General features: G+C 39.0%; 2 protein-coding genes and 3 non-coding genes across 6 annotated transcripts; 4 read left to right on the top strand and 1 right to left on the bottom strand.

Annotated features, from left to right (window-relative positions):
- Positions 1-1549: 1549 nt before the first annotated feature.
- DHX40 (DEAH-box helicase 40) lies at positions 1550-54317 on the top strand. Its single transcript, XM_075561508.1, has 18 exons — positions 1550-1737; positions 2575-2742; positions 4631-4776; positions 5357-5476; positions 5658-5885; positions 6262-6328; positions 7298-7429; positions 14958-15057; positions 16981-17067; positions 17207-17389; positions 21473-21553; positions 22208-22365; positions 42179-42293; positions 42920-43028; positions 47326-47420; positions 51271-51340; positions 51595-51823; positions 53053-54317. Exons 1-18 carry the CDS (start codon positions 1626-1628, stop codon positions 53190-53192), a joined length of 2340 nt encoding a protein of 779 aa, XP_075417623.1. The 5' UTR covers positions 1550-1625; the 3' UTR covers positions 53193-54317.
- On the top strand, positions 2886-3018 carry LOC142460484 (small nucleolar RNA SNORA63). The gene has a single exon (XR_012786679.1). It is a non-coding gene; the product is annotated as a small nucleolar RNA SNORA63 (small nucleolar RNA).
- On the bottom strand, positions 20229-20363 carry LOC142460565 (small nucleolar RNA SNORA9). The gene has a single exon (XR_012786745.1). It is a non-coding gene; the product is annotated as a small nucleolar RNA SNORA9 (small nucleolar RNA).
- On the top strand, positions 26633-26796 carry LOC142460411 (U1 spliceosomal RNA). Its single transcript, XR_012786622.1, has one exon. It is a non-coding gene; the product is annotated as a U1 spliceosomal RNA (small nuclear RNA).
- Positions 54318-77935: 23618 nt separating the features above from the next.
- On the top strand, positions 77936-142067 carry CLTC (clathrin heavy chain). 2 transcript variants are annotated; one of them, XM_075561506.1, is made up of 32 exons: positions 77937-78236; positions 103824-104031; positions 106507-106775; positions 107351-107512; positions 110131-110244; positions 111003-111176; positions 112935-113132; positions 113876-114076; positions 117450-117602; positions 118036-118158; positions 118407-118544; positions 118758-118922; positions 119057-119237; positions 121878-122041; positions 123285-123410; positions 124774-124916; positions 126653-126887; positions 127701-127823; positions 128874-129019; positions 129428-129611; positions 129775-129967; positions 130651-130808; positions 130994-131158; positions 131279-131386; positions 131467-131634; positions 131772-131921; positions 132010-132141; positions 132278-132388; positions 133256-133426; positions 133689-133910; positions 139297-139372; positions 141012-142067. In XM_075561506.1, exons 1-32 carry the CDS (start codon positions 78195-78197, stop codon positions 141134-141136), a joined length of 5028 nt encoding a protein of 1675 aa, XP_075417621.1. In that variant the 5' UTR covers positions 77937-78194; the 3' UTR covers positions 141137-142067. The 2 variants fall into 2 exon arrangements, with proteins under 2 accessions (XP_075417622.1, XP_075417621.1); XM_075561507.1 differs by lacking the exons at positions 139297-139372; positions 141012-142067 and adding an exon at positions 135150-135227 and having other exon boundaries at positions 77936-78236.
- Positions 142068-144179: the final 2112 nt, after the last annotated feature.

The raw sequence follows: 144179 nt of genomic DNA, 5'->3' as shown, positions 1-144179 counted from the left end.
GCTTGAGGCAGGTGCACCTTAGTCCTCGGAGTGGAATCTTTGCTTTGTAATACTTTAAAGAAGTCTCTTGAGGGGGCAGCTCTTCTCTAGTAGTATTTTGAGTACCTTCTAAATAACTCATCTTCCAGCATGATCTCAGATAATAGTCTGCTGCTATTCATGAAGTTTCCTTTGCCTTTTTTTTTTTTTTTTTTTTGAGAATAGTGAGATCCTTCTTACTGGTCTTGGTTTGAAAGTTTTTCTGAAATCTGTCCACCTCATGTGATCCTGCTGGAATTTTAAATATGAGTAGATAGCTTCTAGCATCACAGCAACATGCAAGGTACCATAGCATGACAAACTTACCAAGTGAATGATGGTGTTATGCTTTAAATGTTGACATGTTTTTAATGTTTTTGGTTTTAAAATGAACAATGTCAAACAACATTTTAATTTTTCAATTTTAATTTTCTTCATTTTAGACTTTCAAATTGTATTATTGGATACTCTTACGGTATTTGGTGGTTCCCATGCAAGAAGGGAGTCAGACCTATAGTAGTTAATATACAAACATCGGAAGAAAATACCGTATTTACACACAAAGATATAGGTAATCCTATTTCCCATTACAGTGTACCGGTTATGGGTGTGGCTTTGAATCCTGCCAGTCAACTTCTTTTTTGTCACCTGCGACAAATTTCTAAGCCTTGATTCTCATATGTGAAATTCAAGGTAATATCATACCTTTCAAGGGAAAATGTTTTGTGAAAATATTTATATTAAGCACTTGTCTACTAATTGCGCAATAAATGACAACTATTATTAGGTTTCACAATTGTTTTCTTAGTAAATGACAGTGTCACTGATACAGCAGCTTAATACTGAAATCCTTACCAAAGTACCAGTATCGTACTTTTAATATGTATTTTTTCTATTCTCTATTAACTTTTGTTCCCCCACCGCCAGCCCTGCTCTTACTGTACAATGGTTTCACTCTTCAGCTATTTGGATTGACTAGTGCGCTTTCATTCACTCATCCAAATTTGGTGAAAACTGGGGGCTCTGCCTGGATTACAAAATCGACGGCATGGCATTAAGTTTGTTTTTTTGCGGGAGGGGTTCGAATCCCAGAGCTGGGCACTGGGGGTGTACAGCGGTTTTCCAAAGTTCCTGCCCAATGGGGCGTTTACTGTTTAGGGTGCGAAATAAAAGGGCAGGGTCCCAAGAAGAAAATGACCAACAGCCTGGGGCCACCTACAGCGTGGACGCTACACCGCTAGCCGGGCAGCTTCGCAGCGGCGAGGTAGGAGGATGGGCTGCGACGACGTCCGTGGCCGAGACTACGAGTGTGGCTACGCGTCCTACGCACACGAGCTGGGACGGAAGGAGGCCCCCTGCATCCCGAGCAGGGCTCCGCGGTCCCGCGTGGGAAGCGCTCGCGCGTGGAGCGGCCGGGCCTCCGGGGAGCGCGGGAGCCGACCACGTTTCCGGCCGCGCGTCCCCTGACGGAGAGCTCCGCCCCCTCCTCTCGCCGCGCGTCGCACACGCGGAAGTAAACACCCTACGTCATCAGAGAGCGTCTCCGCCTTCCCCCGCCCATCTCCCCGGCCCGCTGGACGTGCTCGCCTCTGCTCCGGACCAGGTCTATGTCCCGGTTTCCCGCCGTCGCGGGCAGGGCGCCAAGGCGGCAGGAGGAGGGTGAACAGTCCGGCGGCCCCCAGGAAGAGCGCGCCTCAGCTACATCCATCGCTGACAGAGGTGCGGTCCGCGGGACCCCACGGGGGCCAGTGGGAGTTACGGCGTGAGGGGCAGAGGGGCTGGGGGGCCTGAAAGTCCGCCTTTGCGTGGCCCTGGAGAGCAGGTAGAAGGATGTCGCACCCTCCTTGTCTTCCTCGTCCTGGGCGAACTTTGCGGCCAACGAGCACGTTGGCTTCGTGGGGCCACGGTCCCAGACCCAAGTTGAATGAAAACACTGCTGGGGGGTAAAAGAGTGAAACCCACGCCTGGAAACGTTGTGTTCTTAAAGAGGCTCATAAAGCCTTTGTTCTCTACCCACTCACCGCCCCCCCCTCGTCGGGCCGCCAGCCTGCCTTTGGGTACTGTATGAAGGGAGCCAGTTTCCAGGAGCCAGTTTCCATGGTTACCTACCACTTGGCCTTCTGGGATATCAGTCACTCTGAACAGGGACCTAACTTGAACCATGAATCAGAAGCAAACACAGGTGTCTTCTTATTCAGCGGAGAGTTTTGTGCTGGTGTTGTTTCACATTTTGGTCCATTTCTGTGTGGAAAATTGTGTGGGTATTGTGCTTTATATGAATACGGATGTATATTGCATGGTACAAGACCTTCCTTGTAAGTTAAGTTGTCCAAGTCATGCATTAACAATTCAAGTTGTTAGATATCATTTGAAAGTTGTTCTAGGCTTATAAAGTTCACTTAGGATTTGGACATTCATGATTTTAAAGAGAATTCAGGGATTGACACTTTGCAGACTTCAAATTATGTTGTGTTTTGTTTTCAGTTTGTGGAAACTTAAGTCAAAGATATCTTTACAGTCCTTTTAATTGGTATGATTGTTTTTCTGTTATCACAGAAGAAAAAGGATGCACATCACAGGAAGGAGGAACTACTCCAACTTTTCCTATTCAGAAACAAAGAAAAAAGCTTATTCAGGCTGTGAGAGACAATTCATTCCTTATTGTTACTGGAAATACAGGAAGTGGTAAAACAACTCAACTCCCAAAATACCTATATGAAGCAGGTAATTTTACTCTGGAATGATGCTGGTAGTAGTTTCCGCATTTATTTATCAATCTTTTTAAAGATGGGTAAAACTTCTGTACTGTGCAAGCACCCACAGAAACATCTTTACTTAGTAGTATGTGAGAAATAAGAAATAGGGGACAGCAGAATTTAGACTACAATATAGCTGTTTAGTGCTATTTTGACGTTCCCCCTGCTCAAAGTAAAGCTGTTTCTTATCTGTCCCTGTCTGCTAGTCTCTTGTAGCAGCCCAGCGATGCTTGGTCTCATACATATTAGAGAAAAAGAAATAGGGGAGGGGGGGAAATGAGCTGATACCAAGGGCTCAAGTAAAAAGAAAATGTTTTGAGAGTGGTGATGGCAACAGATGTACAAATGTGCTTGACACAATGGGTGGAAGGATGGATTGTGATGATTTGTGTAAGCCCCCAATAAAATGATTTGAAAAAATAAATAAGAATTAGTGCAACTTAAAAAAAATTAGCTTAGCAGTCAGTGCTATCACTTCCTATTGCTTCCTGCCCAATTATTAAGGACACCCTTACTTTGTCTACCTTGGTTCTATGGTCTTATTTCAGATTTAAGTATTTCAGATTTAAGCCATAAAGACTTAAAATGGCAGATTTTTAACTCCCTAATAATCCCAAACGGAGAATTACAGGTAGATATTATCTGTGTAGTAGACTATGAACCATTGAGTGTTGCAGTGATGCTGAAGAGAAGAATTCATTGATGTCTGTCTGTTGCTAGCTTTAGTAATTTAGGTCTCTTCTCCAGAGCATCACCAGGTAAATATTGTTCCTTGGCTCTGTTAGCACCAAGCCTTTAGGCTGCCCTTCCCTTCAGTGTGGCAAACATCGCTATCATAAGACAAAATGATATTGTATTTGACTCATGTTAAACTAAACGTATTTTTTAATTTATGTTAGCTTGTTCAAATGCATCACCTCTGAATGCAGTGCTGGTTTATAAGCCAAGGGAAAAATGCCGTGAATTCTAAGTTGAACCCTGTGGTTTTAACAAGTAAAGGCTTGATGAAAGATGGTATTTTTAAAATCCTGCATTACTTCAGTAACAAAGGTATATTTATTTTAGGAAATGTATGGCATTGTATGGATTCCTAGGGAATATAAACCTATTAGAAGGATGGCGAAGCGTAGTCTCATGTGCTTTAGGACATGTAATCAAGAGAGACCAGTCCCTGGAAAAGGACCTCATGCTGGGTAAAGTGGAGAGTGTGAAAAAGAGGAAGATGAACAAGGAGATGGGTTGACACAATGACTCCAACAGTGGGCTCAAACCTAGTAGTGATGGTGAAGGTGGCACAGAACCGGTCAGTGTTTCTGTTGTGCACACAGTCGCTAGAAGTAGGAATCAACTTAGTGGCACCTAACAACAGTGATAGCAAACACCACCACCACCACCACCACCTATAAATCCTTGATCTACTCTTTACACTGGGCTTGCAAACAAATAAACCAGAAACCCAAACTTTATTAAAATAATACATTTTGGATGGTTTTATTTGTTATATACAATACATATATTTTGGGATGTAAATATGTTTATTTGCAGGATTTTCTTTTGATTTGACCACAAGATTTTGCTCTTAAACAAAACAAGCCAAAAAAAAACAAGAAATAAAACTAAACCAATTGCTATCAAATTGATCCCAATTTATATAGGACAGAGTAGAACTCCCCATAAAGTTTCCAAGGGAATAATCTCCTTTAGAGAAGCAGACTGCCACAGCTTCCTCTTGAGTGGTAGCTAGTGGCTTTGAACCACCAACCTTTGTGTAACAGTAGAACCACAGTAGCTCCTCTGGCTTTAGTAGAAAGAAGCAATTGTTGGCATCATTACGTTTTTCTATTTGGTTTTGATAGGGTTTTCACAACATGGTATGATTGGTGTGACTCAGCCACGAAAAGTGGCTGCCATATCTGTTGCTCAGAGAGTTGCGGAAGAAATGAAGTGCACTTTGGGATCCAGAGTAGGATACCAAGTTCGTTTTGATGATTGCAGCTCTAAGGTACTCAAAATATTTTTTGGTATTCTTTCAAATACTAAAAGCTTACTGAATGGAGTAGATAAAGTTAAGGAAGATTTTAATTTTAAAGTCTCATATTTTAAAGAAAGAAAGCCTCAGAATAGACTTAGCGTTTGTTGCTCATTGTTAATGGTTTAGTTGACATGCTGTGTATATTTTTCTTAGGATTCTCTTGTTTTATATTTTTCAGGATTTGAGCATGTAGATTAAATTTGGCATGCAGTTTAATTTGTATTCTTGAAGTTAGTGGAAATCTGACAACTATTTAAAAAAGCAAATATTTATTAAACATCCACAACTGTATTGCACTGAGTTTTAAATTGTCTTCTTTTTAGTAGTTATAATTTGTATATCAGGATTAAGAAATACTCCTCTTTGTTCCTCATTTCTGTCTACCAGTTACATTTCTCATTTGCCGTCCTCAGGAAGTACATAATGTTCTCTTTTCTTTAGTCATATTAGTGTGATAACTTAATGTCTAAATTTGGAGAAAAATTTGATTGGGAGAAGTAATGAAATTTGGCGGTACAATAACTTGTAGTGTCTTCTGTTTGTTCGTCAGGAAACAGCAATTAAATACATGACTGATGGATGTTTACTGAAACACATTCTGGGAGATCCAAATCTTACTAAATTCAGTGTTATTATTTTAGATGAAGCTCATGAGAGAACTCTAACGACAGTGAGTATTTTAATATATTGAGTTTCTATTATCAAGTAGATAGTTTACTTCTTTGGGACAGTTTTTTTATTGTATACAAAATTGCCTTTTCTTATATTTTAATCTGGTGAAATAAGAATTACCTTGTTAGAATACCGATATGTTTTAAATAACCTGACAGTTACATTTGTTTTTCTTTCAGGACATTTTATTTGGGTTGCTGAAGAAGCTATTTCAGGAGAAATCTCCTAATAGGAAGGGGCACTTGAAGGTGGTGGTGATGTCAGCCACTATGGAACTAGCCCAACTCTCTGCCTTCTTTGGGAATTGCCCAATATTTGACATACCTGGGAGACTGTATCCTGTCAGAGAGAAATTCTGCAATTTGATCGGTCCCCGAGACAGGGAAAATACAGCATATATCCAAGCGGTATTTCTTGGCATCCTTTTTTCTTTTTTTTATAATCATTTTGTTCGGGAGCTCTTACAAATCGTCTGACAATCCATCATTCAGTAATATTAAGCACACGTGTACATATGTTTCCAAACATATGTACAACATTTCCAAAACAATTTCTTTCTACTTGAACCTTTGGTGTGAGCTCCTCTACTTTTTTATGTCTCTTTTGAATCTCTGATTTAAGTTATATAGTTTGATGATTCATTTGTTTCCTTTACTATTTTAATGACAGTCTTGTTACGTCCTGGGACTTTGAGAACTTGATTTTTCTATAAAGCAAGGGAAGATAGTGATGAGGAGGAACTATATTTCCACTAGCATATTATACATGTATTTCTTATTTTAGATTGTGAAAGTGACCATGGACATCCATTTGAATGAAATGGCTGGAGACATCTTGGTTTTCTTGACTGGTGAGCATTCAGTGTCAGGTTGACAAATGGGTATGCTTTTTGAGAGCAGTATGTGGCAAGATGATAGAGTGCTGCTTCATGTTGGAAATCTAAACTCTTCTCAACTGTTGTCCTGGCTGCTTATTTTTATCTGAGTAGTTTTAGATATAAGATATATAAGGTCATGCTACACTACTATGAGAAATAGTCAGGCTTTATGTAGTGAGTATGTCTGAAACACATTGATCTTTTAGTAAAAAGATGTTAAGTAGTGAAGTATTGTCATTTTTATGGGACTGTGTTACATAGAGCTGTTGCCAGACGAAATAGTCCTGAGTGAGCGATTAATGCCGTATTTCAGCAGACATCCCACCAGCTCCTTTTCTGAGTGGTGGTGGGTGGTGCTGTGTTACAGCAGTACATAAAGTGTGGAATCCAGGTCTTTGGCAGTTTTTTGGAGGCCAAAAATAGAACAGTTAAATCTCAGACGTACGTGATTCTTCTTCAAGTGACAGCATCTTGTAACAGGAATGAATCACTTCATTGCTCGTCTTCTCTCTCCTACACTGTCAGAAGTGAAACCTAACAATCTTTGTCTTTTTCAGTGTGCATAAGTGTTTTGATTCACATCTAAAGGCAGTATTTCCACTTAACATTCCGTATGTTAACAATGAACTTTACTGAGTCTTTCTTAAAACTGTATTAACAAGATCAAAGGGTTAAAAATTATAAACATTTTCATTGCTTCGGATATTTAAATTTCATGAGAGCTTGTTATTATTATTTTGTTGTGATCACGTGTGTAGTAAAACCATGTTTAAAACTATTTTAAAAACTATTTTGTGTTCATATCATTTGGGTCAAATGAAAGATTTACAATAACTATTATGCAGATTTAATTGCTCTCCAGTTTCTTGGATTTTATTTTTGTTTTAGTTTTAAATTGATTGTGCTGTTCAATTCCTGGAGTTACTTTTCTCTCCATTTCAGGCCAGTTTGAAATCGAGAAAAGTTGTGAGCTGCTTTTTCAGATGGCAGAGTCTGTTGATTATGATTATGATGTTCAGGATACCACTCTGGATGGCTTGCTGATACTGCCGTGTTACGGGTCTATGACAACAGGTAATTCCACAGCAGAAGAGAAAATTGACTGATTTTCTAAGTATATTTTTACTTTATAGTTACAGTATTCAAAATAAAACAAACTCACTGCCATCAAGCCAATTTCAACTCACAGTGACCCTATACAAATTGAACTCTTTTTTTTATAACTAGCACCCAGACTGTGAAATCAAAACATTAACTGAATCAGCATTTCATAACAGAAGAGAATTCTATATGTGAAATCTTCACATTGCTTCACTTTTTCAAGTGCCTTGGACATCCCTGTTGTATTGTTAGGAGTGGGCTTTGTTCTCCCAGCTAAACAGAAATATCAATGGTAAATGCTCTGAAATGAAGAGTATCATTTCCTGATGTCTGTACCATAAGTCAAGCCTAATTTGCCACGCTACAAACTATAAAATTCATATCTATCCAGATATGTCTAAGGCTAAGTAAGCACAGTGGATAATTTTTCTTCTAAGGAATCTTGCATTACATAGTATGTTTTTCAGAAAGGATACTATTTTGTGATTTGAAAGAACAGGTGTAAATTCTTATTGTTAAGAAATGTGATAACATGTGGAAAAAAAAAAAAAAGAAATGTGATAAACCCCACAGGGCCAACAATGAGAGTAGAGATACTAGTAGGATTAGGGGAGGGTGGGAGGAGAAAGGGGGAATCGATCACAAGGATCAATCTAGAACTCCCTCCCAGGGGGACGAATAATGAAGAAGTGGGTGGGGGTGACGAAGGACGATGTAAGATAGGGAAATAAAAATCTATAACTTATCAAGGGTTCGTGAAGGAGGGTGGGCAGGGGAGGGAGGGGAAAGAAATGGGGAGCTGATATCAGGGGCTCAAGTGGGAAGAGAATGCTTTGAAAATGATGATGGTGGCATATGTGCAAATGTGCTTACACTGGATGAATGTACGAATTGTGATGAGAGATGTAAGAGCTCCCAATAAAAGTATTTTAAAAAAGAAAGCAATTTGAATATAATAACTATTGTTGAATGAGGTATACAATTTATATGTGAAATTATTTTATTACTGAATGTGACTCTTAAAATGAAGGGAAGCTGACCTCAACCTATTTATTTGGAGTTTGATTAGGATTAGTGGTTAAATGTTTCTCAATTTTATGTGTATTTTGGTCTAGTTGATTACCACAAAAAGTTTGAGAATCTTAATACTGACAGTAGCTATAGACCCATGTGCTATTTTTTGAAATACCTATTGTGACATTAGGCATTTACTGTAAGTATTGTAAGTACAGGTCTTTATTTTTGTATCTTCAAATGAATTCTTAGGGTTATTTAATATTTTAGGAATTCCATTGTTTATTTGCTTCACTGACTCATAGAATTTTCCAACTGATAAGATAATTCAGAATCCATTGTGGTGGCGTTATTGTTAATCCCAGTTTATTTTCTTCTACATAAATAAATAAATAATTTCATTTAGTACCAACACATTGAAAACAATGTATTTGCTAATGCCCCATTCAACATCCTGAAATCTGATATTTATACTATTAATGGTTACCTTAAATCTCATCCTCTCATCCTCCCCCCCCCACCCAGTTGTTTATATTTTGAGTTTGTGGTACCAATGATGGTCTCCTTGAAATACTGTGCTCTGGGATAAAATTTAGTTACCCAGTTCTTCCAGTTCTCTTGACCATTCTTTCTCTGAGGCTGCTTTTGTCCCTTTGCTCCCGCCAAATGTGGCTTCTGGCAAATCTGGTTTTCGTAGTACTCTTTGGGAGAGATTGGCTCGTTAGAGCCACGCTAGCTTCTCTATGGAGATTCTTGGGAATGGGCTCTCATTCAGGTCTCACTCCTGCTCTCAGAGTTCCTGGGCCTCCTCACTAGACTTTCTAGTCTGGACCTTCCATTCAAGCAAGTGGCAGCTCCTATAGGTCTCCTTTTACTTTGTCTCATCCAGATCTGTATTTTCACTGTCTGCTATAGTTGGGGCAATCGGGTAAAGTGTATGAGTGGACGGTAAAAATGTGAAGTAAGTGTGAGTCTTGTCAAAATAGTAGTGGTAGACCTTTTTTTTTTAGTTGATATGGTCAACAGATACTCAATTTAACATTTTGTTTGAATCAACGACTAATACAGATGAGGGCCTTTTAGCAATAACTCACTCACTGTCACGGAGTCCATTGCAATTTATAGGACCCCTGTAGGACAGGGTACAGCTGCCACTGAGTTTCCTGAGAGGAGAAAAGCCAAGACTTTTCTCCTGCCGAGCAGCTGCTGGTTGCAAACTGTTGACCTTGTGGTTAGTGGCCTAACACGCAGGAATAGACTTTTTATGGATAAATATGTTCAGAGAGGGCATTTCTAGTTTATGTGAAATTCTAGGATAATATACAACTTTAAAGATGAAAATTTCGTAATTTATTATTTATATGATGCAGTTTTTGTTTATCCATTCCTTCAGCAATTATTCATTGGATACTTATTAAGGATCAGACATTGTTATAGATAGTGGGGATATAGCTTTAATGAAAGAAAGTCCTTGTCCTCATGGAATTAACCAAAAACCAAACTCACTGCCATTGAGTTGATTCCAACACAAAGTGACCCTATAGGACAGGGGAGAACTGCCCCTGTGAGTTTCCCAGACTAACTCTTTCTGGGAGTAGAAAGTCTTGTCTTTCTCCTATGGAGTGGCTGGTGGTTTTGAACTACTGACCTTGTGGTTAGCTGCTCAATGAATAACCACTGAGTCATCAGGGCCCTTGAAGGTACAGTCTTAAAGTTTAAACATATAACCTGCCTTGTACAGTAGTATGCAGTCATCCCATGGCATCTGAGAGAGATTAGTCCCAGGATCCCCACAGATACCAAAATCCACTAATGCTCACATCCTTTGTATAAGATAGCATAGCATAGATACACTTTGCTTAACATCCATAATACATCTGTGAACTAAGATGTTTAATGATATTAAAATCTTTAGAGAGACCGTGTCTGGTCATTCTTACTGGTGCTGATGCCTCTGCTGGCAGAGACCAGAAGAACTGGTGGGTGGCATGCAGTTGGAGGCGATCGAGAAGTGAGGGGATGGGATGGAGTACAGCCGCTCTGCATATTGTTCTCCCCACCTGAGCAACAGGAGCAGCCCCTGGCCATGCCCACTACCTGCCACCAGACAAACCTAGAGAGGCTGCACTCAGAGCCAAGCCCTCTGCTTAACTTCTGTAACCCACCCATGATCCAGTGGTGCAAGAATATGGCTTGAGGTTTTAAAAACCATTAGGGGAAGAAAACAAAGGGAATACTGCTTTCCCTTTTAAAAGAAACCTGATTGAGTTATATGCTAAGAGGCACATAGTTATATTTGCTTATAACCGACAAGTCTTCTTGACCTGTATACTGTAAATCTCCAGATTACTTATAATACTTGCTGTTGTCAGGTGTCATTGAATTGGTTCCATCTCATAGTGACCCTATTAATAACAGAACAAACTTAAGAATTATTCTTAAGTTTGAGCCCATTGTTGCAGCCACTGTGTCGATCCTTCTTGTTCAGGTTTGCCTTTTTCACTGCCCTTCCACTGTACCACTCATGATGTCCTTTTCCAGGGCCTGAGCTCTCCTGAGAGCATGCTCCAAGTAGTATATTAGAAAGTCTCACCATCCTTGTTTCTAAAGGGCCTCTTGGCTGTGCTTTTTCCAAGACAGATTTCTTTGTTCTATTGGTAGTTTATGGCCCTTTCAATATTCTTCAACACCATGGTCTTCCTTATTCATTGTCCAACTTTCCTGTGCATATAAGGCAGTGGAAAAGACTATGGTTTAGGTCCATTGCCCCTCAAAGTAACTCTTTTGCTTCTTAACACTTTAAAGATGTCTTGTGCGGCAGATTTTCCCAATGAAGTCTGTTATTTGATATCTTGACTGCTGCTTCCATGAGTATTAAATGTGGATCTAAGCAAGATAAAATCATAGACAACTTTAATCTTTTCTCTTTATCTTGATGTCACTTACTGGTCCAGTTGTGAGGATTTTGCTATTATTAACATTGAGCTGTGATCCACACTGAAGGCTGCAGTCCTTGATCTCCATCAGTAAGTGCCTCAGTCCTCCTCATGTTCAGCAAGCAAGGTTCCGCCATCTGCATATTGCAGAGTGTTAAGAAGCCTTCCTTTAATCCTGATGTCATGTTCTTCATACAATCGAGTTTCTCGGATTATTTACTCAGCAAACAGATTGAATAAGTCTTATGAGAGACTACAACCCTGGCAGATACCTTTCTTGATTTTCAACTATGCGGTAATCCCTTGTTCTGTTTGTTCAGCTGCCTCTTGATTCATGTACAAGTTCTGCATGAGCACTGAAGTGCTCTGGGATTCCTGTTCTTTCAAGGCTAGCCATAGTTGGTTATGATCCACACAGTTGAATGCTTTTGCATGGTCTATAAAACACAAGTAAACATTTTTCTGGTATTCTCTACTTTCAGCCAAGATCCACCCGGCATCAGCAGTGATATCCCTTGTTCTACATCCTCTTCTGAAACTGGCCTGAACATCTGGCAGCTTCCTGTCAATGTATTGCTGCAACCATTGGTGGATGATCTTCAACAAAATTTTACTTGCATGTGATGTTAATGATGATATTCTATAGAACCATATGAACATTGAGCTTTCTGATAGGTTTTGAGCTATTGCTTTGACCACTTAATTGCTTTTTCTTTTTTCTTCTAATATTCTTAATGAGTGATTCGTTGAATTCCTAGATGGGGAATCCATGAATAAGGACATTTATGAAGGACCGGTTGTGCTCATTTTATTCCTTTGAACACCTGAAAGAAATGAGCTCATTCTAAGATATACTTAAAAACCACATTCTTCAACTCTGAAAGAAAGAAATGGGTCTACATAAAATTCTTCTTTGTATTTATATTAGAATGCGTGGATAGGTTTCCAAAAGTTGCCTTTATAGCACTTTGTTTCTTCTACTTGTGAAATTAATTTAGAAGTGATGTTCTGTAGTTGAAACATTATTGAATTTGTTTTAAAATATGCCCATCTGTCTCTAAATCTCAGACAAGACACTTTTCCCCTCTGAGTTAGTGCCATGATTTTGAAGCTGGGCTCATCCGCCATATTCCCTTTCTTCTTTACCTGTGCTCTTCTTTCGGTCATGACAGTTCATCTTTGGTCTGTTTCCATATATTGGGAATATAAAGATCTTTATAACATTTCACATAAAAGTAGATTTCTACTTCTTTTTTTGTTGAATTTTCTTGGTTATAAGAAAGCAATTTGAGGTTGCTGACATTGAAAAGGTGATTTTTCTACCTATCGGAATTCAAACAATAGCCAAGCATTTACAAAATACATATATAAAAAACCAGACTCGCTACCATTGAGTTGGTTCCAACTCATAGTGACCCCATAGGACAGAGTAGCTCTGTCCCTGCGGGCTTTTGGAACTAACTCTTTACAGGAGTAGAAAGCCTTTCTCCCAATGGAGCCACTGGTGGTTTCGACCTGCTGAGGTTAGCAACCCAACTCTCAACCTACTGTACTACCAGGACTCCACTGTACTAAATACGTACCATAACACAGACATAAATGTTTAAAGGCATGTTAGGAAAAATAGAAATGCCAATAATTTCATTCCCCACTCCAGTGGATTGCTGGTATACTCCCTGAAAGGATCATTCCAGGCTATGGAGAGCACTGACATTGGTGAGCCACCGTGCTCCCTTGCTTTGCAATTCCTTGACATCTTAGGCTCATGTGACCCTTGCCTTCAGCCTACCTTAACCATGTATTCAAATACTTACGTCCTAGACAATTCCTACCCCATGTTATCTGACGCCTCAATTTTAAACATCAATTTTCTGTTTTTCCCAATCCCATTACTGTTCCTAGTACAGCAGTTTCCAGAATACCTTGAGATCTGTCCTTAACCAGCCTTCACTTAGCTCATTTTCTGGTCAGGGAGTCAGTCATTTCATTGTAAACATTTATACCTTATTTGCCCTGTTCTCTCGACTTGAGGAAGTTTGTCTAAGCCTGTCTTTCTACTGTTGCAGAAGGAGCCATGGTTGCATAATGGGTTACATGCTGGGCTGCTCCCCACAAGGTCAGCAGTCCAAAACCCACTGGCCCATCTGTAGAAATTTGAGACTTTCTGGTCCCATAAAGATTTACAGCCTTGGGACCCTGAAGGGGTAGTTCTTAGTCGTGTAGGGTCGCTGTGAATTAGAATGGACTCCCTGGCAGTGAGTTGGGTGTGGAGGGTAGGAATCTAGAAAGGTTCCTGGGAGATGGAGGGGTTAAGTGTGTGGCAGCTAACTGAATGGTCAGCTGTTCCTCAGGAGGAAGATGAGGCAGACTGCTTCTATGAAGAGTTAGATCTTTGGAAATCTCCTACAAGGTCACTTGGTAGAATGGACTCAATGGCAGTGGTTTGAAAATCTAGAAATACTCATTCCAATCCTCATCCTGATTTCATTATTTCCTCTCTTTGGACTAATTTTCTCTTCTTTATGTACATTAGTCACTTCCCTAGGTGGTTCCCAGGTTTATTTTTCCTCTTTGCAAGAAGCCAGCCTACTCAAATTGACAATCTTTTGAACCCTATCCTAAATTCACAGGAGAATCTGATTGACCAGCTTGGGGGAGATGTGCATCCCTTGTGCTGTAAACGATGGCCAGATAAGCAAGGTACATACTGTAAGCATTGCTGGTGAGGCCCAACCCTCAGAATGTGTGGATATTGGAAAAGTGGAGGAGCTCTTCTTTAGAGAGTCATGAGTTAGGCACTCCCACCAACTCCCAAAATAAAAACTTGACTAAGTTTTAAGGCAGATAAAATGCCTTAATCTAGTGAACAGATAAGCTTCAGTGTTTCCAGAAGCTCTAAAATTGTTTGAAAACAATTTTCTGCTTTTCACTAGAGAGGAGCTTCGAGGTTCCTCAAAGTTATCTATCTGCTAGATGAAGGACCCACTGTAGGATTTCTTTCAGCATCAGGAATCCAAAGCTCCATGGATCTAGAAATCTTAATAGTGAGCATTTGCTATTATACTTTGAAATAAACGTCATTAAAACCAAAACCAAACTCACTGCCATCAAGTCGATGTTGACTCATAGTGACCTTATTTAAAGACGACAAAAACTCGCTGCCCTAGAATCAGTGCTGAGTCATAGTGGCTCCCTTAGGGTTTCTGAGACTGTAAATATTTACGGGAGGAGAAGGCTCCTTCTGAGCTGCTGGTGATGTGGATTGCCAATTATGCGGATCACAGCCCAACCATTAACCACTGCAATACCAGCGACCCTATAGGATAGGGTAAAACTGTTTCCGAGACTGTAATTCTTTATGGGAGGAGAAGGTTGTGGTTTTGAACTACACACCTTGCAGTTAGCAACCCAGTGCATAACTACTACACCACTGGGGTTCTTTGAAGGTAATTAGAGAGGTGAAAACAAAACTTCATGAAAAAGGAGTTCTTGAAACCCGATTTGGCAGCTGCATCTTGTAAACTAGTATGCTTTCTTTACATCTATTTTAGATCAGCAGAGGAGAATATTTTTGCCACCTCCACCTGGTATTAGAAAATGTGTCATATCCACCAATATCGCTGCAACATCTCTGACAATAGATGGAATCAGGTACAGCTGTGGATATTCTTCTTAAGGCCAAGGAAGCTACTTAGTTAATTATAAGATAATTATAAGTTAATTGTTGCTTGTTTCTCTGCTCTCTACTAATTTCTCGCGTTTATTTTTTAAGTTTCTTAACTTATAATCACCTGCCTTTCTTGTGATTATTTGATTGCTGTGAACAGGAAATGTAGGTCAGAAGTGCAAATTGTATTTCTGTTAACATTTCTTAAACTACTTGGTAACTTGAAACTTTCTCTTCCCAAATTTGAGATTATGGGTTTCACTAGTTAGGAGGTTAGACCCGTTTTCCCACATCTTTATTGCCTCAGTACCAGAACATGCATTCCCTGCCTACCTTGCAGTCCCACTTGGTTGCTAGCGTGAGCATTGCTCATCTAGAGAGTGTTTATCTGGAGGTGTTGTGTCTGTCTTTCGTTGTCTCCCCCGCCCCATTTTTGTGAGAGTGAACTGTCATGCAGAACTCATATCTTTTTTGGATAATATAAATGATGCCATTAAACTTTAGAGTTAATTCCAGAGAAACATACGGAAATTTTTTATCTGGGGTGACAGCTCATGTAAAGTTCATTTAGATGATGAACCACATCCCTTTTGGATATTTATCTTTTACCCAATATAGTTTATGTCCTAAATCTGTCTCTCATTGGAAGGCTGGACCTGAGTCTTCAAGATCCTGTATATTTCCTAAGGGTATAAAGACCACCCAGGCCTGAGAGGAAGCTTAGTTTCTTCTGCTTTTTTCTCTATTTTTAAAACAGTAGCTTTGCTGAATAAATTGACCTGTAATTTTCTGTTTCTAACAAAGGCAAGGTCATTAAATAGGGTGTTTACAAATGTTTATTTTTCGAATGATAGACTACCTGCTATTTTTAACTTAGTTTTCTTCTTCACTTACTTTCTATTTAATTGTCTTAAAATAGTAATGTTGAAGATAAGTTAAAGTTAGATTATTACAAGTTGTTTGGGGTTTTTTTAGGTGAACATCACATAAAATAAAATGAACTATTTTAAAGCAAGCGGTGTGTTGGCATTATGTTTGTTTACAGTTTTGTGCACCCGTCACTTCTATCTCGTTCCAGGGCATTTTCAGCAGCCCCAAATAGCCCCATTCTCATTCATCTCATTGACTGCTGACCTGGCGATCTGCTCAGGTTACAGCCTGAGGAACCCTGCGGGGCTGCTCTCCTGGGTGGAAAACTCCCAGTGTAGCACCCCACAGCACTCCAGGAGTGCTGCTCCCCATCTCCGTTTCCCCCCAGCGGCTAGCAGTTGACTCTCTCGTACTCTGGGTTTATTTGGTCTGAGTATTTCATATAAGTGACATCACTTGTGACCTCTTCTGTCTAGTTTCTTTCACTTTGCTTCATGTCTTAGAATTTCATTCATGTAGCAGTACTCCATCCCTGTTTGTGGCTGAATATTAGTCCATTGTACATATATACCATCCTTAGTTTATCTATTTAGGTTGTTTGTGCCTTTTGACTACTTTAAATAGTACTGATTGTTGTGACTGTGTATGTACAAGTGTTGGTCCACATGTGTGTTCTCAATTCTTTGGCTGCACTTGGTAGGTCACGTGGCAATGCTGTTTTGAACTATTTGAGGAGCTGCCCTCTTCAATTCACACCAGCACTGTTATGGAGGGTCCAGTTACTTAACTCTCACATCTGTTCCCCACACCCCCAAAAAACAAAACTGCCCCCTGTGGCTTCAGTCCCAAGTCTGGCGGCTGCGGCACAGAGCAGAACTGCTCCTTTGGGTTGGAACAGTCCGCCGCTCCTGTCTCCTCTTGTACTTCACAGAGAAGGCTTCCTGTAGCTGGGACTTGAGTAGAAAAGAAGGCCCAGAGGGCTTGAAAATGAAGTCTCCTTATTTTCTAGAAACTTACTTTGTTTTCACTCTCCTTAGATACGTGGTAGATGGTGGCTTTGTAAAACAGTTAAATCACAACCCCAGGTTAGGATTGGACATCCTGGAAGTGGTTCCAATTTCAAAGTAAGTCTCCTTGTTAAATCTTCTGCTCAGCTAACAGTTGACTAGATGTCTTCTAGCTGGTTTGCGGATAAGAAGTAAATTATTCGAGAAACCCACAGAACATTTTGAGGACTTTGTTTTACCTTTCTTTCCTCTGAAGGAGTGAGGCATTACAGCGAAGTGGCCGAGCTGGTAGAACTTCCTCAGGAAAATGCTATCGGATCTATAGTAAAGATTTTTGGACTCAGTGTATGCCTGATCATGTGATCCCTGAGATTAAGAGAACTAGCCTGACATCTGTGGTCCTGACTTTAAAGTGCCTTGCCATACACGATGTTATAAGGTACGTAGACACCTCTTTACAACAGGAAATGCTCTCTGCAGTGGGGCCAGGGTGTTCCGCAACATTCTCTTGAAACAATTTGACTTATACCTTCCTGTAGAGTTGAGGCTAAGCTAACTTTTCTAGGAGCAAATAAACCAAAATCAAGGGTTGAGATTTGTCCCTTACTGCTGTTTTAACCTTGCCTTAATGGGCTACCATGTGCTGATAGTTATTTAGACCCGCTGTTTGCATGATGAGAATATATAAGTGACCCTAATTCCAGTTTTCAATTGTTTTTTTTTTGTGTTTATTTTTGGTTGCATTTTTATGGCCAGTATTGTAAAATGTCCTATCAAAGACAGAATCATAATACTGTAGTCTTTTTTTGCATTCACTAGCTTAAGTTAGGTATATTGTGAAGACTAAAACGTGTTAAATTAGTCCAATTTGAACTATGTCAGTTGTTATTCAGGGTAGAGTATTTGTATAGGGACTTGCAATTTTAATTTGGCTAGGAATGTGAGGGAACCTTGAGGGAAAGTGACTGTGCATTCTTGGCTAAGTAAACTCAAAGCTCACTGCCATCGAGTCGATGTTGACTCATAGCGACCCTGTAGAACAGGGGAGGACTGCCCCTGTGAGTTTCGGAGATTGTAACTCTTTAGGGGGTAATGAGTTGTGTATATGTGTTGTTACTTTAGGAAACCCAATTTTTAAAATATTGATAATTACTGATCATAAAACTAGAAATTTTCCTAAATGAAAATGCGGATCCTAGAAAGAGTCGATTATATAATAACTTAAACTCTAACTCTAATCATAAATGCTGCCAAAGAGAAAGAAAAGAGCCCTGGAGACTCAGTGCAGGAATTGTGCCCAATCTGATCCCACCACACCGAGCTAAACACAAAGGGCGTGCAACAGAACAAACAGCAAGGGAGCAGAACCAGGAAGTCCTGAGGGAGTACCAGAAATAGACTGCAGGGCCAGGGCATGGCACCCCATCACACTTGACCAGAAAACACTCCTAAAGGTCAACAAACAGACCTTGAACTATTTACAGGCTTTTCTGCTTTTTTTTGTTTTTGTTTTCTTTTGATGCTTTACTTTGGTCTGTCTTGTTTTGGGGCATCTTATTATCTCTGTAGATCTATTTAGATAAGAGAGGCGAGATAAACAATCCAGAGGAGAAAACAATGGGACTGATGGTTCCTGGGGGACATGGGAGAGGGAAAGGTGGGGGAAAAGAAGTGGGTGTTAACAAACCCAGGGACAAGGGAACAACAAGTAATCTAAAATCAATGGCAAAGAGGGTGTAAGAGACCTGGTAGAGCTTGATCAAGGACAATGTAACTGAGAGGAATTACTGAAACCCTCATGAACTTGATAGTGGCTCAAGAAGAAAGTACAAGGAAAGAACTAGGAGGCAACAGGCATTTACAGAGGTCTAAATATAGACATGTACATATGTAAATATATATATGACAATGGGGAAATAAATCTATGTACATATATTTATAGGTTTAGTATTAAGGTAGCAGATGATCATTGGGCCTCTACTCAAGAACACTTTGTTATATTAACCTGGCGTTCATGATACTCACCTTCCCAACACAATCACTGAAGAGGCTGAAGACTGATGCATATGTGAAGAAAGGTGATGGTGCCCTTAAAGGCTTGAAGATAAACAAGTGACCATCTAGCTGAGAAGCAATAAAGCCCACATGGAAGAAGCACACCTGCTTGTGTGATCATGAGGTGTCAAAGGGATCAGCTATCAGGCATCTAAGACCCAAAACAAAAAAATCATATCATTGTGAATGAGGGAGAGTGCTGGATTGTTTATCTCACCTCTCTTATCTAAATAGATTTACAGAGATAATAAGATGCCCCAAAACAAGACAGACCAAAACAAAGCCCATCTGTAGGCCATTGGACATCCCCTTACAGAACGGTTGCAGGGAGGAGACGAGCCAGTCAGGATGCAGTGCAGCATTGATGAAACATACACCTTTCCTCTAGCTCCTTAATGTTCACCACCACTACCACTATCATGACCCTAATTCTACCTTACAAATCCGGGTAGACCAGAAGATGTACATTGATACAGATAAGAGCTGGAAACACAGGGAATCCAGGACAGATACACCCCTCAGAACTAATATTGAGAGGAGCCATACCAGGAGGGGAGAGGGAAGGTGAGGGGAGGCAGGGAGAACCGAGCACAAGGATCTACATTTAACCCCCTCCCAGGCGGATGAACAATAGAAAAGTGGATGAAGGGAGACATCGGTTATTGTAAGACATGAAAAAATAATAACTTACAAATTTTCAAGGGTTCATGAGGTGGGAGGGGAAAAATGAGAAGCTGATACCAAGGGCTCAAGTAGAAAGATAATATTTTGAAAATGATGGCAACAAATATACAGATGTGCTTGACACGATGGATGGATGGATTGTGATGAGTTGTACGAGCCCCCAATAAAATGATTTTCAAAAAAAGAAAAGAGCCACTAGAAGAAACCTAAATTGCCAAACAGAAAGCTTTCAGATGAACTTAAATTTAAAATTAATATTCTGAAAGATTAACAGCAGCCTCTAATGAATGTGAGTACATATTAGAAAAATAGAAACAAGAATTACTTAGTTTTATTTACATTTGGTTATTTTTCCATCCTAAGACCTGCCAGGTACTACAAGTTCCCAGAACGCCTGAGAGAATAGGGGCTTTCATTCTTCCTCAGTTACGTGTAGAATAAGCAGAGATAGGCACAGTATATTGGGAAGATAGTGTTCACAAGTGTCAGAAAGGAAATAGTCTCAATTATTATTATTATTATTCCCCTGCCCTTTTCCTGAATGTCTGAAATTTCTATAACCTCGCTCTGTAGATATTGTACAGCAAGGCCTCAAACCACTTCAAAGCTGCTCTTGCAAGCACTGAAGGAATGCACAGGGTTACTCCAAACCCAGGCACGCTGGAGGCTTGCAATCAATTATTATTTTTTTAATAATATATATATTTTTAAACCAACTACAATAAAAATAATATTTTCCTTTCCCTTTCCCATTTAACTACCAAAGCAAGAACAAGTATAGCTAAGAAGGACATGATGAACAAGGCAGACTTGGAAATAATGAGAGAAAACCTAACTACCATGAATTAATTTGTCTTGAGGTTTTAGGCATTATTTCCTTGGTACTAAAAAAAGTTGTAGTGTTAATGTAAAAGCCATTATGGTTTATTTATGAGAAATTGTGCCTGTAATTTAACATTTAAGGTAGATCAAATAACCCTTTGTAGGTGATAATAATTGTTGCTCCAGATTTTACAAATGTATATTCGTGCTTTGTATTATTTATAATTATGTTTATGGGTGGTATTATGGTTATGTAAGCGAATGGCCTTATTTTTAGAAGCTACTTGATTAAACATTTTTGGTTTGAAGTGGCATTATATTTGTAATTTGCTTTCAGATATTTTAGAAGAAAATACATACACAGGCATGCACACATAAAGCAAATATGGCAGGATTAATATTTTGCCTTTTATATAAAAACATTTTGTGGTTCTCTTCAAAGTAGTGTTTTGTTTTGTTTTGTTGTTTTTGTTGGAACTGTAGGGGAGGGTAGGAGCCCTAGTGTCGTAATGGATATGCCTTGGGGGCTGCAGTTTGCAAGGCCAGCAGTTTGAAACCAACAGCCACTACGTGGGAGAAAGACGGGGCTTTCTACTCCCTTAAAGACAGTCCTGGAAAAACACAGGAGCAGTTCTACCCTGCCTGTGGGTCACTAGGAGTCGACATCAACTTGATGGCAGGCAGAGTAGATGACACTGGCTGTGAAGACTGAGGTAGAGTTAACAAAAAGGAAGGATGCGTGTGTCCCAGTTAAGAGGGATCCAAGAGAGAGGCTTCAGAAAGAAGCATTTCCTCCTTTGTTGAATGCTGACCACAATCTTGGATTGTTTTGTTTTTTAAAAAGGGGAACTTGAAAAATAGGAGAAGTAAAACATTTTAAAGAAAATTTCATCAAGTCTGCATAAAATCCTACACTGTTCATAAAATGGATATCCTCATTCCATGTCATTTAAACACACAGATTCCCCTACTTGGATCCACCTAATGAGAGACTCATTTTGGAAGCTCTTAAACAACTTTACCAGTGTGATGCTATTGACAGGTAAAAACAACCACCAGAAAAAATCTGCTTTTGAGTAGACTTTTTCGTACCTTTCTTTAGTGGTAGAAAGTTATTTATTTGAATTTAACTCTTTAACCTGGAATTAGAATTTTTCAGTCTTTATTATAATTCTGAATTTAAAAACTGTTCCACAAGACCATACAAACCTTTTGGTTTAATATTGGTATGATGTAGTAATATGGGAGTACTGTATCAGTGCCCGAATAATATACGGAGTACCTAAGGGTAATAAGGAAGCCCACATTCTTTTTTCTCATAATGGTGTGATGCTAGGTGATAGGATATTTCTTCATCGTCCCTGTTTTCAGTGACTTCCTCTGTGCTACAGTGCTTATGTGGGGGTTTCAAAAAGTGTGGGGGGAAATTCCATGCTTTTAATGACCTTTTCCATGAAAGTTTTAAAAGCCCTTTAATATTTTAATCTTTTTAAAAAATCTTTTATCTTGGTTCTGCTTCACGCGGTGGCCTATTGGATACACAGTAAGGCTCTTCACCAGAAGGGCATCATTACCGCCTTGGTGTTCCTTTTTCACCGTTTGTATGGAATTGAGTTTCTGGAAAAGGTTTTAAAAGACCTGAGTTACATAACACTTCCAAAGTAGGAAGACTTACAGACTTTTTCTTTATGTTAAGGAGTGGTCATGTGACCAGGTTGGGCTTATCTATGGTGGAATTTCCTCTCCCTCCGCATCTGACATGTGCAGTAATAAAGGCTGCTTCTCTGGATTGTGAAGATCTACTACTTCCAATAGCAGCCATGTTATCCGTGGAAAATGTCTTCATTAGACCTGGTAAGAAGCTGGTTGAGCTTGTTTTACCTTTAGAGAGGAATAAGACTTGATTTCTTATCTAGTAAAGTGAAGAAATACACTTGGCAGAATCTTTTATTTTTCCCATTAGTTTTCTTAATTGTTAAGATTTTATATTCTCATTATAGAAAATTTGGAATTTACTGAAACACATTAACATAGGAGAAAAAAGATCTGTAAGCCAGTCACAAAACAGGCACTTTTGTTTCTATTTTGGGAGATAGTAAATATTTTAATTTGTGTCTAGGTATTTAGATGTATTACATTTCATCTAATACATCATTTAGAAAAGCAGTTTCAGAAGATGTGATGAAACTTCAGTTTGTTGGTTGATATGGGTGAAGGTTGGTAATCTAATCTAAGGCTAAAGTTCTTGAAAATCTGTTTATTGGAAATTGCTGGGGACCCAGATTTAAGTTAGAAGTAGCCGATGTCATGTTGATACTTAAAGCATCTGCTGATGTGTTGCACCTGTAAACCTGCTGTGTAATTATTTGGAACCCTTCTCTACCTCAGAGATTCTAGGTGTGCTCTCTGGCTGAGCATGTTCTCTTCTACAACCAACCAAGTCTGACCTTAGCATACCAGATGCCTTCTTCCCAGACGAACCAGTCTGGGGCAGTGTGGCACTGATGAAACACACAACTTTCCTCTAGTTCCTAATTGCTCCTTCCCCCCAACTATCATGATCCCAATTCTACCTTACAAATCCAACTGGACCAGAGGATGTACATTGGTACAGATAGGAACTGAAAGCACAGGGAATCCAGAACAGATGAACCCTTCAGGTCCAGTGGTGAGGGGTGATACCAGGAGGGTGGAGTGAAGGTGGGGTAGAAATGGGGAACCAATTACAAGGATCTACATATAACCTCCTCTCTAGGGGTCAGTCAGCAGAAAAATGGGTGAAGGGAGACGTTGGACAGTTTAAGATAAGACAAAATAATAATGACTTGTAAATTATCCAGGGTTCATGGGGGTGGGGGGATGAGGAGCTGATGCCAGGGGCTCAACTGGAAAGCAGATGTTTGAGAATGATGATGGCAACAAATGTGCAAATGTGCTTGACACAATGGGTGTACTTATGGATTGTGATAAGCGTTGTGTGAGCCCCCAATAAAATGACTTAAAAAATCAGTGTACAGTCAGCATGGTTGCTTGGACCTTCGAGCAATCCACATGCGTGGAGGTATAATTGGTTAGACTGTTATTAGCAGGCGAGACCAATTCGAACCATACACTAAGAGATAATCTCTGGCACAGTTGCTATTGGTACCTAATGACTTGTGATTTTAGGAAACTGACAATAGTTTGGATAATGATACAATGCCTTAAAAGCAATTTATAGTTAATAAGATTTAGAATGCCAGAGTGGGTGTTTACTGGTTTCTTATCCTTCTAAAAGACATATACATGAAGGTGAATAAGAGCCTTAAAGCATACTTGGAATATCCTATTATGTGACTGAAAATTGACTTTAATAAGACATCTTTAATTAAAAGTGGCTGATGATGAAACTCAATTCAAAGTCGTGCTAGGCAAGGCTTCCCTTTTACTTGAAGCTTTGTTCTTTAGACGACTAGAATGCAGGTTCTCCTATAATCAGTCACGGTATCCTCTTTCCATTTTTACATTTTATGTTATTCTAAATAGAATTGGGCCAGAAATGAGCATTTCTAAATATTTCGCACAAAAAATTCTAGAGATGTTTAAGGGTTTCCTTTCTTTTTAAACAGTTTTATTGGCACTTCATCCACATATACAATCCAGCCGTTCTTTCAAGATGAGTTGTACACCCTTTACAGCTATTGTAGAACATTGTCTTCTTCCTTGTACTCATTGGTATTCATGTAATTTTTTTCAATTTTGGCAAAAATAGACAGAACAAAACTTTTCTCCAATTCAACAACTTCTACATGTATAATTCAGTGCCATTGTTGTACAATTATTATTGATATCCTTTTCCAATTCTACCACCATTAACATACACTCAATGCCCCCTAAGCAAAAACTCTTCCACCTTCACCCATGGTAACCATTGGTCAAGTTTGGTTTCTTTCTTTCTTTTTTTTTAAGTCGTTTTGTTGTTACAACATGCACATATCATGCACGCCCATTTTTAAAGAGTTGTATGTACATTATCAGAATCGATTGTAATGTTCCCTCCTGCATTTATTGTTTGCTCCCCAAGTCCCTGATAAACCATTGTATCAATTATTGGCTCCATGCATTCAATCCTTTTGTGAGAAGCCTATTCTAAATTCTTCAGGTCAGTTTGTAAGATTTTTAAGCCTTTAAGTTTAGAATCCTGATAAGTAATGAATTTGTGTATCTTTGAGGACTGATCCTGAGACACTGATTCTGTTCGCTTACACTCACTGGGATTTTTGTTTTAGAAAAAAGTTCTGTGTTGCTTGCCTTTTCTATTTATTATGACACTTTTATGGATCTGGCAGCTTTTATTTTATAATGCAAACATACAAAAGGGCTTCAATAGTTCATAGAAAAATGTAATTGAAAAATAATATAATTTGTAGGGGGGCCCTAGGTACAGTGTACTTTATTGAAGGTACATGACAAGATTGGGCTCTCTGAGCCCCTCCTCTTCCTCGGGTGATCTGAATGGAAACTCGAGGTAGTGGGATATTCTGTGTGTTAGGGGATCGAGTTGGGACAAAGACTGCCCAGCAACTGAGGGCCTCTCTCTTCCTCTAGTGCTGTTGCTGGGGCGGTGGTCCAGGGCAACTCTTACTCCTTGGAGGCCATGTGGACCATAAGGTCTACCACTCTGTTGATGTAGCCAAATTGATTATCATACAAAATGAGCTTGACAAAGTGGTCGTTGAAGGCAATGCCAGCCCCAGCATCAAAGGTGGAAGAGTAGGTGTCACTGTTGAAGTCACAGAAGACAACCTGGTCCTCATTGTATCCCAGGATGCCCTTTAGGGGACCATCTAACGCCTGCTTCATCACCTTCTTTATGTCATCCTACTAGTCAGCTTTCTCCAGGTGGCAGGTGAGATTCATGACCGACGTATTGGGATTGGAGACACGAAAGGCCATGCCAGTGAGTTTCCCATTCAGCTCCAGGATAACCTTGCTTACATCCTTGGCAGCCCTAGTAGATGGGGGGATGATGTTCTGGACACCATTGCGCCAGGGTTTTGGACCATCAGAGTTCTGGACACCAATGGCCTTTGTGCCAGAGTTTTGGACCATCGATAGGCTTCTGGGTGACAGTGATGGTGTGGACTGTGGTCATGAGCCCCTCCATGATGCCAGACTTTTCACAGATGACCTTGGTCAGGGGCCCAAGAAGTTGGTGGTACCTGAGGCTTTGTTGACGATCTTGAGGGAGTTTTCAAATATGAGGACATTGGCTATTGGCAGAGGGGAAAAGATTATCACCCTTTTGGCAACACCCTTCAAGTGGGTTCCAGCTTTCTCTCTGGTTGTGAAGATACCAGTGGACTCTACAATATACAGTACTTGGCATCAACTTCACCCCACTGGTTGTTGGGATCTCGCTCCTGGAAGATGGAGATGGGCTTCCCATTGATGATAAGCTTCCTTGGTGCCATTGGTTGAATCATGCTGGACCCCACGCCACAAGCCAGCCTCCTGCCCAACAGCCCTCACTCAGCCTTACTTCCTCTGCAGGCGAGGGAATCCACAGCTCTGTCTCAAGCTCTGGCCCCTCGTTGCGTGCTGCTGCTGCACTGCTGCTGTGCTCTGGTGTCCGAGCTGCCTCCTGGATCAAGGAGCGTCCATAGGACTCATTCCACTGCTGCTCTTTTCTCTTGCCTGTAGTAAGATTCCCCCCTACTACTTACTAGCAGGTTGGCAATCAAAACGAACCCTGTTAACAATCACTCATTGCTGATCACTTCCAGTCTCTCCCCTCACCTTACCTAGACCCATGTGGAAAATGAAGTAGCAAAAGCTATGGCTAGAAGAACCACTGTACATCATTCCCTGTATTGCACTAACCTAGTTTGCCCTTATTCTAATAGTTAGGTTTTCTTCTTCCTGGATTCCCCCAGCCAAAGCCTTTTGCCTTGTTTTAGGTCTAGTGTACTTTAGGCATGTCACTGTTATTTTTTCACAATCCTCCTTAAAAGCAGCACATCTGGATTGTGATAAGAGCTATCTGAGCCCCTAATAAAATGATTTTTAAAAATATTTTTTTAAAAGCACAGCATTAAATTTCTGTTAGAATAAGATATGTCAATAAAAAATTTTTAAGGATATACTTACCTGGCAGGGGAGATACCATGATCACGAAGGTGGTTTTCCCAGGGCGAGGCTTATCCATTGCACTCCGGATGTGCTGACCCCTGCGATTTCCCCAAATGTGGGAAACTCGACTGCATAATTTGTGGTAGTGGGGGACTGCGTTCGCGCTCTCCCCAATAAAAAAAAAATTTTAAGGACTTAAAAATTGATATATAATTCTTTAATTCTTAAGGTTATGAGCCTTGGGATTTTTAAAACTTTTAGTTTATATATCTGTTCATTTACATTTTTTGATTATGTATTTAAAGCTTCCCAAAGCCTTTTCTCATTTGTATCCACTGTATGTTAAGTGCATATATTTTTTCTGCTTTGGCTTTTCTTTCTGAACTAATAGATTTCTTTGGAGTTATTTGTTTTATCTTTTTCTAGTTTTAAGTAGACATATACATCCTTGGTTGTTCATTTTTTCCTCCAATTTTTTCCCTCTGTGTGTGTATATGTGTGTTTCATAAATATTTTCTTGAAATCTCTTTGTGGCGATGTGTTCAGTTAGGGTGAGTTTTCTTAAAATTTGAAAAGCTAAAATAGTAGAGACAAAGAAAAGACCTCACTGTTAATGAATATGTTCTTCACAGCCTAGCTCTAATTAATCATCACTCTAGTAATTCACTGAGTGCTTGTTAAAAGTTTACCACTTACCTAGTCCTCTGGGGCGTGAAACGGAAGATAAACATTTTTTACATTTAGTTATCCTTTAACTTAGTTAACAGAGGGGATATATACTGCTTTCGGCTAACAGTTCATTTCTTTCTTCTGGTAAAGGAAAATAATAGGATGAACCTTTGCCCCGCTGTAGTACACTGGTAATATATTAAGCTTTTCTTTTTTAAAGAATCAAAAGAAAAGGTTGTTTAGCCCTTGTACCCTTAGAGATTTGTTTGAAGTTTCCATGTCTTTTCCTGTCTTTCTTGGTGTATCAGTGGGGGACAAAACTTAGCACGGCGTATGTCAGCTTTGCTTTCATCTAGTGGAAACACAGCTTTTTTCTGAGTTTCTGAGTAGACAGACAGCATTTCTTGCCAATAGGCAAAACTAACAATAGAGTATGGTATCTCATTGGCTTTATCCCTTTGTAGGCTCTGAGTGTTGGATCCAGATTGATCTGTTAGTGCAATAATTATAATGTAGTATATAGTTGTTTTGGGTTGTTTTTTTGGTTTGTTTTTTTTTTTGTAAAACATACCCAGTTTGATTAGTGATGCCTTCCCCAAGCAGATTGCAATTTTAAGTTTCAGAATTTTAATTCTAGTAATCAAAGCTGCTATACACCCACTTCTCACTTACTGACACGATTAGGTTCTAAAGAACAGGTCCTTGTGTAAAAATTAGCATTATACAAAGGATGACTACATCATTATATAACTGCCAAATTACATACATCATTACATAACTGCCAAACCACCAAGAATCATGGCCCAGCCCAAGATGACACATATTAACCATTACAAGCAGCACATCACTCTCTCTTCATGCCTCAGTATTTGTTACTGCCAAATAGACATCGCTAATGTGGAAAATGGTCCGTCACTTTTTTACCATTGCCGTAAATGCCAATGTCAGATAATGAGATAGTTGATAACTGAAGAGTAGGTGTAGTATTTTTGTATTTACATACCAAAACCCAACTCACTGCTTTAGTCAGTTCTGACTTATAGCAGCCCTATAGGGCAAAGTAGAACTGCCCCTGCAGAGTTCTGAGACTTCACTTCCTATTGGAGTAGAAAGCCTTTTGAAAGTACCATGGACTGTCTTTTGGACAAACAAATCTATCTTGGAAGAATTATGGCCAGAGTATTCCTTAGTGGCAAGGATGGCAAGACTTCACCTTACATACTTTGGACATGTTGTCACCAGGGACCAATCCTGGGGAAGGACATCAGACTTGGTAAGGCAGTGAAAAAGCAGAAGGCCCTGAACAAGCTGGATTAACTCCATGGCTGCAGCAGAGGGCTCAGACACAGCAACACTTGTAAGGATGACTACCGGGCAGTATTTGCTTCTGTTGCACAGGGTCACTGTGGGTCCTAACGGATTCGATGGTACCTAACAACAGAAACACTCGTCTTTCTCTTGCGGAGCGGCTGGTGTTTTTGAATTGCTGACCTTGCTGTTAGCAGCCCAGTGCATACATAGCCCACTATGTCACCAGAGCTCCAGAACAATACTATATCCTGTAAGTAGGTTGACTGGTTGCTGTTAGTGTTAAAGCAAAAAATAAATGCCCCAAAGCTATTAAAGTGTATTGAAATAGAGTCAAGAGATATGAGTTTTAATCTGATTCTGTCACTGTCTAGTTTTCTGACCACGGGTCTTGCTTTTCTGTACTCATCTGTTCATTTGTTAAGAAACTGATATATACATATCCATATGTACACACACAGTTTTATTGGCATATCATTCTTGTACCATACAACTCTATAAATATATTAGGGTTGTCCAGTTAGCACCACAGCCGGTTCTAGAACATTTTCATCATTTTCATACCCATGATTAGCTCCCCATTTTATGGAAGTCTCCCTTGCCATAACCCTGAGGAACTATTAGTTCCTGCCGCTGTCAGTTGCTTATCCTGGATTTCATAGCAAAAAGGCATGTGTAAAATACAGCAACAACAACATGAAACAAAAACCTCAGTCCAAAAGAAAGCAGAAGATAATAGGAACTAGAAAATAATAAAAATGGGTAAAAAGGGGAAACAAATGGTGATGTGTTCAGTTTTAACCTAATGTGTCTTCAGTGCTTTCTCTCTAAGGGGAGGCTGTTCGCATCACTAGTCCGTGGCCCCTGGGGAGGCCCTGGAGGCTCTATCTGCAAGGGACTCTGCACATAGATTTGCACTTTCAGTGTCTTTTTGTTTCTTTGTTTCCCCAGCGCTCATATTCTTGAAAGGTGGTAGAAAAATTGTTTTTCTTTGTTAGAATAATTAAATGGGAATAATCTGCTGTTAGGTGTTGGGTGTTTCCTTTTTTTGTAGCATTCTAGTTTCAAACTAGTGGAAATATCCAAGGATAGTAAAAGGACTCCTCTTACCTAGCTTTACCAATTTTTAACATTGACTCCAATTTTCTTTATTATTCTCTTTCCATAGACTCATGTTTATAAATATATTTAATTTTCTGGATGAATCATTGAGTAGTTTGGAAACTCTGCTCTTTACCACAAAGTAGTGCAATGTGTATTTACCACAATAGTGATTTTACTTTATCAAAATTAGTGATTTAACTATCAAAATTGGAAATTTTACTTTTTAAAAATTATTAGCTAATCCATGGTCTGTATTCAGATTCTCAGTATTCCCATTAATGTCCTTTATCTCTATTTAATTCGACTGTAAAGACGTTTTGCTGTCTGAAATAATTTATTTGTTTATATCATCATGGGTTCATGGATTCAGTTATGTTCTAACACTAGCTGTTTTATTTCGGTGCTCAAATTGCCCATGTTGGCCTCAAGGAGAGGCCTTCAAATTGGCTATGTCCTTTTGACATGTTCACATAATTCTTTCAACATCTTCCTACTTCGTGGTACAGGAAGCTGTTCTAGCTTTATTTTGTATTTTTTCTGGTTCTAGTCCTGGAGTCACACAGATGGAAGGAACCCTGATTCTTTCTAGTAGGGAATTGTATGTGGAAAGCAGCTCTTTACTTTAAAGTCTGTGCTCAGCTTTCCTGATACACTATAGCTTCTGTGTTCTTTCAGTTGTCCGATCTAGAAGATAAACATATTTGTATTACAGCAACAATAACTACTGCCGTCAAGTCCTTTGCAACTCACAGTGACCCTATTTAAAAGAGGAGGATTGCCCTGGGGGTTTCTGACGCTGTAAGTCTCTATGGGAGTAGAAAGCCTCATCTTTTTCCCTTGGCACGGCTAGTGGTTTGAACTGCCAAACTTGTGGTAAGAGGGCTGATTTATAATCCACTACGCCACCAGGTCTTACACATTTCTATGAGTACTGGGGATTTCATATCCATAGTTCTAGCTGAAACCACAGGACCGATCTGTTCTTCCTTTACAATATTTATAGCTCCTTATTCCATCAGTAAGAATTCTGCCTTTTATTCTTAGTATATTTACTTTTTAGCATTAAAATTTGTGAAGCTATGCCAATAAGTTTTTAAGAAATACATGCAACCATAGAATCCACAGCCCTGTAAAGATACAAAACAATTTTTTTAATCCATAATATTCCATCAGTGCCCCATCCCATCCCAATCAGAAGCCGCTCCCCTATGTCCAATCAGTCACTTTTCTGACTTATTTAAGTCAGCTGCCTGCTTTGAGACTTCATATATATAGAATTATGCAGTATATGCTTTTCTGATTTTGGCTTGTTTGGTCTACATGATATGTATGAGATCCATCCATATTTTTGTGGGTACCAGTCATTCATTTAACTGTGGAGTTTCTTTTTAATCATTTTATTGGGGACTCGTACAGCGCTTACCACAATCCACACATCCATCCATCGTGCCAAGCACATTTGTACATTTGTTGCCATCATCATTCTCAAAACTTCTGCTTTCTGCTTGAGCCCCTGGTGTCAGCTCCTATCGTTGAGTATTCTTTTATGCAATATTCCACACTTGGTCTATCTGTTCGCCTCTAGATGGATGTTGTAATAGTTTTTTAATGAGTGTAGTTTATGAGTAAAACTATTTTGTACATTTCTATGCACATCATGTTGTACATTTTTTTCCAGTAGAGATACCTAGGAAGGGAATTGCTGGGTTACTTGAACAGGTGCATGTTTTAAAAAACTTTTAAAAAGTTTTTTCTAAAATGGTTTACCATTTTAAAATGTCACCAGTGGTATTTGAGAGTTCAGCTTATACTTTGTGTCATCCCTTACATTTGATGTTGCCAGTGCTATTTAAAAAAATAATTTTATTAGGAGCTTATACAACTCTTATCACAATCCATACATACATCAATTGTATAAAGCATATTTGTATATTCATTGCCCTCATCATTCTCAAAACATTTGCTCTCCACTTAAGCCCCTGGCATCATCTCCTCATTCCCCCCCTCCTCCCTCCTTCATGCCCCCTTGATATTTTATAAATTATTATTTTGTCCTATCTTACACTGTCCAATGTCTTCCCTTACCCACTTTTCTGTAGTCCGTCCCCCAGGGAGGAGGTTATATGTAGATCCTTTAAGGGGTTCTCCTTTTCCACCCCACCCTCCCTCCACCCTCCTAGTATGGCCACTCTCACCACTGGTCCTGAAGGGGTCATCTGCCCTGGATTCCCTGTATTTCCAATTCCTATCTGTACCAGTGTACATCCTCTGGTCTAGCCAGATTTGTAAGGTAGAATTGGTATCATGATAGTGGAGGGCAGGAAGCATTTAGGAACTAGAGGAAAGTTGTATGTTTCATCATTGCTATACTGCACCTTGACGGTTCATCTCTTCCCCGCTACCCTTCTGTAAGGGGATGTCCAATTGCCTACAGATGGGCTTTGGGTCTCCACTCCGCACTCTCCCTCATTCACAACGATAAGATTTTTTGTTCTGGTGATTGATGTCTGATACCTGATCCCTTTGACACCTCATGATCACACAAGCTGGTGTGCTTCTTCCATGTGGGTTTCGTTGTGTCTGAGCTAGATGACCGCTTATTTACCTCAGGCCTTTAAGGCTGCAGACACTATATCTTTTGATAGCCAGGCACCATCAGCTTTCTTCACCACATTTGTTTAAGTACCCGCTTTGTCTTCAGTGATTGTGTTGGGAAGGTGAACATCATGGGATGTTTAATAAAACAAAATATTCTTGCATTGAGGGAGTACTTGAGTGGAGGTCCAATATGCCATCTGCTACCTTAATACTAAACCTATAAATATAGATCTCACATCATCAGATATAAATATATTTACATATGCACATGCCTGTATTTAGACCTCGAGAAATGATTTGCCTCCTAGCTCTTTCCTCTATTTCCTTTGACTTTCCTCTTGTCCCACTGTCATGCTCAGCCTTCATTTGGGCTTTTCAGTAATTCCTCTTGGTTACATTACCCTTGGTCATGCCCTACCAGGCCTCCTACACCCTCCTCACCACCGGTTTGGATCACTTGTTGTTCCCTTGTCCCTGGGTTTGTTAACACCACTTCCTTTCCCTCCTCCTCCCCCCTCTGCTTATCCCCCCCCAAACTATCGGTCCCATTGTTTTCTCCTCCAGATGATTCATCTAGCCTATCTTATTTAGACCTGCGGAGATAATAACATGCACAAAAACAAGACAGAGCAAAAGAAAACAAAACAACAACAGCACCAACAAGCCAATGACAACAAACAAAACACAAGAAAAAGAAAGAAAAAGCTTGTAATTATTTAAAGGACTGTTGTTAGCCTTAGAAGTGTTTTCTGGTCGATTCTGATGGGGTGCCAAGCCCTGGCCCCAAAGTCTATTTTTGGTGTTACCTGGGTACTTCATTGCTCTGTTCCCCTTGCTGTTCTGTTCCACGCCCTTAGTGTTCTGCCCTCGGTGTGCTGGGATCAGATCGGGTGGAATTCCCACACTGTGTCTCCAATGTTGTCCCCTGTAAGGCTATGGGTCAGTGAGGAATGTCGTGTCTCATAGTGGGGCCAGTTGCCAGTCTTTTTATTTATTTTAAAATCATTTTATTGGGACTCTTACAGCTCTTATAACAATCCATACATCAATTATATCAAGCATATTTGTAGATATGTTGCCCTCATCATATCCAAAACATTTTCTTTATACTTGAGCCCATGATATCAATTCCTCTTTTTTCCCCTCCTTCCCCTACCCTCATGAACCCTTGATAATTTATAAATTATTTTTGTTTTCATGTCTAACACCGACTGATGTCTCCTTTCACTCATGTTTCTGTTGTTCATTCCCCCAGGGGGATGGTTGGTATATGCCAATATTGTGATCGATTCCCCCTTCCTCCCTCCCCTTCCCCTTCCCCTTCTGGTATCACTACTCTCATTATTGGTCCTGAGAGGTTTATCTGTTCTGGATTCTGTGTGTCAAGAACTGTTGTTCATGTTCTGGTCTATCCAGATTTGTAACTGGGGTCCTAATAATGGTTGGGAAGAAGCATTAAAGGGTGAGAGGAATGTTGTGTGTATTGTTGCTGCTGTACTGTATCCTGGCTGACTCATCCCTTCCTAGTGACCTTCTGTGAGGGGTTGTCAGTTGTCTACATATGGGCTTTGTGTCTCCATTCCGACCCCTCATGTTCACATGGAGATGTTTGTTTTAGATCTTCTGATACCTGATCCTGTCAACATCTTGTGATCACACAAGTTGGTGTGCTTCTTCCATGTGGGCTTTTTTGCTTCCCTGCTAGAAGGCCGCTTGTTTAACTACAAGCCTTTAAGACCCCAGATGCTATATCTTGTAATAGCCGGCCACCATCAGCTTTCTTCACATTAGCTTATGCACCCATTTTGTCTTCAGTAATCATGTCGGGAAGGTGAGCATCACAGGATGCCAAGTATTAGAACCAGTGTTCTTGTGTTGCGAGAGGACTTGAGTAGAGGCCCAATGTCTGTCTGCTATCTTAATACTTAACTGATAACTATATGTATATAGATTTATATCCCGACTGTTATATATTAAGATATTTACTTGTGTGCATTCCTATGTTTATACCTTTTTAAATGTCTTGCCTAGTTCTTTCCTCTATTTCCTTTAACTTTTCCTCCTCTCCCACCATCATGTTCAGACTTCACTCAGCTCTCTGTGCTTCCTCTTGGCTACGTTGCATTTGATTTAACCCCATCAGACATTCTTCTTTTTTTTAAATTAAATCATTTTATTGGGGGCTCATACAACTTTTATCACAATCCATACATACATCCATTGTGTCAAGCACATTTGTATATTTCTTGCCCTCATCATTTTCAAAACATTTTCTTTCTACTTGAGCCCTTGGTATCAGCCTCTCATTTTTCCCTCCCTACCCCACCCTCTCTCGTGAACCCTTGACAATTTATAAATCAATATTATTTTTTCATGTCTTACAATAACCAATGTCTCCCTTCAGCCACTTTTCTGTTGTCCATCCCCCTGGTAGGGGCTTATAGGTATAGCTCATTGTGATCGGTTTCCCCTTTCTGCCCCCACCTTCCCCTTCCCCTCCTGGTATTGCTACTCTCAATATTGGTCCTGAGGGGTTTATCTGTCCTGGATTCCCTGTGTTTCCAGTTCTTATGTGTACCGCGTACATGCTCTGCTCTAGCCAGATTTGTAAGGTAGAATTGAGGTCATGATAGTGGCTGGGTAGGGAGCGGGGAGGAAGCATTAAAGAACTAGAGGAAAGTTGTATGTTTAATCAGTGCTTTGGCCCTTCTTTCAGGGGTGTCCAATTGTCTACAGATGGCTTTTGGGTCTCCATGCCACACTTCCTCTCATTCACAATGATGTGATTTTTTTGTTCTGGGTCTTTGAAACCTGATCCCTTCAAGACCTCATGGTCACACAGGCTGGTGTGCTTCTTCCATGTGGGCTTTGTGGCTTCTCAGCTAGATGGCTGCTTGTTTACCTTGAAGACTTTTAAGACCCCAGACGTTGTATCTTTTGAAAGCCGGGCACCATTAACTTTCTTCACCACATTTGCTTATGCACCTACTTTGTCTTCAGTGATTGTGATGGGAAGGTGAACATCATGGAATGCTAGGTTAATAGAGCAAAGTGTTCTTGTGTTAAGGGAGTCATTGAGTAGAGGCTCAATGTCCATCTGCTACCTTAATACTAAACCTATAAGTATATGCACATGGATCTATTTCCCCATCATCCTATATAAGTATATTTACATATGTCTATGTCTGTATTTAGACCTCTATATATGCCCTTTGCCTCCTAGCTCTTTCCTCTATTTCCTTTGACTTTCCTCTTGTCCAACTATCATGCTCAGCCTTCATTTGGGTTCAGTAATTCCTCTCAGTTACATTGTCCTTGACCAAACCCTACCAGGCCTCCTACACCCTCCTTGCAATCAATTTTGGATCATTTGTTATTCCCTTATCCCTGGGTTTGTTAACACCCACTTCCTTTCCCCTGCCTCCCCCTCTCTCATGTCCCCTTGAACTGTCAGGCCCATTGTTTTCTCCTCCGGATTGTTTATCCCGTCTATCTGATCTCGATAGGCCTGTAGAGACAATGATATGCACAAAACAAGACAGAGTCAAACAAAGCAACACAAGAAAACTACAACAACCCCAAAAAAAGAATGACCAAAAAAAGAAAAGCTTATAAATAGTTCAAGTCTGTTTGTTGACCTTTCCGAGTGTTTTCTGGTCGAGTCTGATGGGGTGCCATGTCCTGGTCCACAGTCAATTTTTGGTATTCCTTGAGGACTTCATTGCTCTGCTCCCCTTGCTGTTCTGTTGCACACCCTTAGTGTTTCTCCTCATTGTGGTGGGGTCTGATTGGGTACACTTCCTGGACTGTGTCTCTAGAGTTGTCCCCCATAGCTCTATGGGTCAGTGAGGAATGTCATGTCTTATGGTGGGACCTTCCCTATGGTCCTCTCTGTGCTTTGACTGCTCTGAGCAGGAATATCATCCTCGGGGCTTGCCCCACCAGACATTCTATGCCTTCCTCACCATCGATTTTAGAGCACTTGCTGTTCCCTTCTCCCTGGATTTGTTGGCTGCCCCTTCTCTTTCCCACACCTCCTCTTCTTCTCTGTCCCCCAGAACTTTTGGTCCCATTGTTTTCTCCTCGGGATTTTATATCTTATATAGATAGACATGAAAAAAAAGAACAAAAAATAACCTATGAATAGTTCCAAGTCTGTCAGTTTTCTCTTATAAATGTTTCCCAATCCAATCTGATGCAGTGCCAAGCCCTGCCCTCCGAGTCTGAAATCTATTTTAAGAATTCCTCGTGGACTTTGTTTCTTTGCTCCCTTGCTGCTCTCTTGCACTTCCTTCGTGTTATGCCGTGGTGTGGGGGCTCAGACCAGGCACAGTTTTCATACTGTTGTCTCCAGTGCTGCCCCACATAACGCTTTGGGTTAGTAAGGGGATGTCATGTCTCCTGGTGAGGCTGGTCCTCTCTGTGCATTGTCTGCTCCAAGTGGGAGTGTCCTTGAAGCTTGGTGGACTAGGATGCTGTCCATTTTCTCTCTCTCTCTCTCTTGTATCTTTGGTGTAATTTACATTTTTTAATGGTTAATAATGTTGAATATTTTTGCTTTTGGCCCTTCAGGCGTCTTCCTTTGTGAAGTAGCTGTTCAAGTTTGTGTTCATTAAAATAAATATTTTAAAATATATTGAGTTATGGGAAATATTTATTTTCTGTGTAAATTTTTTATTAAGCATAAGTTGCATATATTTTCTCCCAGTCTGTGCTTTGTTTGTTTATCCTTTTAAGAATGTATTTGATAAGAGAAGTTTTGAATGTTTATTATGCCTAATGAAGTCGTTACTTACTGCTTTCTGTATCCTAACAGATCTCTTCCTATTCCAACGTTATAGAGAGACTCTCTCTCGTAAATCAAAATATTTTCTCCTAGGAGCTTTATCTTCCTACCTTTTCTGAATCAATATTTCCAAATGGTGTGACGTAGAGGAGATCTTGATTGCCTTTTTTCCTATGTGAATCTCCACTTGTCCTATACCTTTTTTGTAAAGATTTACTTTTTTCTGTTGAATTGCTCTTCCACCTCTGTTGAAAACCAGTGCTCTGTATATTGACTCTATCTCTAGCTGTTCCTCTATTGATTGATTCATGTATCCTTATGCCAACTCCACTCTGTCTCTGCTACAGTGGTTTATGATAAATTGTGAAATCAGATCCTGAGTCTTTAAACTTTGTATTTCTTTATCAAAATTGTTTTAGTTATTCTAGATACCTGCATTTTCATTAAAATTGTGGCAGTTAGCACTCACTTCAAAATTTATATCAGCATATCTGTTTGTTTTGTTATTCAAAATAGTCTGTTGAAATTTTATAAGGGTGTACTGGCTTTCTGCTATTATCTCTTAATATATTTTTTATATAGAAACTGTTATATATCTTTAATCACATTTTACTAAAACAAATATTTCACATAAAATAAAACAAATTCTGGACAAAATAATAATAATTTATGAAGTATGAAGGGTTCATGAGGTAGGGGGCACTGGGGAGGGAGGCGGAAAATGAGCAGCAGATATTAAGCGCTCAAGTAGAAGGCAAATGTTTTGAGAATGATGATGGCAACAAATGTACATATGTGCTTGACACAATGGATGTATGTATGGATTGTGATAAGAATTGTACGAAACCCCAATAAAATGATTTTAAAAAACCAGTTCTGCAAAAATTTAGTTCCCTTTATCTCCCATCATTTGTGCTATTGCTAACATATATATTACATTTATATATGTTACAAATTCAACAATACAATATTAGAAATTTTCCTTTAAACCATCATGTATGTCTTTGAAAAAATTTAAGAAAAGAAAATAATAATAATCTGTACCATAGCTGAAAATAAAAGTCCAGGTACTAGTTTTTCATTTTTTTAGAGCACTCTGTGGAATGTTTACACAGTCTTTTAACTTTTGAATTCAGGGTAAAGGTTTTAGTCCTTAGGTTGAACTGTGTTTTTTGTCTTTTATCAGTGCTTTGAGGTGCTTTTATTTATTTTAGCAAAACATTCTTTGAAAATAAACCACATTGGTTTGCACTTGAAGAAAATAAAGGCTTCCTCTTTCTAGCCTAATATTTGGCTTTAGATGTATATGGACATATCTATGTCTAATTCTTTTGAATATCGATAATAAAAACCAATTGGACTAAAGCAGTGGTTTTCAACCCTCCTAATGCCATGATCCTTTAATACAGTTCCTTGTGTTGTGGTGACCCCCCCAACCATAAAATTTTTGTTGCTACTTCGTAACTTGTCACTTTGCTACTGTTATAAATCAGGCGACCCCTGTGAAAAGGTCGCTCAACCTCCAAAGGGGTGGCGACCCACAGGTTCAGAACCACTGGACTAAGATAGCTACTGTGCTTTGATTGTAGAATTTTTAAAAAATCATTTTATTGGGGCTCGTACAACTCTTAAATCCATACATCCATCCAGTGTGTCGAGCACGGTTGTACATTTGTTGCCATCATCATTCTCAAAACATTTGCTTTCTACTTGAGCCCTTGGTATCAGCTCCTCATTTTCCCCCTCCCTTCCCCACCCTCCCTTCCTCATGAACCCTTGATAATTTACAAATTATTTTTTCATGTCTTACACTGGCCGTTTTCTCCCTTCACCCACTTTTCTGTTGTTCATCCCTCAGGGATGGGTGTTTATGTAGATCATTGTGATCAGTTCCCCCATTCTACTCCCACCTTTCCCTTCCCCTCCTGGCATTGCTAGTCTCATTATTGATCCTGAGGTGCTTATCTGTCCTGGATTCCCTGTGTTTCCAGCTCTTATCTGTAGCCTTGTACATGCTCTGCTCCAACCAGATGTGTAAGGTAGCATTGGGATCATGATAGTGGTGGGGAGGAAACCCTAAAGAACTAGAGGAAAGTTGTGTGTTTCACCGGTGCTCTACTACACCCTGACTGGCTCATCTCTTCCTTGTGACTCTTCTGTAAGGGAATGTCCAGTTGTCTACAGATGGGCTTTGGGTTTCCACTCTGCACTTTTACTCATTCACATTGATAAGATATTTTGTTCTGGGTCTTTAATGCCTGATACCTGGTCCCATTGACACCTCATGATCACACAGATTGGTATGCTTCTTCCATGTGGACTTTGTTGCTTCTCAGTTAGAATTTTAGAATTTTAAAATTAAGTCTTGTCTTTGTGAAACACTTGCTATCAGTGATATTAATAGATATGAAACATGGTAGCAAGACCTGTCAGAATTGCCCCACAGCACTAAGATAGCTAATAGATTTATTAGTACAACATTTTTATTTCTACACATTGACAATATAGCCATAAAGAAGTAACCTTTTGTTGTGCTTTGTTATACTTAGGATTGGTTTTTTTTTTCTTTAAATACTGCCTGAGGACTCTTCTCTTTTAAACCATCAAAACAATGATTTCCCCCCCCCAATATTAAACATTTTAGCAAACCACCTGCATGATGTCTTCAGAAACTAGACACAAGAGTGAGGTGTTGTTAAATTCATAGTTCTTTTTTTAGCCAGTAACTAGCATTTCCTTAAAGTAGAGCAAACTTACAATAAAAACATTTGGGTTGATTTTACAACTGACTTTAAAAGTAATTTTTTTTTAAACAAAGGTACCTTATGTATAGATAGCCTCCTGCCTCCTCCCCACCCCCAGTTCTGAGGACTATTATTAGTGAGATCCTGTCTGTAATATTTTTTCTTTAAAACTGATTACTGTGTAGAAAAATAGTGAATTCTTTTTCCAAAGGAAGTTCAGCTGATCTAGCCTGTTTTGCTGCTTCAGCTTCATATTTTAAATTTTTTGCTAAATACATCTAGCGATTAGCATAAGGCAATGCTAATCATAGATTCTCATCTGTCAAAAGACAATAAAATATAGATAATCAAACTATCATTTACTCAGAAACTTGCTAAGACCATAAGAATTGTGTAATATAGCTTTAGACTTTTATTACAACTATGAATTTACTGTGGGACTTATGTCTGTTTTCTTTTTTTTTTTTCCAAACTGTTAGATTATATCAGGACATGCAGGAATGTAGGGATTCCATTTTAATTAATTAGTTTAGTTTTGAGGGCAGCAGTAGGGAAAAGGTGTAAGCATGCTCTTCACTCTGAGGAGGAGAGGAAAGAAGGAGTAAGCAGTTTGGAAAGGAAGCAGTGTGTTCAGTAAATGTTTTTAAGCTTGAACTGGGGCCACTCCTAAAGCACAGAGATCTTCTACCATGTGAACTGTGTATAAAGTAAAATCTACTCAGATTTATTGCGAAGTCATTTCAACCTCTCACTCAGAGTAAACAGCTTGTGTATATTATGATGGTAGTATTTACAGCCAAAGTAAAGGTGTCTTGGGTCATGGGGTGCCAGGGAAGGGAAGAACTGGAAGGCTTCTTTGAGGTTGCTTAGCCTAGGCTTCCAGGAAACTGGAGCTTTATGCCCTCAGGATGTTTTCTTGAATCAGCCTAGGGAGGCCAATGAGAAGCCTCCAGGGCATAGTGGGTTACCTGTTGCTAAGCTCAGGTTCGGCCCTTTGAACTCACAGGAGAGAGATGAGATTGCCTGCTCCCATAAAGATTGGCAGCCTTGGAAATCCTAGGGAACAGCTCTGCTCTGAGTTAGAATTGATTCGATGGCAGTGAGTAGTGAGGTTGAGGGGATTGATTAAGCAGTTATTAGATGGAGGGCCTAAAGAGGGTTTCTGGAATGCTGGTAATCTGTTTTTTGATCTATATATTAGGCACATTTATGTATTATATTTGTAAATGTTCACTAAGCTATACATGTCATGGTTTGCACAATTTTCTGTATACATATTATATGTATATTAATATATACTTTTGAGAAAAATATATGAAAATAAAAGTATCTTTTTTGCATCCGTGGGGTTAAAGGCCTTATGAGTAGAAATTGGACAGATAGGGACTGGTTAAATTGTGTTAGGTTTCCCATGCCCTGGGCAATGCTGATTATTTTGTGTACACTGACATGGAACACCTCTTAAGTGAGTAAAGCAAGTTATAGAACACATGTCTTGTTTATGTAAAAATGAAATATTATCATACATGTACTGGTACTTAGAAAACATCTGGAAGGAAACACACTAGCTGTGGTTAGCCTTGGGGATTGGGTGACAAAGTGAGGAGCATAGAATATTGACATTATGGCTTATTGAACCATTTTAATTATTTTGTGAACATAACTTACTCTTAAAAGAAAACTAATGAAAAAATAAATCCAAATATTCAATGTAAAACTAAATGATAGAGGTTATGTCTGATAAATCTAAAGCAGGGGTCCTTAAACATGTGGCCCGCTGAGGACATTTATCTGGCCCGTTGGGTGTTTTTGCCCCCTTTTTGTTTTTTACTTCAAAATAAGATATGTGCAGTGGGCATAGAAATTTGTTCATAGTTATTTTTTAAAAAAAACACTATAGTCTGGCCCTCCAGCGGTTCTGAGGGACAGTGAACTGGCTCCCTGTTTTAAAAGTTTGAGGACCCCTGATCTAAAGTATGGTTAAAAGAAGTAAAGGAATTGGAGGGAAACTAGAGCCCTGGGAAGAAAAGGGAGCCCTAGTGGTGCGATGGTTGAGCACTCAGCTACTAAGAAAAAGGTTGGTGGTGTGAACCCTCTCAGCAGGTGTGCAGGAGAAAGACCTAGTAGTTTGCTTCTATAACGATTACAGCCAAGAAAACCATATGGGGCATCTCCACCCTGTCACCTGGGGTCACTATGGGTCGAAAATCAGCTTGAGGAACCTGAAAACCAGAGTTAATTTAGTTCCATCTTATTTTATCCTAGAGAATGAGGACTATTTTCATACACTTTAATAAACAAGCACTGAAGGTAAAGTAGAACTAAATTGTCTTTCCAATGCCCATAGTTGACCCTGAGTACCAGAAGGAAGCAGAACAGAAGCATCGAGAATTGGCAGCTAAAGCTGGAGGGTTTAATGATTTTGCAACTTTAGCTGTCATCTTTGAACAGTGCAAATCAAGGTATGTGATGTAGTCCTAGGCACTGGAAAATGTTAATGTGAAGCATAGTGCCAACATCTACTTACTGCGTGGTTTTAGACACTTCCGTGTCAGTGGGGATGATATTGAACCCAAAGCGTTTCTGTTAATATTACCTATTACCATAATTGTGTCACATGATTATCATTTGGTAGGCATGTGCTGTTCGTCGTTCGCTCCCAGGCTTTCCTGAAAATGGCTCCACAGGATTGTGTTTGCTTGAGTAGCTTACAAGAGAAAACAATCAAATATTTGTTAAAGCCTATATATAAAAATACATTCATTAGCAAATTACTTTTTAAATTCAATCATAGGCCATCTGCATTAACCTAATTGCTTTTTAAGATTCCCATAAGTGCTTTCTCAGTACTTGGAGCAGTCTTTTAAAGGAGCTGGCAGCTTGCTTATGGATTCCCAACTTTGTAATAGAAATGAGACTTCCAGACAGTTTTTCATTTATAGAAGATTTCTTTTCTCCTTTTTTCCCAAACCATTTTATTGGGAGTTAATACAGATAGCATCTCATTCCATGGTTCAATCACGTGAAGTAGTATTGCACAATTACCATGTAGGAGATTTCTTGGAGACATAGTATTTTTGTTTTGCAGTGGAGCTCCAGCCTCGTGGTGCCAAAAACACTGGATTCACTGGAGGTGCTTATTGTCTGCATTTCGTGTGGAAGCTCAGCTTCGAGAACTAATCAGGAAGCTTAAGCAGGTGATTGTTAAAATAGCTTTTTCTCTCATGAGTTGAATTTTGGCATCTGTATTTCACAATGAATTTTCATTGGTGCTTGGTTATTTCCTTATCACTCTTCCCCTTTTTCCACTTATTACTGCATTTAGCCATTTCTTCGACCCCATGAAAGATTCCTAGTGTTGATAAAGGAATGTCATCTAGAGAAATGAGGAATTTTTAGTAAAGTATAATTGAAGTCAGTATATTACATATACTTAAGGTTAAAATTTGGTAAGATTTAATAACTGTATACCCTCATGTAACTATCACCACAGTCAAAGTAATGGATTTTTCTCTCATCTCCCCAAATTTCCTCTTGCCCCTTTGTTATGCCCCCCAGTTTCCTCCTCCCCTTACCCAGGCAACCACTGATCTGTTGTTTTCTACACTGTATATTAGTTTACATATCTTAGAGGCTTCTGCCATATCAAAACCACAGTTTTGAACAGAAAAGTGGGTGAAGGGTGACAGGACAATGTAAGATATGAAAATAATAATCTATAATTTATCAAGGGTTCATGAAGGAGGAAGAGTGGGGGAAAGAGGGGGAAATCTGGTATCAAGGGCTCAAGTAGAAAGAAAATGCGTTGAAAAGGATGAGAGCAACATATGCACAAATGTGCTTGACGCAACAGGTGGATGTGTGGATTGTGATGAGCGATGTAAGGGCCCCCAATACAGGTATTTAATTTTTTTAACTTCAGTTTTGACATCTTCAGGGTACTCAAATTATGTCCCTTTGAAATATACTTTGAGTTGTGGAAACAGGAACTCTAAAGGGGCAAGCGCAGGACTATAAGCTACCCGCGGAGTAAGGTTTCCCAGTGAAATTTGTGAGCAGCAGCCCTTGCTGTAACCCTAGATTTGTAACCTCAAGGGTCACTATGAGTCAGAAGTCTGTATTTTCATTTCTCCCCTCCCGACTCTTGCGTGGTAATTGTCACACAGTTCACCATGTTTCATTTTATTGTCACTATGAGTGAGTGACCCAGTGATGCACCAGCACAAACACAGCAACAAGCTCTAGATTGCCTTGAATTTGCTTTGCGTGGACAGTTTACTATCTTACAGAGATTTAAGTAATAAGACAATAATTCTATATAGTTTCCCTTGTACTTCCCTTTTCTCTAGTGCTCTTCTTTTGTTTGTGTAGATCTACATTTCCATCTCCGATTACTTTCCTTTCATCTGAAGATCAGCCACGAAAGACTGTCTTATATTTCTTAGTAGTATGAGTGTACTAGTGATGAATTCGTTGTTTGACCTTGTTTCCAAATAGTAATATCACTGGATATAGAATTTAGGAGTTTAAATATGTCACACTACTATCATTTAGCTTCAATTCTGATTGTTAAAAAAAATCTATCATCTTTTCATTATTTCTCTGTTTTGTAATGTGGCTCCCCTACTCCTACCTCTTGTCCATTACTTTTAAAATTTTCTCATGATCACTAGTTTGAACAAATTTGATTATGCTATAGCCTGGTGTCTTTTCCTATTTGTTGATCTATGGGTTTATAGTTTTCACTAAATTTGAAAAAATTTTAGCTATTGCATATTCAAATATTTTCTGCCCTTGTTCTCTTTTAAACTCAAATTACATTAATTTAACGCTTCCTGAAGTTGTCTTTTAATTTTTAAGGCATTTTAAAATGTTCCATTTTCTCCCATTTTTATTTGAATGTTTTCTGTTACTTTGTAAGTTCACTATCTTTTCCTCTGCAATATCTAATCTGCCATTAATCTCATTGAGTATATTTTCTATCTCGAGTGTTATAGTTTTCATCTCTAGTTTTTAGTCTGAGTGTTCTATAAAAAAGTATCTCCCTGTAGCAGGTAGACATTGGGCCTCCTCGCGCGCACTCCCTCAATACAATAGCACCTTGCTCAGCTAAACGGTCATTCCATGATACCCACCTCCCGACATGATCACTGAAGACAGACGTGTGCATAAGCAAACGTGGTGAAGAAAGCTGATGGTGCCCGGCTATCAAAAGATATAGTGTCTGGGGTCTTAAAGACTTGAAGGCAAACAAGCCCACAGAGAAGAAGCACACAAGCCTGTGTGAACACGAGGTGTTGAAGGAATCAGGTAGCAGACACCAGAGGACAAAAACCATCATTGTGTGATGATCTTCCCCCACATAAACTCTGAAGACGAATGTGTGCATAAGTAAGTGTGGTGAAGAAGGCTGATGGTACCCAGCTGTCAAGAGTCTGGGGTCCTGAAAGTAAACAAGCGGCCATTTGCCCAGAAGCAACAAAACCCACCGGGAAGCAGCACACCTACATGTGTGATCATGAAGAGCCGAGGGGACCAGGTTTCAAGCACCAAAGGGGGGGAATCATATCATGAATGAGGGGAGCACGTGATGGGGACCCAATGCCCATCTGTATTCAACTGGACATCCCTTGCAGAAGGGTAGTAGGGAGGAGATGAGTCACTCAGGGTTCAGTGTAGCAATAATGAAACTCACAACCTTCCTCTAGTTATTAAACGTTTCCTCCCCCCAACTATCATGGTCCCAATTCTACCTTGCAAACCTGGTTAGACCAGAGGATGCACAGAGGTGGTACAAATGGGACCTGGAAACACAGGAGATCCAGGACAGATGAACCCTCAGGACCAGCCATCAGAGTGGTGATACCAGGAGGGAAGAGAGGTAGAAAGGGGGAACCGATCTCGGGGATCTACATATAACCTCCTCTCTGGGGGATGGGCAACAGAAAAGTAGGTGAAGGGAGATACCGGGCAGTGTAAGATAAGATAAAATAATAATGTATAAATTATTAAGAGTTCATGAGGGAGGGAGGGAGCTAGGGGGAGGGGAAAAAGGAAAATGAGCTGATTCCAGGAACCCGAGCGAAAGCGAATTTTGAGAGTGATGAGGACAACGAATGTATAAGTGTACTTTACACAATGTATGTATGTATGGATTGTGATGAGAGTTACATGAGCCCAATAAAATGATTTTTTTGAAAAACAAAGGCAGCTATATATATAATATATGCATCTATGTATATGCTTAGAGAAAGGTCTGGCAGGATACACTCCAAAGTGTTTATAGTAGTCGTTCCAGGCAGGAAGCACAAAAGGAATAAAGGGAGGGAACTCTCCTTTTTTCTTTCCTTTTCTTGATATACATCTTTAGTATTTAATTTTCATTTAACAACTATGTATTGGTTTTAAAATCTGTTTTAGATGGGGAAAAATGCGGAGCTGATGCCAGGGGCTTACATGGAGAGCAAATGTTTTGAGAATGATGAGAGTAATAAATGTACAAATGTGCTTTATACAATTGATGTATGTATGGATTGTGATAAAGTGTTGTATAAGCTCCCAATAAAATGATTTTTAAAAAAAATATATCTCCCTATCGCTTCTCGGCCTTTTGGCTAAGATCAAGTGTAAAAAGTTTCTCCCTGTTTCTACTTAACTTTTTGAATGTAAGTAATGCAGTTTAATTCACATATAATTTCAGTTATAATTTAAATATAATTAAAATATGTATCAATTTTGGGTTGGTTTTAATTCATTTGTTTATGTTATCATCTACGTGTCTTATAGTTTCTTATTGGATGTCACGTGGAGTTTTACCTTGATGGCTACTGGGTACTTTTGTATTCAGACAAATACTCTTGGGATTTGTTCTAGGATGCAGTTATTTGAAAGCTATTTGATTCTTTCCGATTTGCTTTTAAGAAATACATATTAGGTGAGTTCAGAGCAAGACCAGACTCAGTATAGAACTAGCTATTCTCCAACTCTGTGCTATGTGAATTATGAGGTGTTCTAGTCCGACTCTTAAGGACAAATCATTAATTCTAGCACTGTATGAACACTGAAAACGTATCCTTTTGGGAGTTCCCCGCAAGCCAAGGTAGCGTTGCTGAACATTTGAAGAAAAGCCCACTGCAAACACCAGCACCTTGGCCTTTCTGGATTCTCTATTTTCTTTACTCCAGAACTCCTCTGGCTTCCATTTGGGCTACATTTCCCTGTGCCTTGCCCTAAAATATCAAGGCTGTAAGCTGGAGCAGTTGTAGGACTTAATTATTTTCCATCTCTTAAGATCATTGTTGTTAGATGTATTTTGCTTTGGAAACAATTATTTAATATATATTGTCAATTTTTGGTAGTTTCAGATAGAAGAGTATATCTCTTTATTATTTAGCCAGTATCATAAGTCTTTAGGAATGTGGATTTTTTTCAAAGTAAAAGATTATTGGAAATTATTCTGTGAAATTTATTTCTGTGTTTATATTCTTTTTATAGCAAAGTGATTTCCCAAGAGAGACCTTTGAAGGCCCTAAACACGAAGTACTGCGAAGATGTCTTTGTGCTGGCTATTTCAAAAATGTAGCTCGAAGGTCAGTAATGTGAGCTGTGACTAGAGACAAGGAGATAGGGCTGTATTTGACTGCTATTTTGAACTAGTTAAAGGTTGAGGGTTTAATTCATGCTGTGTGATAATTATGACATTGATTCCTGGTGACCCTTTTCATAATTGTCACTGGGCAGCGGTTGCGAACTGCAGTGGCCTTGTTAGGGTGTTTAACTTAAGAAGCTTAGAAGGGGCATCTGTGTAGGAGGGCGGTTTAGCCTGGGGTGTCAGTACCTAAGTTGAGTAGAAAGGACTTCTTACAAAAGTGTGGTCCTGTGTGAAGTGTGGAAGCCAAACAGGTGGAGTGGGCATCTGTGGCAGCTATATTGGATGTCAGCTCGCACTTGTGTAAGGTGGAGTCCAACCTGCTGCTCAGGTCACAGCCTGATGGTGTGTCCTAACACAGTGACCTTTTTATAAGAGAGATGCTGGGGACCCCTCCCCTCCCTTCCTCATCCTCCTACTTGCTGGGACTCTGTGCCTGCCTCTAGGGGTGGCTTCTTTTGGGCTGCCCAACCCTGAGAGCTATTAGCGCCCTGCCATTTTTCCACTGAACTTAGATCAATACTACTCCACACCCACTTGCCTGTGATCTTTCTGTATCCTGCTTCACCTTTCTGCATCATCACCCTGCAGTTATATCCATTTGAAGAGGGCTCCAGCAGCATCAGAACCGTGGACTTCAATTGGACTGGGCTGGGATTCCTTCTTAATAAAAAACTACCCTTTGATACACAGTTCTTCCTTATACATGTATAAGATCACTGGTTTTGTTTTTCTAGACAACACAGCCTCCATGAGGAAAGGCAAATTGTGGCATATCAGAACTTGAGCAGGGTGGTAGGGCATTCACACTAGAGAGAGTAGTGTACAATGTCAGAGCCTGAGTATGGTGAGGGAGGTATTTTGTTAGAAGGAAGTGGTAGTGGTATTGGTGGGATATTTGTTGTATACAGAGGAAGTGATCAATATATTAAGGATAATGGTAAAGGGTATTAGGAAGGATAATGGTAAAGGATGTTTGTATAGAAGGGGGAAAACCAGAAAGAACCCTTAGAGTATTGAATTGAAATTTCAGAGTTATTATTTTCACGTTAATGATTTTCAATATAGATGGGTGAATGGGTAGATCTAGAAATGAAAATAATTATGTGTATGTATAATAACATATTTGTGTGTGTAAGGATTTATCTACACATCGACCTTCGCTCTTGATTTTAACAACCATTTGCCATCTACGTAGAATCAGGGCTTCTTGGGAAATGGAGCTGAAAAAGCATAAGACTCTGGGCAACCAAATGCTTACAGGTTAAGGGAAAGCCAGCTGGGAGAGACAGCAGATGGACTGTTTATGGAACATTCTGAGTCAAAGTAAATTAGGACGAGTGAGTTATATCTCATGGAATAAAATGTGAAATTTGTAGGCATATAATGGTATAAACTATTAAATGAATAAATTAAATGTTTAATGAGGAATGGATATATGTAATGAAGCACTTCTACAAAAATTCTTACCAACCACAAAGTGGGGAAAGTAATAGCGTGAACAACCTGTCAGATACTACCTAAATGTAGCAAGTTGAAATCAGGTACTTCCTGGTAGGATGCAGGAAGAACAACAACAGCATCACTTCTATGTTATTCCTATCAGGTATGTGTAACTTGAATCTAACCACTCTGAAACAGACACTCAAATGGAGTGATGTACTACAAAATCTTAAGAAGGATCAAGATCATGGAAGTCAAGGGAAGACAGAACTTTTTCAGACCGGAGGAAGCTAGAGAGACATTAAAAGCATAAGCTAAGCAGTGCATGACTCTGAACTACATCCCTTTGTTATAAAGGATATCACCAAAGTACATTTGGTGACACTTTAGTGGGGTCAAAGAATTGGGTGTTAATGATGTATCAGTGTTAATTTCATGGATTGGTTTGATGGGTGTATTTTGGTTAGGTAGGTGAATGTCACTGTAGGGGTGATGAGGCATCACATCAACAACTTCCAAATGGGTCAAGTAAAAGAAGCTCTCTGAACTTTACCTGTATCTTTCCTGTAAAGTTGAGATGGTTGTTTATGTTGAGCACAGCTTACAAGGACAAACGGTAAAAACTCAAATATATGACTGGTTTTCTCAGTTGATGAGAAACCTCATTCTGGATGTCTGTCAACTCGTAGTGCATTTGGAATTCATTCCATCAAGTCAGACTATTAATCAAGCTTTTGACTGAGAGGTCCTGAAAAGATAGCATAACAGGGTGCGACAAAGAAGGCCTGATTTGTGGCAGATGGAGGACTGGTTCTGCCACCCCAGCAGTGCACTTGCTCACGCAACTATCTCAGTGCATCATCTTTTGGCAAAATAACAGCATGCCTCTCTTGCCCCACACAACTTACTCACCTGACCTCGCTCCATGCGACTTCTTTTTGTTTCTGCAAATGAAGAGGGACAGGAAAGCTCAGAGATTTGAGACTTAGAAGAGGTGAAGAAAAAAACTAGGAAGGCGCCATCAGCCATGCAAACAGATATGTTTGAAAAATGTTTCCAAGAATAGAATCACAGATTTGACAAATGTATTTAGTAGAGAGTACTTTAAAGGTGATAAGTTTGTTTTGTTAAAAAAAAAAAAAACTTAACAGGGGGATAAACAACAGAAATGGGGGAGGGAGACAGCAGCCACTGTAAGATATGAAAACAATAATAATTTATCAAGGGGTTATAAGAATGGGAGGAGGGGAGAAAGAAGAGGAGCTGATGGCACGGATTCAAATAGAAAGTAAATGCTTAGAAAATGATGATGGCAACATTTACAAATATGCTTTATGCAACTGATGTATGGAATGTTATATGAGCCTCCAGTAAAATTTTTTTTAATTAAATACATAGCTTTGAAAAAATTCTGGGGTTTTTAAGTACCCCCATGTATGTGTGGGTGAATAATTATATTGCAGTCTCATCTGCACTACGAATATGTATAAAAGTAGTATAGGAAAACAGTTATGATGATAATTGAACTAGGGCTATTGTTTTAAGAGATCTGAAGTTTATGTCAGGAAGTATAGACGGTAAGAATTTTAAATTAAGGACATGAATTAGAAAAATGATAGGTGAATATTTCTTTTTTAATTATTTTATCGGGGACTCTTACAGTGCTTATCACAATGCATATGTACACCTATTGTGTCAAGCACATCTACTTCAGCCCGTGGTATCAGCTCATTTTCATTTCCCCCTACCCTCAGGAATATTTCTAATATTTAGATTTTAGAACAGTGGTTCTCAACCTCCCTGATGCCGTGACCTTTTAATACAGTTCCTCATGTTGTGGTGAACCCCCCAACCATAAAATTATTTTCATTGCTACTTCATAACTGTTATTTTGCTACTGTTAAGAATTGAGCGACACCTGTGAAAGGGTCATTTGACCCCCAAAGGGGTCACAACCCACATATTGAGAACCACTGTTTTTAGAAGGAAAAAACCACCTTTGAAAGGAGATGAAGCAAAAAAAAAAAAAGAAAGATGAAGCATAAGATAATATAAAGACAACTTTATTTAAGAATGAAGACTTATATTGGGGGCTTAGTTGCAAACACTAAAGCACAAATAAGATATTGGTATTATTTATTGATCAGAATTGATTATACTTAATTTGAGTGACTAATATATTATATTAGTTTAATATAACATATTAGTTTAAGATGAATTGATTAAGTAACAGTTAAAATAGATTAAGCCTTTCTGTTGTAGATAAAATTGCACATTGTTGGACTTAATACATTACTTATTTCATGTTTTACCATTCTGATTTTATTGTTCTTTGATGGTTCTGATAGATCTGTTGGGCGAACGTTTTGCACAATGGATGGACGTGGAAGCCCAGTTCACATTCATCCTTCCTCTGCAGTAAGTACCTTATTTTTCCAGTTGGAAGGGATTTATAAAGCTGTAGATATAAATAATATGCCGTTGTTTCTGTTTTTACTTTGAGGTTGAATTTTGGTTAATTTTATTAGACAGAGCTGTAAGTGTATTGTTGGGCTGATACCTCCTGTTTGAGTGAAGACGCTAGTAATTCATAAGATGTGGACCATTATTATGTTGTTGTTTTGAATAAGGCAAGTTTTGGAGCTATCCTTAGATGAGTGCTTTTGTTACAGCTTCACGAACAGGAAACTAAACTTGAATGGATCATTTTTCATGAAGTATTAGTTACCACCAAAGTTTATGCAAGAATTGTGTGTCCAATTCGTTATGAGTGGGTCAGAGATTTGTTACCCAAGTTACATGAATTTAATGCCCATGATCTGAGCAGTGTGGCCCGGCGTGAAGCAAGCGAGGATGCAAGAAGGAGATGGACAAATAAAGAAAACGTAAAGCAGCTAAAGGGTGAGTGAATCACTAGTTCTAGTGATAGAAGTCTAGGAAACATAAATGTCCGATTTTTCATATAATTACTGTAATAGTGTTAAATGACTTAGAAATACTGTCTCCTCAGGAAGCAAAGGCTTCTCCTACATCTCAGATTTACAATCATTTTGACTTTCCACTCTTTCCATACAATGAACCAGACTTTCCTTACCCCCTCTGTACATTGACACTGACTACGAGCTGTACCTGTTGAGCTTGTACCATGTGTTAATCACTGAACTTAGCATTTTCTCTTTTTTTAAAACTTGCATTATCTTACTGAATTTCTATAATCTTATGGGATAAGTTTATATCTCCACTTTATAGATGAACAAATAGAAACTTACCCGTGTAAACTAATTTGCTAAAATTCCATTATTAATAAATAGTGGATCTAGAATTTAAATCTAAGGAATCTGACTTAGGAGCCTGTATTCTTAACCAGTTAGTCATACTGCCTCCTAGTAGTGCTTTATTTCTGTTTTGTTTATGAAATGTTTTGAGTCACTACCTCAGAACCTCCTTTTTTCCCATCTCCATGAAATGTTAGGTCTTAAAAAAAAAAGAAAAAGAAATGTTAGGTCTTTTATTTGGAGGCATAAATATTTGTGGTGCTAAACTAGCACCAAAAACCAAACTCACTGCCATCGAGTCAGTGCCAACTCAGAGTGACCCTATCGGACAGGGTAGAACTGCCCCTGTGACGGTCCCAGACTGCCACTCTTTACCAGAGCAGAGTGGTTGGTGGATTCACACTGCTGACTTTGCAGCAGCAGCCCAGTGCATGACCATTATGCCACCAGGCATCTAACGAGGAAGGACAGAAAGCTTACTTTTCAGGTTACATGTACAAAAAGCTTTTTAGTAAAGCATTTTGAGGCTGAATAATAGAGAAGATGGTGTTATTCTATTTAACATCACAAACAAAACGTTTAAGCATTTTGCCTAAGAAAACAGACTTTTGAACTGGTGGCCAGTAGGTGTTTTATTGCACTGTACTAGGTACTTGAGTTTGGTTCCGTTTTGCTGACTATTTTGGTCTTCGTGTGCTTATTTTTTCCTAGCCATAGGCTGCATCATTTTTCTTGAAAGGGAAAATTTTTATTTTCTCTTTACTTTTTAACTTTAAAAATCAGGACAGCTCTTTCTGTTAATACTTCTAGTAATACATCGCAAAGTAAAATTTTGTTCTATTGTAATGTTTTTAGATGGACTATCAAAAGAAGTCTTGAAGAAAATGCAAAGGCGAAATGATGATAAGTCCATATCAGATGCACGTGCTCGTTTCTTGGAGAGAAAACAGCAGAGGACCCAGGACCACAGTGACGCGCTGAAGGAAACAGGCTAAGGAAGGGACCTCCAGTTCAGGAAGTAGGAGTAACTGCCAGGAAATGTGTCGGTTATTTCAGACAGAACTATCAAGAGGAAGTGGTCAGCAGCTGTTATGAGCCTATGAGCTAAAACAAATCAAAGCTCATCAGTGGAACTCTCAAAGAAAAGATTACATCACCATCAGTCATAGGCAATGTTACTGAAACCAATGAAAGACAAGACATATATTTTCCTCACTTCAATTTTGCTGGCCTTAACAGGTATTAAATACTGTCATTGAGATGTTTTCCAAGGACATTGAATTGTATTTAATCAGAGTGTATTCCATTTGCATTGAAGCATTAAAATTATTTTCCTTAAATCTCTTTAAGGCCTTCTTGTTGCTATCAAAATAGTGTTATATCAGGTACATGATCATTTCCTTTAGAAGGCTGAACATAAGAGGTTTTACTCAGTCAGCAATACTTAGATGTCTAACAGTTTAATTGCTACAGAGCTTTATAGATACTTAGAAAAAAAAACTTAATTAGTAAATAAGAAAATTGCCTATGGCAGGATTCTTTCTTGAATTAATATTAACCCTTAAGTTGATATTTCTGAGATTATACAAATTACTTTTTATATAAAAGTATATTGTTTAAACAGTAGCTATAGCCATTAACCAAAGGACAGATGATATATATATATATAAAAAAAAGTTCTTTTTTAGTTGCACCTACATACTTTGTTACCAGCATTATGTATGTAGGTGTGACCGTGCTTTCAAACAGCCCCCCCCTCCCGCCCTAACCAGACCTACACTCTTGCCTCCAATTGCTTGGAGAAGACCATTTAACTCTCAGTTATGTCCATCATGAGATGATTTCCAAAGCAGCCAATATTCCATCACCACTGTTTCAAACTGGAACCTTGATGCTAGTTTGTAGCACGCTCAGGCCACACTCAGCATTTGTCCACTCTTGTTTACTGCCTTGTATTCTAGTTACTTGTATCTTTGTCTATCCACCTACCACCACCACTAGATTATACGCTCCTTGTGGGCAGGGACTTTGTCTTCATCTTTGTATCTTTCATGGCATCTAGCATAGTGCTTTGCACATAGTAGTCAATGTTGGTTAAATAAAACTTAGTGTCACTAAAATTCAAAGGCAGTATTATGTGTGTTTTTAGATATTTCTATAAGAATTATGGATCAGCCTTTTATAAGTAACTAACCTTTCTAGTTATTTCCTTTGGATTCTAAACAGTTTTCTGTTCAGTTTTAGAAACTTGAACTGTTTATTGGAAAATCAGATGAAGACTCAAGCCCATGGGAAATAAGTGGTGATAGTTTCTCTAAACCTTTCTAGCATTGTTTATTTTATTGTTGATATTTTTTTTAATCTTTAGTGCTCTAGACACTTTCACCACATTAGTCATTTAGCCTTACCAATTTCTCGCTCATGTATATATATATGCATTAATTCATTTCCTTAGACTTTGTGGAAAGATCATGGCTTCTTGGAATGAAAGTTCTTTTAATTCTGTAAACACTTATTAAGCAAACATACTAAATCTATTTTTCATATTCAGATTTCATCAATGATCCTAATAATACCCTTTATAGCATTTATTTTACCCAGTCAGGATCCATTCAAGGATCATGTATTATCTTCAGTCTCTTAATCAGGAAAAGGTTTCAGTATTTCTTTGTCTTCTACACCATTTATATATATATTTTTTTTCCATTTATATTTTTTAATCACACAGTCCAGTTATTTTTTGGAGTGTCCTGAACTTGAGTCTTTAATGTTTTCTCATATCTATGCATTTTTTTATTAGAATACTTCAAAACTAATGTACAGTCCTTCCTAGGGTATCACATTTGGAGCTACATACTATCTATTAAGATGCTAATTTGATTACTTGGCTAAGGTTTTTTTCCTTTGTTTTTTTTCAGTTTCTCTAACCTAGTTATTGTTCTAACTATTAAGTAATTTGTGGAAGGATACTTTGAGATTAGGTGAAGTAATCTATTATAAAAGATGATCCTCTAGATTTAGCACTGATTTGATTGATAATTATTACCTGAATCAGTTTTACTCTTGGGGTTTATTCTTTGGATTCCCCCACCCCATGCTTTCTATAAAATTTGTTAGAATTATAGAGCTAGTCAGGGTGCAGTGGAGCAACGACGAAACACACAACTTTCCTTTAGTTCCTAAATGCTTCCCTCTGTGCCCCCACCATCATGATCCCAGTTCTACCTTACAAATCTGGCTAGACCAGAGGATGTACACTGGTACAGATAGGAACTGGAAACACGGAATCCAGGGCGGATGATCCCTTCAGGACCAGTGCTGAGAGTGGCGGTACAGGGAGGGTGGAGGGAGGATGAGTTGGAAAGGGGGAACCGATTACAAGGATCTACATAGAACCTTCTCCCTGGGGGATGGACAACAGAATAGTGGGTGAAGGGAGACGTCGGGCAATGTAAGATATGACAAAATAATAATAATTTCTAAATTATCAAGGGTTCATGGGGGGTGTGCGAGGAGGGAGGGGAAAAAAGCTGATACCAAGGGTTCAAGTAGAAAGCAAATGTTTTGAGAATGATGATGGCAGCAAATGTGCTTGACACGATGGATGGATGGATGGATGTCTGGATTGTGATAAGAGTTGTACGAGCCCCCAATAAAATGATTTAAAAATAAAAAGAATTTTAGGAGGATGAATCAAAAGGTATTGGGCAAAATCATAGAAACCTTTATTACACAAAAATATCCAAATGTTAAACTATCGTTTGATTCATCCTCCATGTTTCCAATTGCTCTAACCAGTCACTGAAGAACAACTCTGCCCTTAATTGATGCCACATGAAAACAGTTTTGAAATCCTCAAGGATTTGTACCTTTTTAAATACTGAGTTTGGAGAACAAAAAAAAAAACAAAACTGAAGGTGCAAGATAAAGGCTGTTGAGTGGATGGGATAAAGCTTACAAATGAAATTCTCCTAGGATGGTCCTTGCACTGAGTTACATTGTTATAGGGGGGGAGGGAAGCTCATCAGATCATCTTCCCTGGCCTTTTTCCCCCCTGTATGGTTTTCAATTTCTTTAAAACTTCTTTGTAACAAGCAGTCATAATTGTGCTTTATCCTTCAAGAAAAAAATATCAATATTTTGGAGTCCCCCCACCCCCAAAAAAAAGTTGCCATAAACTTCTCAGCTGACCTCTCTGACTTGAATTTAACAGTCCCAGCAGATCCCCTTGGAAGCCACTGTTTGATTGAACCCCCTTTAAAGGCACCCTAATGAAGCAGTATTTCTGAGAGAACTTTTCTGCAACCATTCTTGGTTCTCAGAAACATTTTTAGACATGTTTTATTTGAACTTAACCCATGTACATGAAATAGAATCCATTTTTACTTCCCCTCATAATGTAAAGAACCATTTTCCTTTAAAGGCAGGTTTCTAGTAAATGGATGTTAGGGCAAGAATCAAGACAAAAAGGGAGCACGACGGAGGGTGGCACATAGTCTGGTTTATTTGGTGCAAGGGATGTACGTGTGTCTGTGTACACGCACATATACATGAAAAGACTAAGCCAATACATCTCATGTGCAGCCACTGCCCATCTGTCAGCGGAAGCTTATGTATTGCTTTGATGCTGAAAAGGTTTCAGAAAGAAACCTGATGTCGAGGAAGGCCTAGCTATCTACAACCACAATAATCCAATTCACCACCAGTTAGGGGATGATGCAGGACCATTGAGCTTGAGAACCTAAGTTCAGGTTCCGCTCAGCAGCTAGCAACAGCATTGGGCCAGATAGGCTAACATCAGATTTTGGAAAGCTTTGAAAGCCAGATGATGGAATTTGTACTTCTTTTGTGGGATATATGGATATTTTGGAAAGGAATGACAGCTTTGAGCAAATTTGAAAATGGTGTCCATTGGAATAATTTATCTGCATTGGAGAAGGCTCGCAGTGTAGTAATATCAAGGGAATGCTGGATCTAGTTAATATAAGATGAGAATAACATTTGACTAAAGGTGATAGTTACAGAGGAATTTGTTCTTAAGTAAATAGGGATTCACTTTCAAATTACTGAACAAAAAAGAGACAAAAAGTGGGCAAAAGACATCTACATAATGTTAAACTTATAAAACAAATGTATTGTATCTAATAGTGAAAAAATTTAAAGCACATAAATAGTTATCACTAGGAAAATGATTGGATAAATTATGTTCATACAGTCATGTTCTGTAGAGAATTGAAAATTATTTTTAAAGGTCATCTGCATATTCTTAAATTGCTTTGCAGAACAAATGAGCCACTTCATATTTCTACCAGCAAAGTAGGGAAGTGTTTCTTACTGAACTTTTTTTGTTCATAATAAATACACTTCTAACTATAGGCAAAAGACTCCTCATTAAGCTGCCAATTTACATATTTTATATTTAACACCATAGATCCACAGAAAATAAAATCTGATTTGAATTTAAAAAGACCAGATAGGAAATGTTTTAGGCTTTTGGACTGCAATCTGTGTTAAAATATTTTTTAATAATACCTTTATTCAAAGAATAAAATCAATTGATGAGTTTCATATCAGGTAGACAGAATGAATTTGAACCCACTTTGTGTTCTTTTGACAGCTCAGAGAATTCTGTAAAAATCTACCTTCTTGGTTTCATCAGCTCTCCAGGATGGAATTCTATTGAAACTTGGGAACACGCAAGTCAATTCCGACTCTTTGCGGCCCTGTAGGACAGAGTAGAACCCCCATAGTTTTCCTAAGGGAACAGAAGGCCCGGTCTTTTGACTGACTTTCCACCAGGTACCTTTTGGCTAGCAGCCAAGCACTTAACCATCATGCTAACAGGCCACCTTTGTGGAAAATACTCAGCCCCAATATAATCCAGTCTTGCCTTAGATTTAACCCAGAAAATCACCTTTGGCATCACAGAATTATAAATGTTTTAGCAAAACACTCACTCAACACTGTTAATAGTCTCAATGTATTTTTATAAGGAAAATGTTTTGAATCACTACATTGCTAGAAATACTACAAATCTCTTCAGAGTAACAGAAATTTTAGGTGATTTTCAAAAGGGTTTTTTAAAATCCTCCCCCTGATTTGAGGAGAAAACATGCTGAACTTTTAGCCTGTTATATAACATCAGGTATTAATCATTTTTAAAATGTGTGAAACCCTTAAGACCCAGAGTCCTCTAGACCAGGGATCGGCAAACTGCAGTTCTTTTGGTAAGTACATGTGGCTCTGGAGTAAAATCGAAAAATATTAAAGATTGATATTTAGGTAATCGCAATTTCATTCATTTGAAAAAATATTTATGGCTCTTGAATAATTTTAAAGTGTTGTAAGGAATAGAATTGGTTCTCTGTCTCAGACGTTTGCCTACCCCTGCTCTAGACTGATACTTTTACATAGGTATACCCAAAACACCTCAGTTTGTGTGTACATTATAAAGGATGAAAACATGGGAGCCTCAAATAGGAACCACACTTAAAAGTTCTATGAGAAGTGAGGTGGTTTGTAATTATCCATAAAACTATGCACCTTTGGGTCTATCCAGGTCCAAAAGCAGACCATAATTGATAATAAAATATGCATTTTTAACCAGCAGTAAAACAAGAAAATTATACAATAAGTAAAGGTTTCAGGGTTAAGCAAGTAATTTACAGTTGTAATAGTTTTCAGGTGCTTAATCCTAATGATCCATTAATGGAGCATAACCAAATGAATAATTAAGCTATAACCACAAAATAAAGTTGTTTGAAGGAAATTAAATTAAATCTCATGTAGGAATTTTGTGAGCAACAAAACATTTTTTTAGTAAATGATGTGCTAGCACTATATTTGGGAGATTTGTATATATGACTAGTATATAAGTAAGATTTACCTGCTTCCTTAAAAATATCTTACTGAAAAAAGGGACTTTATAAAATAAAACAAAGTATTGTTTTTTGTAATTCAGACCAAATTCTATGAGAATTTAATGATGCTTTGTCATTTATCAGTTTGTCATACTGTCGTGGCTTGTGTGTTGCTCTTCTGCTGGAAGTTGTGCTACAAGTCACACATGATGATTAAGTTTGAGCAGAACTTCCCGACTAAGAGACAAGGAAGAAGGAATAAATGATCTACATCTGACAGATTCAATACCAAACCCACTGCCATCGAAATAGTTCTGATTCACAGTGACCCTATAGGACAGAATAGAAATGCCCCTGTTGGTTTTTGACACTAAATGTTTATGAGAGTAAACAGCCTCTCCTTTCTCCTGTGAAACGGCCGGTGATTTCAAATTGCTGGCCTGTGGTTAGTAGTCCAACCCATAACCCACTATGCCACCAGCATGCCCTTCAGCCAGTGAAAGCCCTGTGAGTAACAATGGAACATTGCCAGAACATAGACCCCTCAGTTTGGAAGGCACTCAAAATACCACCAAGGAAAAGCTGCCTGCTCAAAGTGAGAAATATGGAAAAAGGCTTTTAGGATCTTCATTTCCTGACAGGACGTGACTCAAAATGAGAAGAAAAAGCAAGACACCATGAATAATCATAAGGTGAAATGTATCAAGTGAATCTAGGAAAATTAGAAGTCAGAAATGAAACAATGCATAAAGATCGATATCATAGGCATTGGTGAGCTCAAATAGACTGGTATTGGCCATTTTGAATTGGATATTCATGGTTTATGATAAATTTAACTGACAATGCATTCATCATCAAAAATATTTCAAGGTTTATCTTATGCAGAATGCTGTATGTAATAGGATATCTACACCTAAAGAAAGAACAGTTAATACAGATATTCAGATTATATGCATCAACAACTAAAGCCAATAATGAAACTGAATTCTGCCAACTTCTGTCTGAAATTGACCAAACATGCAATCAAGATGAATTGATATTTACCGATGATTAGAATACAAATGTTGGAAACAAGGTGAAGGATCAGCAGGGAAATATGGCACTGGGAATAAAAACAGACAACTTTATTGCAAATACCATTGTTTTCAACAACAAATGGTAACTATGCATGTGGACCTCCCTAGGTGAAATACACAGATAACAAATTGACAACATCTGTGGGAAAAGTTGGTGGAGAAGCTCAATTTCAACCAAAGCACAGCCAGGGACAGACTGATATAGACCATCAATTGCTAATATGCAAGTTCAGGTAGAAGCTGAATAAAATTAAAACAAATTCACAAGAGCCAAAATACAACTGAGTATAGTCACCTGAACCTAAAGATCTCAGGAGCAGATTTGAGCCATTGAGCACCAATGACCAACAACTAGCGGGGTTGTAGGTTGGCATCAAGACTATCATATATTAGGGCACCTGTGCATCCAGGGTGTTCTATAGCAAGCAGGGTCAGTTTTCTATCAAAGTATGGAGACGAGAGTCAGAGTGCTTGTGCTGACGGGTGCAAGATGGCAGACGGTGTGGAACTGATCAGAAAGCGGAGAAGGTGTGGCTGTTAACTGGAGCTCTGGAGCTGGCTGGGGACCTGGAGCCGACCGGAGAGCAGAGCAGAGCCCTTGTCTTTTCTTGGCTGTGGATACCGGGCTCCAGTTCCCAAGGACAGCCTCAGGCAATGGCGGCAAGGTGATCAAATTGCCTGCCCTGGCATCCCCTTCCAACCCCAGACATCAGATTTGCAACCCTGAGGTTATGGGAAGAAGGTGGAGGTGGAGGTAGGGTGGGGTGTGTGTGTAAATAGTTGATGGCATGGATGACTGTGTAACCCCACTCAAGGGCAGTGAACAACAGAATTGTCTCTGAAAGGAGACAGTGGATGGTGTATGATATGGCAAAGATAAATACATAAGCTTCCTGGGGGGCTGGGTAGGGGACTGGAGGATAAAGGATATCAAGGAGCGAGAAGAAAATATTTTGAAACTGATTGTGTTGGCAATTGTACTGCTTGATGTGATCGAACTATGAAATGTTATGATGTCTGTAAGAGTTCCCCAATAAAATGATTTGAAAAAAATCATTAAGAAAATAAAGGGGAAAAAACAGATAATTAGAAAAAACGAAAGTGGAAGAGACTCTGGAACTTGCTCTTGAATGTAGAATAGCTAAAAGTGAGTGGAAGAAGTGGTCAAGTGTAAGGGCTAAAGAGAAAATTTTAAATGGTAGCTTTAGAAGACAAAGCAAAGCATCAGAATGAAATAGGCAAAGACAGACAGACTGGATGAACAATCTGAAAGAGGAAACAACGGACCGGCAGTTCTGGGGAGACATGGAAGAGGGGGAGGTGGGGAGAAAGGAAGTAGTGTTAACAAACCCAGGGACAAAGAAACAAGTGATCCAAATCGGTGGTGAGGAGGGTGTAGGACGCCCGGTAGGCCGTGATCAAGGGTAATGTAACCAAGAGGAATTGCTGAAACACAGGTGGGGACTGAGCATGATAATGGGACAAGAGGAAAGTCAAAGGAAATAGGAAAGAGCTTGGAGGCAAAGGGCATTTATAGTGGTCTAAATAAAGGAATATACATATGTAAATATATTTATATATGAGGGTGGGAAAATAGATCTATGTGCATATATTTATGGGTTTAGTATTAAGCTAGCAGAAGGACATTGAACCTCCACTCAAGTACTCCCTCAATGCACGAATATTTTCTTCTATTAAACTGGCATTCTGTGATGCTCACCTTCCTGACACAATTGCTGAAGACAACGCGGGTGAATAAGCAAATATGGTGAAGAAAGCTGATGGTGCTAGGCTATCAAAAGATACAGCGTCTTGGATCTTAAAGGCTTGAAGGTAAACAAGTGGCCATCTAGCTGGGAAGCAACAAAGCCCACGTGGAAGAAGCACACCAGTCTGTGATCACGAGGTGTCGAAGGGATCAGGTATCAGAACAAAAAATCATCACTGTGAATAAGGTGGGGAGTGTGGAGTGGAGACCCAAAGCCCTTTTGTAGGCCACTGGACAGACCCTTACAGAAGGGTCTTGGGGAGGAGACGAGCCAGTCAGGGTGCGATATAGCAATGATGAAACATACAACTTTCCTGTAGTTCCTAAATGCTATCTCACCACCTCCCCCTGCACTATCATGATCCCAATTCTACCTTGCAAATCTGGCTACACCATAGGATGTACACTGGTACAGTTAGGAACTGGAAACACGGAATCCAGGGCAGATGATCCCTTCAGGACAAGTGGTGTGAGTGGCAATACTTGGAGGGTGAAGGGAGGGTGGGTTGGAAAGGGAGAACTGATTACAAGGATCTACATATAACTTCCTCCCTGGGGGACTGACAACAGAAAAGTGGGTGATGGGAGATGTCAGACAGTGTAAGATATGACAAAATAATAATTTATAAATTATCAAGGGTTCATGAGGGAGGGGAGAGCAGGGAGGGAGGGGTAAAATGAGCTGATGCTAGGGTCTTAGGTGGAGAGCAAATGTATTGAGAATGATAAGGGCAAGGAATGTACAAATGTGGTTTACACCATTGATGTATGTATGGATTGTGATAGGAGTTGTATGAGCCCCTAATAAAACTACTGTATATTTAAAAAAAGAGAAAGAAATAGGCAAAGACAGAGTTCGAAAACCAAAAGAGGACACAGCATATCTCAATTTGAAAGAAAAAACTGAGCCTAGAGGTGCAATATTAAAGTATTCTATGAACAAAAATAATGAATGACTCAGGAAGGATTAAAAAAAGAAGGAATATATAGAATTACTGTACCCAAAAGAAGTGGTTCTTGTTCAGCCATTTCAAAAGGAGGCATCACATGACCAAGAACTGATGGTGTTGAAAGAAGTCCAAGCTACACTGAAGGCATTAGCAAGTGGGCATTGGCAAATACCAATTGAAATTTTTCAAAAACTGATGTTATGCTAGAAGCACTTAGTAGTCGTTGCCAAATAACTTGATAACGGCTTCCTGGCCAATGAACTGGGAGAGATTCATCTTTGTACCCATTCCAAAGAAAAGTGGCCCAAAAGAAGAGGAAAATTATCAGGCAAAACCATTAATATCACATGCAAGTAAAATGTTGCTGGAGGTAATTCAGAACTCGTTGCAACAGTATATCTATAGGCAACTGACAGATTCCGAAGAGGAAGTGCACACGGATTATCCTTGCTGACATCAGATGGATCTTGATAAAAGAGGATAGCAGAAAGCTGTTTATTTGTATTTTAATGACTGTGCAAAGGCTTCATAGTCTCCATGGATCATAACAAACAGTGGACAACATAGCAAATAATAGGAATCCAGAGCACTTATGAGGAACCTGTACATAGATCAAGTCGAGTCATGTGAACAGAACCAAAGGATACTGCATGGTTGAAATTCAGGAAAGGTGCATGTCAGGGTTTTTTCTGTACTTTCACCGTGCTTACTGAATCTGTACACTGAGCAAATAATCCAAGAAGCTGGATGTGACAGAAGCTGGTTTTGTGTCAACTTGATTGGGCCTGAATACTCAGTGGTTTGGTAGTTAAAAACCTAGTAATCCCCCCTGCTGTGACATAGCACCGTATTATCGACCCCATAATAGATCTTCTATAAGCAGCCACTCATTTGTAATAAGATTAGGTGGGTGCAGCGCCCTTACTCATGGCCTGGTCCTTGGAAGTTTGACTTGCTTGGAATATTAAGTGGACACTGCAAAAGCTTGTTTTTCTGCTGGGTCTAGACCCTTTAAGGCAGGGATGGGGAATCTTTTCTGCCAAGGGTCATTTGGATATTTATAACATTATTCAAACATTCAATGAACTCACCCTAATGGTGTGATGGCTGGCACTGCTCCTGTTTAATAAGGCATGTGATGTTAGCTGGTATTGATTTCACGGGCCTTGCAAAACCCACAGGCCAGATGTTCCCTACCCCTGTTTTAAGGGCATCTTTTGTTTTATTATTATTAATCATTGTATCGGGGGCTCATACAGCACTTATCACAGTCCATATATCCAGTGTGTCAAGCTCATTTGTACATTTGTTGCCGTCATCATTCTCAAAACATTTGCTTTCTACTTGAGCCCTTGGTATCAGCTCATTTCCCCCCTCTCCCCCCTCCCTTCTTCATGAACCCTAGATAATTTATTAATACAATTTTTTTCATGTCTTATACTGACTTCTGTTTCCCTTCACCCACTTTTCTGTTGTCCATCCCCCCGGGATGGGGTTCTATATCAATCATTGTGATCAGTTCCCTCTTTCTCCCCCACCTTCCCCTTACCCTCATGGTATGGCCACTCTCATTATTGGTCCTGAGGGGTTTATCTGTCCTGGATTTCCAGCTCTTAGCTATACCAGTGTACATGCTCTGCTCTAACCGGATTTGTAAGGTAGACTTGGGGTCATGATAGTGGAGGGGGAAGCATTAAAGAACTAGAGAAAAGTATGTTTCATCGGTGCTATACTACACCTTAACTGTCTTGTCTCCTCCTTGTGACCCTTCTGTAAGGGGATGTCCAGTTGTCTACAGATGGGCTTTGGGTTTCCACTCTGCACTCCCCCTCATTCACATTGATATGATTTTTTTGTTCTGTGTCTTTGATGCCTGATACCTGATCCCATCAACACTTCATGATCACACAGGCTGGTGTGCTTCTTCCAGGTAGACTTTGTTGCTTCTCAGCTAGATGGCTGCTTGTTTATCTTCAAGCCTTTAAGACCTCGGATGCTATATCTTTTCACAGCTGGGCACCATCAGTTTTCTTCACATTGCTTATGCACCCATTTTGTCTTCAGCAATAGTGTAGGGAAGGTGAGCATCATTGCTGAATGCCGGTTTATTAGAACAAAATATTCTTGCATTCAGGGAGTACTCAAGTAGAGGCCCAATGTCCATTTGCTACCTTAATATTTAACATATAAATATAAGTACATAGATCTATTTCCCTGTGGTTATATGCAAATATATATACATATGTACATGCCTGTATTTAGGCCTCTATTAATGTCCTTTGCCTCCTAGTTCATTCCTCTATTTCATTTTATTCTTAATGGCTCCTTAATATCCGTACCAAGAGCCCTGGTAGTCCAGTAGTTACATTTTGAGCTGCTAACCTCAGGATGGCAGTTCGAAATCAATAGTGGCTCCTCAGGAAAGACAGGGCTTTCAACTTCTCCAAAGAGCGAGTCTCAGAAACGTACAGGGGCTGGTCTACGCAGTCCTATAGGGTTGCTAGGAGCCAGCATCAAAAGTGATGCAGCGCATTGGTTTTGAATACATGAGCACATACAGTGTCAGATCTGAGATAGCAACCTCGTGAATCTTGGTATTTCTTAACCCCTTTACTGGCAGAAACAATCCATCATGTTGCATTCACTAGTACTTGCAATTTTAACTTTAAATTTCAGCTTTTACTCAACTAAATTTAACTCATACTCTTAGATGCCACCAAATCAGCTCCATCTCAGCCATCCCATGCACAACAATGAAACACGGTGCCAACCTTCTGCCACCCTCACAATTGTTCTTAAGCTTGAGTCTACTGTAATCTTACATAATAGGCACTTAAAAGAAAAATAAGAAAAAAAACCCTAAGGGCCTATTATGTATGAGTCATTCCAAGCCAAGCCCACTGCAGTTAAGTCACTTTCTACTCATAGCGGACTTATATTAGGCATACAAAATATCGCAAGGCTTTCTACAAAGTTTAAGGGCCACATGTTGAAATTTTACCACCTTTGATAGCTCAAAGCAAGTACCATTTTCATAAAGCTTTTCCTGAAGTGACCAGCTGGAAGTTTGTTGTTGTTTTACTTTTTTCTATACCATCTGTCTTAGGCGTATTTAGCGCTCTCTTTTATACTATACTTTTGTGCACATCAGTTCTGATCAAAAGGAAAGTATTTTAGGAAGCAGAAATGGCATCATTTTTGGTATCTGTGACTTCTTCCCCAGTTTATTTTGTATATCTTAATTTTATAAATGACTGTTGTGCTAACATCAGGTGATGATTCCTAACAAGGTAGCCAACATTTTGGATGGAACGGATGGTCCAGTAGGTTAATTGCTATAATAATTTGAGAAGTCCAGTATTTGGACCCTAACCTTGAGGAAGAGTAGGACTTGGACTAAAACGAAAAGGGACACAGAGAACTTGGTGGTTGGGGAGAGGAACTGAAGTTAAAAATAGAAAGATTATCAGAGTCTCGTGGAGAAGAGCATTGCACAGCAACCTAAGTAGCTTAGACTTAGTAGTGTTGGTAGTAGGGGGCACATCAGGTTTTGAAACAGGAATGCATTTAAAACTTTAACAACAGGAATGCAATTGGGAGATTATTGTACTCGTATGCGAGTAGAATGATGTGAGCATGCATTAGGGTGATGGGTATGTTCGGAAAGTAAAATAGAATTCTGAGAGATTTATTAAGTAGATTAACAAAGCAGCCCAAGCTCTGGCTTTAGTGTTCTGCTCACATATGAAAAAGGTGATTGTGGTGAGTTACTAGGAGCCCTGATGGGACTGTGGGTTAGGTATCTGCCTACTAACCACAGAGTTGGAGGGTCAAACCTCCAGCCACTCTGCAGGAAAGGCACCATCTGCTTCCATGAAAAGGCAGGCTCAGAAACCCTACATAGGGACCACTAGGAAATAGGATAAAGTTGATGGCAATGAGATTTTGAGTTTCGGTCAGTTATTTGTATTAGGATTTGAAAGGACAGAATTAATTATGCTTATGTTTTATTTTATAATATTTTTATTAGGGGCTCATACAACTCTTATCACAATCCATACATACATCAATGGTGTAAAGCACATCTGTACATTCATTGCCCTCATCATTCTCAAAACATTTGCTTTCCACCTAAGCCCCTGGCATCAGCTCCTCACTTTTCCCCTCCCTCCTCACTCTCCTCTCCCTCATGAACCTTTGATCATTTATAAATTATTTTTTGTCATATCTTGCCCTGTCCAATGTCTCCCCTCACCCACTTTTCTGTTGTCAGTCCCCCAGGAAGGAGGTCACATGTAGATCCTTGTAATCAATTCCCCCTTTCCAACCCACCCTCCCTCCACCCTCCCAGTATCACCACTCATACCACTGGTCCTAAAGGGATCATCTGCCCTGGATTCCCTGTGTTTCCAGCTCCTATCTGCACCAGTGTACATCCTCTGGTGTAGCCAGATTTGTAAGGTAGAATTGGGATCATGATAGTGGGGGAGAAGGAAGCATTTAGGAACCAGAGGAAAGTTGAATGTTCCATTATTGCTACATCGCACCCTGACTGGCTCATCTCCCCGAGACCCTTCTGTAAGGGTCTGTCCAGTGGCCTACAAATGGGCTCTGGGTCTCCATTCCACACACACACCCCTTATTCATTATGATATGATTTTTTGTTCTGATGATGCCTGATACCTGGTCCCTTCGACACCTTGTGATCACACAGGCTGCTGTGCTTCTTCCATGTGCGCTTTGTTGCTTCTGAGCTAGATGGCCGCTTGTTTACCTTCAAGCCTTTAAGACCCCAGGCACTATATCTTTTGATAGCTGAGCACATCAACTTTCTTCGCCATATTTGCTTATGCACCCATTTGTCTTCAGCGATTGTATCAGGGAGGTGAGCACACAATGATATAATGTTTTGTTCTTTGATGCCAAATAACTGATCCCTTCGGCACCTCATGATCACACAGGCTGGTGTGTTTCTTCCCTGTGGGCTTTGTTGCTTCCCAGATGGCTGCTTGTTTACATTTTAAGACTACAGATGCTTTATCTTTTGATAGCCAGGCACCATCAGCTTTCTTCACCATATTTGCTTATGCACCCGTTTTGTCTTTAGCAGTTGTGTCGGGAAGGTGAGCATCATAGGATGACAATTTAATAAAGTATTCTTGCATTGAGGGAGTACTTGAGTGGAGGCCCAATGTCCTTCTGCTAGCTTAATACTTAACCTATAAATATATGCACAAAGATCTATTTCCCCATCATATGTAAATATATTTGCATATGTACATGCATTTATTTAGACCTCTGTAAATACCCTTTGCCTCCTAGCTCTTTCCTCTATTTCCTTTTACTTTCCTCTTGTCCCACTATCATGCTCAGTCTTCATTTGGGTTTCAGTAATTTCTCTTGGTTACATTAGCCTTGATCATGCCCTACCAGGCGTCCTACACCCTCCTCACCACCGATTTGGATCACTTGTTGTTCCCTTGTCCCTGGGTTTCTAAACACCATTACCTTTCCCTCCCTCCCCCTCTCCCATGTCCCCCTGGAACTGTCGGTCCCATTGTTTTCTCTGCCACATTGTTCATCCAGCCTATCTTATTTAGACAGACCTGCAGAGATAATAACATGCACAAAAACAAGACAGAGCAAAACCAAGCAACAATATACAACAAAACAATAACAAACCTATGACAAAAAAAAACAAAACACAACAAGAAAGAAAAGCATGTAGTTAGTTCAAGGATTGTTTGTTGGCCTTTAGGAGTGTTTTCCAGTCCAGTCTGTTGGGGCACCACGCTCTGGCCCCAAAGTCCACCTTCAGCATTCCCTGGGGACCTCGCTGCTCCATTCCCTTGCTGTTTTGTTCCACCTCCTTAGTGTTTTGCATCAGTGTGGCGGGATCAGATTGGGGCAATTCCCACACTGTGTCTCTGGTGTTGTCCCCTGTAGGGCTATGGGTCATTGAGGGATGTCATGTCTCATAGTGGGGCCGGCCATGTGGTCCTCTCTATGGACTGCCTGCTCAATCGGGAACAAGGCCTTGATGGGCCAGGATGTGCTCACTCTCTCCTCCTCCCCCTTCATCTGCTCCTGTGTGCTCCAATCAGATATGTCCCTCTCCTGGAACTGCAGATTCAATGCCGTCCTTTGAAATAAATTCTTCTGGGGGGAGGGGCAGGTGTCCACTTAGTAGTTGGGATTGGGGCCGGCCCCTCTATGCTTATGTTTTAGAAGAGGTCATTTTTGTGGCTGATGTCTGTAAATGTGGTTTGGCCTTGACCTTGAGGGCTAAGAAATACTTGATAAATGTGTGCACAACTTAAAGCCGTGCTACCTTTTATTTTCAACAGAGGCTACACTAACAATGCTATAAATTTACTAATAGGAAAATAATGATCTAAATAGTAGCTCTCTGCTACTTTTTAAAAAATATTAAATACTCTATTGGGGGCTCATACGTCTCATATCAGAATCCATTGTTTGCTACTTTTTATGTTGTATTTTTCCTTATCTTTCCCCGACTCCTCCATTTAGCAATGGGTTAGATTCTCTTAATGATTCTATTTGTTTTGCTGACACTACAAAAGGGGATATCATTAACCCACACCTAATGACACAATTAAGTTAGAAAGACTGTGACTCTGCAAAAATAGGACATAGCTATGAAACTGGAGGATGTCTACATCATTATTTAACTGCCAAATTTCATCAGTCCATAACTGCCAATCCACTGAGAATTTTAGAGAACAACGTGCAGCTGTGAAATTTTGTTTCCTGCTCAGGAAAAATGCCGCAGAAACTATTGTGATGTTGAACACAGTTTACAAGGACAGAGCTATGGGAAAAACTCAAGTGCATAAGTGGTTTTCTTGTTTCAAAAAAGGTGAAATGTCCATTGATGACAAACTTCATTCTGGACGTCATTGGTCAATTTTCTGAATGGGCGAAAATATCAACAAAATGCGTGCACTTCTTTCTAATCCACCCCCCTGATAGGAATTGTTTATTTCTACACAGGAAAGGGAGAGAGGAACCAGAGCACCAAGCCTTGCATGCAGCAGCAAACTAACAGAGAGGTAACAGAGTGGACAACGGGGCCAAAAGAAAAGAATGAAATACAGAGGACAGCACTAAAGATATATCCCGGGGAGAGTGGTGCATCTGTCCAGACCACAGGGGGACAAACTAAGAGGGAAAGAGAGTGTGACCTCATTATGGCCCACCAAGCCCGAGGACGACATCCCTACTCAGAGCAGCCAGTGCAGAGAGAGGACTGTAGAGCCATTCCCACCAAGAGACACAAAGTCCCTTTACCCACCCACAATGCTATGGGGGACAGCACTGTGCTGTGTTTGCCTGGTCTGCTCCCCAACAGCAGGGCAAAACATGAAGGGAGTGCAACAGGGCAGCAAAGTTATGAAATCCCCGAGGTCTCCGGAGAATAGACTTCTAATTTGGGGGGCACAGGGCTTGGCACCCTCATCAGACCTGATTGGAAAACATTCATAAGGGTCAGCAGACAGATGTGGAACTATTTATAGGCTTTTTTGTTGGTGGTGGTATTTTGCTGCTTTTATTTTCTTTCACTGTATGTCTATCTGTATAAGATAGGCAGGACAAACAAAACAAACAATTATATTGAAGTGAACGAGAGGGTTGTAGTGGAGACCCAAAACCCATCTGTAGATAATTGGACATCCTTTCATAGAAGGGCCACAAGGAAGGGACGATTCAACAAGGGTGCAGTATAGCACCAATCGATGCTCATTTAGTTTTTTGATGTGAGGGGGGATAGTGCATTTGGAGTTTGTTCCACCAGGTCAGCCTGTTAATCAAGCTTTCTATTTAGAGGTTTTAAAAAGATTGTGTAACAGTGTGTGACAAAAAAGGCCAGATTTGTGGCAAATGGGGGACTGGTTTTGCCACCACAATAATGCACCTGCTCACACAGCCATCTGAGTGCACTAGTTTTTGGCAAAAAAAACCAACAAAACCCAGCATGTCTTTCTTGCCCCACACACCTTACTCAACTGACCTCACTCAGTGTGACTTATTTTTGTTGCTGCGAATGAAGAGGAACATGAAAGGACAGCAATTTGACAAAGTAGAAGAGGTGAAGAAAAAAATGAGGGAGGTGCTGTCTGCCATCCAAACAGATGAGTTTGAAAACTGTTTCCAATAATGGAATCACAGATTTGACAAATGTATTAAGTGTCATGGAGAGTACTTTGAAGGTGATAAGGTTGTTTTGTAAAAAAAAAAAAAATTTAAATGCATAGCTTTGAAAAAAAATCCGGTTACTTTTGAGTACCCCCTGTACAGTGTTTTCATGTTACCTTGAGACATGTATCTCAGTGCTATTTTAAACCTGGTTGTTTTAGATTTAGGTAAAGAATTTTTCTAATAACATCTTGTTGCATAACCAAGGAAATCTTTATTTTAACTTTTTACATTATAGAAGGTGCAAGAGTAGGTACTTCAGAGGCTATTTTAAAAATCTCGGTTGGTAGAGAGGCACTTATCACTGATAACTAAATATTGGAGTCATTTCTTTTCAGTCTCTGACATCACTGTATGAGAAGACCTTATAAGTTCATAGGTAAAATAAAAAAGGATGAAAAGGAATAAGCAAAATTGTATTCCCCCCACCAGTATTATAACTAGTCTAGTATGACTGCTAGATACAAAATTAATATCACAAAAATAGAATTAGGAAACATTTTAAACATATTTTCAATAGCAAAATTACATATATAACAATAAATCTAGTAAGACAAGTCAATTGGAAGAAAATTATGAAACTATTTAGTGCCCATTTGAGACTATTGAGAGTTTAGCCTGTCAATCAGGTTGCTCCTTGATGACCTCATTTGGAGGCTCTACCAAGATAAATATCTCACTGGAGGTGGGACACACACACTCTCTGATTCGTAATCCTGATGACATGACACATGGAGCTACGCTAGAACCCTGGAGCTGGAGGAGCCACGTGGAGACCCACACCAGAGCTGAGATATGTCCTCCACCACTGGATCCACAAGATTTTCCCACCCACTGGCCTGTGATCTTCCTGCATTGATCATTATTGTATGGTTGTGTGTGTCTAAAGAGGAATTTATGGACTAGTATCAGCATATGGAGTAATAACAGATTTATAGACTTGATCTAGACTGGGCTGGGCTGTTTTCTTAATATACAATTACATGAGTATCTCTGGATTTGTTTCTCAAGTCTACCCAGACTAATACAGGAACAAAAGGAAAGCAATATCTTAATGGATAGTAAGAATATTGTAGGATGTCATTTGTCTCCATATTTATTGTAAACTCATTCTAACCAAAATCTCAACAGTGGTGGAAATTGACAAGCTGATCATAAAATTCATAGGTATATGCAAAGGGGCTAAAACAATTTTTCAAGAAAAGTTGAGTACACTCAATCTAGTATCAACAATTATAAAACTCATAGTAATTAAGTGTAGAAATGGCATGTTATTTTTGTTTTGTACCTTTAAGTCACTTCTGACACACTGACCTTATTTTAGAGCAGTACTGTCTCTACAGGTTTCCTAGCCTATAATCTTTATGGGATCAGATTGCTAGTTTTCTTCTTCCTAAAAATCATCGGTAGGTCCAAACTGACAATCTTTGGATTAGCAGCTGTGTACTTAGCTAAACCATTGTGCCACCAGGACTGGCCTAGGAATATATAAACAGACCAATAGGGCGCCCAGTGAGTCCCGTGGCTCTGGTACATGACAGATGGATTATTTAACTAATTATGACCCTATGTTAGTTTGCTATGTGTTAATTTTCCCTCTGTGTGTGTTATGTGACTGCCTAGTGCTTAAAAATAGTTTTTCTTGTAGTAAATATGAAATTAAAGTCTAGGCAGATAAAGATCTAAATGTGAAACAGCAGAGCTGTAAAATGTTGTGAAGAAAATTAAAATGCTTTCATGCCTTTAAGGTAGTAAAGCTTTCTTAGTACTTTCCAAGGCAAAATCATAAAGGATTAATAAACTAGATTATCTTTAAAAACATTTGCAAAATAATTACTTCAAATGCTTAAAAAATGTAAAGAAATCCTACAATAACATCTAAAATGTAAAAAGAACTCCTATATGTTGATACAAAATACAAAACCTAAAAGTGGGCAATAAATGTGACCAGTTAACAGAATGGTTCTCAACCTTCCTCATGCCATGACCCTTTAATACAGTTCCTCATATTGTGGTGACCCCCAACCATAACATTATTTTCATTGCTACTTCGTAACTGTAATTTTGCTACCGTTATGAATCTGATATGTGGTTGGAAGGAGTGCCAGCTCCCCTCCCCACTAATCGCGGGTTCTATAGACACAATTGTATAGTTGAAATACATAAAGATTATAATAAAGTCATAGAGCGCATGAGATATAGGAGAGAGAGTCAAATAAATAAGTCAGACACATTTCACGATAGCACGCTCACCTCCTGGATGGCCATGATCTTACTGGCCAGGTCCGCGCACAGTATGGGCCGAGGAGAGAGGTGGGGCAGGGACCTGGGCAGGATGCTCGAGTACCCCTTTTATTGCTAACCAATGGTTATATCTACTTCGGGGGGCATGACTTCAGGTAACCACCCCTCACAGGAAGGGGCAGTACACTAGGCATACACATTATAGGAAGGATGTGCAATGGGCATAGGCGTAACAGGAAGGGGTGTGCACATAGGAATGGAAGAGAATAGAGGTATACATGTGACAAGATGGGTGAACCCTAGACTCATGATGGTGGCCTAACCTTGGTCACCCTTGGGTGAGCATGGGCTCTCTGGAGAGGTCTCCTACAAGGAAACAGATGACGACTATCCTTATCAGAAGGGAATGGGCCCTACTTGTGGGATAAACAGTGGTGACTGGTTGCTCTAAATGGCTGCTCTCAGGGAGAATAACCCCTGATCTACTTCTGATGACCTCCAAGTCTACAGTCATTTGCAAGCAGCTAAGTTTGGCATATATTTGGAGGTGACAACTTGGGAGAAATCCTTCTGTTTCCCACACTGATCTGCAAGCTGTATTTTCATTGTTACAAACTGAACATCAATAAAGCATTGTGATGAATCACAAAAACAATATGTAATTATATATTGTGAAATATTTATTTCTAATGACAAGTAAATGAAATTTTGTCTTGAAGCATGGTGTGGCATGGGTAACAGTCTTCACACCAGTACTCATATGTGGGCGTATCTGCATGTGGGTGGACCTGCCTGGAGACATAGAGGAGCAGTGTCTCAGTTCCCAAATCATTGGAAATGTGTTCTGATGGTCTTAGGTGACCCCTGTGAAAGGGTCGTTTGAACCCCATAGGGGTCGTGACCCACAGATTGAGAACTGCTGGGTTAACAGAAGAAATCTTGAATGGGCAATACAATCTGATAGCATTTTATATGTTATAGAATATTTTTACACAAAGATCATGTTACATGGTTTTGCAAATTATGACCCTATTTAATGTTTGTTTTCTATGTTGATGTGCCAGCCTGGTAAAGGCGTGACAATCAGTACTGGTTAGGCTGTAGAGCAGTGGATATGGAGAACCAGCTGGGCTAGTTTAACCTCTGGAGAGCAAAGTGGCTGTGTTGTCACGCTGCAGTCTCTGATTTAGCAATTCTGTATTTAGATATAGTTCAGAAATTTGTGAAAGTATGCAAAGTACACACAAGAATATTCTTTGCAACATTTATGTAATGGCAAAAAACTAAATGCTCATCTATAAGAAAATAGGTAAATTTTCACGAATACTAAACGGTTAATATTGATAAAACCAAACTAATGAGTCGATTCCAACTCATGGCAATCGTATAGGGCAGGGTAGAATTGCCCCTGTGGGTTTCCAAGACTAACTCTTTGTGGGAGTAGAAAGTCTCATCTTTCTCCTCTGAGGCGGTGGTGGTTTCCGACTGTTGAGGTTTTAGATCGTGGCCCACTTCATAACCACTATGCCTCAGGACTCCTGAAACTGATGTAATGCCACCATGGGTCAATCTCAATATGCAGATGGTCATACACAATGACACATGTAAACATACACATTTTTGAAACCTAAAAATGGTGTCATTTTATATGGGTACATTACATACACACAAAGGTGTAATACACTTAATCTCATTAGGGTACCTTGGAGGAAGTTGGGGAGGGGGTCCAATAAAACAGGAGATTCCAAGATCTGTTGAACCAGTTAAACACAAGGCATAACTTTCAGCTCAGGTTATGGTGACAGTTTTTGGTTTTCAAAAGAAATAATCCTGATAGATTTTCTCAAAGGACATCATAGGGCACAGGGACCTATTGTGAAGTTTAAAGAAAAATGAAAACCCCATTGGTGAAAAAAAAGTTCAGGGAAATTATGCCAAGTAATTTTTTTCTCATCACAACTCACCTGCTTATTATTCAAGGGTATCAAGGGCTGTCCTATGAGAATTTGGAGGGGAAATTTTAGCCCATCCACCCTACAGTGCTGATCTTGCACCTTCAGACTTCATTTTGTTCTTTAAATGCAAGATCTGTCCCCCATTGAAACATGATTGAAGTAGCTCTAGGATACAAAAGCAGCCATATTTGTCATGTGTGTCAGAACCGAGCAATAGTTGTATTAAAAGACCATGTCAGAGTGGGTGGATAGGGGGAGCTTGTGTTTTCTGGGGAGGAGAGTTTGTTTTCTGGTTTATTGTTATTCTCAGATAGTGCCTGAAAACAATACCTTCCTGGTATGAAATTGCTCAGGTAACTGTTAACAGTGCCTCTGCCTTTGGAGCTTCGAAAGTTGGAATTGCCAATCTTTTTCCTGCCTCTGTACCATTAGACAGAACAGCCTAAGAAGCATCTCTTATTACTTTATTACCCACCCTATATTTTATTGATATTTAAAAGGCATAGGTTTTGTTTTGGTCTGTTTACCATCTGTACTTATTTTACTCTTGCACAAATTTCTACTTACTCTTTTTAGTGTTCATTTTGAGTAAGAATACTGTAATCCCTTTTTTGCTTCCTCAATTACTTCTGAAAAGAATACACTCATTAGTTTCTGTAAATGATGACACAGCAGTCACTTTAACGGAGGAGCAGCACATTTGGGGTCGATATTCCAGATACCAATTATCCAAGATAAAAACAAAAGCTTTGGAGATTCTAAATCGTCTTAAAATTACAGGGTCTGCACGAAAATACAAAGCAGTCATTAACAAAGGAGACTTGGTAACCGATTCATAACACAGAGGTAGCTCTTGGATTCAAGACTCTGCAACTGAAATATAACTTCGGTTAGTGCATTTGACTGTAATAAAACAGTAAATCCCCTAGATTTCTGAGAATTTGCATTATTCGAGAAAGGGTTTTTTTAATATTAAAGTTTTATTGGCATATATTTCACATATACAATTTAATAATTCAATAATATTAGTTAAGAGCCTTTCAAAAAGGATTTGAAATAGCTATTAAGATTCCTTTTAGAAAGGCCCCTTTTAATGCTGCAGAATACATAACATCTTTAAGTATTTGGTTTAAAAAAACAAAATTTTGGCAAGCATCAATATTTCCTCTTATAACAGAGGCTAGGCTGCTGCTTTGCAGAACACTCTGATCGCCTTTATCTCGCAAAGATTCTTTCATCCTCAGTGAGACATGCTGTATGCTGGGGAAAAGCAACTCAAATGATTAAGAAAACTTTTCACACTGGGTAAAACTGCTAACAATCAACCTATTTTATAGAGTTTTATGTTTAACTTAAGAGTACTGGAAATAATTGCTGCGTACTCGAGTTTTTCCTCAGATAGTTCTGGAAAAAACCAAAATCCTCTTACTAAAATGACAAACCACAGAACTGAATCTTTAGACTTCTACTGTTTTGCTTCTATTATAGAGCACTGTTACAGCTTATATTTTAGTAATAAAGTCCAGAGGTTATCATGAACCGATAATGAATGCTGTCGATACTTTGATACTGTTGGAAGGCACGATGCTGCAGCTTTGAGGCGTTTATATTCCCCAATACTGTTAACCTGCGGACACTGAAGTGGTCCCGCTGAAATAAACATATGCCTACAATTCATCCCTTCCCTCCTTGCGGGTACCAAGGAAGACTCTTCCAAGCATCCTTCAGTGAACCATCTAAATCTGAGGCTCAGGTTATTTCTTGGCTAAAAAATTCTTGCTATAATTTTGATCCGACCTCTTGGCCCATTTGTGATGTTCACACGCTACACAAACTGATGGCTAAACTAGGCGGATAGATGTCCTCCAAAATGTCCGCAGGAACCTTAAGGAAGGCGGTCACAAGGCCAGCTGGAGGGACCTCAGAAATGGCCTTCGGTGTCCTTTGAGCCAATCATTTAAGTAACACCCGAGGAGAACGCTGGTTCTCGTCGGATTCGCGCGGCAGGTTCTCCCTTCGCCAGGAGAGCGTGTGCTAGGGCTGGGTGGATTTAAACCCCGGTCGTCGCCCCGCTCCCGGGGCGGGAAGAAACCACCCACGGCATGAAACTGGGCGGGGGAGGAGGGAGCGCGCTGCAGGGTGCAGGCAGTTTTCCTGAGTCACGGAGAGGGCGGCAGGCTGCGCCCATCCACCCACGCCTCGTCTTCCTCAGGGGCCCAGCTGCAGTTGGCCACGACCACCGGCCTCCATTCCTCAAGGCGGCCCAGCCACCACCGCATTCCCAGGGGACTCCCTCTGCATCTCCCCCAAACCCGCTCCCCATCCCGGCAGCAACCAGCCGACCCTTCCCCACCAGCATCACGTGCACCCGGAAGCACGGGGGCGGGGCTTGAGCCACCCACGGAAATTACGTAGGTCGCCCCTAGTCGCATGATGTGGCAAATTGAAAAAAAAAAAAAGAGAGGGGGTAGGGAATGGCAAGAGGCTGGATAAAGTGATGAGTCTAAAAAAGTAGTCCCTCCGGTGCTTACATTAACACCAGCGTCTCAGCAGGGATCCAGGCTCTCAGCGCATTGCGCCCCAAATTCCTGCGCCCCGCAGTCCCGCGGCCCTCGTGGAGGGGTACATAAGGCGGAGGGGGTGAGACGACCTGGGCGGAGTTCTAAGGCGCGGATCCCTCCGCAGGGCTCAGCCGTTTCCGGAGTCTGCGCTGCGCCCGGTTCCGCCATTGCGGCTCTCCCGGCCCCTGGAGCCTCCGCCCCCGGCCCGAGCTCGTTCGTCCGCCTGCCAGTGCCTGCGTCCCCGGAGAGTATCCTGCCGAGCCCAGCCTTCCCCCTCCCCCTTCTCCTCCTCTCCCTCGGAGAGCCCGGGCGGCCGCTGCCCCGCAGCCCCAGTGACAGGAGGAGACCTTACCCCCCGACAGCGCCATGGCCCAGATTCTGCCGATTCGCTTTCAGGAGCATCTCCAGGTGCGGCTGGGTTCGGGCTGGCGAGGGTGTGGACGCGGCAGTGGGAAGGAAGGACGAAGCTGGAGTGTAGGCCCGAGCAGAAGGAGCGGTGTCGCGGGGTGGGGGTGGGGGGCGGTGTCGGTGCGCGAGGTAGATGGAAGTGGGGGGGGCGCTATCTGGGAAAGCTGAACGCGGAAAAAAGAAACCTTCCGTGGGGTTTGAATGGAAAAGGACGAGTCGGAGTGCAAAGACCGGCGAGGCTAGCTAGGCCTGGTTCTCCGTGACTCTCCACCTTGCTTCCTGGATGGCTAGAACTACGCGTACTAATCACCCCCCCGCCCCGTTTTATTCACTTCATTCATTTGGGTAGCTGAGTTGGGGGAGGTTCTGTCGGTGTTTTTTGGGTTTTTTTTTTCTGGAGCAAGGATTCTCTCACCCCCTGGGCCCTTACGGGGCTGTCATCTCCTCCCTCGCCCCCTTCGTGTTTGCGCCCTGGAGTTGTGGGGCGGGTGGGTTGGGGAGGAGCAACCCTTTTCCTTCCTCCCTCTGCGGCTCTCACTGGGAAAGGCACCTTCCCCCAGGGTGGGGGGACGGCGGCGTTGTCGCTCGCCTTCCCCGAGGCTGTAGGAACGGAAGGTCACTGGAGGAGTGTGGGATGAGGGAATGTCTTTTCTCTGGGCGGTGTCAGTCTCAGGGTGCGTGGGGTCAAGGTCCCTGGGAATTCTTTCTTGATTTCGCTAGGGATGATGTGGCTCTAGGCCCTTTGGTTCTAGGAGTTGGGAAGAGGAGGTATTCAGAGGTTACGTATTTTGCAGGTCTCCTGGAGTCTAGCAAATTGTACGCTTGGTGGGAGTAACTCCTTCAGGATCGCTTGGAATTCAAAGAGAACCCTAGGGATAGGGCACACCTGCTTTGACATATCCAGGGTTATTGGCTTCCTTTTAGTAGGTTCTAGAACCCTTACCATATCTTAAATTGGAGTCAGCATACTGTTGTCTTATCTGGCAACATGCCATGGTCTGGCTAGGCAGGTGACCATTGGAGGGCTTGACTGAATTAAACCTCTCGCGCCTCTGGTTTTTCCGCTTCACCAATCTTACCTGGTTTTCACCTAGATTGAAAACATTCATTCATACTAACTTGTTTTCTATCCAAATTACCCACTTTAAAAGCTGTCTGCCTCAATTCAATCTTCTGAAGAGCTGGTTTCAGAAATAATGGAATATCCACTGGTATATACATAACACTAATTTGTACTGTATTGGATTGTTTTCGTTGTCCATATAAAGCACTGTCCCCTTAGGAAGGGTTCTTGCTCATGAAAAGATGTGATATTCAGGCTGTAACCGTTTCATATTTCATTACAGCTATTAACCAGTTTGGCTTGCACCAACAAGAAGTGCTTTTCTTTAATGCTTACTGGATCGAAAAATAAATCTTTGTAAAACTAGTTCAATAGTGTATTTCCTAAAGTCATTTGTAGTCTTATTACCCCCACAAACAAACAAACAAACAACGAAAGGACTTCACCCTGGCAATAAAACCAGTTTTTTACAAAGAATTTTAAAATGTTAAGTTACAAAATGAACATGGAGAAGTTATTTTTCACTCTTAACCCAATTGCTCTGGTCACCCCGGTTAAATCAGGTGATAAATGAATATGGAGGATTAGAATCATACAGGCTTTAGGTGTGAGGAATGAAACAGGGTTTTCTTTAAAGTGAGACCAAAATGTAATCTTGAGTAGACAAATGTATGGAAACCATTCACAAGCAGTTCCAGCTGGCTGCTTCGCTTTGGTAACTGAGGCATACCAGTTGCCAGCGAGTTGATTTTGACCTTGTGAGGAATGCATGGTCCATTAGTAACTCTTACTTGTCCGTTGGTGGTTTGAACAGTAGCTCTTTACTTTTATTAGAGAGAAGACACGAATTGTTACATGATCACATAAAATAGAATCCAGTCTTGTCACATATTAAACACATTATTAGTACAGGCTGGATTCTAAATGGTTTGAAGTTAGGTTAAGTGAAGTAATTTTTTGAAGTTTTGAATATAAGGCAGCTTTGCAAATACTCCATTTTTTGAGCGAGAAACTTAGCGTGATCCTGTGTTCCACCTGATAATGATTAATTACAGAAAGCATCAAGTCATCATCTTCTTCCGGGATAATGTGCAGGGGCTTCAAAAAAAATTGGGGAGGAGGGAACTGAATTAAAAGATCATGGAATTTTCCAAAAACTCAGTGGAACTTCTTCATGTATATCCTGATTTTTCATTTTACCCCCTTTAAAAAGCTACTATGGATTATTTTAATTGATCATTGTAGGTCTTTAACTTCTGAGCTTCTGCCAGTTTGCTTCATAGCAGAAAACTTTCTGAAATGCTTATGGGAATAAGAAATGAGGAACTTGAGTATAAAGTTTTCATTTGTTGGGACTTTAAAAGGCGGACTGTTATTTTTATAGGCTTTAACTACATTTAACTACATTGACTAACTCAAGTGTCTGTCATCAAGACTTGGAACTACATCAAGTGAATGTTAAGATTCTAAGTGATGCACTATTTTTGTTGTTGCCTTTAAGGATATTTAGGCTGAAAGGAGCCTACATTAAGTGCTTGAGTAAGGCATTTGACAGAGTGGCAGGTTCTGAAGAAATACTAGGCTATACAAACTTGGAGCGTGCATATGCTGACCACAAGGTTGGCAGTTCAAACCTCTATCTGCTTTAAGGGAGAAAGAGGAAGCTGCTACTTTGGTAAAGATTTACAGCTTCAGAAACCCTGTGGAACGGTTTATGACCCATAGCAGTGGTTCTCAACCTTCCTAATGCCTTGATTCTTTAATAAGTTCCTCATGTGGTGGTGACGATCCCCCCAACCATGAAATTATTTTCATTGCTACTTCATAACTGTAATTTTGCTACTGTTATGAATCGAGTGACCCCTGTGAAAAGGTTCAACCCCCAAAGGGGTTGCTGCCCACAGGTTGAGAACTGCTGACCTGTAGGATCATATGAGTCAGAACGACTCAATGGCAGAGGGCTAAATATATAGTAGTATATAAAATTATCAATTTTTGGCACATTATTTTTATGCCATTTGACATACTCTACTGTGTTCCTGAGTTGCAGAGGGTCTGCAAAGAAAACTGCTTTCTCTTGAGTTCATGCATGCAAGCTCTGAATGTGCTGTGAGTTGCATGGTAGAGGTTCTTGCTATGGTTTTGCTTATGTATTACGGGTGTATGCTCTGTGCTTAGCTGTACTACCTGGAAGATGCATGCCGTTTGGAAGTATACTGCCACCTACCCTGAAAATAGTGTAGAAGCTTAAGTTTTGCCATGTTTTTTCAGAATTTTCCTAATGGGTCTGTTTACTTAGTTTGAAGGGTGTGGTTAATTCTCACGATTGTGCTTTGCTGTGATTAGGAAATAATTTAAGGCATGAAACTGTATAGAATCACAGTCATTTTCATTTTAGTGTCTAGTGAAATTCGTAACTTTGATCTGTTCTCTTGATGTGACTTTGGCTCTGTGTCACTGTTCAGTAGGAGTTTCTGCAATGATAGACTTGTCAGTTGCATATGATATTGAACATGGGAAATGTGACTTGTGTGACTGAGTCTTCAGTTTTAAAAATTAAATGTAAATGCAGTATGTGGGTATCTACTAGGACATTGGACCACACAGCTGTAGACCATAGTGATGTGGTTTGTAAGATTGAAAGTTTATCTGACGACCACATTTGTACACCTAGTAATTTTGTTAGCTAAAATTAAAGCACTCATTAAAAAATTTAAGTTTAATATGCTTCTGTCAAGGAGACATGATGGTAAACAAATGGCTAGTCAGTGGAGAGAAAGGAAGGAACAGGTTTCTTCAGCTATGAATGTAGCTGGGTGCTTGCAGATCTTTACTTAATCCTCACTTTCTTAAACAATTGAAGAAATTGAGCCTCAGTAATAAGTAAGTAGTGCCCAAGGGAACAACGGGTCAGAATGGGATTTGAACCTGGATCATCTGACCCAGATATTTCAAGGAAATAGAATAGTTGACTTTAAGAGGAGTGTGCCTTTTTCTGTTGACTTTGGCCCCTTGAGTAGACTTCCCTTAACTTGTTCAAAAAGTGATGAGTGATGTGGTATAGTAGGTAGAGCAAGAATCTGGGGTTGTTTAGACCACAACTGCCCAAGAAAAATGGTATTTAATGATAAGCCATGCTAAAACTAAGTTGGTGAATCATTTTAATATACTCTAATTTCATAAACTCCCAGTATTAGCATTTCAGCATAATCGGGATGAAATTTGAGATATTTTAAAAATTATTTTATTATGGGCTCATACAACTCTTATCATAATCCATACATACATCAATTGTGTAAAGCACATTTGTACATCCATTGCCCTCATTCTCAAAACATTTGCTCTCCACTTAAGCCCCTGGCATTTTTTCTCCTTTCTCCCCGCTGCCCCATCTCTCATGAGCCCTTGATAATTTAAAATTATTATTTTGTCATATCTTGCCCTGTCTGACGTCTCCCTTCACCCACTTTTCTTTTCTCCATCCCCCAGGAAGGAGGTCACATGTAGATCCTTGTAATCGGTTTCCCCTTTCCAACCCACCCTGCTTCCACCCTCCTAGTATCACCACTCTCACCATTGGTCCTGAGGTGTTCATCTGCCCTGGTTTCCCTGTGTTTCCAGTTCCTATCTGTACCAGTATACATCCTCTGGTGTAACCAGATTTGTAAGGTAGAATTGGGATCATGCTAAGGGGGGAGGAAGCATTTAGGAACTAGAGGAAAGTTGTATGTTTCAGCGTTGTTACATCGCAACCTGACTGGCTTATCTCCTCCCCGAGACCCTTCTGTAAGGGGATATCCAGTAGCCCACAAATGGGTTTTGGGCCCCACTCCGCACTCACCGCCTCATTGACTATGGTAAGATTTTTTTTTTTTGTTCTGATGATGCCTGATACCTGATCCCTTTGACATCTCGTGATCCCACAGGCTGGTGTGCTTCTTCCATGTGGGCTTTGTTGCTTCTAAACTAGATGGCCGCTTTTTACCTTTGAAATTTGAGATATTTTATATGTTTTTCCCTCTAAAATTTCAAAATGTGCAGTGTTTATATTTCGGAGTGTATATCAAAGCACTGCTACAAAACCTTAGAAACCATTCTTAAACAAAAATACAAAAATGTGAACTGTTCACTCTTGACATGTTTCCCATCTAGGGCTATAAGCTTCTGAAGGTGGTGTTTCTGTCTCTACCCCTTCACTAGAGAATTGTGCACTCTTTGATTTACACCTTCAGAAACACATCACATTTCATTTAAATGTGAAAAGAAGTGTGAAGGGGTTAGCTCTGGCCCATAGGGTGGGTAGGGTAAAGTTCCCAAAGAGATTCTCCCAGGATAAGCCCTTGTTTCCCTAGCAGATTGAGCAGGTGACATTGTGGCTTTTTTCTCACCATTGTAGTTTTCAGTTTCCCTAAAACAGCTTTTAAATATATATATATATATATATATATATATATATATATATTAATATTTTTCAAGACAATTTAATAAGCCCCATGATTGCCCTATAACCTTTGAGAAACTCTTATCAAGATTACTCCTTTGGAGTCACAAAAAACAGTGGCCATAACTTTCTGAGCTGACCTTCCAGTTTTTTAACTGGCCCTGAAAAACAATTTTTATGGGGCCTTTTCTTTTGAAGGCAGCTTAACGAAGTGAAGACAAGTGTATGCAGCCATCTGCTGAGTGAGCAGAGACCTACTTAAATGTTTTGTCTGTGATAAACCCGTTTACTATGAACTGAGGCCCTTGTAGCATTACTTTAAAATGTGCTTAATGCAGCACATCACACATCAGATCCTATTTTCATCAGACTTACTAGGTCTGTAGTTAGGCTACTCTGTGGCCTTGGGCTGCTAATCACAAAGTCACTTCAAAACCATCGGCTACCCTACAGGGGAAAGATGAAACTGCCTGCCCCTCTACAACTTTAGTCTTGGAAATCCTATGTAGGTGGGTTTGAGTTTTGGTGTTTAGGTTTCAAAACATTTGCAGATGGAAACGCAGTTTCACATAATCCATGTTATTTTAAACATCACTTAAGTATTCCATTGTGTTATCAATTTGTAGATAAATTCCAATTCCTTTAAACTTTTAAATGCAGTACACCATTTGAAGTCACGTGGCAAATGGTCAATACCACATAGAGCTCCTTGCCACCATACTGATTAACGCAGGCTAAGGATAGTCTCTTACCTACTCTTCTGTGTAAAACAGTTTTGGTGGTAGTGTTATTTGAGACATTTCCTGCTCACTGAGACCCATGTGTGCAAAGTTGAATGGCTCCAGTGGGTTTTCAAAAACGTAATGTCTGGGCAACAAGTAGGCAAGCCTGTCTTCCAAACTCGAGGTGGGCTGGAGCTACCACCCTTTTGGCAATTAATTAGATGAGCACTTAACCCTTTCCCCCACCCAAATCTCTGAAATAGACATACGCCAGAAACCAAACCCACTACCGTGGAGTCAGTTCTGAGTCATAGTGACCTTATAGGACAGAGTAGAAATGCTTCGTAGGGTTACCAAGGCTGTAAATAGTTAGGGAAGCAGATTTTTTCATCTTTCTGAGGAGGGGCTGGTCTGTTCAAACTACCTCCTGTTTGGTTAGCAGCCCATCTTGAGTTTGAACTGGGTCCCTAGGATAGCATTGTTACTTACTGTTCTCGGTCAGATAGATGAATCGTATCTGATAGGATACCCATAGGGAGAACTGTTGTTAATCTTTTAGGTAATACTGACGACCTAAAATGTTCTTGCATAGGTAGGTAAATAAGCTCTTAGCAAGCTTCTTTTAGTCCTCTTTATGAACGAGACTATTTCTCTAGATTTGCTCACATATGAAGGATCTACCAAAAAATTTTGTGGAAAAAAATACCATCTTTTCATTCCATTTTGCTTTAAACTTTCTGAACCCCCCTGTAGATGATCAAGCTAGCTCATTAAATCAACGTGTCAGGTAAGCCAAAGCAAAGTTCAAAGCTGGAGTGGTTCTTTTCCCTTTGCCAACTGCTTTGTGGCTAATGCTCCTATTAATGTGAAGGGGTAGCTGGAAGCTCTGATATGAATGTATTAAGCAAAGCTTATCTGTCAGACTTAGATTTTGTGAGTCTCTCCCTTGTTATGAAACAAATAATTTAAGATACTTTTGTCGTGTTGTGGGGGAATAACCCGTCAAATGTTACTTGACCAGAAATCTACAAAATCAAAATAAATTGAGCTCCATAGCTATTTGAACCCCTACTATGTGCTAAGTGAAGAACTGTATTAAATAGTTCATGTGCATTATCTCATTTAATTATCAAGACAACTTTGTGAGGTAGGCAGGGTTAACCTTATAAATGGGGGACACTGAAGTGCCCAGGAGTTACTGGTAGTTTTAAATATAGTGGACAGTCAGATCTCAAATTCCTGGTCTTTCACTGGCATGTTGTCTCATTTGGTGGATGATCTGTATATTTGCATTAAAAATACCACCACAGTATGTTTTATCTGTGTTGGGGTGCTCTTTGGTATATGCCTTCAAAGTGGAGTCTTTTTTTTGAGTTGCATCTTTATTTAAAAGTCGCATCTGCCAACTTAGTGTTTTTCACCAACCTCTGAGGAGTAGAAACTTTCACCCACTTCACAATCTCCTGCCTGGGGGCTGCCTCTGTGGGAGCCTTAGTAGCAGCCATTGCTATTTTCTGAGACGCTTGCTTTGCCTGTTTTGCTTCCCTAGCAGCCCTGGTAGCCTGCTCTCCTTGGGCCTTTCTGACTCCAGATTTCTGATTCCTCTTGGACATTATATCAGCAAGAGATGCACAGTGATGGCCCTCTGGAATTTGAGGGCACACAGGTTTTCTTCTTTTGAATTTCTTCCGACTACCCCCTTTCTGTGCTTCCTTCTGTAGAGAACAGTCCAGTTTCTCTGTCGAGGGCTCCTCTTGGAAAGGAATGCTAATTCGCATTTTGCATTAAAAAATTGGAAAACCTTTTCACTGGTCCTGGTGTAGTGCCCCCCCCCCCCGCCCTCGTGTCCAGTATAAATCTTGTTCCTGCTGAATAGGCACAGCTCAACCTTCATGGTTGTAATAGCAGAGAAGCAGAGCAATGGCCAAGAGCTGGAGTCTTCTTTAGGGCAATGTTTTTATAAGAAAATGGACTAACATTTGCCTTTTCAATTGCTATTAATTTCTTTTTAAAATTTTAAAATAATTTTTATTTTTAAAGTTTATTTTTAATTGTTTTATTAGGGGCGCATACAACTCTTATCACTATCCATACATACATCAATGGTGTAAAGCACATTTGTACATTCATTGCCCCCATCATTCTGCAAACATCTGCTCTCCACCCAAGCCCCTGGCATCAGCTCCTCATTTTTTTCCCCTCCCCACTCTCCCTTCCCTCATGAACCCTTGATAATTTACAAATTATTATGTCATATCTTACACTGTCTGATGTCTCCCTTCACCCACTTTTTTGTTGTCCGTCCCCCAGTGAGAAGGTTATATGTAGATCCTTGTAATCGGTTCCCCCTTTCCAACCGGCCCTCCCTCCACCCCCTCAGGCTGTTAATTTCTCTATCCAAAGTCCCACTTTATCCAAATTTATGCCGAGTGGTTGTGGTCAAGTTAATTCATTTCTGGGATTATCTATATCTCTCAAAGGGTTGAACTCAAACTTCTGTAGACTTTGCTGATGACAAGAAAGTGAAGGTACTTGTGAACTAAGAAATTTCTATTTTATAATTTTTTTTTAATGTCAAACTTGAATAGACAAGACAGTTGTGCTCAGGAGAGGAGGGCGGGACAGGAGGGCATTCTTAGCATAGCCATAGAGTTTAAAATGGTGACAAACTAGTGTGGTGTGCTTTGGAGGCAGAACTACCAGTTAATATTAGTACTTCCTGCTCTGAATCATTAAGTAAATAAGAACTTTAAAGTTTTGGAGTAAAGCAGAATTTAAAGATTATTTCTGAAACGAAAGGAACTGGGTCCACTAAAGCCACCTGTGCTCATTTTAAGAATTTAGACTCATTAGTGTGCTGCTGTGGAAATGCTCGATGCTTAATGTGCACCTACTCTCTATTTGATCGTATCAGGCTTTTAGGTTATTTCAGCTTCCTTGTTTATAAAACATACTTTCTGGGCAGTTTTGAAGTCAGATTATGGTATGCATTTGTGTTTATAGCGGAATGATCATCATTTGATATTCCATTGAATAGATTACAACTCATTCAGTACAGTTACTCAAATAGTTCTGGGAGAAGTCTTTCTTTATTTAACCATTTGAGTTGAACGTATATGCCATGGCAAAGGAAAGAACTATTCAATACACGACTCAGTTGTTGAAGCCAGTGTTACCCCAGACTCTGCCCTCTCTCCTCATTTTCTCCATGCAGTCTATTTCTGGAGTAGACAAAGGAAGGTCCCTGTAGTGAGGGCCTTGAGGATCACAGTGTTTGATGACCTGCATCTCTTGAACCTGTAGGAGATGGACACTGAGCCGGGTGGTAGATGGAAAAAGGGAACTGGGTTGAGCGTTGCCTTTGTTTGTCTCTGATTGGCTATTCATTGGAGAAAAGAAGTTAAAAAATGGACAGAGAGAAGCTCAACTTAATTATGTACTCTCAGCAAACAGTGGACATTAGATCTCATTGTTTGAAGATCAAAATTTGGGAATAAAATACAGGGTGCTCATGATTCATTTATCAAAGTTCAACTCTTTTCCTCATTTGCCACAACATTCTGTAATGATTTTGTTCAACTAAGGGCAGAGTTTCTTTTTTAACACACAGTAACCCTCAGGAAAATGATACCAGGGCTCTTCATTGAAAATTTTCACTCAGTTTTTTTGTCATGAACTTTTGAAGCCTCTTGTGGTTAAAATAAAAGTAACATACTCTCAAACTGCTAACAGACTGAGTGGTTCCAGTGCTAAACACTGATGTAAGAAATGAATATGTATAGTTTAAATAAAATGGCTTATGAAATGTGAAGAATAGAAAAACATTACAAATTAATGATTTTATATACATATTTAACTATCTGTATAAACTAAAAAGACTTTTGGAATTATACATTAACAATATGAAATCCCTAAAAGTTCGTAGATTACAGGGACCAAAAGCTTTTTTAAGAAATAAAAGTCACATGACATAAAATTAACTATTTTGAAGTGAACAATTTACGTACCGTAGTTTCTTTCTTTCTTTTTTTAAGTAGTTTCATTTGGTACATTCACAATGCTTTACAACCATCTTCTCTGTCTAGTTCCAGAACATTTTCTTCATTCCAAAAGGAAACTCCTCCCTGGTCAACCCAGTTACTGAACTTCTGGCAAATAATAGTTTGCTTTCTGTGTATTTACCTATTCTGGATAGTACATATATGTGGAATCATGCAATATGTGATATTTTGTAGATAGCTACTTTCATTTTAGCATTCAAGATTCATCCACGTTACATCACAGCATTCCTTTATGGCTGAATATTATGTATGGATATATCACATTTTGTTCATTCATCTGTTGATGAACACTGGGTTGTTTGCTTTTTTCAGCTATTGCTATTAAGTATGTTTATGTACAAGTATTTGCATGCCTGCTTTCACTTCTTTTGGGGTTTCTACCAAGGGTTGGAATTTCTGGGTCGTATGGTAATGCTGTGTTAGCTTTTTGAGGCGTCGTGAAACAGTCGCAGAAGTTGCACTGTTCACTTTACTGAACTTGAAATTGGTGGCATTCAAGTTCACAGGAAAATATTTCCAGTGATTCTCTTGCAAAGTAAAGTGATCTGAACTGGTAACTTGTAGCATTTGGTTGGGTGATCATGTTTTTGATTGACTGATACAAATAAAAAAAGGAAGATACAATAGAGTAATGTTTAATTTCCTAACAGGTCCGTTAGACTTGGGTGAAAAATGCATACTTATGTTCAGTAATGATGGAGATGAGCTGAATGTAACACTAGACTTCCACTTTAAAATATATATATTTGGAAGTTATCATAGAATGCAGTTTCTTTAGGAACTTTGCAACTTTAATAGTAAGGAAACTGATCAGATGTTTTACTTATTTTCACTAGGAAACCCAAGTCCTTGGTGTCTCTCCAAGTGGGTTAAAATGATTTGTGGAGGGCTATCCTATAAAGTATTTATAATATAATTTAAATGATTTTATTGGCTTATAATCCACCTATCAGACCATTCAATAGTTCGGACATATCAAGAATTTATTACATTCTTGAACCCTCAAAGTAAGTTTCCTTTCTGGTTCCTTAAAAGAACACTTGGATAGTTCTTACCCCAAAACCCATGTTCAGTCATGAATTTGGTAGCGTTTGGTTTTGGCTAACTGAAATAAAGAAAGGATATCATCCTGGAGAGTAAGAACTTCCCTAGACTACCCTGCAGCTTGGTTAAAATTGATGAATATTTCCTCTAATTATTTGGTTACAAATTTTAGAGATGATTTGTAGTCAGCAGTTGCTGATAGTTTATTAAAGGTAACTTAGTTTTGACAGTCCTTGTGTCCACCTGCAGGTTCTTTTCTGATTAGATCGTTTTCAACTTAAGTGAATGTCCAAAGTTAAAAGTTAATTGGGGGACACTGTTAAAGTTCCAACTTGTCATACTCCTAAGAGACAGTGGTTGATTCTAAGGCTAACATGGAGTAGAAACAAATCTAGTTGGTTTCTTTTATCTAATCTTGTTTTTAACAAAATATTAGTAGTGATTTTTTTTTTCTTCTTTTACATTTTATTAGGGACTCCAACAACTCTTACCACAATCCATACATATACATACATCAATTGTACAAAGCACACCCATACACTCCCTGTCCCAATCACTCTCAAGGCATTTGCTCTTCACCTAAGCCCCTTGCATCAGGTCCTCCTTTTTTTCCCCCCCTCCCTCCCTTTTCCCCCCTCCCTCATATGCCCTTGGTAATTTATACCTCGTTATTTTGTCATATCTTGCCCTATTCGGGGTCTCCCTTCCCCCCTTCTCTGCTGTCCCTCTCCCAGGGAAGAGGTCACATGTGGCTCCTTGTAATCAGTTTCCCCTTTCCAACCCACTCACCCTCCACTCTCCCAGCATCGTCCCTCACTCCCTTGGTCCTGGAGGTATCATCCACCCTGGATTCCCTGTATCTCCAACCCTCCTATGTACCAGTGTACAGCCTCTGTCCTATCCAGCCCTGCAAGGTAGAATTCGGATCATGGTAGTTGGGGGGAGGAAGCATCCAGGATCTGGGGGAAAGCTGTGTTCTTCATCGATACTACCTCACACCCTAATTAACCCATCTCCTCTCCTAAGCCCCTCTATGAGGGGATCTCCATTGGCTGACACTTGGGCCTTGGGTCTCCACTCTGCACTTCCCCCTTCATTTAATATAATATATATATACACATACATATATACATATACACATAAATACACATACATACACACACTTATATCTTTTTTTTTTTTTTTTGCATGATGCCTTATATCTGGTCCCTTGGGCACCTCGTGATCGCACTGGCCGGTGTGCTTCTTCCATGTGGGCTTATTTGTTTCTGAGCGAGATGGCCGCTTGTTCACCTTCAAGCCTTTAAGACCCCAGACACTATCTCTTTTGATAGCCGGGCACCATCAGCTTTCTTCACCACATTTGCTTATGCACCCATTTGTCTTCAGCGATCCTATCATGGAGGTGTGCAGTCAATGATATGATTTTTTTGTTCTTTGATGCCTGGTAACTGATCCCTTTGGGACCACTCGATCACACAGGCTGGTGTGTTCTTCCATGTGGACTTTGTTGCTTCTGAGCTAGATGGCCGCTTGTTTATCTTCAAGCCTTTAAGACCCCAGTCACTATCTCTTTTGATAGCCGGGCACCATCAGCTTTCTTCACCACATTTACTTGTTCACCCATGTTGGCTCCAGCTGTTGTGTCGGGAGAGTGAGCATCATAGAGTTCCAATTTAATAAAAGAAGGTATTCATGCATAGAGGGAGTGTTTGAGTAGAGGCCCAAGGTCCTTTCGCCACCTTAATACTTGACCTATAAATATAGACACAAAGATCTATTTCCCCAACCTCCTATATATATTTGCATGTACATGTCTTTGTCTAGACCTCCATGAATGCCCTTTGACTCCTAGCTCTTTCCTCCATCTCCCTTGACCTTCCTCCTGCCCTACTACCATGCTTCATTGCCACCTGAGCTAGAGTATACCTCTTCTCTAAGCAACCTTACCCTTGATCATTTCCCACCAGGCCTGCCACTCCCCCTTCTCTACCCTTTGGGGTCCCATGTTTTTCCCTTGTCCCTGGGTTTGTTAACACCACTTCCTTACCCCCCCTACCCCCCACCCCAAGTCCCCCCGGAACTGTCGGTCCCGTTGTTTTTCCTCCAGATAGTTCATCCAGCCTGTCCTATTCAGACAGACCTGTGGAGTCACTAACATGCACGAAAACTAGACAGAGGAACACAAAGCAACCGGACAACAAAACAACCGGACAACAAAACAACCGGACAACAAAACAACCAAAACAAACCACTGAAAAAGAACAGAACAAAACAGTTCACAAGAGAAAAGCTTGTAGTTAGTTCAGGGATCTTTGCTGGTCCTTAGGAGCGTTTTCCAGTCCAGTCTGTTGGGGCACCACGCCCTGGCCCCAAAGTCCACTTTCAGCATTCCCTGGGGACCTTGCCACTCCATTCCCTTGCTGTTCCGCTGCACTCCCCCAATGCATTGCCTCGGTGTGGTGGGATCAGGTCAGGTGCAGTTCCCACACTGTGTCTCCGGTGCTGTCCCCTGTATCGCCCTTAGTCACTGAGGGGCATCATGTCTCATAGTAGGGCCAGCCATGTTGTTCTCTCTGTGGACTGGCTGCTCTACTCAGGAACATCATCATCACGGCCTGGTGGGCCAGGCTGTGCTCCACTCTCTCCTCCTGCCCCTTCATCTGCTCCCGTGTGCTCTGGTCAAATATGACCATCTCCCATAGCTGCAGGGTCAATGTCGTCCTTTGGAACAAGTTCTTTTCGGGGGAGGGGCAGGTAGTAGTGATTAATGTACTTACTTGGGTAATAATAGAGCAGCAACAAGGGTTAAGGGTATTTTTAATGTTTTTGAAATCTGTGGAGCTCACAGGAAACAATTACTTATATTCCTGTTTTGAATGACCTAAAGGAATGATGTATTCTCAGCATTTTCCCTCATTTTCTTTAGAAGTCAGCAACTGCAATTTTTATTTGACATTCTGCTAGCTTCCAGGAAGGGTTCAGTGAAGTGACTGCCGTAAGCATTTTTTTTAAACGTGTGATTAACTTACTGAAGGTAGAGGATATTTTAGACCTTCTTTTAAAATTTGGATTTGCGTGTTGTCCTTGCTAATCTTCTCTGGTTCAGTCCAAATTTAGTATGTGAGTTGCCAAAGGAAGAGTGGGGTTTTAGAGCTTTTGAAGGGAAATTATGCTGCATGAAGTACTTGGGATAGGAAGTTAGATTTTCAAGCACATATACCTTATAAAATATCCATATCAAGAGCTTGTTAGTACTAATAGTATAATAATGACATCCAAATATCAGCAGACCATTTACTCTGTAGTGGTATCACCAATTAAGGACACAAAATTCACTTATATACCGAAACACAGTGTCAGCAAATTGATTATAACTTAGAGTGACTCTGTGTAAGGCAGGGTAGAACTGCCCCATGTGGGTGGGTTTCTGAGATTATAACTCTATGGGAGTAGAAAGCCTCATCTGTGGATCTGCTGGTGGCTTCAAACTGCTGACCTTGCAGCTCGTGACCCAATGTGTAATAACCAGGGCTCCATCACTTAGACAAAGTAACAAACAAGACTACACAGCATTTATGAAACTGCTTAAAACTTTCTGTTCTGTTTTTTGCCCCGTGCTGGTAATTTTCATTTCCAACTAGACAATGAATCCGAATACATTTTAACAAGAAACCCAAGTGTGCATAAAGATCATTTTGTTAAAATATCTGTCTGGAGTGGAAATAAAAAATTTCAACAGCTGAACAAGCCAGAATGACCTTTTTAAAAGCCCTGTGATGGAAGTCGTAGCTTCGTGTGAAATACAGCGGTTTATACTTACTTCCCTTACAGATAAAACTGTTAACCTTTCAGATGAAACGAGGAGGAAGGATCTGGAAGCACTATTGTGAAACGGCAGTCCTTCATAATGCTTTCGTAAACACAAGCTTTACTGTATCTCCACTTCAGCTGATACAGCTGGTAAATGAGCTCCGTTCCCTGAATTTATTCCATCTGATTAGATAGAAGAACTGCTGGTTTTATTACCAGACTCCAAGCAACCCCATTTCTCTCAGAATGCTGCTGTGTTGCAGGCATAACACAATTGAAACGGTCCGCTCAGAGAAAGCCTTTGTGTTAAGGGTGAGTAGTCTTTAGCTAACCAAAGAATTGGGCGTTGGAAAATCTTTTAGTTTGGTTTTTCTGCATGCCCTATGCCAGCATTTTAGCCCTTTTTGATAAATGAATGATAGTTGCCATTGACTCAGTTCTGACTCGGCAGCCATATGCACAAGAGAAGGAAACGCTGACAGCCCAGCCAGTGCCATCCTCCCAGTTGTTCTTAAGTTTGAGCCCATTGATGCAGCCACTCTGTCGTCCCTCGTGTTGAAGGTCTTCCTCTTTTTCACTACCTCTCTACCAAGCATGATGTCCTTTTCAAGGACTGGTCTCTCCTGATAACATGTTCAAAGTATGTGAGATGAAAGCCATCCTTCCCTCTAAGGAACATTCTGACTAAACTTCGAGAGAGATTTGTTTGTTCTTACGGCCGTCCATGGTACTTTGAATATTTTTTGCCAGCACCACAATTCAAACCCATTGAGACTAATGAATGTATTGGGTTAAATATTTTTGTGGCCTTCTTAGCCCCTTCAGCACTGTCAGCATACATTCATGATTAATGGGTTCTAATGAAGTGCTGATTCACCATGCTGGATTTCCTAATTTCTTGATTTTTCAGGGTTTTCCTATTCCATCTCACGTTTTGAACAAAGTTATTGGTGCACTTAAGGTTTGTCTAAGTCCATAGTTATTGGTCTTTATGGAAGCTTTTCCCCCTCCAGAGCCACTAGTGGATTTGAACCATTGACTTTTTGGTTACCGTTTGAATGCTTAACCACCAGACCTCCCCCCTCTTAGATGCTTCATTCCCAGCTTATGATGACCTTGTAGGACGGAGTAGAACTGCCCCTTCTCCTGTGGAGTGACTGGCAGTTTCTAACTACCGACCTTGTGGTTAGCAACTCAAGTAGCCCATTACACCATGTGTTTGAATCACTCAAACCTTTCTTTCAGCATCTGGCTGTGCCTTCCTTCTCCCTAAACAAGGGTGGACACAACTTGCCTCTTCTGTTTGCCACAATACAATCTAGTCAAATAAATTTTCAAAATCAAGGCAGGAAAAACAGCATATAAAAGTCTTAGAAAGAAATGAGCATTTAATTTAGATTTTTGAATTTAAAAAGTGATGCCATATTTCATTTTCAGATGATCTTTTTTGTGTTTTCACATGTACTGTTTTTAAAATTGATAATTCACTTTACAATCATATATTCTTTTCCCTAAGAGCTTTTTAAAATTTTGATGAACACTTTGGCGGTTGAGGCCGTGGTAGCTTTCCAAGCCGGAAACAGACCTCTTTTCTTTTCTCTTGTTCTTTGCAGCAATCACTTGCACACCTGATGGAATTCTCTTTCCCATCTAGCCCTGGGGCTTAGTCATTTAAATGTTTAATGTTGTTGGGTTTATTTTAATCATTTTATCCGGAGCTCTTAACAGATATTACAACAATCCATAACTCAGTTAGATCAAGCATAGTTGTAAAATTACTGCCATCATTTTCACAACATTATATTCTGGAACTCTTTGACATCAGCTCCCCTTTATTCCTTCCCTCCCCCAACCTACCCTCCAGGAACCCTTATTATATTATAAATAGTTATTGTCATATCTTTCATATACTGTATGCATTCCCCTTCATTTCTGTTATTCGTTCCCCTCAAGTGGGATTTTGCAGTCATCTTTGCTATCCACTCCCCTTTCCCCCCTTTTCCACCCCTCCCCGTGCCCCCAGAGAATTGATGCTCCCATTACTATTTTTGACAGGTTTATTTATCTTGGAATTTATGCATTGAGCTATCTTCATTATGCAAATGAATATTCACAGGTGTAACAAGCTTAGTGAGGTAAAACTGGGACCATAATAGCAAGGGGAGGAAATATTAAAGAACTAGATGATAGTTACCTATTTTATTAGTGCTATACTGCCATTTTCTGCCCCCCCCCTTTTTTTTTTGGAAAGGGGATGATTTTTTTCAAGCTGAGGAAGTTTTCATTTGGGCTCCAGTCTGCTGGGGGGTGTGGTGTGTGTGTGTGTGTGTGTGTGTGTGTGTGTGTGTGTGTGTGTGTGTGTGTGTTTCATAAAGATATCTTTAAAGGTGCTCTGGCGATATAGTGGGTTAAGGAATTGGCTGCTAACCACAAGGTCAATAATTCAAACTGTCAAGATTCTTGGCCTACGGAACCACCCTATGAAACTGTTCTGTGTCCTCTATAGATGTTTGCTGTGCGTCAGCATCAACTCAGCAGCAGTGAGGTGGAAGATCTCTGGGTTTGGAACCCTGGAAATTCTATTCTTATTTTGGCCCTCTTATTATCCAAGTCCATGTATAAAATAGGTATGTGTCTGTACTAACTGTTCATTTGCTAGAATTTAAAGGAACAAAGAGTTTAAAGGAACCAGTTTGGAACAAAACTTACAAAAATAGTGCAGACCCACCAATAAAACCATCTACATTGATGGGAATGTTTTGTATTTTTTGTACCACCCAGTATAGTAGCCAGATTTGGCTGCTAAACACATGAAATGTGACTACTGCAAATGTGGGAACTGAATCTTAAGTTATATTTAATCTTCAAGTTCAATACCCACATGTAACAAGTATTGGACAATGCAGTGACCTCAGTTCTAATTGGACAGATAGCCAGTTTGTCGCTTATTTACTGAGCATGAAGTCTTGCGCTTTAATTATACCAGTCACCCAGTGGCTCACTACGTTTGTTTTCACCTTTACTTTTTGACATTGTAATCTTTCTTCTTGCCTTACCAGTTAATTATTTTATAAAAATTCTAATAGTTACAATTTAATTTCCAGTTCTTCAGCTCATAATAGAAGAGTGGAATCTAATTCCCTTGTAAAGACATTTTTAGAAAACAAAAAACCCTAAGTTTCATAAGATCAGAGAGAACCATATATATATGCCCACCTTCTCAATTATTAGTAATATTTTTGCTCTATCTTTTAAACATTTTACATTTAGTCTGTCACGATATTTCACTCTTTAATAGTCTTTAGAAGGTAAGGAAAATTGCTTATCACAATAGTCCCTTAACATTTAATAGTTCTTCGTTAGCTAAAAACCAACCAGGTTGATCTCAAAGTATCATTTGATTTGTATAAATCAGAAACTAAGCAGTGTCTACACATTACCCTGGGCTATGTCGCTTAACTATCTTTTAAAAATAGTTAATTTTAAAAGTAGTTTACAATTTATAAAAAAGTTAGAAGAAAGGAGCAAACAATTCCAAAAACCACCAAACCAAACTCACTGCCTTTGAGTTGATGCTGTCTTTCAGAAATCCTAAAGAAATGGGATAGAATTGCCTGTGTCAAGAGTTACAGAAGTAGAAAGCCCTGCCCCATCTTAATCCCATTGCCTCTTAGTGTGGGTGTGGGTGCGGGTACGCATGAACTAATTTCCTTTCTGAAATCTTTAAGACTAACTTGACACCTCTTCACTTCAACATACTTCAGTTAGTATTTTCTAATAATAACATGGTCATATATAAGTATATAATCTTGATAATACAATTATCAAAGTCAATAGCCCTAAAAACAGGAATTAAAATATACCAGGGTTAGAGTTACTATAAATGTATCATATAGATCTGAAGATTGTGACTTCTGCAATTTTAGTTATGCAAATTGAACTGCAGAGTTGAACTTTTTAAGTGTAGTTTCCTTTTATCCCCTCTCCCTCTCAAACTTTTCACAGCACATGAGTAAATGAAGCACCAGGAGGCCTCTAATCTGCTATCAGTAGTTAAAAGAGATTCACACCCTATGTTTCAACAACTTTTGGACAGCTGAATTAAGCAGATAATAAGATGCATTTACAAAAAAAGTTAACCTTGAATTGACCTAAAGTGCTGTTTTGGGTATATATCTATTGGGCTCTTAGTATGTGTCAGACACTGTTGTAAGTACTCATATTGAAGCCTCACAATTCCAGGGCAGGCATCATTGCCGAGCAAGATGAAGAAACAGATGTGCACTGTCAGACCGGGATTTGAACCCAGGCACAAGCAATCTATAATAGAGGCATCAACTACATCTAGGTTGTTCTCTTACTTTATAATTCAAAATAAAAGTTTTTAAAATTTATAAAGTGTTTTCTTTATATATATATAAAGTGTTTTCTTTGTCCTCTAGATTATGGAGAATCTGACATAACTACTTTCAGTACTTCTAGGCTCGAGTGAGAGAAGGGAAAGAAAACTTTTAATCAGTTGTATGTAAGTAATGAATGATTAGTTAGGCCCTATAACTCCACAGGAGAAGATGTGGCTGGCTGCTTCCGTGAAGATTTGTAGCATTTGAAATCTTACAGTGTGCTTTCACTCTATCCTGTAGGGCTCTAGGAGTTGGAATTGACTCCATTACAGTGGGTTTGGGCTCTTGAGGCTACTCTACACTTGTGAATCGTCTAACTGTACTCTTTTCTGTTAGCTTTTGGAATCTTAGAACTACACTTCTGGGATGCATCATTTAGGCACGTTTCTATTTCCTCAATGAAAATTAAACCATTTACATTACCTCCTACCATTTATTCTGACTTTTAGTCATTTCATAAGACAAATGAATATCCAAATTCATTTTCTTCTAAGCCTTTTAATCTTGAAATTCTCTGTGTGGTAAACTATAGATAAGAGTCAATTTGATGTGAACATAATTTGAGTATTAGTTCCAGGAAGTCTATGTTTCATTCATGAAAACATTACATCAGTAATATATTTGCAGTCAAAAAGTTTTTAGAAAGTAAACCTCAAATGTAAAGGCAAGTAATGCAGCAGGATTGTCATATTGACCAACCCAGGCCACCCTTATGATATGTCGAACCCAATATCTCAAAATGTTTTATAACGTTAAACATGTGTTTCATATAAATACATAGTAGTTTCATTTCTAAGTTAATAGTTTATAATTATGTAGGTTTCAAATAAAGTGTTTTTTAAAGAAAATGTCTGCTTTCATTCATGTGTCAATTTTATACATATCTGTAGAGATAGATATATGAGAAATGTCAGTATAACCCAAGTGTTAAACATCTCAAATCCCGAGTGCTGTTTTCAGATCAGTGCCCCAATTTTAGTATGGAATCAAAATGAGTTCCAAATTTGTGTGGCCTTTAAAATATAGGAGCGTTTTAGTAATTAGCATGCTCTTTGTGCATGTGCCATTACTGTTCTGTTGTGTGTATGTGTGTCTTGTTTGTTTGAAAGGGTGAATAGGAAAATAGACACTTTGATATCCAGAGGATATCACTAGGCCAACGAATTGCTGGGAAAGAAGATAATACCGGGGAGAGAGGGACTGGTGACTTTCACAGTGTAGCCTTTGTACAGTTTGCTTTACTAATGTATGCTAATTATTCAAACAATAAATAATACCTTTATTGGTATGAGATTCTTCATATTCGTAATAAGAGCTTTGAATTAAAAAAACTTTATTATAGATAATTTACAGCATATCTCAAAATAGAATATCCCCTGCTTCAGCTTAATTGAGAGGATAAAAAAGATTCTGATATTATTGTGTACTCTCTAAGAAAGCTGCAAGTTTGGAGACTTGAATTTATCAGTGATTCATTGTACAATCTATAGTTCCATTTTTGCGGCAGATTGCTCATATGCCATCAGACCTTAAAATTGACTGAGAATATTTTATAGTTAGTATGTACTTCTTTGAAAATAAAACCCGTCTAAAAACATGTTAGGGTTTGGAAGTTTTAATCTGTACAAATATTACTAGATATAGTTATGTAGTGTGCATGTAAAACAGTTGCCTTGTTACCTTACTGTGTATTTTGCCATATTTCTTTTTTGAATATAAGTGGAAACTACTGAATCTGCCAAAAACCAAACAATCTGCCATTAAGTTGATTCCAACTCAGGGACCCCGTGGACAAAGTGCTTCGTGGGATCTTTGAGACTAATTTATAGGAGGAGTGCTGCTGTTCAGTTTGAACCTCGGGCTTTGTGACTAATTAAATCCACGGTGCCACCAGTGCGTCTTGGAAACTATCCCATATATTCTCGTGTATACGCCAAGTTTTTCAACACATTTTAATGCAGTTTTGGTGGTAAAATTTGGTGCCTCGGCTGATATTTGGGCCAACTTATACTTGAGTATATGGGTAGGTAGATAATCTGGGTCTTCTTACTGATGCGTTTAAAAAAATCTTACTTGAAACATAACTTTCCTCTAGTTCTTTAATGCTTCCTCTCCCCCACTCTCATGATCCCAATTCTAACGTACAAATCCTGCTAGACCAGAGCATGTACACTGGTACAGATAGGAACTGGAAACACAGGGAATCCAGGACAGATAACCCCTTAGGACCAGTGGTGAGGGTGGCGATACCCGGAAGGTGGAAGGAAAGTGGGATAGGAAGGGGGAACCAATCACAATGATCTACATATAACCCCCTCCCTGGAGGATGGACAACAGAAATGTGGGTGAAGGGAGACGTTGGACAATGTTTTTAAGGCATGGCAATATAATAATTTATAAATTATTAAGGGTTTGTGAGGGGTGGTCAGAGAGGGAGAGGAAAAATAAGCTGATACCAAGGGCTTAGGCAGAATGAAAATGTTTTGAGAATGATGATGGCAACAAATGCATAAATGTGCTTGACACGATGGATGTCTGGATTGTGATGAGTTGTATGAGCCCCCAATAAAATGATTTACTTATAATATATATATATCTATGTCTTCCTGTATGTGAAAAAGTGGAGTAAATTTAAATTCTTTTAACTCACAATTATGAAAAGCTAAATGCCCATCATTAATGACTATGGTTTTTAATATATATTTTAAATAGCATATTTAAAATATATATTATTATTTTAAAAGTTTTATTGAGATATAATTCACATGTCACACAGTTCCATAGTTTATTCGTATTAAAAAGAGGTGCAGATCAGTTCTAGATCATTTTCTTCCCTCCTGTATTCATCATCATTTTTTCATTTAAACCATTTTATTGGGGGCTCGTACAATTCTTACCACAGCCCATACATAAATCCGTTGTGAAAGCACATTTGTACATTTGTTGCCATCATCATTCTCAAAACATTTGCCTTCCACTTAAGCCCTTAATATCGGCTCCTCATTTCCCCCCTCCCTCATGAGCCCTTCATAATTAATAAATTATTATTTTGTCATGTTACACTGTCCGACGTCTCCCCTCCCCATTCTCTGCTGTCCACCTCCCAGGGAGGAGGCTGTACATAGATTCTTGTAATTGGTGGTTTTTAATTTATTTAAATGGAAGTAAAGATAGTCTGTCATTTGCACCTGGCTTAATTTTGTTTTTTAAATAATCTGTATTTCTTTAATATTGATTATCAGTCAGTTCTGGCTCATAGCCACACCTTACAGGAGTAGAACGACCTCTTTGGATTTCCAAGGCTGTGAGTTCAAGCTGGTGACATTGTAGTTAGCAGCTCAATGCTTAGCCACCAACACCAGGGTTCCTTTTGAATAGTTTTAGTACATTCCTAATTCAGAAGGTAAAATGTAGATATACATAGCTCTTTTGAAAGGGTATTTAATGAGAAAGAATTAAAAGGATTACATGAATTGCAAGGGGCGTAGCTTTTGTTGGCCCTGAAGCTGAAGGTCACTGCTAACTGTTGACATTGGACTTTGCTTACTGCATATATTCCCATATCTGGGTTAGAGTAGGGAACAGGACGCACAGATTTCATAATTTACCCCTTTTCTCCTCTTTACTGTCTTAGTAGGGTTTTGTTTCTTTGGTGTTTTTCACCTGTTTGTGAAGTGGAAGGAGTAGGAAATAATATATTGAAACCATTTTGTAGTGCCTGATTTATATCCTTGCCTTACTTTTAATTTCACTATTTGACTTACAGTGTTTCCAAACACTGTAAACTTAAGATGTTCTAGCTGAATTTCAATTGCCTTAAGCTTGGTAGTGACCATCACAGTTGAGATTACTGTGCTTGTTAACTTCAGGTGCACACTTCAATGAGTTCTATGCTACTGGATATTCCCCCCAATTATTGGAAAGGTATTTAAGCTCTTGAGATTTTAGGGCTCTCATAAGCAAAATAGGTCAGTACACTTCTGAAACTGGACAGACAACTTGGCTTATGTAAAACACTTCCTTGGAGCCCATCTTCAGTCTTTTTATATTGCTATAGGGGATCACTTAAAAAAATCCTCCCCTTCTATTAGCCCTGAAACTAAAAGTAACTATAAGGTTAAAGTTAGGAAGAATTTAAAATTAATAATTCATAAAGTTTTATCAGTACCAGACTCATAAAGGTACATGCCTAACTTCTTGTACTTAGTTTGCATTGCAGCATATGAGCTACTGTAAAGCTGGTTAATCTTCCACTTTATTGCCCTGTTTGTATTAATGGTTAGACAGTTGCCTGGCTCACTGGGTTGGCGTTCATTGAGTAGGCTGCTGTAACTGCAGCTTATAGCTGGCTAGGCACGCAGTCAGTAAAGTACAGTAGGGAAGTGAAATTAAAACAGCCTCTTAATCCTAACATACTTCGTTCATTTCTTGGCTTGAGCATTTAAGCATTTGAGCAGAAGAGTTTGACAAAATAATTGAGATAAAATGTACTTGTCCATAAGTTGTGGTCTCTCAGGAGGAAAGCTAGAAAGCTAGGAGACAAGGGTGGAAAGACTTGTTTTTGTTGTTTATGAATTTGAATTTTAGACAATGGAGGAGAGGTAGAGGGGGTGCAGGCAAGTCAACCTGGCTTAAAAAAACAACAGACTCACTGCCATCAAGTCAATTCTGACTTACAGGGTCTCTATAGGGCAGAGTAGAACTACCCATATGGGTTTCTGAGACACTTTTCAGGAGTAAAAAGCCTCATCGTTCTGTCTCCAGAAGAGCAGCTTGGTGGTGGTAGCAATCCAGGCTGTAACCGAGTCAGCCCAGCTGAAGCTAGTAAAATAAAGCCTTCAGATAGCTAGTTTTAGTGGGTTTCAAATTGTTACATATTGCTTGCTTAGTCACCCAGAGTACTAATGACCCAGAGACGTGCTTCTAGTAACAAATGAATTATCTCACAACTTAAAAATCTTAAGACTAGTGCATTTTTTTGTTTAACTGTTTTATTAGAGACTCATACAACTCTTATCACAATCCATACATGCATCAATTGTGTGAAGCATATTTGTACATTCATTGCCCTCATCATTTTCAAAACATTTGCTCTCCACCTAAGCCCCTGACATCAGCTCCTCATTTTTTTCTCCTCCCTCCCGACTCCCACCTCCCTTGATAATTTATAAATTATTATTTTGTCATATCTTGCCCTAAGACTAGTGCATTTGTGTAGCGAATCCTTTACTATATTCCAAGTGCACACACAAAAAAATTGAATCGGTGATTAGCCTTGTTAAACCCTTTGGTAGCTCCCTTTGCTTATTGAGTAATTTCAGGAGGTACATTTCGCTTGGCAGTTTGACCCTGGCTTATTATCACTATAACCTTTCCACTCTTAAAGCCTCTCCTGGGGTGTGATAACAAATTGCTTGTTCCTTTTGCAGGCCGCGCTCACGTTTCTGGGACTTTGCACGTCTTTTGATGAAAATGCTCTGATCCATTGCACTTGAACATGGCTTTATTTGTAGATTCTTCCTCTGACAAATTCTTTAAAAAGAGTGTTTTTGTTTTTTTAAAAAACAGTATTATAACTTCGTTTTCCTGTCCTTGTTAGTCCAGGTTTCTTTGGATAAAGAACTATGATATTTCAAATCAACTTTGTCTTCTTTTTTTATGCTATAAACTTAATCCTCAGATTCCTGGTGCTCAGTGCATGTGAAGTTACTGTACTAAAGGTTAATGGGGGGTAAGAGAGGGCAGATCTTAAATAGAAAAACAGTGACCTCCTTTGACCATAAGTTCCAGCTCTGAGACGTAGCTCTTTCTTTAACTTCAACCTCTCAGTTGTAAGATATAATTGCCTCATTCCAATGGATACAATGGAATTGTCCCTTTTCATGTATGTGCTACCAAAGTTACTACAAGAATTGTCACTGTTCATCTTAGTTAATTGATGGTTAATGAGGATTTGTAATGATGAGATTACATGAAGGTTTAGTTCTTTTTACTTAAATCCACATATCATGGGTTGCTGATTCTTTTTTTCTTCTTTTAGCTCCAGAACCTGGGTATTAACCCAGCAAACATCGGCTTCAGTACCCTGACTATGGAGTCAGACAAATTCATCTGCATTCGAGAAAAAGTAGGAGAGCAGGCCCAGGTGGTAATCATTGATATGAATGACCCAAGTAATCCAATTCGAAGACCGATTTCAGCAGACAGCGCCATCATGAACCCGGCTAGCAAAGTGATTGCATTAAAAGGTAAAAAAGCTTGTGGGGCTCGTTTTCTTCAAATTCTTCTTTGTGTTTTCTATGTAAATATAATAGTTCATGTCTACATTTGTAGTATGATGATCTCCAAAGTTAATGCTAGTATTGAACTTAATTTGAACTACTTTTATGAGTTTTACATAGAATATGTATCTGTGAATGTCCTAATTTTCTGCTCTGCATAAATCTACTTGGAAATACTACAAGTTTGGAATGAATACACTTAAACTTAATATCTACAGTGCACTAAGACTGCTAAAAGTACATCTCCGTATTCAGAGGAAATAAGAATTTAGTGATTTGTATTTTAGATTAAAGTTTAATACCCACTCATAGGTGGATACTAAGGTGTAAACATCAGGAGTGTTTTGAGTTTATTCAACTAACCTTTTAATTGCCACATCAGGGGACTGTACAGCCTGTCAATCTAAAACGTGAGTTCAAAGAATCTTATGCAGTCTGGGATCCTGTTTTAATTTTTTCCTACCTCTCGTTAGGACGTTGAAGTGAGAATAAAATTGACCCTTTGAAACAAGTTTTAAGAGGGTGAAATAACAAGGTGACTGCTTCTTTAAAAAGACATAATTGCCTATTGCTTGCTTTGTTGTTTTCTTAGTAATGAGGAGAAAGTTAGGTCCCCAGAAACTTCTGAATAAATTTGTGGGTGAGTTGTTAGTGTCACTAAAACTTTAAATTTTTCTTTACATGATTTAAACTGTGCATTTAATACAATACTTCTTGGAGAGCAAAGTGTTGGGTGAGAGAAATAATATCCAAACAAGTAAGACATCATCCCATATATAAGGTAGGAATTTATCTCAGGGAACGATGGTCCAGATGTTTTGAAGCAGTAAGCATTTTGCTTCTATTAAAAACTATATTTTAATATAAGGTATTAAACTGCCCTCAGTCTCCTTAAAAAGTTAAATTCAATTGCTTAGTAACTTTCACATCCTTCTATTAAAAAAGGCCATCATTTTGATTTTGTCAAAATTCTTTTCTATTTTTAATGTTATTGTTATCTTATCACATTTCTTAATGCTTTCTTATGTGTGCAGATGGTGAGTTCTCTTCAATTAGATTGTGTTAGTTATTGTCCTGTTCTATAAAAAGAATACATTGAAAATATTTTTAGAGCATTATATGGTAGCCTCATAGATTTGTACCTATGTGTTGCACTGTAGAATTTAGCTCTAATTCTTTGCCCCCCTCCCCAAAGCACCCCACATATGTATATGCTCTAATTTTCACAAAAAGAATAATCAAAAGTCTAATAATTTGGGGGTTGGGGAAGGCAGCAAAGGAAAATAAGTCATGCCCATCAACTGCTTCCCTCTGAAGCTCGTTTTAACCTCTTGGCTTCTTTTTATGAACGGGACTGTAACTCTTACAATGTTCTGGTCTGGTTGTGGTTTACACACTGTGGGGGTGGGAGTAGCATTCTCTGTGGATGGCAGACGTTTTTGCACATGTGACAAAGAAGGGTGGTGGGACAAAGCTGTGTGTTTTTTTTGTCTCCTTTACCTCATTCCCCCAAAACTATCTTAAACTTTTTGTCCTACAGGAGCCAGATTCTCTGTGGCTCAGGGATGGAGTTTTCCTTGCTCTGTAAAGGATTAATCATGATAGCATAGTGAGAGCTGTGACCTTTGACCTCTGTTAATTTAAATCAAATTGCTTTCTGAACTGTACTGAATTTCAAATTACAAGTATAAGCCCTTGCATCTGACTCTGGACTCTTAACATTGGCAAATTTCATCCTTTCAGTAAATGCTTGCTGTCTTTCTTGGGATGAAGCTTGAACTTTGTTCTTATCTTCAGTATATTAACAGCATCCAAAACTTGTCCTCCTTTGTCTCCCTTCCTTTCCTCTAGCACCTGTACCTTTCCTTTGTATTGTAAACCAATTAAATGTAGCATGCTGGTCTTTTCTGTGCTAGTGGCATCAGGCAGAGTTGAAGTAGATCCTCTTTTCAAAAAGCAGTTTCCTTAAGATTTAGTTGGATGGGAGATGACTGCCTTTTAAAAAGTAGGCATTTCCCATGTGTTTGTGTGACATTTGCTTCATCCTGTGTACCAATTACTAACTTAGTTCATGTGTAAAATTAACACAGTAAGTATGAATGTTCAGTCCTGTTCCCTGTTTTCCAGCATTGTTAAGAGAGTTGTTCTTTAGATTAACTTTAGTTCTGGTGTAGAATCCTATGAAAGATACACTGACCGTTTAAGATGTGTTCATTAGAGGTTCTAGACATTTTACTTCAGTATATTGTGAGTGCTTGCTTAGAAAACTGTTCTCTCCAATGGTTGCTGCTTTATCAATGTGACTTCTGTGGTTGGGTATTAGTCTTGGGTTAGATGATTTCATTTGGAAGCTATAGAGCTAGTTTAGCTAGTTATTCATTTACCCATGACTTTCTCTTTAAAAAACAAAACCAAATACACAATTGTCCATTTTACTTTCAGCTGGGAAAACTCTTCAGATATTTAACATTGAAATGAAAAGTAAAATGAAAGCCCATACCATGACTGATGATGTTACTTTTTGGAAATGGATCTCCCTGAATACGGTTGCTCTGGTTACGGATAATGCTGTGTATCATTGGAGTATGGAAGGAGAGTCTCAGCCAGTGAAAATGTTTGATCGCCATTCTAGTCTTGCAGGGTGCCAGATTATCAATTACCGTACAGATGCAAAGCAAAAGTGGTTACTTCTGACTGGCATATCTGCACAGGTAAGTTTTCTAGTTTTTAAGAAAAGGGTTACCTAGAATGCAATCCGACTTATTTCTGAGAGATTCTTTTTTTTAAGAAATGTTGGCGATTCAATGCCTTAATGCCTACATCCTGGTGTGCAGTTTCAGAATACTCTTAGCAAGGATCTTGAGTTCTTGCTTGCTTCTGTATGGACTGGGATTAGTTGTGGAGGCTAGGCACTGCACCTCAGAGTGTGGCTTCACATCTCTTTCTGTAAGGTGGTGTAATTGGGTGTTGCTTATGAGGCACTTCATAAGCAGTCGTGTTAAGCTTTAAGATTGGAGCTAAATTTAAGAGGTATCAAATTTACAATGAAAGGCAGGATAATAAAGGATTAGAAATACTGTATATACTCGAGTAAAAACCGAGTTTACCGGCACATTTTCCATGCAGTGTTTGTGGTAAAATTAGGTGCCTCAGCTGATACTCCGGTTAGCTTATCCTCGAGTATATACGGTACTACTGAAGATTACAAAAGATTCTAATGATTTCACTAATTGATGAATCTGGGAAGTGTTGGACCTTCAAAATATACTCTCTGTTCCCTCTGTAGCAAAACCGTGTGGTGGGAGCTATGCAGCTCTATTCTGTAGACAGGAAAGTGTCGCAGCCCATTGAAGGCCACGCGGCTAGTTTCGCGCAGTTTAAGATGGAAGGCAATGCAGAGGAATCCACGTTATTTTGTTTCGCAGTACGGGGTCAAGCGGGAGGCAAAGTAAGTTTTGGCTCTTTTTGCTACTAATTATTCATCCAATTTCAAGATTGTCTTCTAAATTGCTCCTTTGTTTTAAATATTCATTCTGTTTTGGGATGACTCCGTTGTGATTCTATTTATTTTTACTGGTTTGACTCTTAAGCTGTTGGGACATTTTTTGTGTGAATCCTAAAACAAATACTGTTCTGCAGCTATTTTTGGTGTCTGCTATGTACATTAAGACTTTATTTTGATTGCCTTCATCAAAGGCCTTACGTTGTTTCCCAACTTTATTGTGTATAAAAATCACTTGCCCAACACCTAGAAAGTTTGATTCTGTACGTGAAGACCACAGTCTTTATTTTGAATACTGTAAGTGATGTTAGTGAACTGTGGACTACAATGTGAGTACATTGCCTTCATTCAGAGTTTTCGGCCCTCACTGGACATTGGGAAACTCAGACACCAATGTCTAAAGCTGTGTTATAGACAGTTAAATCAGAATGGGTAGAAGGACATGACTTTTTTTTTTTTAAGGTCATGTAAATTGTGTGACCAAGGTTGAGAACCATTGAACAATTAATTGAACTATTTCGGAAATGAACAAATAGAAGTACTTTGTATATTGAGTTTTTAGCTGCGGGCAACAGAAACAACCTCTGGTTGATTAAAGCATAAAATATTTAGTGAAGGATATTGGATAGCTCACAGTTGCTAGGAGTGATGCTGCACTCGGTCTGGAAAATGAAGAGAAATAAGGGAGAATGGACAGCAGTGAGGGTCCCAGCCCAAACCCATGCCACCACAAACTCTGCTGCTGCCCTGACTGCATTGCTAGACTCCAAATGAACTTGGAAAATCATGTGACTGCTGCTTCCACTGCCAGAGTGACACCTATGAAGTCTTGCTGACTTTCTGTCTCTGCCTATTCAAACTGTAATACAGGCAAGTCCACCTGCCTCCATCAAAGTGCTAAGAGGTTTGGAAAATAGCTCATTGGTGTTTGGTCATAAAAAATGGACTACCTTCTATCAAAACTTCCAGTACCTCTATTAAGTACTACAAAAGTACTGTGGGAATCAGATCTTGGGCATGCTAAAAAAAAGTAAACTTTAATTTTGTTAGAACTTGGTAATCTCTTTATAAGTAGTTTAAATTTTTTTAAATTAAATCAATCACTTGAAGTGTGATATAATCTAGAACCTCTTGACAGGAAGAGAAACATACATACCTTTCTACCAAGAATTCCTGAACTGAGAGAGCAGCATACCAATCTTGATAAATGAAGGATAAAAAGCACTGATACTTAAATCTGAGTTGGTGGAATTTAAACTAAAAGACACTTAGGTTTTAAAAGTTAGCATATTATCACAAAGGCATAATGGTGGGACTTTTTTGAGAAAGCCTACTGAAAAGCCTCTATCAAAAAGAAATCTGAAAACAGTTTTATAGGTTCTTAAGCTTATTTTATTCATTGTGCTATATCTTTTATAGTCTGCAAAGGCTTTGAAGAAAGTCAGTATTGGAATAAGTCATATAACTAGGAATAAGATCCCAAAACTTTTTAATATATATATATGAATAAAGGGGAATTATTTTCTGCATTAATTTTTGACATGACTAAACCATCTCATACCTCTCTTAAGCTTTTTTTTGCTAATTGATATGCAGCATCAGAATTTTTAAACAGAATATTATCTATCCTTAGAGTGTAGGTGATTAGAGAGACAAGTTGGCTTAGGCTTATACTTTCTCTCTGTGTTAGAGTAAGGGTGTACAGGCAGAGAAGAAGTACAAATATTAAATTATAATGGAAAGCGATGAGAAAGTACACAGGCAATGTGTTAGCATTCTATGCCCTTCAGTTATTTGGAGTTTAATTATGTTTTCAGATTTTCAACTAAATTAACTTTTTCTTCAAAATAGTATAAATGTGTAGAACATTATAAGACAATTCAGAGAAATCTCTGTACCCATATCCAGTTCCCCTGATGGACATATTTTACATAGCCATAGTACAGTAGAAAAACCATGAAATGGACATTAATATTATATATGCGTACACTTCTGTCCTTTATCAACTGCAGGTTCAAGTTATATAACCATTTTATCACTACAGATCTTTACCCAGCTTCCACTCTCTTACCATCCCTAACTCCCTGTTGCTTTCAGTGGAATTTGACTCATACTGACCCAATGAAACAGTAGAATTGTCCCATAGGGGTCTCATGCTATAACCTTTATGGAAGCAGATTGCCAAATCTTTCTTCCATAGAGTGGCTGGTGGGTTCTACCCTCACCAGGCTTGTAATTAGCAGCAAGCATCTTGGCATCAGAGCCATCGTCGTCTGTTCTTCATCTCTAGGTGCAGCTTATGACCTTTTGAGAGTGTTGCATTGAGCATATCTTCTTTAAGATCCATCCCATTGTTGCTGGTGTTGATAGTGCCTTATTTTTGCTGATTATGTGTTCTACCACCAAAAATTCCATAAATGAATTTACCAAAGTTTTCTTAGCTACTTACTATTGTAAGACACTTGGGTTGTTTCCATTGGGGCTACAAATAAAGCTATGGTAATACACTGAGTCTTGATTGTTAAAAGACCTAATAGATTCATGTGAATTTCTCTTTTGAATAGTTACATATTATTGAAGTTGGCACACCACCTACAGGGAATCAGCCTTTTCCAAAGAAAGCAGTGGATGTTTTCTTTCCTCCAGAAGCTCAGAATGACTTTCCTGTTGCGATGCAGGTATTTTCGGACAAATTAATGAACTTTAAAAATAAATCCAAGAACTATTGGTGTGATTTTTAAGGGGTATTTAAAAGATTTACCCTCAATTCTAAAATAAAATATTACTGAAATTTGAGAAATTATACTAACCTTTATATAATGTATAAATTGTGTTAGGTTAAGGTTAAATTGTCTTCTACCAGCTCTCATTCATTCATTTTTTTAAAAAAATTCTCAATTAGATGGGAATCTACATTTCAAATGAATTTTGTATTCTGCATTTAAACTACTAATCAAACCCCTTAATAGCTTGCCCTTCTCCCCCTTTCAATTTGCCCTGTCTTATACATTTCTGTCTTCCCTTTACCTAAGTTAATACCTGCCATCCCTCTATTCCATTACTTCATCTCCCCTCTGAGAAACCCCAAGTTGTGTTCCCTTTGTATAGACGTCTTTGTTGTTTTTTCCCCCCTTCTTTTATAACAGTGGTGTCATACAATACTTGCCTTTGATAATTCACTAATTCACAATAATGTTCTCCAGGTCAATTCATGCCGTGACTCATTTATGTTCTGATGTTTTCTATTAATAGCTTAGACTGTTCCATCTTTAAATATGGTACACTCTAAGTACTAATGTTTAACTTTTTTTAAAGTCCTTTGTCAAGCATTTTAGAATTTTGCCATCTTTAAAATAGAATTACTCTAAATAAATATTCTTATTTATACTATTTGTAGGTTCATTATTTTAATGAAATGCTGGTTTTATTTGAACAGATCAGTGAAAAACATGATGTAGTGTTCTTGATTACTAAGTACGGCTATATCCACCTCTATGATCTTGAGACTGGTACCTGCATTTACATGAATAGAATCAGTGGAGAAACAATCTTTGTGACAGCACCTCATGAAGCCACAGCTGGAATAATTGGCGTCAACAGAAAAGGACAAGTAAGGAAACCTTGAATTCTAAATTAATAATTAAGTAAAAATTACTGTCAGACAATAATACAATAATATATACCTGGAAATAGAGAAGTATGAATACATTCTCTTTTTTTCTTGTGTGAGGTGGCTTCAAAAAAGTTATTTGAAAACAGAATTAAAAAACAGTTGAAGTTTTCCCCAGAATTTCTGAGCCATATTGGAAATGACAAGTCAGGTAGTCACTCTTACATTCCTACCCTCAGTTCAGTATTGCCACATATTTGCCACTGGAAAGATGATGTGTTATCGTAGTTATTGCAGGGTGCCTGGGAAGTTACCTACATTGATGGGAACAATAAAGAGGTAAGGGTTCATTTAAAGGTGGGATTGAAGATATGTTTGGTTATTGAGTTCTAAAGTGGTGCCCCATTCTTCTTGATAATAGTCATGCCTTGTCCTCTTCTTACTATGTGTCTAGTAGTTCTTCCAGTATCATCAGGGCTGTATGGTAAGCATTTCAATGATGCAAGGGATTGCGTCATTCAGGGGTACTTGCCCATACTTAGTGTATGATCCAGCGCCTAGATGATTGAAAAGACCTGGTGGCATAGTGGGTTATGAGTTGGGCTGCTAATGGCTGGGCCAGCAGTTGGAACCCACCAGCTTCTTCAAGGGAGAAAGAGCAGGTTTTCTCCTGCCCTCCTAGAAACCTACAGAGGCATTTCTGCCCTGTCCTATAGGGTTGCTATGTGTCAGAATCAGCTTAGTGTGTGAGAAAGGTAAACATAACTAAGTTATTGAAAATTTATTGTAGAGAAATCCTAGTGTTTAAAGCAGTGTTACTTGAACTTCATCTAGGTGAGCCCCTATGCTTTATTTTGATTTTATACCTCCTCAGGTTTCTAGCTTTCATTTCTTCAGTATCTCTAAGCCTTATGGAGTTTTCAGAGTTCTATAAACTGCAAGGTCATCAGGTGAAACCACCAGCTGTTCCAAGGGAGAAAGATGAGGCTTTTACTCCCATAAAGAGTTACAATCTTGGAAACCCACAGGAGTAATTCTACTCTGATCTCTCTGAGTCAAAATCAACTCTATGGCAGTGAGATTCAGTTTTTATTTTGATCACATTAGGAATGAATGGATGGCTAGTAGCAGCAGAACAGTTGGAGCTCGAACAGCATGAAATACAGAATTTTACATAACATAATGGCCATATTTTTGAAAAACACAAAGTGGTTTAACACCCTATGGTATTTCACTTTTTTAAGATCATTTTTTGGGAGGCTCGTACAATTGCTATCACAATCCAGACATCCATTCATTGTGTCAAGCACATTTGTACATTGGTTGCCATCATCATTCTCAAAGCATTTGCTTTCTACTTGAGCCCTCAGTATCAGCTCCTCATTTTCCCCCTCCTTCTTGACTCCCCCCTCCCCCATGAACCCTTGATAATTTATAAATTATTATTATTTTGTCATATCTTACGCCATCCAACATCTCCCTTCACCCACTTCTCCACTGTCTGTCCCCCAGGGAGGAGGTTATATGTACATCCTTGTAATCTGTTCCCCCTCTCTCCCTTACCTTCCCTCCACCCTCCTGGTATCGGTATTTCATTTTTAAATCTCTTCTTTGTCCTAGCCTTTTCTCTTTTTATAGCTTAACTTTCATAATTTGACAGTTTAATTACCTTAAGTAATATTATTTGCTTTAAACAGATTTATTTTCTTTATATTCAAGTAAATGCATTGCAACAATTCATTGATCTTTGAATTATAGGTTCTATCAGTATGTGTGGAAGAAGAAAACATAATTCCTTATATCACCAATGTCCTACAAAATCCTGATTTGGCCCTCAGAATGGCTGTGCGTAACAACTTAGCTGGGGCAGAAGAACTCTTTGCCCGGAAATTTAATGCTCTGTTTGCCCAAGGAAATTACTCTGAGGCAGCAAAGGTGGCTGCTAATGCACCAAAGGTAAACAAACAGTTAAGAAAATCAATTTTCTATGAGTGGCTTAATGTTTAACCTCCATTTCTTTGTTTTTATTATTTTAAAATGTATCTTTAATTAATTATTTTAAAGCTCCATTTCTAATACGGCTAGAAGAGGAACCAGCATTCCACAGCAGTGTCTTTTGGGTTATCAATTGCTTTAGTAAGATATGATGTGCCTCTGGATTTGGTTAGCCTTTTAAAATTCAGAGTGTTGGAAGGATATTTGTAACCACGATAACACTGATGCTCGGTTACTTTGGTATGAAACTGTTGGGCTTCTATAAATGCGAACTGCAGATTGTATTTCCGCAATTTGGAGAACACACAGATCCTTTCCAACATATTTGGTAGGTAGATTTGCCTGAAATGGAATTGGATTTATTCTGATCACCATTGTACTGAATTGATAACCTATTTCTAACCAGTGTTAATTATGAAACCTCTACAAAATGTAAACTTTAGTTACGAGCTTATTAAGTACTCTATGATTATAATGAATATATGTATTCTCTTACAAATTAACATATTTGGTATATTTCTGATTATGAGTAATCTCATAACATTGGACCAAAGCCGTGACAGACTGACATAATTGTTACTACAGATGGAGATGGAAATTTGGTGTGAGTGGATGAGATCATGCCTCTAAGATTCACTTAAGAGGCATTATTAGTTTGATGTTTGGATGATCTGAAGAATTTTTAAATTTTTACTTTCTTAAAGGGCATTCTCCGTACCCCAGACACCATCCGACGGTTCCAGAGTGTTCCAGCCCAGCCAGGTCAAACTTCTCCTCTGCTCCAATACTTTGGAATTCTTTTGGACCAGGGCCAACTGAACAAATATGAATCCTTGGAACTGTGTAGGCCTGTACTTCAGCAAGGGCGAAAACAGCTTTTAGAAAAATGGTTAAAAGAAGATAAGGTAAAAACATAAATATATATATTTTTTAAAATAAGGTAGATTAACTTATCAACATGCTCTTGCTTTAATGGATTAAATAACAGGTTAGTAAGCTACAAAGCAAGCCTAGCGATACTACACCAACAAGTATCTGTTAAATAGTATATCCATTTTCTGTTCTAGGAACAGATAATTAAGTGAACTATATAAACACACCTACCTTTGGAAATTTATTTTAATGGCACATTAAGGTGGGCATTTTTTCTGTTTATTTTTGCCACCCTTTTGCTTTAGGAACAATTGTTTCAGTGTGGGCTCATACTTGAGGCACTCCTGTGGACATAGGACTGTATTCCCATATCCCATGCTTGATCTGCACATAGTCAACCATACAAGTGTTTTATCTTCTAGAATTTCCAAAGTGTCCTCAAAATTGGGGTATTTGCTGCTGGTAAGCATGTTTATATGTGTCAGAAAACATTTTTTTAAAACATTTTATTAGGGGCTCATACAACTCTTATCACAATCCATGCACATACATACATCAATTGTATAAAGCACATCTGTGCATTCTTTGCCCTAATCATTTTCAAAGCATTTGCTCTCCACTTAAGCCCTCTGCATCAGGTCCTCTTTTATTTTTTCCCCTCCCTCCCCAGAAAACATTTTTAGGTAAACTGTTGAGTTACACTTGTGTTAACAAGACAGTAGGACTCTAGTGAAGTGCTGTTTGCCAATGTGGGGGTCACAAAATATTAATTGTATTACCTGGAGAACTATTTAATTCAGTGTCTGGAAATTCTTTTAAGTAGGAATCACTCTGCCTTTTACTCCATGTGCTGCCTTTAAACAAAAATTAAAATTTTATTTTATTGGTGGCTTTTACAGCTCTTATCACATTCCATACATATATCCATTTTGTCGAACACATCTGTACATAGGTCATCATCTTTTTCAAAACATTTTCTTTCTACTTGAGCCGCTGGCATCAGCTTCTCATTTTACCCCCTACCTCCCCCACCTTCCCTTGATAATTTATAAAATTTTTTTCTGTTGTTTTCCCCTTGTCTTACACAAGTGTATGCCATCATTGTGATCAGTTCCCCCTTAATCCCCACCCCACCTTACCCTTACTCTCCGAGTACCGCTGCTCCCCTCATTGGGTTATCTGTCCTGGATTCCTGTGTTGCGAGCTCTTGCCCGTACCAGTGTCCATGTTCTGGTCTGGCCAGATTTGTAAGCTGGAAGTGGGGTCATGGGGGCAGTGGCCGGGGTGGGGTGAGAGGGAGAAGCATTAAAGAGCTAGAGGAAAGTTGTATATTCATTGGTGCTTTACTGCACCCTGGCTGGTTCTGCTCTTCCTTGTGGTCACTCTGACAGGAGGTGTCCACTTGACTACTGATGGGCTTTGCGTTTCCACTCTGTCCTCCCCCTCATCTCCATTGATAGGCTTTTTGTTTGGTTGGTTGGTTTTGTGTCTTTGATGCCTGATACCTGATCTCATCTACACCTCCTGATCGCACAGGTTGGTGTGCTTTTTCCATGTGGGCTTTGTTGCTTCTGAGATAGGTGGCTGTTTGTTTATCTCTGCCTTTTTGTATTCACTTGGTCCTTTTTTTTCTTTCACTTGGTTCTTACTTTCTTTTGCACATTAGCTCTTTTTTAAAATTATTTTATTGGGGCTCGTACAACTTTTATCACAATCCATACATCCATTGTGTCAAGCACATTTGTAACATGTTTCCATCATCATTTTCAAAACATTTGCTTTCTACTTGAGCCCCTTGCATCAGCTCCTCATTTTTCCCCCTCCCTGCACATAAGATCTTTTGGTACTATGTTGTGTAGAGTGTCTTATGAGATGCCCTCCTTATTTGTAAGGTAACAAATAAGTCCAAGCAACTCATTAGTGCTAACTGATTTTGTTTCTTTTTAAATCATTTTATTTGGTGCTTGTACAACTCTTATCAAAATCCATCCATCCATCCATTGTGTCAAGCACTTTTGTACATTTATTTCCCTCATCATTCTCAAAACATTTGCTTTCTACTTGAGCCCTTGGTATCAACTCCTCATTTTCCCCTCTGTCTTTGCTCCCCCTCTCCCACCAACCCTTGATAATTTATAAATTATTATTATTTTGTCACATCTTACATCATCTGATGTCGCCCTTCACCCACTTCTCCGCTGTTCCTTCCCAAGGCAGGAGGTTATATGTAGATCCTTGTGATCTGTTCCCCCTTCCCCCCTCACCTTCCCAGCTGGTTTTTTTCATATCACTATAAAAACCCCTTGTCCACAAAGGTTGAAAAGGTTTGACTGGCCGGTGTATTCAAGTGTTGTCAAGAACGGAGACAGTGCTGTTTAAAGCACTATAGGTAGTGATTTTTCATGTTCATCTTAGTTGTTTAAGCTATGGAAGGATGGGAACAGCCAAGGTAATTGTCTAACAGAGGGCTGCTTTTATGGGCTCATTAAAAAAATTTTTTTGTAAGCAGTTAATGTTACTGATTTATGAGAAAGGGCGTACTGATCACTCTTTAGACTCTTGATAAGACTTTTTATTTCTTACCACATTATGAGGTCTCTTCTTTGCAGTACCCTTTAAAAGTAGAAAATCAACTCTAGTATATAAAGCCAGAACGCTTAAGGAAGCTGTTTTCCAGATTGGGGACCTGGCTTATTAATAACAGGTTATTTGTGTGTAGCACCTGACTATTCTTAAAATTTTATCAGTTCTTCATTTTGTTAAATTAGAATGTCCTGTCTCAGACCATTAAATCTGAAAGCCAAAAAGATCATGGGACTTATATCTTTCAGTCATACAAGTTTCACTCTATCTGCCACCTTCAAAATCACATTTTCACTTGATAATGTTACAGTAAGTTTTTGATGTAACATTTTTTAAAAATTGGGACTCTGAGTCTGATTGATATCTGAATTTTCATGGTAGTTAGAAGGAAATGATTGTGGGGGTGTTTTTTTTGTTTAATAAATCATTTTATTGGGAGCTTTTATATCACTCCATACATCAATTGTATCAAGCACATTTGTGCATACGTTGCCATAATCAAGAAATGATTGTGTTTTAAATAAATGATTTACAATTCTAAAAAATTAATTGGTAATAGCTCTGTTTTGGTGGGTTTTTTATCTTTGTTGAATTTTGGAATGTGTGGAGAATTTTACCAAGGCATTGCTGATTAGACTCTTTGCCACACATAACTCCTACTTGTTTATTTGTAATCTATCCTGGAGAAAATAAATGATTAAATACCTATTGTTTTACTATTGTTTATAGTGGAATTAGTATCTTTTTTAAAAAAACAACTTTTTTTTTTTAAAACAGTTCCTGCCTGGATCATTAAGCAGTATCATTTTTTCCTTTTGACAGCTGGAGTGTTCTGAAGAACTAGGTGACCTTGTGAAATCTGTGGATCCTACATTGGCACTTAGTGTGTACCTGAGGGCTAATGTCCCAAATAAAGTGATTCAGTGCTTTGCAGAAACGGGTCAGGTCCAGAAGATTGTCTTATATGCTAAAAAAGTGAGTTCAACAAAACAACTTCTCATGTAAATTTATTAAAGTATTAAGAAAATAATTAGGCTTAACAACTCTTGTTGACTTTAATAGTGTTTTTCTTATATTTTGACCGCCTTGGAAAAATTTAAGAAGTCTATATTAGCTCACACATGTAGAATTCACACTTGCTAAAACAATTACTCTTGCCTGGCTTACAGATTTTAAGATAATGGATGTTACACCGAGGAGATGAAAAGTGGAAATGTCAGCGATTTGTTCAAATAGCTCTGCCTAATAGAAACCAAAGTCAGATCAAGCTTCTTAATTGAAATTCAGTTTGTGCTTTTACCAGTAGTTTTAAATTGGTGAGATTTGGTTTTAGGACAAACTATTAAATGCTAAGAAGGACAGAAGGAATTTGACAGGTGACTCTCTTTAAGTTTTTGACTATTTGTAGGTTGGATATACTCCTGATTGGATCTTTCTCCTGAGAAATGTAATGCGGATCAGTCCTGACCAGGGTCAACAATTTGCTCAGATGTTGGTTCAGGATGAAGAGCCTCTTGCTGATATCACACAGGTAAAGATAATCAAATAATATTTTGTAGGCTTTTATTCAAATGGAGAATGGGAAACTACTTTAACCCAACTTTCGTTTTGAGGAATTAAGAGTTCTAGCTACATGACCAACTCTGAAGTTTCTTAAAAAAAAAACAAGCTACAGATGAATGAATAGTATGATATCTATTTCATTTATGTATTGCCAGCATTATTATGAGGTAGTTTAAACATCTTTGAATAATTTTCTTTTAAATATTTTTACTGTAGATTGTGGACGTCTTTATGGAGTACAATCTAATTCAGCAGTGCACTGCATTTTTGCTTGATGCCCTGAAGAACAATCGCCCATCTGAAGGTCCACTACAGACCCGGTTGCTTGAGATGAACCTTATGCATGCGCCTCAAGTATGTTTCTCATGCTTTGTAAAACATGTTTCCAAGAATGCTTTAGCACTTAGTCACCGTTTCTAAAATTCTTAGTTATTTGAAACTATTGATACACCAATTCCTCATTCAGAAATAATTCTCTCTCTCACAGTTGAATTTTAAGTATGTGATTTGAATGTAGAATTACTGATTGGGTGCAGAATTGAACTCAATCGGTTTGTGGTTTTATAGGTGGCAGATGCCATTCTAGGCAATCAGATGTTCACACATTATGACCGGGCGCACATCGCTCAGCTGTGTGAAAAGGCTGGCCTGCTGCAGCGAGCACTGGAGCACTTCACCGACTTGTATGACATCAAGCGTGCGGTTGTGCACACCCATCTGCTTAACCCTGAGGTATGTTAGCCTCTTGCCTAACAAATGACAGCAGTTAAATGGTATGCTGAAGATGTGTTTGTGATACTGGATGGTGGTAATTTGACATTACCAAGAGACTAATTGTTTTGCATATTGCTTATTTTGTCTTCTAGTGGCTAGTGAATTACTTTGGATCCTTATCAGTAGAAGACTCCCTAGAATGCCTCAGGGCCATGCTGTCTGCCAATATTCGTCAGAATTTGCAGATCTGTGTTCAGGTGGCTTCTAAGTATCATGAACAGCTGTCAACGCAATCTCTGATTGAACTTTTTGAATCATTCAAGAGTTTTGAAGGTAATTGGGAGGTGCTGCTTACTTTAATTAGTTGAAATAACCTAGCAGGGTCGACTTGTGTGAGTACAAGTTATTAAAAACTCTGTCTTTGCAAAATGTTTGATTTTGTGAAACATTTTAACTTTATTATTTAGTAAATGGTGTCAAGGACCTTTTGTGTCAGGTCCAAGGGGATACGTAGTGAGTAAGACTCTCCATTTTATAAGTGGATTTAAGACAGGCTTTTAATATACACAATTAGAATATAACTATAAGATGAAATCAAAATATAGGTATAATAACATTTCATGCTTGTATTATCTGATTCTATAATGACAAGTGTTTTCTAATCAAGGACATTTTGTGTCTACAGCAGTTTCTCAACCTTGGCACCAGACATTGGGCTGAATAAATCTTTGTTGTGGGCTGGTGCTTTCCTGTGTGTTATGGGGTACCCAGCAGCATTCCTGCATCCCTCATCTAAATGTTTAGTAGTACCAGACACCAGCTCCCCTAGTTATGCATCCAGGCGTTGCTAAGTGTCCCCCGCGTTGAGAACCACTGCCATACACAGCACTGCAGGGTGACGCATTAGCCAAAATTCTGGTCTGGTCCCCAATTACCTTTTTAACCCCTTTTCTTTGTGGTAGTGATCTAGACAGCAAGGACAGAAGTTCTACAATGGATATTAAATTTAAGGTGTATAAAATTAAGTATTGACTTTTTACTTCAGTCATCTCAGCACAATTCAAATACTCAATATCCTCTTGTGGTTGGCTACAGTATTGAACAATGCAGATATAGAACATTTTCATCATTGTAGAAAGTTTAATTGGACAGAACAGCATTAAATACTTTTGCTAGCTGCTTTTTGTATGTATTTTATTAACTGCATGTGGAAAGAACAGCTGGTATATGGGACTTTGTTTAAAATTTCTCATAAGTTTTATGTAGTTGTTATTTTGTTTTCATTTGTTGCTTTGTTTTGTCTTGTTTTTGTGCATATTATTGTCTCTGCATGTCTATCTAGATAAGATAGGCAGGATAAACAGTCCAGAGGAGAAAACAACAGGGATGGCAATTCTGGGAGGACACGAGACAGGGGGAGAGGAGGGGAAAGGAAGTGGGTGTTAACAAACTCAGGGACAAGGGAACAACAAGTTATCTAAACTCAATGGCAAGGAGGGTGTAGGAGGCCTTATCGAGGGCAATGTAACTGAGAGGAATTACTGAAACCCAAATGAAGGCTGAACATAATAGTGGGACAAGAGGAAAGTAAAAGGAAATAGGGGAAAGAACTAGGAGGCAAAGGGCATTTATAGATGTCTAAATGTAGGCATGGACATAATGTAAATATAATTATATATGACGATGGGGAAATAGATCTATGCGCATATGTTTACAGGTTTAGTATTAAGGTAGCAGATGGGCATTGGGCCTCCACTCAAGTGCTCCCTCAATGCAAGAACACTTGGTTCTATTAACCTGGCATTCCATGATGCCCACCCCACCCCCACCCCCCGACACAATCGCTGAAGACAAAGCGAGTACATAAGCAAATGTGGTGAAGAAACTGATGGTGCCTGGCTATCAAAAGATAGAGCGTCTGGGGTCTTAAAGACTTGAAGGTAAACAAGCGGCCATCTAGCTGAGAAGCAAGAAAGTCCACATGGAAGAAGCACACCAGCCTGTGTGATCACGAGTTGTCGATGGGATCAGGCATCAGGGACTAAAGAACAGAAAATCATATTGTGAATGAGGGGGAGTGCAGGGTGGAGATAAAAAGTCCATCTATAGGCAACTGGAAATCCCTTTACAGAAGGATCACGGAGGAGACGAGCCAGTTAGGGTGCAGTGTAGCAACAATGAAAAATACAACTTTCCTCTAGTTCTTTAATGATTCCTCCCCACCACTATCATGATCCCAATTCTACCTTACAAATCCAGCTAGACCAGAGGATGGATCTACACTAGTACAGACAAGAACTGGAAACACAGGGAATCCAGGACGACATATAAACCCCTCAGGACCAATAATGAAAGTAACAATACCAGGAGGGTAAGGGAAAGGTGGGGTAGAATGGGGGAACCATTAACAAGGACCTACATAAAATCCCCTCCTGGGGGATGGACAACAGAAAAGAGGGTGAAGGGAGATGTTGGACAGTATAAGAAATGACAAAATAATTTATAAATTATCAAGGGTTTGTGAGGGGGTGGGCGCAAAAATGAGCTGATACCAAGGGCTCACCTAGAAAGCAAATGTTTTGAGAAAGCTTATGGCACTAATTGTACAAATGTGCTGACATGATGGATGGATGTATGGATTGTGATAAAGAGTTGTAGGAGCCCCCAATAAAATGATTTTTAAAAAGTTTAATGTATTGATAAGCTATGCTCTTGAGAAGCCTCTACTAATTCTTTTGCAACTCTTAAAATACACTGAGCTGGGGTTAAAATACAAATCAATTTTATTGAACTAGTTCCTGTATTAATTAGTTTTGACTCAAATTTCTGAGCAAGCAATTAACTTTTAATATGCTGGCTAGTATTCAGATTTGTTCTGGGAGCATAATAGCATTTTAGGGACTTAAGTATTTTTCAGTTCTGTTATGCTCAGAGGTGTACCTATACTTAATTGCAATTATTTGGTTTTTTAAGGTCTCTTCTACTTTCTGGGGTCCATTGTTAACTTTAGTCAGGATCCAGATGTGCACTTTAAATATATTCAGGCAGCTTGTAAAACTGGGCAGATCAAAGAAGTAGAAAGAATCTGCAGAGAAAGCAACTGCTATGATCCTGAACGAGTGAAGAATTTTCTGAAGGTAAGTGCTTTTTCTGGTTGGATTAAAGATCCATTTTGCATAGTTTCAAATGTCTTTTCCCCAAATGTGAAATTCTTAGCATTCTGAAATTGTGTCTGGGTTATTTCTTCTAAACTTATTACTTTGTGGTTTTCTCTGAAATGGGGAAGGAAACTGGTAAATACTTGAGAAAGACCATCTGTTCAAAAGAATAAATTTAAAAACCATCTCAAAGGAATTGCTCTTCTTTAATTTTAACTCTGAGGAGAATTGTAGTAGTAATAATAGGTTAGGGGTGTCAACCATCAGTGTTGTTTTGGAATATCTTTTAGGCTGCCTTTGAAGACTAAGCTCAAGCTTGCCCTGAGTATCATTTTAAGAAATCTCTATTGTAAAAAGGTCATAGAGTTGTGTCTCTCACAAATGTAGCTGACTATGGCTAATTATGAATCGTGTATAATTCACGAAATACATTAAGCTTAAGCCTAATTAATGAAGTTTTATTACACATGTAGTAAATTTTAGAGAACTTTCTGTGTTGTAGTGAATAGTAGTAAAAGTTTAAAGATACCTAGCTTTGTATTCTTAAGGTCAATGAATTTTGTTCATTATTTAACTTAGCTATACCTTTAATATAATATTTAACCAGTTGCTTTGTAAGGAAAATGAAACTTTAAAGTTGGAAGCTATAAATGACCAGGAAAGCTATAAAATAAACAGATTAAAAATAAGTTTTCTTTTAATAGGAGGACTGTTTATAAAGTTATTAAGTTTAATGCTTTGTCTTTAGGAAGAATTTTAGATGAAAACTATAATCAATATATTTATTATAATGATAGACGCAATTGGTAATTTAAGATCTCACCTATGAATGTTTTCATAAGTTCATGTCCATCACCATTGTATTACTTGTAACCTGCCAGAGTGATGAGGCAAATCATGTAGAATGGGATTTACTGTTAATGAATGTCTTACAATGATCTTTTACATGCTGAGTGCAAATTGTGTCTTCCAAATCTTAATTTGTATATATTTGTCTTTGGTGATAAGTTTAAGTGGCTAGAGGTTGTATACAGGAAGAATCTGATAATTGGCTGTGTGAATCTCAAGTGTTGGCTTAGTTTAAATTACTGAAACTAAGGACATGAGCACATTATGAAATCTGTTGGGGTCTCTAATATAGAGTAAATTCTCATATTTTACATAGATTTGATAGCTCACACAAAGAGAAAATTAAGACTCATGTTTATATTTTTGTTTTTAGGAAGCAAAACTAACAGACCAGTTACCACTTATCATTGTGTGTGACCGATTTGACTTCGTCCATGATTTGGTGCTTTATTTATATAGAAATAATCTTCAAAAATATATAGAGATATATGTACAGAAGGTAAGTAACACTCCAAAGCACATTTTTAAAGCCATCTTAAATAAAGATCTTGGACATTTTACATATTAACTCCAGAAGGAGAAAGGTGGTTTTATTTTATTATTTTAGGGTAGTTTTTTTAAGTGATTTTATTGGGGACTCTTACCAATACTACAACAATCCATAAGTCAGTCACAGTAAGCGAACTTGGACATCTGTTGCCATCATTTTCAAAACTAAATCTACTTCAGCCCCTTGATATCAGCTCCTCTTTTTAAGTTTTTCTTCAATGTATTTTTATTAGACTCTCGTACAGTCCCTCTGAAACTTCCTTCTTTGGGCTTATTGATAATCTTTAGACCGCCCATTCTCAAACTTATTGGCTTACCACTCCTTTTTCAGGACAAACATTACTTGACATACCTCTGATTATCAAAAACATTCGCATCATAACCCATAATCCAGGTAAATGTAGGTATCTACTTTTGCAGGCCCCTGGATCATTCCAGGGCTTTCTCCTCTCCCTCTAAGCAGCATTGCCCACTTTGAAAAATACCGCTTTAGACTAATGCTTAGGTTATGGTGTTAAGCTGGTTGTGTAGAGAAACAAACCAGTGACACTCATCTATGTACCAGAAAGGACTTAATATCAAGAAGGAGTGGAGTCCCAGTTCAGTCCAACTCACGTATATAAATCCAATGTTAACCGGGGTCTCCTCAGACCCATAACTGTAGGTCAGTGATGCAGAAAGATGAAGCAGGATTTGGAGTTGTGTGGATCCCAGGTCATTGGAAGCATGGCAGGGCACCAGTAGCTCTCAAGGTTGCATGGCCCACGTGGGACAGCCATGGAGACAGACCTCAAATCCCAGCAAGCGGCAAGGTGGGAGGGCCAGAGAGAAATTGACTTTACTCAATCTGCCCTTAGACCAAAAAAACCACTTCCCCAAAGAGGGACCATCAAGCTACCACTTAATTGACAGATTTGACTCATCTAGCTTACAGAATCCCTAGCCGTCACAGGAACTAATTAATTATGCTAAATTTCAGGATAAATTAATCTAGATCTAGGTTAAAATTTAGGCTCTTAGCTTTTTACTGAATAACTAAAAAAAAAAAGAAAAGTATCTAAAGATGGAAATTAGTTTTTGGTTTTCTGGAAACTACTCTTGGTGCAAATGGTTAAATGCTCAGCTAATGACAAATCACCAGTTTGAATCCGGAGCCCACCTCAAAAGATTGCAGCCATCGAAAAACTTAAGGAACACAGGTCTGCTCTGAAACCTGGGCACCAGGTGTTGGAATCAGCTGTGGCAACTGGTAGTGATGGTGGTTGCTTTGCTAAGTGGCTTTCTTTGACTTTTTAAAATTGTTTTTGCCATAGGTGAATCCAAGTCGGCTTCCTGTGGTTATTGGAGGGTTACTCGATGTTGATTGCTCTGAAGATGTTATTAAAAACTTGATTCTTGTTGTAAGAGGTCAATTTTCTACTGATGAGCTTGTTGCTGAGGTTGAAAAACGAAACCGGTATAGTAACCTTTTTTAACTAAGAAATAATTTCTCAGTGTGATAAGAGGTGAAAAGATAACTAGTTAGTTGCTTAAAAACTATTCAGTACAACTTGGACAATCACTGAAGATCCCTAATTGGAGGCAGGATAGCTGATAGCTGTGACAAATTTGTTTTCTGAAACTGTATGGCTGATGTGTTGCATAGGCAATCTGTTGGCCTGGCTTATCATTTGCATGCTTTATAGTAGTTACATGTGGTATGTAGGTACCACATGTAGGCTTTTAGGTAGGTTTGGTGCTAGTATATTTAAAAGCTAATTCTTCATTGATAAGTAGTGTAGTATTTCTACAAATTTGACAAGTTCCTGTATGTACATCTCTGGGTTAAATATGTTTTTTACTTTGTAATGTCTTAGACTACTAAAAGAATGTTGAATGAGAGTTTCTAGTACTGATTTAGACCTAAGGCCTTTTTTTCTGGAACATTTTGAGGAGCTGGTGTTCTGAAGTGCTGAGGCCATGCCTGAGTTTGGTAGGTGTGTTAGGGCTTGTTGACTAGAGAAACAAATCCAGGGACTGACACATGCCTATAAGAAAGAGCTACATGTCAAAGAGTATTTGTGTATTAAGGAAACAGCCCAGCCCAGTCCAGATCAAGTCTGTTATCCCTTAAGCCCAACTGTAGTCCATAAATTCCTTTTGAGACTCGCATAGCCACTCACAATAATGCCAGATGCAGGATGTCACAGACAGGTGGGTGGAAAGTCGTGTGGGTCTCCACATGGCTCTTCCAGCTCCAGGGCTTTGGCTGCCATCAGTTTGGCTCCATGTGACCTGTCAACAGGAATCTGTAGGTACAGAGTGCATCTAGCTTCCGGGGAGGAAGAAAGGAAGTTCTCAGAATCCTCATGAGAAGGCCATGCCCATAAGGAGGCATCACCCCTTCACTTTTAATATCCTGAAGTTGACAAGAGATTAGTTGTATAATAGAAGGAAGTTACAGTAACTATATAAAAGGATATCAAGAATACCTATGGAATGTAGAGGCTTAAGTTAACCTAAGTTACTGTATTTAGCTGTCCCCTTAATGGTACACATGGTTTGTAATGGTACACATGGTTTGTATTTGAATGTTTACCAATTGGAGTTAAGAGCTGCAGTGTATTTCAGTTGACATGAGCTGTACATATTTATGGTAGCTTGATGTTTGCTTTTGTTAATAAAAAGAATTGTCTTTACTATAATGGGAATATATTAGTAATAACTACTTGAGTTTTGTCAAAATAATGAAATACTTCTTTTTTTCTCTGGCTGTTTTAAATATTTAAGTCATAGATTAAAGTGAATGGTCATGAAGACCATTGGAACATAAAAGTGATCACTTAGTAAAACCTTGATTCTTAGTGGGATGATGATATGACTGCTGAAACTATTAAACATGGACCCTCACAGTGCTGCTGGGATGTCTTCCCACCCAGCATGCATTTAGGGTGTTGCCCTCCTTAGTTGTTAAATTTGAAAAGAACTTTAGTAATCTGGCCTGTTTCTCATGCTTTTCCCATCTTACCACTGCCCTAAATAAAATTTATATAAAGTCTAGATAGCTGTCAAGTGTTAGGAAAGGTCAGTTTAACTCTGTCTCATCCATATTCTTATCTGGATAATATAGCCAGTAGGTTTAACAGAGTTTTATAAGTGAGGTTGCTTCACAGTTTTAAGTGTGAATTTGTTTTGTTTTGTTTTTTAAACTAGATTGAAACTCCTTCTGCCTTGGCTAGAAGCCAGAATTCATGAAGGCTGTGAGGAGCCTGCTACTCACAATGCACTGGCCAAAATCTATATAGACAGTAACAACAACCCAGAGAGATTTCTCCGTGAAAACCCCTACTATGACAGTCGTGTTGTTGGGAAGTATTGTGAGAAGAGAGATCCTCACCTGGCATGTGTTGCTTATGAGCGTGGCCAGTGTGATCTGGAGCTTATCAATGTGAGTACTGCCAGCTGAACATGTGGGAAAGAAGGGTGCTTTTTTTAACCTGCTATAAAATAGACTAATGGATTCTGAAGGTTTTAGAATGGATTCAGGTAATGTGGAAGGTTTTTAGAAGACAACTCATCACGTTGATGCACCTCATAATGACCATATAGGACAAAGTGGAACTGCCACTGTGGGCTTCTGAGACTATGATTTTTACATGAGTAGAAAACCTCATTTTTCTTCCTCAGAGCAGCTGGTGGTTTCTAACTGCCGACCTTAAGGTTAGCAGCCAAAATGAATAACCATTAAGCCATCAGGGCTCCCTAAAAGACCAGGTGCTTAAAAAAAAAAACTTTGTGAATAATTAAACATCCAGAGAAAGACACAATATCAAGATACTTTTTAAAACTAATTAGCGACTATGCTTCTTTTTTTAAATCATTTTATTGGGAGCTCGGACAACTCTTATCACAATCCATCCATCCATCCCTTGTGTCAAGCACATTTGTACATTTGTTGTCATCATCATTCTCAAAACATTTGCTTTCTACTTGAGCTCTTGGCATCAGCTCCTCGTTTTTCCCCTCCCTCTCTATCCCCCCTCGACTGTGCTTTTAATGTTGGTTTAATTTTAACTGGGAAATTTTGAGGTATAACTTACCTCAATGTCATAGGTGATACAAGAGGGGCAGGTTCCCTTTCCTTTCCTCCCCCCCGAAACCCTGTGAATAAAACAAGATTTGCCTAAACATTTAAAAATAAAGTCAGTCAATTAAGGCCTTTGTTTTTTACCTTAAGATTAATCTTTAACCTCTTCTTTAGGTTTGCAATGAAAATTCTCTCTTCAAAAGCCTGTCTCGTTACCTGGTTCGCCGAAAGGATCCAGAACTGTGGGGTAGTGTGCTACTGGAAAGCAACCCTTACAGGAGACCCCTCATTGACCAGGTAAAATTGGTGGGTGTGCTTAAGGCTCATCTGTTTTAATTAATTACACTTCTGGTTTTGTGAATAAAACTTTTTCCTTCATTACATACATAAATGTACTCTAATAGTGTTTAACTGAAGACAGTAAAAAGTGGAGGATGAAAATTAAAATTATAAATGCATATATGTTAAATTTATCAAAAGACATGCTTTTGGTTATGTATCATTATTAAAAGGAAAACAGTAAAATTAGGCATTTCATAGGATGAGAAAGAATTCCTTTTGACCTGAGAAGTGATTAAATTGATTAGAAATATTTACCGCAATGGTAATCAAGGATAAGAATCTATAAAGAGACCAAGTGGGTTAAATATTACCAGTAAGCACATAACTGCAATGATACTGGTTTTGTGCTTATAAAATCGAAATGCTTATTTTTAAAACCCTAAAAATGTAAATTAGTTATGATGCTTCTTAAATTGTCTTCATAACTAAAACATTCTGGAAAAATACATTGAGGCTACTCGTGTTTAATTCTTCTAGGAAGCTTTTCTAAGGGAAATTAAAATGTAAATTAGTTATGATGCTTCTTAAATTGTCTTCATAACTAAAACATTCTGGAAAAATACATTGAGGCTACTCGTGTTTAATTCTTCTAGGAAGCTTTTCTAAGGGAAATTAATGAGTTAGATGCAAGCTTTCTGGAACAAAAGATTCGTTGCAGGCTATGTAAATAGCTAAAAAGTAAAGAAATTACTGAGTATATGATGTCATGTTGATATAGTCGAATTATATGTAGGCACCAAAGTGGTAATGAGGAGTGGTTAGTATGGGTAATGTTTAAGCAAGTGGATGACTGAACCACATATTCCGATACTTTTTAACAGTTAGAAGTGCACATTGTGTGGGTGCATATGTAAATGTACCTAGGCCTTTGAATTGTAAATTAAAAGGTACTCTGTTCCTTTTCATTCTCTTTTGCCTTTCAAGACTTTTAATAAGAGCCAAATGGCTTTAATAACTTAAAAATTTTTTGAGTCTCAGTTCTTTGTTTCTATATATCCTCTGTAGGTTGTTCAGACTGCCTTGTCTGAGACTCAAGATCCTGAAGAAGTGTCAGTAACTGTCAAAGCTTTTATGACTGCAGACCTTCCCAATGAACTCATTGAACTGCTGGAGAAAATTGTCCTTGATAATTCTGTATTCAGTGAACACAGGTATGTTATGAGGAGGCCCGCCAGTCAGATGCCTGTAGGAGAAAGATGAGACTGTATGCTCCTGTAAAGATTAACAGCCTCAGAACAGCACAGGAGCATTTCTGATCTGTCCTGTGGGTCGTGGGTAAGTGGGCGGTAGTGTTGGACTACTAGCCATGCACCAGGATGATAGTTCAAAACGCAGCTACTATGAGGGGGAGAGATGGTATTAACTCATAAAGATCGACAGCTTTGGAAGCCCTATAACGGTTGGCTGTGAGTCCGAATCAACTCAATGGCAGTGGTTTTAGATCAGGGCAAAGAAAAAGTTTATGGACAGTTCCCTTTCCTGTAGACACAGTTATTAATTTTTTTGACTAATGAGTTGATATTTTAAAATTGCATCCAAAAGTTCTTTTTATCTTGAAGGAATCTGCAAAATCTCCTCATCCTCACTGCAATTAAGGCTGACCGTACACGTGTTATGGAATATATTAACCGCTTGGATAATTATGATGCCCCAGATATTGCTAATATTGCCATCAGCAACGAGCTATTCGAAGAAGCATTTGCCATTTTCCGGAAATTTGATGTCAATACCTCTGCAGTTCAGGTAAACCCACAGAGTCTTCTGATTCAATATATGTATGGTCGTGTGAGGGTAAACATAAATTTATTGCTTTGGCAATAGAAGAGGCAGAAAATGCACAAAGTTTATATGCACTTGGAGTAATGGGAATGATTGATTTTATTTTAACCCTGATTTTATTGTGTAGGTGTTGATTGAACATATTGGAAATTTGGATCGGGCATACGAGTTTGCTGAACGTTGCAATGAACCAGCAGTCTGGAGTCAGCTTGCAAAAGCCCAGTTGCAGAAAGGAATGGTGAAAGAAGCCATTGATTCTTACATCAAAGCAGATGATCCTTCATCCTACATGGAAGTTGTTCAGGCTGCCAATACGAGTGGTAATGACGTCTGTGTACATTTAAGAATTCAGAAACTGTACCTAAACTGTGATTCAGCTAAGCAATAAGAGTTAGTTAGTTACTACATGGTGACTTCTTTTTAAAATAGTTTTTTTGGCATATATTTCACATAACACATAATTCAGTTGTTTAATGATATTAAGAGTTATGCAGTAATTACCACAAATTATTTCAGAACCTTCTTCCTCGTGGCTGTTTGCTACCCGTTCTCCCCCAGTCTCCCTTGTCATGCGTTTCCCCCACCCTCCAGGTGACCATTAATTCAATTACTGCCCCCATCCCAGAATTCATGCACAGAAAAACATCCCCACCCTTCAAAAAGCAATAACAAGAAATTTAAAAAACCACCACCAACAACAAAACAGAAAAACCTCATTCAAAAAGGAAGCTGCATGGCTACTTAAAGTGTTTTTAGACTTCTCCATCTTACTCCAGATATGAAAAAGATGAGCAACGTTTTACGAACTCAAGAAATCTATGTGCTTTGAACTCCCATAAAATCCCAATAGAGTGCTACTTAAACTTTAAGGAAAAAAGAAACTAATAAATTAAAAAAAAAGAAAAAAGAAACTAAACAATTGGCCATGGTAATTGGGAATTTTTGTAATTTTAAATTACTCTAAATTTGTGGTTATGGTATTTCACTTTTTTCTTTGACATAGGAAATTGGGAAGAACTTGTGAAGTATTTGCAGATGGCCCGAAAGAAGGCTCGGGAGTCCTATGTGGAGACAGAATTGATCTTCGCACTGGCTAAAACAAACCGTCTTGCAGAGTTAGAAGAGTTCATCAATGGGCCAAACAATGCTCATATCCAACAAGTGAGTTCCCTGTTCAGATTTTTTATAAAAAACTTTTGAATCAGTAGTTGAGTAACTAACAATAGAATCAACAAAAATTCCCAAGGAAAATCTTTAGGTAAATTTTTAGGCTTTACACTATTTAGTTGTAAACATGAGTAAGCAGAAGTGAATATCTTACTGAAATGGAGTTGTCTCTTTTTCAGGTTGGTGACCGTTGTTACGATGAAAAAATGTATGATGCAGCTAAGTTGTTGTACAATAATGTTTCCAATTTTGGACGCCTGGCATCTACCCTTGTTCACCTTGGTGAATATCAGGCAGCTGTTGACGGAGCAAGGAAAGCCAATAGTACCAGAACATGGAAAGAGGTGATCTAAGCATTATTTTGAAGGAAGATTTAAGATCTAGTTGGACATGCTATTTTAAATGGCTGATTGAATTATCACCTATTTACAATTGAGATCAAATCATGGAAATGTTTATTCTAGGTCTGCTTTGCCTGTGTGGATGGAAAAGAGTTCCGCCTGGCTCAGATGTGTGGGCTTCATATTGTAGTACATGCAGATGAATTAGAGGAACTTATCAACTATTACCAGGTAACGAAGAAGAATCTTTTCTGTGATTCGAGATCCTTTGCCATAGGTATTACCTTAAATAACTGTGGCTTCTTATTTAGGATCGTGGATATTTTGAAGAACTGATCACTATGTTGGAAGCAGCTTTGGGACTTGAGCGAGCTCACATGGGGATGTTCACCGAATTAGCTATTCTGTATTCTAAATTTAAGCCACAGAAAATGAGGGAGCACCTGGAGCTGTTCTGGTCCAGAGTGAATATACCTAAGGTAACTCTTCAATATTGTGGGGCAACTCAGTAGCTGAAACATTCTTACATGTTACAACTAGATCAATAACTGGAATTAAAGACGGGCAGTAAAGTAATTGATTCTTTTTTTCTTTTAATTGATTCTTTCTCATTCAGGTGCTAAGAGCTGCAGAACAAGCTCATCTTTGGGCAGAACTGGTGTTTTTATATGACAAGTATGAAGAATATGATAATGCCATAATTACCATGATGAATCATCCAACTGATGCCTGGAAAGAAGGGCAGTTCAAAGATATCATCACCAAGGTGCGTGCGTGCCCGCTTCAGAGGCACAGCTTCAGGAGACTGCTCATAAAGAAGTGACTGGCTTATGTATGAATCTTCTGTATTTCAGGTTGCCAATGTGGAACTGTACTACCGAGCAATACAGTTCTACTTGGAATTCAAGCCCCTGTTGTTAAATGATTTGCTGATGGTGCTCTCTCCACGATTGGATCATACTCGTGCAGTCAATTATTTCAGCAAGGTAATACTGTAAGGGCGGTGCTGAGTCGGGCTGATATTTGGACAACCTGTAGCCACGGTGTGGAGCATCCACATTGATGATGTGCTATATATTTGTAACAAACTTTTTTTGTTATTTTACAAACTATATTTTAAAGGTAAAACAGCTACCACTGGTGAAACCATACCTACGGTCAGTTCAGAATCATAACAACAAATCTGTGAATGAGTCTCTGAACAACCTCTTTATTACAGAAGAGGATTATCAGGTAAAACTTTGATTCTTTCATCTTCTCAAAATTCAGTTTATAGTTGGTTTATAAAGTTAGTATGTTTTACAGTTTGACAAAAACATTGTCTTCCTTTAGGATTATAGGCAGTAGGTCATAACTCTATGTAGGATTTAATTTCATTGAAATTTTCAGGTTTGGTAATTTATTCATAAATGCCAAGTGTACAGAATTTTTCTTAAATCATGTCTCTGTGGAAAAGTTGTTATTGCTTTATCCCTAAACATCTAGCTTATAGGTAGAGTTTTCCAGATCTCAAATAGACCACAGAACTTACTAGATGCATTACTTATTTACTATTTGATTTGCATAGTAATTGTCTTCAAGAAAGTATTCCCTGTGGTGGATTTTCATGAAAACAAAAGTTAAACTTGAGTTAAGGTTAAGTTGCCTTTGTTTTCTCCCTTTGAGTCAGTTTTGTGTTCTTTTTTGAGTTCAGACTGCCTGCAGATCTGTGTGACTGAGGATTGTGTTGGGTAGTGAGTGTCAGGAGTCTCCCTGGAGCATATGAGCTTACCCTTCCGTTTATAGAGATCTTCCAACTCCATAACCCGTCACATGAGTCCTTAAGTCTGAAAGCCTTGGTAGAATACTATGCCTTTAGGAAATGGTCGGATCTTTGAGGGCTTTATTGTTATTGTTAAGAAGTTAAAATTTGAAAAAAAAAAAAAAAAGAAGTTAAAATTTGAGAACTTTAATACTTATTCACAGATAACTTATTGCTTAAGTCTGTGCTGTTATATTACAGATTACCTTTTGGGTTCTGTTATCTAGAGGGAATGAAATATTTTTAAACTAGAACGAAAACCTTATTGTTTTATTTGGCTTCCTTTATTTCTTTTTTAGGCTCTGCGAACATCAATAGATGCTTATGACAACTTTGACAATATCTCACTTGCTCAGCGTTTAGAAAAACATGAGCTCATTGAGTTCAGGAGGATTGCTGCTTACCTCTTCAAAGGCAACAATCGCTGGAAGCAGAGCGTAGAGTTGTGCAAGAAAGACAGCCTCTACAAGGTGGGTGGGAAGTTGGGTAATCAGTGTATTAAAACTAGCTCTATGTGTTGATAGCATATGCGATGATATTCTAGAAAATTAGAATTTGTTTAAATCTCTATGTAGGTGATAAATTTGATTTTCCTTCAAGAATATGTATTTTTAGCATGTCTATTTTTTCAAACTTTTTACTCACTTGCAATAATTAGTAGGTGCTTTTTCCTTGGTATACTGTGCAATGTAATAAATTTAATGTTTGGCTTTCACTGTTTCCTCTGAATAGGATGCGATGCAGTATGCTTCTGAGTCTAAAGATACTGAGTTGGCTGAAGAACTCCTACAGTGGTTTTTGCAGGAAGAAAAAAGAGAGTGCTTTGGAGCTTGTCTCTTTACCTGTTATGATCTTTTAAGGCCAGATGTTGTCCTGGAAACTGCATGGAGGCACAATATCATGGATTTTGCCATGCCCTATTTCATCCAGGTTATGAAGGAATACTTGACAAAGGTAAAGACTCCTCAAAGTTACATAACATTTTGAATACAAACTTAGATTTTCACATGTTTTTCTCTAGAAGTAAGTCATTTAGTTGATCATGTATATTTGTTGTCTGTGCCCTACTTTTTAATTAGTTGACAAATGACACTGATTGAAAAGGGAAAATAAGCACAATTTCTCAGATTGTTTACCCTCAATGTATATCTAAGGGTTAAGTGTTCATTTTTGTCTTGCATGTTTGCTCCTACTTTGTTTTGTTTTTAAAGAAACATTTGATAAAATATTTTTCTTAATTACTATATTTCCCTTAAGTTAGTTCTTAAAACTTGATGTCCCTAACAGCATGGATAGTGTAAATTCCTTTTATTTGGCTGTCGTTGTTTTTTTAACTTTAATGCCTATTTTCTTTGGGAAGCTGAATGTATATTTTTATTCTCTTAATCTCCACATTTTTCATAGGTTAGCACCTAATTGTTATAAAAAGGTTGACAGCCACATGCTTCCTAACAATAACATGCTGGGGCTGTAATGACCTTATAAAATTTACTATTCTTCTAAGCATCCCTTTTTGATGTTTTTTTTGTTTTGTTTTTAATATTTGTCTCACTTCTCTACAGTTACTAGCTTTCTTGCTGTAAAGCCTTTAATAATGATCCTTAAAGAATCCATTTCCTCAAAACAAAACATATTTAAAATCAAAGTCTGATATCTGATCTCTACAACATGCTTACAGAAAAACCGCTAACAACCTCCAGCATACAAATTATTTTTCCAGCGTTCAAATGATTAAGATACCATCTAATTGTATACCATAACACATGGTTACATTTTTATAAAGTAACATTTTCTGTATGTAAACTATTTAAAAGTTCAGTGTAAGGGACTGTAAGAAAAATTGCCTTATTCTAGCCATTGGTAAAGAAGCTTCCCTTCTCGTTCATAATGTCAACTTGTGAGACCTTGGCTCTCGCTGCTGTTAACCAAAATGCTATACATTTTACTAGAGTTCACACCGCTTTCCTTCACACTGACCATAGCATACATTCTTCTGCAGTAAGCTCTGAAGTTGTTGTTGTTTGGTTTTTAATCTAAATTTTGCTTCCAGTGTGCCTTTTGTTTTCACTTCTCTTAAACCTTTTTAGTGGTTAGATGTTTCTCCCCTAAAGCTTTGTTGCTGATTCTACCTTTTTATGCTCGATATGAAATTTGATTTTTTTTCTAAGCTGCACCTTCTGAATTCCTTTGCAGGTTGATGCAATAAAGGAAAAGGTGAAAGTTGATTCTTTTCCATCTTTAAGTCTGGAGGACTAAGTCTAAGGAATTTGCATGATTTTTTCCCCCTTCCTTTTCTACACTGCTGCTGCTGCTTTTCCCCTCCCCCAATAAATTTTCACTAAAGCCTCTGCAAGTCCCTTGAAACATAACTATCATAGAGCTGTAGGACATTAGTAGATGTTTGCTACTAATCGGCTATTAGGCTTTAGGAAGGGCAGGAGGCTAATCAGTAGTTGGTTCACAGTCTCTTTTAATTATATCATTAAAATCAGTGTATGGTGAGTTTTTACATTAATTCCAAAGTTTCAGGAAATTTCTTTTCCCTGTCAGGATATCTGGACCCTAATAGGATTTTCTTACTATTTGCAAAAAAAATTAAAACAGCCTCTGGTTTTATTTTGTGAGCTTGCCTGACAGTTGTTGAATTTATATAAACGTATCCATGCCCTAAAAGGCATTTTGGGCTTTTTTCCCTTTTCTTTTTTTCCCCTTTCTTTTTTGGTATTGAAGGACTGTGATCCAGTTTCTGATCTCTTGATTCTTACTAATTTTTTTGCTGAAAGTAGATACAAGAGATATACTAGCTGCTTCCGAAGAGACTTTGCTCATGTGCCTCCAGGTGTCCAGTTCTTATGGTGCTGGTCCATTGTCAAGAGCAATCAGAGCATGAGAGCCAAGCTTGCTGTTACCGTTGCTGAGCAACATGGGGTATTTCTATATAGAATGAAGCAGTATAAACTTCTGTCTTCTCTAATAAAGACATCTCTGAAGCTACCTAAAATTTGCTTTTCCTGATCAGTTGGCTTGTCCAAGACCATCAAATTTAGTCACCCTTTGTTTGCTACTTTCCTTCATTGGCTTGTCTCCATCGTAATATAAGTGAAAGGTTATTACAGACTTGTGTCTGGGAGCAAATTGTGGTTAGGGAAGAGTGGGAAAGTAGAGGACAGTTGAAATAAAACGTAAAAGAATCAGCGGGAAGTGCCCTGGGATTATATTAAACCAAATTTCAGTCACCACTGGAACTTAGGGCAAACCTGAGTAAAATGCATTGTGTGTGAGGCCCTTCAGCAGCTAGTAAGCAAGACAGAAAGCGTGTGTGTGAAAAACTGGTAATTGAACTGCAGTGTTACGCATTGTTTTAAATAAAGCATGTACAACAGTCATTGCGATTACATCATACTACTTTTGAAACTCTTAAAGCATTGCTGTGGGCTGTGTGTGTTTCTCGAGAGCCTGTATAGCAAGTCATCTTCCAATCTCACTCTTGCTTCAGTACTTTTGCCCTTTTTTCATGCACACATACACCAGAATAATTGACTGCATGTTAACTTTTCCTCTGCAGCGTATTGCAGTCTCTGTGGAAAAGCCTTTTAAATTTTAATGAATTTCCAAATTGTACAGATGCAGCTGAACTCAGTGACATGCTTACCTGTCATTTTATTTTTTCCCTTTTAATCCAAGGATCAGAAACTTTTGTTACAGATCTTAACAAAAGCTTGTGTTCATAAATGCCTTCTCTGCTCTTCTTTTTGGAGCGATGTAAATTGGGTCAGTGAAAATGTGGCTGTCCCAGAGGCTGTCCCGTTACATAGGTACACTGTTAGTATTTTGCTTAGCTTGATGCTACTCCGATAGGGTGTGTGTGTGTTCCTCTCATATGCCCACCTTGCCCATGGCCATCCTTGAGCATTCTGATACTGCCATTGCTTTCCTCCTCTTCCATGTACTTTGGTCACAGAACTTGTGCATTCCAACATCTGGCGCAGACATTAACTTTTAAACATGTATGTTCACTTAAGAGTTTTTACTTTGAGAATCTGGAAATGTATTATGCAGTAGTAGGGTTTGTTTTTATGTTAGTTGTTAAAGAAGTTTCTTTAAAAAAAGGTTTCTGATACATAAGCCTCCTTTTTTTTTTTTTAACTCTCCCCCTGATAACCTCATTACCTAACTTTTGAGTACTGGTTAGGGCAGGAATGGGAAACCTCTTTTCTGCCAAGGGCCATTGGGATTATTTATAACATCATTCACAGGCCATACAAATTATCAAATTAAAAGTTAACTTGCTGTATTTAGTCAAACAATTAACTCACCCCTACTGTGATGGCTGGACCCTACTGCTCTTTGATGAGGCCTGTGCCACTACCTTACATGGCTGGGTGTTCCCTGCCCCGGGGTTAGCCTGGCAAAATCTCAGCGAGCCTTGATGGAACACTTAAATGTTTTATAGCTGTAGTCATTTTGTGAGCTTGGTGCCAAAACCTGGGTATTTTTATGAGACATCATAATAGTATGTAGTTTGTTTCTTAGGATAATTTGGGATCCTGAACATTTAGATTAGAAAATAGGGCAATAGTGTGCAAAAGCAAACTTAGCTTCCTAAGGTAGGAAAACCCCATTTTATCTGAAGGTGTTCGAAGCTTACCTAAGATTACTTTTCTCAAACTTTTCAGTTCCCTGACAAAATCAATAAAAGGTATATGTTTGTAGAGTTCAACTCAAAGCAATAAAAATACATATAAAATGCTGTCCTAATTTTAATGATCTATGTGAAAACTTGAAGACACTATTTAAAATAATTTCTAATGAAAACAAGGCACTTTAATAGCTTATTTTAGGACCTAGTTTTTATAACTCATTGATGCGCACACATCTATTTTGTGTTTCGAAGGTTTATTTCTTTTTGAGGAACATTCCATGAACATACAGAAAACGTCCCTCCTCACCTCACAACCCGGCACATCAAATTGAGATTTGGAACTCAGTATTACTTAGCATAGAGTCATAGTACTAGACCAAGCATGAAGCCGCGGCGGGTTCTAGCTTTTATATGCGGTTTAAAAAACAAATGGAAGCGTGCAGTGAACATTACCTAACCCTGGGATTCAAGAATCACTTCTCTGGAGAACTATAGACATGTTAGCCCTGAAAGAATTTGTAAAACTTTCTCATTACATCCAAACTCTTCTTGTTGCCATTGAGTCACTTCTGACTCATAGGGCAAGGTACAACTGCCCCTGTGGGATTTCTGAGACCTTAACTATTGTAACTATATTTATGGGAGTAGAAGCCTGTCCATCAAGTCGATTCTGACTCATAGCAACTCTATGGGACTGGGTACAACTGACCCTGAGGGTTTTTCCAGACTCTTAAGAGGAGTAGAAAGCCTCATTTTTCTCCTGAGGAGCAGTTGGTGGTGTTCAAACCGTTGATCTTGCAGTTTGTAACCCAACATGTAACCCACTACACCTCTAGGGCTCCCCATTACATAGAGAAGTAAAGTTGAGGGCCACTGCAGTGGTTTGCCCAGGGTCACATGCTAGCTAGTCATTCTAAGGAATTACAGACTGCAGCGCTGACCATTAATGCATCTAGCCTCCTGGACAGTATTGTCCCTCTTCATGCGATCCACTTTCATTTGTAGTAGCAGCATACAATAGTCGTTTACTTTTGGCCTAATTAAAAGCAAAACTTTACTTCCTCAAAGAAGTTGGGGCAAAATCAGACTTTTCTAATTGCTTCTTAGAATGTAAACCCATGTAACATTAAAATATGCAGCCTGTATTTTATATTTTTCAAAGATGACAATGGAGCCACTTGGATCTTATATTTCAATCCAGCCCTGTAACCATTATCAGCAGAAGCTGTGCACAATTGGCAAAATACAGCTCATTCTGCACAAATACTTGTTCAGTCATTGGACTTAATTTCACTTTTTTGACTATCACTTTTTGGCGGGAGGGAAGTCCTGCCTCTTCATGAGTTCACTATTACTATCTTTGATACGGTTTGAATTCATTTGATAAAGTGGTTCCTTCTCGTTTTCTCCTTCCTTCAGGCTGCATCCTAGCATGCCCAGTTTTAGCCTGGCGTGAGCTTTTATGGCATTTATAAATCCCTCCTTCTTGAGGGTTTATAATGACAGTGCTGAAAACCACCTTGACTGAATTATATGACCATTGCCATTGAACTTGAGGGGGGGGGCGCCTGAGAATGTTTTTTCTAGTCTGTTTTATTTTGAAAGAATTTAACATACTAAGGCTTTTCCACTTTCTGCCATAAACCTAGGTTTATAGTATTTGTAGGGTGATAATTAACATTACCTGTTTTTTCCCAGGTGGATAAATTGGATGCTTCAGAATCATTGAGGAAAGAAGAGGAACAAGCTACGGAGACTCAACCTATTGTTTATGGTAATACTGCTTATTCAGCTTAAAAGAAATGTAACGCGCCAAAGTGTGAAGGACTCCCTCTGCCTACCATCAGTTTTAACTGGAAGCAGTTGTAAATAGGCCTTGCCATTCTTCTCAGACATTCTTACACTGGAGGGAAATCTCAGACAGCATAGTTTAAACTTCTATATTGCCTAGTTTCTGATTGAGTAAATGTTCATAATTACTGAGGAAAACAGTATTAATTAATTCAATGTTTGAAAGACGAGAAGAAATACAAAAGCTGTGTTTAAAATTTGTTACATAAAGAACACATCCTTTAAAGTCTAAACTGGGACACAAAAGCTCTCCTTTGGAGAGCTGTTCAGACAGATAAGGATCTTCAAGCAGCTCTCAAGAGAATTTAGTTTCTGCTTACACCTGGGTGTCTGAACTACTTCATATTTCATACTTGGTGAACAAATTCATCTAAACAATGAGTTTGAAGGGTGTAACTCAAAACAAATTATTAGGAGAGGAAGGCATAGAAAGGATGTAACTGTTACATTTGAAGTTGCTACAGGAAAGGATAATGTACACTTGATGGCTTGATACTTGTTTTACTGTAGAAAAATACTTTGGGAATTCAGGGGGGAGGATAGTTTTGACAAAGTTGGAAGGTGGATTTAGTCTGTCTCCTTAGAGTGGAGAGGGAGAGCAAGATGTTTGAGATGCTTCTGTGTCAGTGACTCGGAAACCTATTTGAGATAGGAGACGGTGGGGACAGAAACAGCAGCTGCAAGATGGGTTGGGGAGCAGTGCTTCCTAGTTTAGCTTGTCTTCTAAGTGTTTATATAATAGGGAGTTGAGGCTACTCAAAAAATAAGTTTAGAATTTCAGGATAGATGCCAGAGTTAGAGGTGATTTTAGAAACTGCTGGTTTCCAATGAGAATTTGCTCGCTAAAGACAACTTAGGTTGACCTGAGGTCAGTATAGTTGTTTGGATTTATATTCTCATTGTAGGTTAGGAGTCCTTGTTTTACAGGGGCAGTGAAGGGTCCTGTGTGCTTTCTCCTTCCAAATAAGCCAGGTTTTATCCAGGTTTTGCGATCAACTACTTCTCATGTCAAACATCTTTGTACATACTGCTTTTTAAAAAAATCATTTTATTGGGGGCTTTTATAGCTCTCTTATCACCATCCATCCATCCATCCATTGTGTCAAGCACATTTGTGCATTTGTTGCCATCATCGTTCTCAAAACATTTGCTTTCTACTTGAGCCCTTGATATCAGCTCATTTTCCCTCTCCCTCATGAACCCCTGATAATTTAAAAATTGTTACTGTTTTGTCATAACTTACACTGTCTGATGGCTCCCTTCACCTACTTTTCTGTTGTCCATCCCCCAGGGAGGAGGTTATATAGATCCTTGTAATCGGTTCCCCCCTTTCCACCCCTCCTTTGTACATACTGCTTTCAGTGATAGGAAGTAACTCATAGTTCTGACCCTCAGTCCTTAGTATCTGTTTGTTTGGGGGCAAGACTTCTCATTGCAACAGGCGCAAACGCCCCGCCTGCATCTCCTTCTCCAGTGCGGTAGCAGAGGCTGCGGTGATGTTGCCCAGCAGTACTAACCATTTCCCTTGCCTCCTCTCCTCCCTCCCCGTTTTTCTTCTCTAGGCCAGCCTCAGTTGATGCTGACAGCAGGACCCAATGTGACAGTCCCTTCCCAGGCACCTTTTGGCTATGGCTATACTGCACCACCCTACGGCCAGCCTCAGCCTGGCTTTGGCTACAGCATGTAAGATGGAAAGCTGATCTTGTAGTCGCCTATTTTCGTACCGAATGAAATACCATCTCTACCCGCATCCCAGTTGATAACGGGAGGAACAACAACAAAAAGGCAACGTTCTTGTAACCTTTATTTCATGAAGGACTACTTTTTGTTTTTAACTATAAACTTGGATCACCTATGTTAAATCTTATTTCACATTCCGCATCATCTTAGAATTTATTTTCAAAGGGGAATAGTTTCAATGTTTTTATTCACTTGGGCTTTTGTCTTCCCCTCTCATTCTTTGAAGAACTGCTTATTATTCAATCTGTTGTGAAGAACCTGATTTGCACTCTGTAGTGTTTAAAGAAAAATGGAAACTCTAATATTGAATCTCTTAAATTTAGTGTATGTAAACAGCTTACAATATGTATTGTCTAAATGCATTTAAGTCTCTTTTATGCAAAGAAAAGCTAAAACAAAAATAATGGTATGTGACCACACAAGACTGTCAATGCCAACAAAGACAACACTAATCAGTATATCCCACATTGGACCGCATTGCTCTCCAAATTATTTGAAAAATGTATACCAACAACTTGCCTGGTTTTAAGATGAGCATAAAAGGCCCTCTAACCTATGCAGGTGTCCCCATTACGCATAGAGAAATGCTCGTGTGTTTTGCTCACTTCATGTGTAACAGGTGCCCTTACGTTGTGTGCTGTATTCTGTGCTTTTTTTGTGGGATCATTCCATTCAGAAGCAAAGAGCGCACCATGATTCCAATCTGTGTGTACTTACTAACCCTGCCCTGAGGTTTGTGTATGTTGGATATTGTGGTGTTTTAGATCACTGAGTGTACAGAAGAGAGAATTCAAACAAAATATTGCTGTTCTTCAGTTTTGTTTGTGGAATTTGAAATTACTCAAATTTAAAATAAATTACTGGACTGTGGACATTAACTAGATTGGTAGTTTTAATTCAACATTCAAGCTTAAACCAAAAGAAGCATCATTTTGATAGTTTAATACTAGATCCTGAGGCAGGGAAGAAGAATGGGGCTTGAGACACATGACAGCATGGTACAGTGTTTCCTGCCCATTCCTCTAGTAGAAAACCACATTGCTCTTGAGTCTCTTTTGACATCAGGCCACCTCCTGTTTTTTTAAGTATAGCTGCTCTTGATAGACGTTTCAGTGGCTGTGATCTTTTATAAGAAGATCACCTGGCCTTTCTTCTGAGGCCCCTCTAGATGGATTGGAACCTCTAGCCTTGTAGTTAGCTGCTGACACTCAACTATTATGTACCTTATTGGAGTCCCCGAGTAGCAGAAACCATAGTCCAAAGAAACACTCCTAACAGTGGTGGGTACATTTTAGCCATCTGTATCATTTTAACCAAATGGCACTTTAGATTTTTATCTAAGCATTTCATTTTAATAAATAGATCATGGATGCTAAATTGTATGAAAATAAAAGTGTATGCCACATAGTATTCCTTGCTATGAACTATAACAATTAAAGTGCCTAAATTATGGGTAGTTTTAAGTTCAGTTTTGAGTGTTTTTTTTTTTAATGGTGTGTGACTGTTACTATGACTAAGAATTCTACTTTAAATTCAAGTTTATTACACAATCCCGTAATCCTTAGTGGAGGGACAGACAGCCCCCAAACCTTGCGTTGCTGTATAACTCTCATGTCAGGTATAATCATAACCTCAGCAAGGGACTTTTTAAGATGTAAAAATCTCCACTTTCTTCCACATATGCTCGTGTGTAAGCCGAGTTTTCCAGCATACTTTTAACCTCCCTGGCATTGTGTCGTTATGTTAGTAATTTTGTATCCGAAGCGGTAGGTACATTGTTTTGCGTAAAATTTGTTTTATATTATAGGCCTGTAATTCTTAGGAAATTTCTCATTTTAATCTCTAGTAGACATTCCAGGTATGATAAACTTGAATACACAAAAATAATATATTATAACATAATAAATATAAAAATAATATAGTTTTTTTCAATAGTGCAATCAAATCAAAAACACTGTAACCTTTCAAAAAGGGTGCAACATCAAGGGTGCATTCAATAAAAATCCTGGGTGTGAAAAATTTTATAACATGGGACTGCACAAAGTCGGACATCACAGTCAGGTCAGTGGAACCTGGTTTCCTCTCATAGTCTCTTTCCATGGCCACCTCACTTTGAGCAACAAACCACATGCATCCTTGTAGGTGCTGACTTTTTTTCGGTTGGTGGGATACAGTCCATGAAGTGATGACCAGTCAGGCGTTCTGGGTCGACAGTGTCAACAGTGTGACGTCCAGGTCTATTCACAGCCATTGATGGTGTTTGGTGGTTCACAAAGATCCGTTCAGCAACTTTCCAAATGAAGTCAGAATGAACCAAAGGCTTGTCACTCTTTGCTCGGTGCAAAATGTAGGCAGGCATTCCACAAGCATCTCTCGAGAAGATAGATACCTGAAGATCTTAGAGTGTTTCTTTTGCTGTTTCCGCATAGCTGGGTAGAATGGACGTGCTTGGTCGGCTCTGTGGACACCTCCCATGGTTTGATTGTAGTCTGTCACTACCTGTGGCTTCATGACCTCTTTCCCACCTTCCGTGCGCACCGTAGCAGCTGAGGGATTATGAACTGTGCTCATTAGGCACACATCTTTCTTGTCACGCCATCGCAGTGTCATCATCTTGCCTTTCTGCCTGGCAACCATTTTGCCAGTTTTTAGCTGCTTCTTGCCAAACATTGCTGGCATGTCACGCCGGTTAGCCCTGACGGTTCCATGGGCATCAGTTTTGTTTTTTATAGGAAACTCGTAAATTTCAGGGGAATGTATAAAAGTTGTCAGTTGTAACGCAATAGTCCTGATTTAGCAATGGCTCAATGAGTTAGAACAGAAGATGTTGCCATTCTATAGTCGCTGTACTTTGGATTGAATTCTGTGCCTTTTCCAGCATATATGACCAAATTCCAAATGTAGGCAGTTGACGATTCACAGAGCACATAGGATTTTATGCCAAATTGTGCTGTCTTTGATGCAATGTATTGTATCCAGCTGCCGTCCCT

The sequence above is a fragment of the Tenrec ecaudatus genome, chromosome 10 (genome assembly GCF_050624435.1).
Source record: "Tenrec ecaudatus isolate mTenEca1 chromosome 10, mTenEca1.hap1, whole genome shotgun sequence".
Taxonomy (NCBI): Eukaryota; Metazoa; Chordata; class Mammalia; order Afrosoricida; family Tenrecidae; genus Tenrec; species Tenrec ecaudatus.
The sequence above is the reverse complement of the archived record's forward strand: the minus strand, read 5'-3'. Positions and strand labels throughout refer to the sequence as shown.

Bases quoted from the DNA above. Each gene is read 5' to 3' on its own strand.
- DHX40 (XM_075561508.1), top strand. From the start codon at position 1,626: ATGTCCCGGTTTCCCGCCGTCGCGGGCAGGGCGCCAAGGCGGCAGGAG. The intron at 51,341-51,594 runs GTAAGTACCTTA...CTTTTGTTACAG, and splicing joins ACATTCATCCTTCCTCTGCA to CTTCACGAACAGGAAACTAA. The intron at 51,824-53,052 runs GTGAGTGAATCA...TAATGTTTTTAG, and splicing joins AAACGTAAAGCAGCTAAAGG to ATGGACTATCAAAAGAAGTC.
- CLTC (XM_075561506.1), top strand. From the start codon at position 78,195: ATGGCCCAGATTCTGCCGATTCGCTTTCAGGAGCATCTCCAG. The intron at 118,159-118,406 runs GTAAAGATAATC...TTTTTACTGTAG, and splicing joins CTCTTGCTGATATCACACAG to ATTGTGGACGTCTTTATGGA. The intron at 132,142-132,277 runs GTAATACTGTAA...TATATTTTAAAG, and splicing joins CAGTCAATTATTTCAGCAAG to GTAAAACAGCTACCACTGGT.